Source organism: Leopardus geoffroyi, chromosome E2 (assembly GCF_018350155.1).
Source record: "Leopardus geoffroyi isolate Oge1 chromosome E2, O.geoffroyi_Oge1_pat1.0, whole genome shotgun sequence".
NCBI classification, from domain to species: Eukaryota; Metazoa; Chordata; class Mammalia; order Carnivora; family Felidae; genus Leopardus; species Leopardus geoffroyi.
The window spans coordinates 4456620-4594863 of NC_059335.1; the positions used below are offsets into that span (position 1 = coordinate 4456620).

The 138244-nt window shown below is 42.3% G+C and overlaps 2 protein-coding genes and 1 pseudogene across 3 annotated transcripts; all 3 read left to right on the plus strand.

Annotated features, from left to right (window-relative positions):
• Positions 1-13554: 13554 nt before the first annotated feature.
• Positions 13555-29798, plus strand: LOC123578640 (vomeronasal type-1 receptor 2-like). Its single transcript, XM_045441645.1, has 2 exons — positions 13555-14495; positions 29125-29798. Exons 1-2 carry the CDS (start codon positions 13560-13562, stop codon positions 29212-29214), a joined length of 1026 nt encoding a protein of 341 aa, XP_045297601.1. The 5' UTR covers positions 13555-13559; the 3' UTR covers positions 29215-29798.
• A 12768-nt stretch (positions 29799-42566) lies between these two features.
• LOC123578634 (zinc finger protein 708-like) lies at positions 42567-121666 on the plus strand. Of its 2 annotated transcripts, XM_045441636.1 has the most exons (6): positions 42567-43035; positions 54242-54334; positions 99394-99537; positions 102986-103112; positions 103595-103690; positions 115958-121666. In XM_045441636.1, the coding sequence occupies exons 3-6, from the start codon at positions 99523-99525 to the stop codon at positions 117928-117930; spliced, it is 2211 nt and encodes a 736-aa protein (XP_045297592.1). In that variant the 5' UTR covers positions 42567-43035; positions 54242-54334; positions 99394-99522; the 3' UTR covers positions 117931-121666. The 2 variants fall into 2 exon arrangements, with proteins under 2 accessions (XP_045297592.1, XP_045297591.1); XM_045441635.1 differs by lacking the exon at positions 54242-54334 and having other exon boundaries at positions 42597-43035.
• Positions 68205-69200, plus strand: LOC123578642 (annotated as a pseudogene).
• Positions 121667-138244: the final 16578 nt, after the last annotated feature.

Sequence of the window (138244 nt, forward strand, 5' to 3'; positions counted from 1 at the left end):
CAAACTTTCCACTGTGTGGATAGTACTGTGTTTTATTCATCGACAAGTCAGAAGGGTGGTCTCCATAGCCCTGCCTGGGTTGTTACCACCTCTCTATCAGTAAGGGTGGTTGAAATTCATAGTCCTTTCTCCAGTTGAGGTTTCCTGGAAATGTGTGGCCATATTTACAATGCTCAGTTCTTCCACTGGTGAAGAGAATTTGGTGATTTTGTCGTCTGGGGCCAGTTGGCGAAGGCGCCACCTGGAACTGCCTTGGGGTTTTAGATTCATAGCTACTTGGACATAATTACTGGTTGTACTGATCGGGAAGGTCAGTTCTTTTCTTCCTATGGGGCTCTTGTCAGACTGAATCCTTTCCCATCCAGGGCTTGAGATCCCTAGACCCCTCCGGTTTTGAGTTGGGTCAATGCAAGCTCTTTGAAAGGCCCCAGAAGCCTTGCTTGTCATGTAGAAATTGTATATACAAGAGGGAAAATGCACTGGTGCATGCACATCTCAGGTCTAAAGGAAAAATTGGGAGCTATCTTTGGTGGAAATTTTATGCCTTCTTGTGAGGAAATAGTTTCTACTTACATAAATGGGTTAGAAAAAAGTTTACAGTGGAAAGCCACCACCATGGGGCAAAAATGCCTGAGGTTAGCTAGTGTGATAGTGTAATGGGATCATGAGTAACTTGTATCACCTGCAGGAAATTACTGTCCATCTGGTGCCAATATACTAATGTACCTTGATTGCAAACTCCACTTGCCTTGCTTCTTACACACACGAGTTAAAGATTACTTTCTGATTGTTTTCTCCACCTTCATGTGTGTAGGATCTTGTTTTCTTCACGTTCACCATGTGGGTAATATCTTGTGAGCTCAATAAATATGGAGACAAAACCACAATTCCTGGCTCTTGTCTCTTCCTGGACACTAGCCTCTCTCATATTTAATCCTGCATCCTCTGCCTTGCCGGACAAGAGAGAACTCCAGACTCCCTGTCTGCAATACCTTCTCAAGCGTCTGAAGCACATTTCCTTCTTCTGTGAGGCCTTTGGTTCACCGAGCATTCCTGACTGCATGGCCAAGGGTTTAGTGACAGCTTGGGAAAAGTGACACCTAATGGTGTTCCCTAGGGTGCTGTGGCTGCCCAGCCTCAGTGCCAGCCACGCAGAACCCAAAGCGGGCATGGTGGCTCCACCCAAAGATCGGTGGTCAGAATTCAGGGTTTGGGGTTGTTGCCTATGTTCTAGCTCTTGACCTTCCATGTTGAAAACTGTAGATCTTCTGATTACGGTGGTGGGGCTGGGACCTGGGAACACATCTCAGCTGCTGCTCCCTTGGAAACCCGTATTAAGGCCTTGTTGTCATAAGGGACTGATCACTGAGCACTGATTGATCATGCGATCGATGATGGAGCTCAGCTCTGTGCTGATGCAGAGGTCATCACTGCGTGCCAGACCTGTGGTTCTGGGAGAAAGTTGACCTGTTCGTCTCATGGCTGGGGAGGCTCCCAACCCTTCCAGGCAGAATGACTCCAGGCCGTCATGCCTCACACTGCTGATGCCTCCAGCATGTCAGTTAGCCGACTCCAGCCACATCATTGTGACCCTGCAAGCCGTGTCACTGTTTACCCTTTCTGGATCATTTGCACTCCCACTGTGTTATGCGTTTTATCACCAAATCTAAAAATGGGTCAACTGTCTGATTCTACCTCTATCATGTCCTCCTCCTGGCCCACACAACTTGGCTTGGCCATTTGGTGATTGAATGTAGCCGTCTTCAAGAGCAGATGTTCTCTTCTTGACTGTTTCCAGGATACGGATGGAAGGGGTAAAAGTTACAGGACAACACAGAGTTCTAAGGTTTGCCAGCCTAGAGGGATGGCATGTTTTAGGTGCTCTCAGCCCATGCACTCTGATTGACATGGGATCCACTGGTAGGACCCAGCCTTAAAAACAACACTTGTTGGGGCGCCTGGGTGGCTCAGTTGGTTGAGCATGTGACATCACTCAGGTCACGATCTCACAGTTTGTGAGTTCAAGCCCCATGTCAGGCTCTGTGCTGACAGCTCAGAGCCTGGAGCCTGCTTTGGGTTCTGTTTCTCTCTCTCTCTCTCTCTCTCTCTCTCTGCCCCTCACCTGCTTGCTCTCTCTCTCAAAAATAAACATTAAAAAAAGTAAAAAAAAACAACAACACTTGTTAAGTACATATGCTGTGTACATCCGTGGGATTCTTCTTCTTATGTGGAAACCATTCATTGACATCCCTCACCCCTGAGCATAGGCTGACATGAACCTCAGGGGTGGTCATAAGAGACTTTGCCAGTATTTAAGGAAACAACATACTGGCCCTGGAAGGTATTCAAATCAGTCTCAACTCACCGATCATGGTTATTATGAGTGAAGAAATAGTTCTAGACTTCTTCCTTGCAGGCCAGAGTAGTGTGTACTTGGATTAATAACCCTGGCCAAGTGAAATGTATTAATCAAGGTTTTAAAAATTATTATTATTTTCTGTGCTTTATGATGCTTTGGCATCTTGGAGGCTTTCCTAATTCTAGAGACTGTCCCGCTCTGTGCTAGTTAACGCCTAGAGATAGCTAACCACTGCATCACATTGTGACAATCGTCTGTGTAAACCCACCGGCCATTCCAGAGCCCATAGCCCTAACCAACTCTCACATACCAAACCAATATTTACCCTTGCCCTAAATCACCCCTGGGCCGGGTACTGAATGACTGGGGACCACACCTACTGTCCAGAGTCCACTGAAATTATTCAAACTAGCCAATCTTAAGTGGTTTGATTTCCCTCTCTTCTTTCTTCCCACAGAAAGCGCACTAAATGCTCTGAGCGGTGCTTTCCCTTTGCTCCTTCAGACTCCTACTGACCCTGCCTGGTACTTCCCTGTGGGTCTTCTGTGGTGTGAAATGTTCCTTTTCCCCAGCAGCTGTAAGTAGTAAACTCTTTTTTCAAAGGCATTCATTTCCATTTCTGTCATCTTACCATACTTGATTAGAACAAATCCCTGATAGAACTTCAATATAAAGGTCAATGCAAACACTTAACGAGAAAACCACCTGGCTCCCCAAAGCATGTCCTGATGGCTTATGAAATTTTTCAGGTGGTTGAATCTGGGACTTTGAGTGTATTGCTGAGGTCAGGCTTCCCTGATCTGACTGCATGGGGCCCTGATGATAGTAACTTTAATCAAATGATTAATGAATTTGGTATCAGCCTATTCTCTGTGATTTGCCACTGTCCAATGGCGGGGTATACTCATGGGAAAATTTACCAGAAGTCAACTATACAGAAATAAGGAGCTGTGGGGTACCAGGTTGCCTCAGTTGATAGAGTATATGACTCTTGATCTTGGGGTTGTGGGTTTGAGCCCCATGTTGAGTGTAAAGATTACTTAAAAATAAAAATAAATCTTAAAATAATAATGATGCTTTGAAAGAAGGAGCTGATACTCATGGGATTTTCAAGTTTCTGTGTGTCTTGTGGGCAGAGTTGTTGATAGATTTTATTCCTATTTTCCCAAAGGTGTCTATATAGAAAACAGCCTTAGAAAATAAAATAGATGGTTTCTCCTTTTGGGGCATAGAACAGATTTATTTGTCATGCAGGAAAATGAAGGTAATGTTTCCAGGCAAAAGCTGGATTGGTTTGAAGTTGGGGGCCAAAGGGAACCAATGCACATATCAAGCTTGTGTTACCTGTGGTACTGTGAATAATAAAGCCCTTGTCTCTGATCTAGGAGTCTTGTGTATTCTACCCACATCCATGAAACCTTTGAAGACTAACTTGTTCACCTGCCATTTGGCTAAAATTTTGGACTCTTTCTAGTTTCCGAAAGTGATCGTATGGTGTTTGTATTCACACATTTCTACCCCCCCCCCCCCAACAGATTGTGTTATGCTAAGAGAAGCTTCCCTCAGTCTCCAAATCAGGATGAGTTTGGGTGTGTAGGTCGGGTATGATTTGGGAGAAGCAAATTGATCACTGCAAAAATGGTAATGAATTAAAACATTGGGTCTGGGAGAGCAGAGTGGTCAGCATGGGGGACATTACATAGGTGGAAAGGGGAGAGCTGAGAGTTCTCATTGGCTTGGCAGTGCAGAAGCAACTTTGGAAGGAAGAAAAAATCACTGTAAGAGTGTATGAAATCATTTTCTACGGGGTATGCTGACGTTTCCCTTTGTGGCATCTTACAGTGTATAAAGTTCAAGGGCTCACTGAGGCTTTTTAAAAAAGCCTTTTATTTTTGTGAGATAATTAGAGGGGAGACTGAATTCTGTACCTGGGTTCACAGGTTTTTCAGGGAAAACTAAATGAAGGATGGTGGAGATCCTGCCAATCCATGGGAACTGGCAAAAATTCCTGGAAAAACTTCAGACTTTCATGACCTCGGATCTGGTGTGGTCGGACCTGAGGTTTCTAAAGGCTGAAGGGTTATGCAGGTGATGTTTGGGTTATGTGAGGATTGACATCAGTGGAATAACTAGAAAGTTATTCCAAAGTGTAGGTAAGACATGGCAGGAGGAAGGGGATGGGACGTAGGGAGTCCTGGAGAAGGGTGGGGCAATTGTGCTGGGCCAGGATGGTGGCAGTATCTGTATGAGCGGGTGGAAGGGCAGGGGCTGTGGGATCATTTTCTCTTTTGGTCCCCTACCTCACCCATAAGAGTCCTTTGGGTCTGCTCTGTTGCTCTGTGATGCAGGCATGGAATTAGATCAGCGGTGTCCAGCTGTCCAAGGCCACGGTGTGCTTCAGATGATGGAGGACTCTTTGTTTCCTTTCCAAAGAGACCTAGTACCTCATGGCTGAGTTTAAGCTGGATTCCATGCTTTCATGCATCACTGATTCCATTTTCTACTTCTTGTGTAAACTGAGCCTCCTACTGTCTTACCACCACCTAGAGAGGAAGCTATATTTATCAATATTTGGGTAAATCAGAGACCTAAGTCAGGCAAGGGAACCCCAGACCCATGACCCAGCATAAGGTGCCTCTTGCACTTTGCTCTTCCCACTTTACTAAATCAATTACGTGGTCACAGAGTGTTGGGGGAGGTCATGGAAAAGATGTGACCACTGGTTGACATGAGAGCTGGCTGGCAGTGACCAGAGGCTTCTCACCCCTTCCCTCGTCCTTGGAATGTATGTTCAACCTGCTGTACTAGGAACCATTTTCAACGATGCAGCCTTGAGGAGGCAATGTGTCGTTGAGACCATCTGGGTGGTGTATGTGACTGGATCCTATTAAGGTCTCTGTCCAAGCTTGAAAGATTCTGGTGGGTAGGGGCGGAGGCCTACTCACTTTATGGTGCACAAGACACACCTTGTATGCAAATTCTCACTTGCTTATTATATCTGCCACCTACCAAACTGGAGTGGCCTGCCTTTTTCTTCCATCTTGCCCTCTGTGCACAGGGTCTGGTTTCAGATGCCACCCAGGAAGCTCTTGAGGTTTCAAACCAACACAAAGAGATTCCTTGAGATGAGGGCTCTTGGGAAAGATTAGAACATCATACTTTTAGATAGGATGGGTGGAAAGAGCAGGGGTCCCAGGGAGGATGAAAGCTTCTGTCCAAACCTACCAATCTATCTCCAAGAGGTAGATACCTCCAGGAAAATTCATTGTATTTGAGTGGATCTGGAGGGATTCTTAAGGGAGAACAGAATCCCTGTAGGAGATGAGTGTACCCATGACTGGTGTTCATCAGTCACCTTCTGATGTCAGATTTTCAAGGCTCAGCCTCTGTGGTAGGGCTGGTCTGAAGAGTCATGTAGAGCCTGTGAAAGCCTCTGATCACACGTGAGATGGAACCTGTGGCCTCAGGAAGAAGTGTCCTATCTCAAGAGACATTGTGCTTCCGGGAGTATGAGATTGTGTGCCTTTCCTCAGCAGAAGACCGTTGACTGATCATTTGAGGATCATGTGCATATAGGTTTCTTTGAGTCTATCAAAGAAGTAAGCAGGGTGCCTGGGTGGCTCAGTCAGTTGGTTGAGCGTCCGACTCTTGATTTCAGCTCAGGTCATGATCTCAGGGTTTGTGGGATCAAGCCCTGCGTCACTTGGGATTCTCTTTCTCTCCCTCTCTCTGCCCCTCCCCCTCTCAAAATAAAAAAACTTAAAAAACTTAAAAAAAAAGAACACTTAAAAAAAAAAAGAAGGAATCAGAGAAAACATTTTTTATCCACTTCCAAAGCAAGAATCGAGGGGAATGACACAGTGACAGTACAGGAGTAGAGAGGTCTGGGGGCATGCCCACTCTCAGAAACACTAAAATCCTGGCAAAACTTGTCATAATTTACCTTATAAAAAACTTCTTTTTTCTTTTGCTGTGTTAGGTTTATCTGTCATTGGGCCTTTGTCTTGCTACAGGATGTGAAGAATAAATCGAATTTTATTTTTCTTTGTGATAAGAAACATCAAGTTCTGAGGCAAAAATAAATATTAATAATGCCAACTACAATGTAGTTTTGTTGTTTCTTGGCTCTTATTATGCATGTTGTTATATTTGTGAATATTTGTCTGTTAGTCTATTCATGATCAACATAGAATCTTATAGGGCTAGCTACCCTCTTTTTATTTATTTATTTATTTATTTATTTATTTATTTATTTATTTGCTTAATTTTAGAGAGTGAGAGTGGAGGAGGGGCAGAGGGAGACTCTTAAGCAGGCTCCATGCTCCGTGCAGAGCCCAACTCAGGGCTCGAACCCATAACCCTGAGATCATGACCCAAGCCAAAATCAAGAGTCGGACACTCAACCAACCGAGTCACCCAGGTGCCCCTCTTTTTTTTTTTTTTTTTTTTTTTTGAGTTCTCTTGGCTATCCTTATTTGTATTTTCATCCATAAGAGTTTGCAGTAACATGCCTAGTTCTAAGAACTAACTGATGGTATCTGTACTGAGGTAAAATTACATTTTTAATCAGCTTAAGGACAACTGATGATTTTTATAACATTGAGTTTTTCTACCCAAGAGCATGATGTAATTTTTGTATTTGCTTATGTCTACATGCATCTATTTCAGGAATTTTCTATGGTTTTTGTCACATGTACTAAAAGTATTTTGTTAGATTTACTCCTAATTTGTATTTATTTATTATTATTTTTAAAAACATATTAAGTACTTAAACACTATATGTATATAATATACAATAATATATATAATAATATATAAATGTATATATATATATAAATGTGTATATATATATATTTTAGAGAGAGAGAGTGCACATGAATGGGGTAGGGGTAGAGAGAGAGAGGGAGAGAGAGAATCCCAAGCAGGCTCCACACTGTCAGCACAGAGCCTGATGTGGGGCTCGAATTCATGAACCACAAGATCATGACCTGAGCCAAAGTCAGACACTTAACCAACTGAGCCACCCAAGCACCCCTATTTATTTATTTTTAAGTAAGCTCTACACCCAGGGTGAGATCAAGAGTCTCACACTCTACTGACTGAACCAGCCATGTGCCTCTATTCCTAGTTTATTTTATTGTGTTATTTTATTCTTTAAATAACTGTAATTCCCATCTCAATTGTAACTTGTAAATTATTATATTTTGTACATTTGTAGATACCTGTTTTTTTGTATGTCAATAATATGTTAGTTTACCAAATTATTTTTTTGCTATCAATTCCTTTTGTGTTTCCAAATATACAATTATATCTTTCGCTAACAGACTTTTATATATTCGTTTCAGTTCTTTTAAAAAAAAATTTTTTTTTTCAACGTTTATTTATTTTTGGGACAGAGAGAGACAGAGCATGAACGGGGGAGGGGCAGAGAGAGAGGGAGACACAGAATCGGAAGCAGGCTCCAGGCTCTGAGCCATCAGCCCAGAGCCCGACGCGGGGCTCGAACTCCCGGACCGCGAGATCGTGACCTGGCTGAAGTCGGACGCTTAACCGACTGCGCCACCCAGGCGCCCCTAAAAAATTTTTTTTAATGTTTATTTATTTTTGAGAGAGGGAGACAGAGCACCAGCAGGGGAGGGGAAGAGAGAGAGGGAGACAAAGAAGTCAAAGCAAGCTCTAGGTTCTGAATTGTCAGTGCAGATCCTGAGGTGGGGTTTGAACTCACAAACAGTGAGATAATGACCTGAGCAGAAGTGGGTCGCTTAACCGACTGAGCCACCTAGGCGCCCCTCTTTGTTTCAGTTCTTATGCCACTTTAACATGTCCTTGGCTAACCCTCCAATGCAATATCAACTGACTACAAAGTAATTGTGTATGTTTTAGTCTTATTCCTGACCTTAGTGGGAATCTTCCTAATTCATTCTCATGAGAACAATGAATGTTTAGTTTTGTCAAGTTAGCGAAGATCCATCAATTCCTAATTTTGAGTGTTTTAATTTAGCACTTGTTGAATTCTGCCAAGGGATGCTTTTGTGTCTGTGAACATGGTCTCCTGATTTTATTTTTCTATCTATAAATACAAGGAATTTTATTAGTAGATTGTCTCATATTTAATCGTTCCTGAATTCAGTACATAAAATGCACTTAATCACAGTTGTGGTTTGAATTGTGTCCCCAGGAATATTTCAAGTTCAATCCCCATCAACCTGTGAATGTGACCTTATTTAGAAATAGGGTCTTTGCCGATGAAATCAAGGTAAGATGAGGTCATACTGAATTCAGATAGACAGAGGTCCAATGACTGGTGTCTCGTAAGAAGGCTAAGTAAAGGCACAGAGGGAAGAAGGTCATGTGATAACAGGTACAAAGATTAGAGTTGTGGAGCTGTCGGCCAAGGAACTCCAAGGTTTTCTGGCAGCCAACAGAGGCTAGAAAGAGGCAAGAAAGTATTCCCCCTTAGAGCCTTCAGATAAAGCATGGTCCAAACAAAACAAAACAAAACAAAACAAAACAAAACAAAACAAAACAAAACAAAACAAAAACAAAAAAAAAAGGCATGGTCCACTGGCCACTTAAGCTTTGAACCCCTGGACTCCAGATCAAATTTCTGTTGTTTTATGCCACCAAATTTTGTGGAAATTTGTTATAGAAGTCCTAGGAAACCATATATTATTTTTATATTATATTAGTAGTAGTATGTTTCCTATATTTTACTTGTTTCTATGTAGTCCTATGTAGAATCTTTTTGTAGTACTGTATTGCTACAAACTTTTTGACGTATTAGTATCAGTATTCTATTTGATTTATAAAATTCGTTTAGAAAAGTTAATTCCTCTGCAATGCTCTTAAATAAATAGCAACATCTTGATATTTAAATGTGTTGCAGAACTTTCTGTTAAACAGCCTATCCTTTGTTGTTGTTGTTGTTGTTGTTTGTTTGTTTGTGAGAAACTGCTTTATAAACTCTCATTCCTCTATGGATATTTTATTATTTAGAAGTTCTATCTCTAGGGGGCCTTGGTGGCTCAGTCAGTTACGAATCCTACTTTGGCTCAGGTCATGATCTCGTGATCGGTGGTTTCGAGCCTCTGTGCTGATAGCTCAGAGCCTGGAGCCTGCTGAGTGTTCTGTGTTTCCCCCTCTCTGTCTCTTTCTGTGCCTCTCCCCTACTTGTGCTCTCTCCCTCTCTCTCAAAAACAAATAAATAAACATTAAAAAAAAGTTCTAGCTCTACTTAAAAATGGCAAAGCATATTTTCCCAGAAATTTTTATTTCATTTAGTTAATTTGTATTGAATTGGCCAAATGAAGCAAATGTTTTTGGTTTTGTTTTAATGTTTATTTATATTATTTCTGAGAGGGGGTGAGGGGCAGAGAGAGAGAAGGAGAGAGAGAATCCCAAGCAGGCTCCACACTGTCAGCTCAGAGCCTGACATGAGGCTCATTCTTACAAACCATGAGATCATGACCTGAGCCAAAATCAGGAGTCGGACATGGACGCTTAACCGACTGAGCCACCCAGGCATCCCTTGTTTTTGTTTTTCAAGTCAGTTATTGGTATAATGTTCTTCCTTTTGCACATGCCAAATGGAAAACCCTTCTCAGGTGCTTTGTGAGATTCTATTTCTCTGCCTAAAATTAGATAATGGTGGTACTCAGGGGTCTGCAGATTAATAAAGAATTGTATTTTAGATAGACTATTTCCCTAGGGAAGTATGCACTCCAATGAGACATATATATATGTATGTATATATATATATATATATATATATATATATATATATATATATATTTCTCTGCCAGTTCCTCATGCTTCAGACTTCAACATATCCTGTCCGCTTCAAGTGAGCCTTTGTCTTCCCCCAAGAATCATGACACAGGGGGAGCCTCTCTCAAACTCTCCAATGGTCTCATTAGAAATGCTTACTAGAAACTTGTAATCGTTTCCAGGAACTGAAAACCAGGGCAATGTTTTTCAGAATTATTCTCAGCTCCCCAAGTGGGAACCATCGCTGCCACTACAGGTGAAGTGGTAATTGCAGTGCTGCGGGGAGGAGAGGTCTCAGGATCACTACACATATCTCAGGGTTTGGCTGCCCCACTCCTGCATGTACTGGCTGCCAGGAACTTCACATGGAGCCCACTTTCTTGGTAGCAGGAGGGCGTCAGTTGAGGACTTCCAATTTCCAGCTGAGAGGCAGAATCTGCTAGGAAAGATGATGAATCACAAATCTGCATAGGAGCTCATGTCTCAAAAAGCAGTTCTTTGGGGCTAAAAACTGAGCCAGTGCCAAAGCCACTAGAAGGAAGGTAAGTCCTGAGACATGGGCTGAATTTGTGGGGAGACTGGAGGCTGCAGGTCCTACAACAGCAACCCCAGACAGCTGCTGATGTAAGTTAATGAAATCCTCACTGAAAGTGGTTCTTGGGATTTGACCAAGTGGCATTAAAATCCTCATTTTGGGGGGTGCCTGGGTGGCTCAGTATGTTAAGCATCTGACTCTTGATCTCAGCTCAGGTGTTGATCTCAGGGTCATGAGTTCAAGCTCCACATTGGGCTCCACAGTGGGCATGGAGCCTACTTACAAAAAAAAAATCTTTATTTTAATGTAGTCAAAGACTGTAATTTGGAAATTAATCTAATAATTAATATGATGTGCAAAGTTCACAGAGAATACTTCAAAAAGACCATACTTACATCAGGAAAATCTGTGCATATGATTGTTGGGGAGGAGAGGAAAAAATTTCTTCTACCCTTCTAGGTTCTTTGGCTGATCTAATAATCACATGAACATGACAGATTAACAGGAGAAATTTTTTTTTTTAATGTCTATTTATTTTGAGAGACAGAGTGGGGGAGAGAGAGAGAGAGAGAGAGCAAGAAAATGAGGGAGGGGCAGAGGGAGAGGAGGTCAGAGGATCCAAAGCAGGCTTGTGCTGACAGCAGAGAGCCTGATGTGGGGCTTGAACTCACAAACTGTGAAATCATGACCTGAGCCAAAGTCAGATGCTTAACTGGCTGAGCCACCCAGGCACCCGAAGGAAAACAAATTTAGTTACAGACACGGGCCCCCTAAGAATATGAGACTCCGGGAACAAGTCAGGCAATGGAGGTTTATTTACCACTCTGAGCCAAGGAATGAGATAGGAGCCTGGGGCTTCCAAAGGGAGGAGAGTAATAGACAGGACAATGACAAGAGCAGATGTTCGGTAAGCAGATGTTCACCCTGCCATACAGATAGGTTTTCCAGAAAAAAAGATCTCTCGGACAAAAGTTCCCTTACTGGGCCAGGCTCCCTATCTAAATTCTTTCAGGTCATTAAGGAGAAGGTAAAAGCTCTTCTGTGTCTTTGGGTTTTATAGACTCTGGCTCCAACTAATCCATATGCCAAAGTAGCACATTTTGGGGAGGCTTGTTCAGAATACCTTCATAATAAGTATGACGGAGCTAATTTATTTGCTCAATTCCCAGCAGAAGCAGCATGGCTGAATTGCAATTGTTAAAACAGAATTATTTTCTCTGTAATTTGTGTGTGATGTCCTTAATGGAGATGGCAAAATGTGTGTCTACTGAAACTATCTGTGGTCTTTTGATCAAGATGAGATGATTTTGTCACCTGAAATTAAGAAAGGTCCTTTAATGCCAGAGTTGAAGGTTTCAGACAGCAGGAAAACAATTGGGGCTTCAGCAATTTTAAAGCATAAATATTTCTTGTGTTATTTTTTTCTGGCTTAAAACCATTCCATATTATTATCAGGCTCTCTCTGCTCATCTCTCATCCATTTCAATTTATTGAATGCAAAAGATTTCATGACCCCATATCACATTTCACATATTTTTTTTTTTGCATTTTAATATCTTTCCCAAATCAAATGTTAAAGTTTCAGTTAGTTTTTCTTTTTTTCTTTTTTTTTATTTTTAAAAAAAATTTTTTTTTCAACGTTTATTTATTTTTGGGACAGAGATAGACAGAGCATGAACGGGGGAGGTGCAGAGAGAGAGGGAGACGCAGAATCGGAAACAGGCTCCAGGCTCTGAACCATCAGCCCAGAGCCTGACGCGGGGCTCGAACTCCCAGACCGCGAGATCGTGACCTGGCTGAAGTCGGACGCTTAACCGACTGCGCCACCCAGGTGCCCCTCAATTAGTTTTTCTAATGTAATAAAGTTATAGTCGCCTATACTCTAATGAGTATTAAATTACTTTCTACCCTAACGTGTTTTGTCACTTACAGTAATATCATGTTCTATGATTTAGGGCACACTATAATTTTGTGCAATAATTTCTGTGATTACTGCCATTGCACTTAGTCCCTGACAAAAAATGAAGTTTTTCCTCTTAATGTCTTTATATTTTTCCATGTTCAATAAATCCAATCAATCAGTCAATATTTTTTTAAAAAGGGGATGCCTGGGTGGCTCAGTTGGTTAAGCATCCAACTTTGCCTCAGGTCATGATCTCACTGTTCATGAGTTTGAGCCCTGCATCAGGCTCTGCACTCTCAGCACTGAGCCTGCTTCAGATCCTCTGTCTCCCTGTCTCTCTGCCCCTCCCTCACTCTTGCATTGTCTCTCTCTCAAAAATAAATAAATGAACATTAAAAATAAATAAATAAATCCAATCAAAATGTGGAAAATCATTCAATGCATCTACTCTCATTAAGAGTACTGAATTTTCATTCAAGTGTTAGAATATAAAATAAATACATAACCAAATGGCAAATTATTACAACAAAGTTTATACAAAACAATTTCTTTAATGTTTATATATTTATTTTGAAAAGGGGGGTGCAGAGAGGGAGAGAGAGAATTCCAAGCAGGCTCCGTACTGTCAGTGCAGAGCCCAACATAGAGCTTAGTCTCATGAACCACAAGATTATGACCTGAGCCAAAATCAAATGTTGGATGCTTAACTGACTGAGCCACCCAGGCACCCTTAAAACAAAGTAAATTTAAAATGTGACTGTACTTAACTACAACTACAAAATAATGTGGAGATATTATAGATGGCATAATGTTAAAAAACAAAATGAGGTAGCTGTGAGAGTGTGGTATGATATTAAGTACCAGTGTCACTGTAATGAGGCTTCCTTGGTTTGATCCCTCACTACAACTTCCCCATACCTAAATTCCCCTTGTCTGTAAAAGGAGAATAATTTTAGTTTCTAGCTCACAAATTTGTGAGTATTAAATATTAGGCTATGCGAAGCATTAATAACAGTGGCTCATGCAGGTGGTCTGGTAAGATACAAATCAAACTTGGTAAATCTCTCCACAAGAAAATACATTACAGACGTGGATTTTTTGGAGGAATAACTGGACATGGAGATTTGGGGATTTCTGTTTCCATGAAAAATGTAGCCCACAACTCATGTTTTTACAGAAAAGCTCTGCGTGTGCATTTTGATGTCAAATTCTTGGAAAATGACAGAATGGCCTTCGCGGATTTGAAATTTGCAATGATCTTCCTGTTCCAGATAGTCGTTGGAGTTTGGGGAAATTTCTCGCTCTTATATCATTCTGTGACCCTTGCCTTCAGTGGATGCAAACCAAGGTCAACCGATTTAATTCTCAGGCACCTGACTGTAGCCAACTCCTTGGTCCTTCTCTCCAGAGGAATCCCAAGGACAATGGCAGCTTTTGGGTTAAGACATTTCCTCAATTATTTTGGATGCAAACTTGTTTTATACATTCACAGAGTGGCCAGGGGTGTGACCATTGGCACCATCTGTCTCCTGAGTGTCTTCCAGGCCATCACCATCAGCCCCAGAAACTCCAGGTGGGCGGAGCTTAAAGCCAAAGCCCTGAAGTACATCGGGTCCTTCAATACCCTCTGCTGGGTCCTCCACATGCTGGTAAATTTTATTTTTCCAGTGTTTGCGACTGGCAGATGGAGTAACAAAACCATCACAATGATGTTCTGTCCTATTCCACTTCACGACAAAGTCTCAGACTCCACGTATACAGCATTGATAGCCTTTCATGACGTTTTATGTTTGGGGCTCATGTCCTGGGCCAGCGGCTCAATGGTGTTCATCCTGAACAGGCACAGGCAGCGGGTCCAACACATTCATAGGACCAAGGCCTCCCCAAGATCCTCCCCCGAGACCAGAGCCATCCACACCATCCTTGTTCTGGTAAGCGCCTTTGTATCTTTGTACACCCTCTCCTTGGTGTTTTATGTTTATCTGGCTCTTTGTGATAATCCCAATTGGTGGGTGGTGACCACCTCTATACTAATCACCACAGGATTCCCGACCGTCAGTCCCTTTGTTCTCATGAGCCGTAATCCCACTGTGTACAGGCTCTGCTCTTTCTGCTGTGGAAGAAAGACAGAATTCCCTGATCTCATCAGAAAAATATAAAATGGTTTGTTTGGGGCTGTGTTTAGTCATTGATGAAATCCTCTCACCCAAACCCTCAAGCACAATTATAAACCAGTGTCATCGTAGATAGACTAGTAAATAAGACAGTGATTCTGTCCTAATAATAAGAAGTAAATGTTAGTAGTGGTAGTAAATAAAGTGTTATGTACTTACTTACATAAGTGCAGTTCATCAAAAACTGCTGTGGAGAAATTCAGAGTCTGTGCAATGGTAAAATAGTCGTGAAGGTATGTGAGATACTGAAAATGTTTTTGAGTGTCAGTTTCAATCTGATGTATTAAATTTTCCTAAAACTTAACTGGGCATGGAACTATAAGGACAGTTCCCTAAAAAAGGAATTGCATGTGGGGTGATCCATCCAGAAGGAAGAGAGGCCTGGATGTTAATGCCAATGGCCGGGTGTGAAGCAGGAGAAACGTTACATTTCAGCTCTTGCAGAAATTAAAAGCCTTGTTTTAAATTTTGTCCCTCACCTCCTAAGGTAAATGGTGGTTTGAAACACAGTCGTGGCGGGGCGCCTGGGTGGCTCAGTCGGTTAAGCGGCCGACTTCGGCTCAGGTCATGATCTCGCGGTCCGTGAGTTCGAGCCCCGTGTCGGGCTCTGTGCTGACAGCTCAGATCCTGGAGCCTGTTTCAGATTCTGTATCTCCCTCTCTCTGACCCTCCCCTGTTCATGCTCTGTCTCTCTCTGTCTCAAAAATAAATAAACGTTAAAAAAATTAAAAAAAAAAACAAACCACAGTCGTGGTTATGGTGTAGATTAGCATATGAAAATGTTTTCAGGTAAACAGTGGAAGAATGAGCAATAGGGTAGAGACAGAAAGATGTTAACGGCTGAAGTTTAAAAGAACAGCAGGTGGGAAGCAACAATTAAATAGAGATTTGGTACATGGGGAAAATAAAGGCATTTCTAGGGTCTGTAGAAGGAAGATTGCCCTGTAAAACCTTGATGCCAATTGGCTGTGTTGACAAGAACAAGGTTTCAAGATGGACTCCTGAATTTTCAACCCGAAGAAACACATTTGTGGAGGAATTTTCTATGAAGCTTGAAGAAATAGAGGAGGCAAAAGATATCCTGGTTAAGGATGAATTTTATTTTTGAAATCACAAAGGGCATTAAAATACCTTCAAGGAAAAAATGGCTATGGTCTCAAACATGGGAAATATTGTAATGTAGCTATCTGTAATTATAAGCTGCAAAGTTTTAAAGTAAATGTTCTATTTTAAAATAATTTTAGGGATGCCTGGGTGGCTCAGTCAGTTAAGCGTCCAACCTTGGCTCAGGTCATGATCTCACGGTCCATGAGTTGGAGGTCCGTGAGTTCGAGCCCTGCGTCAGGCTCTGTGCTGACAGCTTGGAACCTGGAGCCTGCTTCAGATTCTGTGTCTCCTTCTCTCTCTGATCCTCCCCTGTTCATGCTCTGTCTCTCTCTGTCTCAAAAATAAATAAACGTTAAAAAATTTTTTTTTAATAATTTTACATTTGTAGGGGCTCGGCTGGCTTAGTTGGTAGAGCGTGTGCCTCTTGATCTTGGGGTCGAGAGCTCAAGCCCCATGTTGGGCACAGAGCTTACTCTAAAAAAAAAAAAAAAAAAAAGTATTTATTTATTTATTTATTTATTTATTTATTTTCATTAGAGAAGTTTTTTAGGTTCATTTATTTTTGAAAGAGAGAGAGGGAGAGAAACAGTGCCTGAGTGGGGGAGGGGCAGAGAGAGGGAGACACAGAATCCAAAGCAGGCTCCAGGCTCTGAGCTGTCAGCACAGAACCCGATGCGGGGCTCGAATTCATGAACAATGAGATCATGACCCAAGACGAAGTCAGACACTTAACTGACTGAGCCACCCAGGGCCCCCCTAATTTATTTATTTATTTACTTTTAGATTTGCAGAAAAGTTGAGAAGATAATACAGAGATGTCTCAAATGCCTTCTATCCAGTCTCCTGTAATGTTACCATTGGATGTTACCGTGGTGCATTTGGTCTTTTTTCTCTTCCAAAGTCCAGTGTGGAATATCACAGTAGACTTTGTCATTGTGTCTCCCCAGTCTTCTCTATGACACTCTCTGAGTCTTTCCTTGGTTTTCAGGACCTTGACAGGTGTGAGAAATACTGGCAAGGCACTATTTTTTAATATATAGTTTATTTGTTTATTTTGAGAGGGAGAGGGAGGGCATGTGCGTGTGAGCAGGGGAGGGGCAGAGAGAGAAGGAGAGAGAGAAAATCCTTTTTCTTTTTTTAAACATTTTTTAACATTTATTTATTTTTGAGAGACAGATTATGAGCAGGAGAGAGGCAGAGAAAGAGGGAGACACAGAATTTGAAGCAGGCTCCAGGCTCTGAGCTGTCAGCACAGAGCCCAATGCAAGGTTCCAACCCACGAAATGTGAGATCGTGACCTGAGCCGAGGTTGGACACTTAACCGACTGAGCCACCCAGGCGCCCCAGGAGAGAGAGAATCCTAAGCAGACTGTGCACTATCAATGTAGAGCCTAACTCAGGGCTTGAACTCATGGAGCCCTCACAAATGGTGAGATCATGACCTGAGCTGAAGTCAAGAATCAGATGCTTAACTGACAGGCACCCCATGAATCTATTGTTTTCTTTTTAGAATTTTTTAATTTTTAAAAATTAATTTTAATGTTTATTTATTTTTTAGAGAGAGAGAGAGACAGAGTGGGAGCAGGGGAGGGGGAGAGAGAGAGGGTGACACAGAATGTGAAGCAGGCTCCAGGCTCCGAGCTGTCAGCACAGAGCCCAATGCGGGGCTTGAAACCATGAACCATGAGATCATGACCTGAGCCGAATTCGGACACCTAACCAACTGAGCCACCCAGGCACCCCTCTGTTTTTTTGTTTTTTGTTTTTTAAATGGGGAGTGTGTGGCTTGCAGATTTCAAAAATGGATATTTCTAATTTTGGAAATATTTTCATATAATTCTCTTTACATTATGAAACTGTAATTCCTGAATCTAGGATTCAGGATCCTGAATCTAGGATTCTACACTTTTAAAAGCAGTAGGGTTAATTTGACCTTATAGATATTGAACTTTGTGCTACAAAATAAAGATATTTTCAGCTCACATGAGCACCAAAATACCTACCATATATTAGATCACAAGGGAGAAAATATATACATATATCCTATGTTAGTATATATATATGTTTTTGTGTATATGTATATATAAATATATATATACATGGTATTCATATAAATGTAATCATGTGTATATACACACGTATATACATACACACATATACGTATGCATATAATTGTTTCCTATCACTCAATAGTATTGCAGTATTATTCATAAAGGAATTTAAAAATAATGCTGATTTCAATAATGGCAAAATGCTTTAATCTTAAAATCTATGCTAATTGTTTCACTGTTTAAAATTATGTAGAACCTATTTTCCATTTCTCTAGTTTAATTCTTGTAATTTATATCCATGAAAAAATCTAATTGCATATAATTTTTAAAAAGTTTGACTTTGGGGCGCCTGGGTGGCGCAGTCGGTTAAGAGGCCGACTTCAGCCAGGTCACGATCTCGCGGTCCGGGAGTTCGAGCCCCGCGTCGGGCTCTGGGCTGATGGCTCAGAGCCTGGAGCCTGTTTCCGATTCTGTGTCTCCCTCTCTCTCTGCCCCTCCCCCGTTCATGCTCTGTCTCTCTCTGTCCCAAAAATAAATAAACGTTGAAAAAAAAAATAAATAAAAAATAAAAAAATAAAAAGTTTGACTTTAACAGGAGCAATTCCTGTGTTTCATATGGTAATTGATATACATATATAGGTTTAGAATTACCTTCTTATTGTGTGCTCTACATTGAATCTAGTCTATTGTCTTGTTTTTCTATCTTTTTTAAAAAATTTATTTATTTTCGAGAGAGAGAGAGAGAGAAAGAGAGAGACAGAGAGTGAGTGAGGGAGGGGCAGAGAGAGAGGGAGATACAGAATCCGAAGCAGGCTCCAGGCTCCAACACGGGGCTTGAACTCACGAGTTGTGAGATCATGACCTGAGCCAACGTTGGACACTTAACAGACTCAGCTGCCTAGGCGCCCCGTCTTGTTTTTCTATCTTAACTCTTCTACATTTCTTTCTTTCTTTCTTTTTTTAAGATTTTATTTTTAAGTAATTTCTACATCCAACCTGGGACTTGAACTCACAACTCTGAGATCAAGAGTCACATGCTCCACCTACTGAGTCACGCAGGTACTTCTCCCAGACCCGTTTTTTAGAATTTGTGATACCTATGAAAAAACAAAGACATGCGCACAGGTCCTAAGTACGCAGCAAATTTAAGAAATTCCAGAATCTGCATATACTTCTGTATGTAACTCCCAGATAAAGATACAGAAAATTGTTAACACTCAGAAGTCCCTGGTTCCCCTTCTCAGTCACCACCCCAAGGGTGAACACTATTCTAGCCTCTAAAAACACAGATCAGTTTCTTCTGTGTTTCATTTTATATAAATGGTACGGTACAGCATGAACTCTTTTCTATTTATCTTTTTTTATTCAATATGGGTGTTTGTGAATTTATCTATACCATTGCATGGACCTTGCATTGCCATTATTGTGTAGTATTCCATTGTGTGAACATTAAACTATTGATTTAATTATTCTGTGGGGCGCCTGGGTGGCTCAGTCGGTTGAGCATCCGACTTTGGCTCAGGTCGTGATCTTGCAGTTTGTGAGTTTGAGCCCCACATCAGCCTCTGGGCTGACAGTTCAGAGCCTGCTTTGGATCCTCTGTCCCTCTCACCTTGCCCCTCCCTGGCTTGCACTCTCCCCCAAATAAGTAAATATTAAAAAAGTAATTATTCTACCGTTTATGGGCAAGTGAGTTGTTTTCAGCTTGTGGCTGTTAGAAATAGTGCTGGTATGTAAATCCTAGAACTTGTGTTTTGGTGAGACATTGATACACGTATGAATCTATATTCAGTATATAGTAGTAGGAATAGTAGTGGAATCTTTGGGTCATAGATTTTCATCTTTTCATTTCTCTTAGACACTGCCAAATATTTGTGGACCAGGGTTCCAATCAAATGGGACACTGTGGACTGAACCAAGCCTTGGGGGCTTGGGTTCTGGGTGAAACAATTTGCTAACTCAAGTTCGCCTTCCCTGAACTAGGAAGCCAATTAGAATGAGAGCTTGATGCAGAGGGAGGAGCTCAGAACCGAGAGAATTTATCTACAGCCCTCGAAAATGGTCAGGAAGAGAGAGAGGTCAGAGGGTTCGCAGGGACCCATGCCTGTGTTTCTCATTGTCCCCAAAGCTGTCAGAACTTTCCTATGGTCCTATTACTGCCATCTGTACTGTTAAAAAACAAAATTCAGCGGCACCTGGGTGACTCAGTTGGTTTAAGCTTCTCTCTCTCTTTTTTTCATGTTTATTTGTTTTTGAGATGGCACACGAGTGGTGGAGGGGCAGAGAGAGGGAGACACAATCCGAAGCAGGCTCCAGGCTCCGAGCTGTCAGCACAGAGCCCAATGTGAGGCTGGAACCCATAAACCATGAGATCATGACCTGAACTGAAGTCAGACGCTTAACTGACTGAGCCACCCAGGCGCCCCGTGTCTGACTCTTGCTTTCGCTTAAGTCATGATCTCACGGTTCATGAGTTCAAGCCCTGCATCGGGCTCTGTGCTGGTAGCATGGGGCCCGCTTGGGATTTGCTCTCTCCCCTGCCCCTCTCTTTCTGTCCCTCCCTTGCTCATGCGAGTACACACGCGCTCTCTCTCTCAAAATTAATTAAAAAAAACACAATTCAACAATTCAAACACAATTTAAAAGATATTATTTTATGGTACGTGAATTGGGCATCATCCCATCCAGCAAATAGAAAGGAGCACTGAGGATCTGTACAAAATAAAAGACTTCTAGGCAGGAGAGAGCAGGACAAGGAAGTTGTACAAACACAGAGTGGATTGGTGTGTCAAGGCCACCTTTCTTTAAGTAACGGTAGGGGTCTGTGAGGCAGATTACTTCACTAGTGCCAAACAAGTGATTCCACACTGACGGGTTTCAGATCCCATTGCTGGGAGAGGCTGAAACTGCAATTAAGTTAGGGATTAAGTCTTGGTTTGGGAATGTGGGGCTGAGCATAAGTGACCCCAGTTTGGTCCTCTTGTCTCTTTTTTCACAACAGGTACCCATGTCACCATCTTGTTCTCTGTGATGCTGCAGAGGGAGGGGACATAAGGTACAGGGGGGTCTGGAAGCACCAAGTCTGCAGGTTACTTTCATGGATGGAGCAAAGCCCGTGGTCCTGATTACTCTCTAGACATGAGGAGCTGTAAGATAAAGAAGGCAGCAGGGATCTTAGGGTGAAGAGCCAAAGGAGAATGAAATCTCCCTAGCATCCTGGGCAGACCCCGTGGTAGCCTCACACAGTCCCTTGAATCCCTCCCAAATACTTGTCCAAGGGAAAGTGTAATATTGCTGCAGCACCTGACTCTGTGCATTAAAATACGTCGCAGTCCCTTAGAAAAAAATAACTCAAATTCGAGTGATCGGGTTTGGGAAGGAAGCTCCCATAACAGTATAGACAGAATCCTATGGATGCACTCAACATCCTGTTACTGTTCCTGCTTTAGAATTAGAGTAGATGTTGATGGGTTGCACTATATATTTCCCTGTCTTACAAGTTTTAGAGGGAAGTATTCTCATTAGAGAGACGTGCAAGGAGAGAAGTGTTGGTAAGACCAATCTTCTGCCACATGCCAGTGATGGACACAGCGGAATTTAGTATGGGTGCCTCCATCCTTTGAGAGGCAAATTTTTCACTGTTTAGATGATCTTCTCTTTGTTGGTAGTTCTGGAGGTTCAGTCAATACCCTGTCTAGGATGTTATCACATCCCTGCCAGTAGAGTAGCCGGTAAAACATGGCAAAATTGGGGCGCCTGGGTGGCGCGGTCGGTTAAGTGTCCGACTTCAGCCAGGTCACGATCTCGCGGTCCGTGAGTTCGAGCCCCGCGTTGGGCTCTGGGCTGATGGCTCAGAGCCTGGAGCCTGTTTCTGATCCTGTGTCTCCCTCTCTCTCTGCCCCTCCCCCGTTCATGCTCTGTCTCTCTCTGTCCCAAAAATAAATAAACGTTGAAGAAGTAAAAAAAAAAAAAAAAAAAAAAAAGTCTTGGTTACCAATTAAAGGTTATTGGGACTAAGTAAAAATCTACAGTGTTTGAACGTTCCTGCAGTAAAGGAAAAAATCTATTTTCTCTTTGGTACCCTGCTCCGGTCTGAATATTTGTGTCCCACCTGATTTTATATGGTAAAACCTAACTCCCACCTTGATGACATGAAGAGGTGAAGCCTTTAGGAGGTGAGTAGGTCATGAGGGCAGAGACCTCATGAGTGGGGTTAGTACCCTTATAAAAAATGGCCTAGGGAAGCTCCCTTGCCCCTCCATCATTTGAGTACCTAGCCAGAAAATTCTGTCTATAAACCAGAAAATGGGTTCTCACCAGACACCGAATCTGCCGGTGTCTTGATCTCGGACTTCCCGGCCTCTACCCCTATGACAAAAAAAAAAAAAAAAAAAAAAAAAAAAAAAAAGCCTGTTGTTGATAAACCACCCAGTCTCTGGCATTCCGTTTTAGCAGCTGAAATAGACGAAGACAAAAATTGGTAATGAGAATTGAGGTACACCTGTGAAACATCCCTAAACCTGTGGCATGGGAACAGCATGATGGATGGGGGCTGGAAGACTGTGGGAGAGCAGGGTAGAAAAAGCCTGCATCAGCACAAAAGGACCAGGAAGGGCGATTCTGGTGACAGCTCAGAAGAGAAGGGGAGACTGTAGAGGGGACCTTAGTCTTCTTGAGAACACCTCAGTGGAAATACAGACAGCAGAGGCAGTTCTGGCAGGGTCCCAGACAGACATGAGGAACGCTTTATTTTTTATTTATTTATTTTTTTTATGTGTTTGTTTTCTCTTGTTAATCTGTGTTTTCTTTTTTTTTAATTTTTTTAACGTTTTTTTTTTAATTTATTTTTGAGACAGAGAGAGACAGAGCATGAACGGGGGAGGGGCAGAGAGAGAGGGAGACACAGAATCGGAAGCAGGCTCCAGGCTCTGAGCCATCAGCCCAGAGCCCGACGCGGGGCTTGAACTCACGGACCGCGAGATCGTGACCTGAGCTGAAGTCGGACGCTCAACCGACTGAGCCACCCAGGCGCCCCGAGGAACGCTTTATTGGAAGCTGGAGGAGAGGTGTTGCTGTTACAATATGGAAAGCACTTGGCTGAATTGTGTTCCTGATCTGGTGTTTTGTACAGGGTAGACCTTGTGAGCGATGGAATTGGATCTTTGGCCGAGGAAAGGTGTAAGCAAAGTGTCAAAACAATAGTCTGTTTCCTCCTGGCTGCTTCTAGTAGAACGAGAGAAGAGAGAAATGATGTAAATATGGAATTGTCAATCCAGTCTTGGGGAAAGCAGTTTGCCCCATGTCCTCCCTTCTTTTATGGGTCCAAGAAGAGTTATTTTTAATCTATTCAGTTTTTACCTTTTGTTAGAATGAAATGACAAATTTCAAGATCCTTGTATGTGGAACTGGAAACCACAAATCCCCATTCTAAAGCCTGTCAAATTTGCAATTAGGTGGCATTAAGTATACTCACATTTTAAAAAAAAATTTTTTTTATTTTATTTTTTTTTTCCAACGTTTATTTATTTTTGGGACAGAGAGAGACAGAGCGTGAACGGGGGAGGGGCAGAGAGAGAGGGAGACACAGAATCGGAAACAGGCTCCAGGCTCTGAGCCATCAGCCCAGAGCCCGACGCGGGGCTCGAACTCACGGACAGCGAGATCGTGACCTGGCTGAAGTCGGACACTTAACCGACTGCGCCACCCAGGCGCCCCCCAAAAAAATTTTTAATGTTTATTTTTATTTTTGAGAGAGAGAGAGAGAAACAGAGACAGAGTGCAAGCAGGGGAGGGGCAGAGAGAAAGGGAGACACAGAATCCGAAGCAGGCTCTAGGCTCTGAGCTGTCAGCACAGAGCCCAACGTGGGGCTTGAACTCACAAACAGTGAGATCATGACCTGGGCTAAAGTTGGCCGCTTAACTGACTGAGCCACCCAGGTGCGGAGACAAGAGACCCAGAATAGCCAACGCAGTATGGAAGGAGAAGAACAAAGTTGGAGGCCTGACACTGTGTGGCTTCAAGACTTATAAAGCTGGAGTAATCAACACAAGGCTATGTTAGTGGAAGAACAGCCCGGTAGAGGAACGCACTTACTGTGATGAGTACCCAGGGATGTATGGAAGTGTTGAATATTGTACACCTGAAACTAACGTAACACTGTATGTTAACTAACTGGAACTAAAATAAAAACTTAAAAAAGAATAGACCGACAGATCAATGGAACAGAATAGAGAACCTAGAAAGAGACCCCTCGTAAATGCAGTCAACTCATCTTTCACAATGAAGCAAAGAAAATACCAGTGGAGGAAAGATGGTCTTTTGAGCAAACGGTGTTGAAAGAACTGGGTATCTGCGTGAAGGAAAATGAATCTAGAAACTGACCTTACACCCTTCACAAAAACAAATTCAACAGGGCACCTGGGTGGTTCAGTTGGCTAAGCATCTGACTCTTGGTTTCAGCTCAGGTCATGATCTTATAGTTTGTGAGTTCGAGCCCCGTGTCCTGCTGGCTCCAAGCACTGACAGCTTGGAGGCTGCTTAGGATACTCTCTCCCTCCCCCTCTGCCCCTCCCCTACTTGCTCTCTCTCTTTCTTTCTCAAAATAAATAAACAACAACAACAATCGCAAAACCAAAATTAACTCAAAATGGACACAGATCTAAATGTAGAGTGAAAAATAACAAAACTGCATACATAACTGGAGAAAACCTTGATAACCTTGGATATATAATGAATGCTTTTTAAGTAAAACACTAGAGACAATGCATGAATGAAATTATTTATTTATTAATATTTATGTATTTTGGGGAGAGCACAAGTGGGGGAGGGAGAGAAAGAGGGGAACAGAGGATCCAAAGCAGGCTCTGCACTGACAGTCTGACAGCAGCCAGCTCGAGGTGGGGCTCGAACTCACAAACTGTGAGATCATGACCTGAGCGGAAGACAGACACTCAACTGACTGAGCTACCGAGGCACCCCAATTTATAAGCTAAACTTCATTAAAACGAAACACTTCTGGGGCACCTGGGCAGCTCATTCAGTTGAGTGTCTGACTCTTGGTTTTGGCTCAGGTCATGATCTCGAGGTTCATGAAGTCAAGCCCCACTTCAGGTTCTGTGTTGACAGCATAGAGACTGTTTGGGATTCTCAGTCTCTCTCTGTCTCTCTGCCCCTGCCTCTGCTCTCTTTCTCTCAAAATAAATAAAAAAATTTTTAAAAATAAGTATCTTGGGATATACTATGAGATACTCATAAATCACCTCATTTAATCTGGAAACTCCCATTTCTTCTCAGTTAAACCTTGCTTGTAGTTTGCTTTGGCTAATAAAGGATTCCTTCTCTGTTGGCCAGACATACTGGCTTTTGCAAGTGAAGGGTTTTTTTGTTTTGTTTTTTTAATGTATATTTGTTTTTGAGAAAGAGACAGAGCATGAGTGGCAGAGGGGCAGAGAGAGAGAGGGAGACACAGAATCTGAAGAAGGCTCCAGGCTCTGAGCTGTCAACATAGAGCCTGACATGGGGCTCCAACCCACAAACTGTGAGATCATGACCTGAGCTGGAGTCAGACGCTTAACCCACTGAGCCACCCAGGTGCCCCATCCCACAAGTGAAGGTTTTAATCAGGTCTTGGTCTTGTAAGTTTCCGTTGTATTCCGCACTCATGTCAGAGACCTCCTCTTCTTTTTTTTTTTTTTCAACATTTATTTATTTTTGGGACAGAGAGAGACAGAGCATGAACGGGGGAGGGGCAGAGAGAGAGGGAGACACAGAATCAGAAACAGGCTCCAGGCTCGGAGCCATCAGCCCAGAGCCCGACGCGGGGCTCGAACTCACGGACCGCGAGATCGTGACCTGGCTGAAGTCAGACGCTTAACCGACTGCGCCACCCAGGCGCCCCAAGAGACCTCCTCTTCTTTATCACTTCTCCTTTGCTGTGGAAAACAAAAACAAGAATTGATAGTTAATATAAGCTTAAGACTGTAAAATATAGCTCAGCACAAAGGATAAATGAAACAAAAACTTTCAAAGAAACACAAGACTCAGAAACAATAGCTGTTTTAGTTCTATCAATGTGTGTCTCCAGAGTGTGTTTATTAGACCAAAAAAAAAAAAAAATCATCATCCAGAAATAGATGTATAAGTTTCAAGCAATTAAAAATATTTCTTTATTTTTGGGAATGCAAGCTGGTGCAGCCACTCTGGAAAACAGTATGGAGGTTCCTCAAAAAACTAAAAATAGAACTACCCTAGACCCAGCAATTGCACTACTAAGCATTTATCCACAGGATACAGCTGTGCTGTTTCGAAGGGACACATGCACCCCCATGTCTACAGCAGCACTATCAACAATAGCCAGAGTATGGAAAGAGCCCAAATGTCCATCGATGGATGAATGGATAAAGAAGGTGTGGCCTATATATACAACGGAGTATTACTGGGCAATCAAAAAGAATGAAATCTTGCCATTTGCAATTATGTGGATGGAACTGGAGGGTATTATGCTAAGTGAAATTAGTCAGAGAAAGACAAAAATCATATGGCTTCACTCATATGAGGACTTTAAGAGACAAAAAAGGTGAATATAAGGGAAAGAAAACAAAAATAATATAAAAACAGGGAGGGGGAAAAAACAGAAGAGACATAAATATGGAGAACAAACTGAGGGTTATGAGAGGGGTTGTGGGAGGGGGGATGGGCTAAATGGGTCAGGGGCACTAAGGAATCTACTCCTGAAATCATTGTTGCACTATATGCTAACTAATTTGGATGTAAATTTTAAAAAATAAAAAATAAAATTAAAAAAAATTCTTTATTTCAATGACAATGAAAATTTTCGACACCATCCCTTTTTAATATATTTTAAATTTTTTAATTAATTTATTTTTTAAAAGGTTTATTTATTTATTTGGAGAGGGAGAGAGTGCACAAGCAGGGGAAGGGCAGAGAGAAAGTGGGAGAGAGAGAGAATCCCAAGCAGGCTCTGAGCTCCACACTGGGCCTGATGTGGGGCTCAATCTCATGATAGTGAGATCATGACCTCAGCCAAAATCAAAAGTTGGATGCTTAACCAACTAAGCCACATAGGCCCATATATATTTTTTAATTTTTGAAGAATATTTTATTTTTTATGTCATCTCTACCCCCAATGTGGGGCTGGAAGTCACGATCTCCAGATCAAGAATTGCATGCTCTGCCAAGTGAGACAGCCAGCCATTTTTAATCTTTAAAAATTTAACTATTAGTGTCTTTTATCTCTTTTTAATTGATCAATTCTGTATTGGTACCTTCTTAAATTTTTTCCAATACTTTACTCAGTTTCAAAACCTGTTACGAACATTATTTTAGGGTTGTCCTCTATAGTCGTATGCTCCACTTAGACAAATTCAAGGTCAGATAATCTGGGGTAATGCTCAGGTTCTACAATTACTGACAGTTTGCCAAGATATTCTTTTGAGTCATGAAGAATAATACCACTATTGCTCTCATAGATCATTTTTGTGATTTTATGGCTTAATTTATGAAAAGCTGTTAGAACGATATCTAGTACGTAGTACATGTTCAAGAAGGATGGTTGTTTCCATTCTTGATATTAGAACTTGTAATTTCCAGGACACCTGACTGGCTCAGTTGGTAGAGTGTGCGACTCTTCAGCTCAGGGTTGTGAGTTCAAGCTCCATGTTGGGCGTGGAGCCTACTTTAAAAGAAAAAAAAAGGGGGACACCTGGGTGGCTTGGTTGAGTGGTCTGACTTCAGCTCACGTCATGATCTTGCATTTGTGGGTTCCAGCGCTTGTTGGGCTCAGTGCTGACAGGTCAGAACCTGGAGCCTGCTTTGAATTCTGTGTTTTCCTCTCTTTCTGCCTGTACCCCTGCTCACGCTGTCTCTCAAAAAATAAAATAAAACGTTAAAAAAAAAAAGAACTTGTAATTTTCACAGTACCCTTTCAGTTCAAAGTCATCCATGATTCTTTGATCTCTTTGTTATTCAAAAGTGTGGCTCTTGGACCAGAAGTAGAAATGTGGAGGGGCACCTGGTTGCCTCAGTGGAGCATGTGACTCTTGATTTGAGTGTGCTGAGTTCAAGCCCCATGTTGGGTGTAGAGATTACTTCAATAAAATTTAAAAAAATGTGGAAACTCAAGAACCACCTCAAAATTTGTGAATCAGAATAGAAGTATTAACAAGGTCTCCAGTTCATTGTTATACATATAACATTGGAGAAGTACACTTCTAACTCCTCATGACTTTCTCACTTGAGAATCATACACACTTTTCATGCACTCAAAATGTATATGTCTGTGTTGGTGCCTTAATTTTATAGTTTATGTTTCATAAAAATATAGTATCTACAGTATTTCTGTGGATCTTATATCATCTTTCCTCAGAGTTAGAAACTATAATAGAGAGTAATACTAAGTTAAATTCTCTTTTTTGTTTTTAAGTTTGTTTATTTATTTTTTTTAATTTTTTTTTAACGTTTATTTTATTTTTGGGACAGAGAGAGACAAAGCATGAACGGGGGAGGGGCAGAGAGAGAGGGAGACACAGAATCGGAAACAGGCTCCAGGCTCTGAGCCATCAGCCCAGAGCCCGACATGGGGCTCGAACTCACGGACCGCGAGATCGTGACCTGGCTGAAGTCGGACGCTTAACCGACTGCGCCACCCAGGCGCCCCATAAGTTTGTTTATTTTTGAGAGGGAGAGAGAGAGAGTGCACACAAGGAAGGGGCAGAGAGAGAGAGAGAGAGAGAGAGAGAGAGAATCCCAAGCAGGCTCCACACCAGCAGTGCAGAGCCTGATGCAGGGCTCAAACCCACGAACTGTGAGATCATGACCTGAGCCAAAGTTGGCCGCTTAACTGACTGAGCCATCCAGGCGCCCCTATTGTTGTCCGCCTCTTAAAGTCCAGTGTTTTGTTTTGTTTTGTTTTGTTTTGTTTTGTTTTGTTTTGTTTTTTACTCACTAGTTTTTTACCTTTTTTTTTTTTTTTTTAACTCATTAGTACTCAAAAGTGGAACTCAGGGTATGAAAATTTTAAATGTTCTTCTAACGTACTAAAGATGCTGTCAGAAAACAGTATTTTGGGGAATCACTTTTGAGAACCTTCTACAACATCCTCTCTTCTCTCCTGAGCAAAATACTGGATTGGAAATCGGAGAATCCCCAGCAAGAGTCATGAGAGTCACGTTTTGTTTTTGTTTGTTTGTTTGCTTCTTTGTTTTCTTAGAAACAGGACTTGCTGTCTCTAAGCCAGACCTGGTCATCTTTTTGGAGCAAAAGCAGGAGCCCTGGAATGGGAAGAGAAAGGAGACAGTAGCCACACACCCAGGTAGCTGGGCATGAATGAAGTGAATGATGGAGGTGAGGTCCAAGGTCAGGGAGAAAGCCCCACCTTAAAATGTGGTTTGAGCAGCTTTGCCTCAGTAACATGATTTTTGAGAACAGTAAGTTCATGTCTCTTGCTGTCACAGAGGGACATCTGCCCAACACTTATTGTGCTTGCATATATAGTTTTTTAAGGATTCTCCTTCAGCTTTAGAGTCTTTCATCACATGCACAGTGAGGACCAGCGTCTCCCTGTGGGCCATGAGAGATTACATGATCTGGCTGCTCTTTGTTGCTCCTGGGTGTCTGGGCGAAGTCTGCATATTTCTGAGGAACACTCTGCTAAGCCTCGTCTTATGTCCTTTTTCTCTTTCATGTTGGAAGCGTGTGAAGCGATATCGAGATAATACATTTATGTTGTATTCAGAATTTTGATGGTTAGATTTTCTTATTCTTGTTTTGCAATTCCCTAACAACGTGTTTCCTTGTTTTGTGGAAGGATCCCTAGCCTTAGAGAATTGCGCTTTAGGTTTTTACATATATATTAAGATTTTGGATCACCAATTTGGTATCCTTAAAGACAATGTTGGGGGGGGGGCGCCTGGGTGGCTCAGTCGGTTAAGCGTCCGACTTCAGCCCGGGTCACGATCTCGCGGTCCGTGAGTTCGAGCCCCGCGTCGGGCTCTGGGCTGATGGCTCGGAGCCTGGAGCCTGCTTCCGATTCTGTGTCTCCCTCTCTCTCTCTGCCCCTCCCCTGTTCATGCTCTGTCTCTCTCTGTCTCAAAGATAAATAAACGTTAAAAAAAAATTAAAAAAAAAAAAGACAACGTGGGGATTAATTCAAATGTGTATCAGTCCTCTGTCTATTGCAAACAAAGCTATGTGTGTGTCTGCCTGTGTAAGTATTATCCCTACTGTGTTCATGACTTATCTTGCCTATTTCCCTTCTTGGTTAATGGTCAAAGGTTGCTTTATTTATCCCGTTTAGGTGAGTAATCATGAAAATTGTCTTTTTTTTTCCTTTAAATGTTTATTTTTTTTTTAATTTTAAAAATGTTTGTTTGTTTATTTATTTATTTATTTATTTATTTATTTATTTATTTATGAGAGAGAGAGAGAGAGTGCAAGCAGGGGTGGGCAATGAGAGAGAGGGAGACTTCAAATCCAAAGCGGGCTCTAGGCTCTGAGCTATTAGCACAGAGCTTGCCTGACACAGGGCTTGAACTCACCAACCATGAGATCGTGACCTGAGTCGAACTTGGATGCTTAACCAACTGAGCCACCCAAGTGCCCCAAATGTTTATTTATTTTTGAGAGAGAGAGAGAGAGAGAACATGTATGTGAACAGGGGAGGGATTGAGGGAGGGGGAGAGAGAATCCCAAGCAAGCTCTGTGCTGTCAGCGCAGAGCCTGTCGGGCTCCATTCCCCTGAACCATGAGATCATGACCTGAGCTAAGAATTGGATGCTTAACAGACTGAGCCACCCAGGTGCCCGGAAACCCAATACCTGTTAAACAACCACTTCCTGGGGTGCCTGGGTGGCTCAGTTGGCTAAGCATTCAACTTTAGCTCAGGTCATGGTCTCATGGTTCCTGAGTTCAAGCCCCACATTGGGCTTTCTGCGGTCAGCACAGAGGCCCCCTTCAGATCCTCTGTTCCCAGTCTCTCTCTGCCCCTCCCCTGCTCACCCTCTCTTTCTTAAACATTAAAAAACCAACCAACCGGGGCGCCTGGGTGGCTCAGTCGGTTTAGCGGCCGACTTCGGCCCAGGTCATGATCTCGCGGTCCGGGAGTTCGAGCCCCGCGTCAGGCTCTGGGCTGATGGCTCAGAGCCTGGAGCCTGTTTCCGATTCTGTGTCTCCCTCTCTCTCTGACCCTCCCCTGTTCATGCTCTGTCTCTCTCTGTCCCAAAAATAAAATAAAAAAACGTTGAAAAAAAAAATTAAAAAAAAAAAATAAAAAAAATAAAAATAAATGTCCAACTGCAGCCCAGGTCATGATCTCACATTTCATGGGTTCCAGTCCCACATCATCTGTGCTGACAGCTCGGAGCCTGGAGCCTGCTTCGGATTCTGTGTCTCCCTGTCTGTCTCCCCCCTCCCCATTCCCACTCTGTCTCTCTCTCGCTCTCTCAAAAGTAAATAAACATTAAAAAAAAAAGGAAAAAAAATAAAAGCACTAAATTTTTACCCACCTCCCCATGTTTTATGTATATGACTTCATACTTTACATCTTGGAGAAGTTTCCTAAAGATTCTGAGCTTAGTAAATAAACTTCCTTCCCTTACACCTTAGTTGCTCTTCAAACTGTTCCTACCATGCTGCTTCGGCAGGACTGTTTGTTGTTTTGCCCGCCGGCTGTCCCAGAGCCCAGCCTGCCAATGTTTAAAGTTCCCAGTGTTAAGCCCCACTGACTGTAACAAGTTGTGATGTTATGCCCGTCTGGTTTTCAAAGCCAGACGTCAGGGGACTCATCTTCTGTTCCTCTCCTTCCTTCCTCTATGTGTGTGGTCTTCCTCCCTTTTGTTGTTGATCTGGCTGGCTAGTTTGGTTACCCACCGCCCAGGACTCCACCCTTCCTACCCTTTTTTTTTTTTTTTTTTTAATGTTTATTTATTTTTGAGAGAGAGAGAGTGAGTGTGAGCTGGGGGGGAAGAGGGTCAGAGAGAGGGAGGGAGACAGAATCCCAAGCAGTGCTCCAACCCACAAGCCATGAAATCATGTCCTGAGCTGACGTCAGATGCTTAACCGACTGAGCCACCCAGGCACCTGCATTCCTACCTTTTTTGATGTGGCCTCTTCTCTACAATTAATTAATTGTAGAGTCTGCTGTAACAGTTTTAGGATTGTTTTCTGGATTTGACACTGATGTGACTGTCATCTAGGTGTGTCTGTGGGATGAGGTGAGCCTAGGATTTTCCTCTGTCTTCCCATGTTCTCCATATATGGCCATTACTATACTGATATGGTTTCCTTCCAGTTCTAATTTGTGGAGTGTGTGTGTGGTTTTTTTTGTATCATTAAATGATGTCGAATATTGTCAAATTCCTTTTCTGTACTCATTGATATGATCACGTGGGTTTTCTTTTTTTTTTACCTTAATTGTTAAGTCTTAGATTTCTTAAAAAAAAATTTTTTTTTAAATGTTTATTTATTTTTGAGAGAAAGAGAGAGAGGGAGAGATAGAGAGGGAGGTAAGGACAGAGAGAGAGGGAGACACAGAATCTGAAGCAGGCTCCACGTGGGGTTCGAACTCATGAACCATGAGATCATGACCTGAGCTGAAGTTGGATGCTTAACTGACTAAGCCACCCAGGGGCCCCTTAAGTCTTAGATTTCTTAATGTCCCTACATCAACACACCCCTTGACTTCCAAAAAGAATTTCCACATGTTTGTGGTGTACAATTTCAAAATGTGCTTTTGAATTCAGTCTGTTATATATTTTTTGAGAACTTTTGCATCCATATTCATCGTGAGTAGTAGTCTGTAATTTTCTTTGTAGTGTCTTTGTTTGGCTTTGGTATCGACCGATACTAGCCTTATAAAATTACACTCCACTTCCGGAAGTCTTTGATGAGAGGTGACATCATTTACTTATTATTTATTGTTATTATTACTTACTGTTTGCTTGACTTATCTAGTGAATTCATCTGGCTCAGGACTTTTCTTTGTTGGAAGTTTTTTTTTTTTAATTACTTTTTCAATCTTCCTAGTAGATGTAGATCTGTTGTGATTTTTTGTTTGTTTTAATTTCGTCAAGACAGAGTCCAGGATAGGTTGTATCTTTCTAGAAATGTTTACATACTTTTTTAATATCCATTTGTTGACATATAATTGTTCATCTTCCCTCAAAATTATTTTATTTCTATGGCATCATTTATAGCGTGTCTGTTTTTACTTTTGATTTTAGGTGAGTCTTCTCTCATTTATTCTTAATCTAGATAAGGGTGTGTCAATTTTGATCTTTAAAAAAAAACTCTTTGGGGCGCCTGGGTGGCGCAGTCGGTTAAGCGTCCGACTTCAGCCAGGTCACGATCTCGCGGTCCGTGAGTTCGAGCCCCGCATCGGGCTCTGGGCTGATGGCTCGGAGCCTGGAGCCTGTTTCCGATTCTGTGTCTCCCTCTCTCTCTGCCCCTCCCCCATTCATGCTCGGTCTCTCTCTGTCCCAAAAATAAATAAATGTTGAAAAATAAAATAAAATAAAAACTCTTTTATTGCTATTTTGCTATTTTTGCCATACCCCATTTTATTTTTTTTTTCTGCTGTATTTTAAAATTATGTTCTTCCTGCTAATTTTGGACTTAGATTGTTCTTATTTTTCTACTTCCTTGAGATAAAAGTTTATGTTGTTCACTTGAGATATCTTTTGATGTAAGCATATGTCATTTAATTTTTTAAACTTTTTATTAAATTTTTTTTTTAATGTTTATTTTTGAGAGAGACAGAGTATGAGCGGGGCAGAGGCAGAGAAAAAGGGAGTCACAGAATCCAAAGCAGGCTCCAGGCTCTGAGCTGTCAGCACAGAGTCCGACGCGGGGTTCGAACTCACAGACTGTGAGATCATGACCTGAGCTGAAGTCAGACGCTCCACCAACTGAGCCACCCAGACACCCCATCATATGTTACTTTAAACTTCACCCTTATTATTACTTTCTCTGAATCCCATAAGTTTTGGTTTATTGTGTTTCATTTCAAGCATCTCAACATATTTTTTGATTTCTTATTTATTTTTATTTATATTCCATTTTATTTATTTTTATTTCTTATTTATTTATTTTTAGAGGGAGAGCGTGCATCTGGCACATGTACATGAAGCAGGGGAGGGGCAGAGAGAGGAGGGGAGAGAGAATCTCAAGCCGGCTCCACACCCAGCGTGATCCCTCCACCCTGGGATCATGACCTGAGCTGAAATCAAAAGTTAGATGTTCAACTAACTGAGCCACCTAGGTGCCCCTCCTTTTTTACTTCTTTTTCAACCCATTGATTGGGCAAGAATGTGTTGTTCAGGTTCCACATATTTGGGGAGTTTCTAGATTTCCATCTGCTCTTGATTTTTGGATTCATTCAACTGTGGCCATAAAAGAGAAGTATATGATTTCAATCTTCTTAAATGTGTTAATACTTGCTTTGTAGGCGGCTCTTTCTTTAAAAAAAAAAAAATTTTTTTTTTTAACTTTTATTTTTTGAGTGGCAGAGACAGAGTATGAGTGGGAGAGGGGCAGAGAGAGAGGCAGTCACAGATTCTGAAGCAGGCTCCAGGCTCCAAGCTGTCAGCACAGAACCCGATGTAGGGCTCAAACTCACAAACCTCGAGATCGTGACCTGAGCCAAAGTCGGATGCTGAACGAACCAACTGAGCCACCCAGACGCCCCTGTAGGCAGCTCTTTTCTGCCTTCGGGTCCTGTTCCCATAAAATCACCTTTTTGCACCAAAAACAAACAAACAAACAAACAAACAAACAAACACTAACTTGTTTTGTGAACAACAGGTTAGCTATACTGGAGAATGTTGTTCCATGTCTGATTGAGGACTTGATGTATTCTAGTGTAGTTTAGTGGCGTCCTCGGTTTATGTCTGTTATAGCTAATTGTTGTATATTACGGTTCAAGTCCTCTCCTTATTGAACTTCTTTTTTTTTTCTGTCCAATAGAAATTGGGACAGTGACTTCTCCGACACGATGTGAGGGCTCAGAGCACAAAACGAACACGTCTTACGTGTGCATCCACTGGTGATCCAGAAATTAATTTTCATGGTGGGGGGGATTTCCCTGCACATCAAGGAATAACCTCAGACACTTTCCCTTGGTTCCTTAGTCACCTATGAACACCTTTTTGGTGGGAAGGAGCAAGTGTCCCATTTCTTCGGAGCTGAGTGACTCAGTCTCTCACGCCAACTGACAACCTAGAAATTGCCCCAAAGCCTGGGTAAAGAGAGCTGGCAGTTACAGTGAAAGCCAGTTTAAATCCCAAGCCAGTTAAAGAGGGTAGTAACCCCAAGCGGTTGTCTAGGTTCCCAGGTTCTAGCGTGGGAAACTGAGGAGTGAGACCCGTGCGTGCTCCCAGGGCCCACCACTCCCCCTTTGGGTTCCCAAGGGGACTGCACACTATGGCGTGTCAGAGCAGGCAGAAGTAATTCAGAGCAGAGTGGGCAGCAGTAAGAACAGGTTCCCAGACCAGTTCTTCCAGTTACCCTTCTTCCCTGGAGAATAGACACATTAAAGCACGGAGACAGAAATTACGTCGGCATTAAATCGACTCTCTTTCCCAAAGGAGGAATTTACCAGCACCACCCCCCCCCCCCAAAAGCCACACTGTGCCGCGAAGACTCAATTTCGGGGTATCTCCGTTCCTCAGACTGTCCCTTCGTGGTCGCCACGATGATGCAGGTAGGCTGGGTCCAAGGACCCGCGAAGGGGTCCCGCAGCACCAGCCAGAAGGATGTCTGGCTAAGCACAGGTTAGAAATCAAACCCGAGCCAGTAGGAGGGGAGACCAGAGTTTATTGAACGTACGGAGAGAGGAGGTACCGACGGTATTTATAAGCCTCAGAAAGGAAAGGAGAGAGAGAGGGAGAGAGAGAGAGAGAGAGAGAGAGAGAGAGACTTGCCTTTGCTTGGGGCCTGGGAATTTTTTTGAGGATTGTGGTCTGGTTTACGTGTCCTCTTTGGCATCCGGGAACTGGTTAGAACAAAACACAAGGGCACAGATGTCTAGCTTTGGCGGTCTCGAATACGCACGTGATGACTTCCTCTGGTCATTCTACCTGGTCCTTCCTTAGGTGTTATCCACTGTGCTGCGGGACTCCAAAGAAATCATTAGCTCCTTGCCCCCTACAAGAAGGACGTACACTATTTGCGTTATGAGGCATGCGTAAACTTGGGCGTGCAGGTCCTGGCAAAAAATAGAATCAGGAAAAGGAGCAAAAAGCAGATTTTTATGGGGCCCTTCAGGTTTCCTATCTGAGCACTACTTTTTCTATGTCATTCACCAGAAGTCTGTCCTGTGGCCACTCTAAGCAAAAATATGTGCCTATACCACGAGTGGACACATGAGAACATCGCTGGTACTCTTTCGTAGCATCTGACACAATGGCCATCACCCGTTGTCCTGTAACAAACTTGTTACAAAGAGACCCTGTGATTTAGAATATGCTTTACCCAGATGCACGAGAATTTCATCATGTATACACATAATGGCTTATTTTTTTGCAGTGGGCAGGGAGAGCCATAGAACACTGCAATTATGTTATGATCTTGTAAAAATTATCGGTGTGGAGGAATAATATTCTTTTACCATTCATAATTATGCTAGCTGGCCAATAGATTTATTGTCTCTTTGACCATAAATCTGTGAGAAATAGACACGATAAAGAAAACTTGGGGCACCTGGGTGGCTCAGTGGTTTAAGCGTCTGACTTTGGCTCAGGTCATGATGTCGCAGTTTGTGAGTTCCAGCCCTGCATCTGGCTCTGTGCTGACAGCTCAGAGCCTGGGGCCTGTTCAGATTCTGTGTCTCTCTATCTGCCCCTCCCCCACTCACACTCTGTTTCTCTCTCTCTCTAAAAAATAAATAAACATTAAAAAAAAAAAAAAAAAAAAGAGGGGCGCCTGGGTGGCTCAGTCGGTTGAGCGTCCGACTTTGGCTCAGGTCATGATCTCGCGGTACGTGAGTTTGAGCCCCGCATCCGGCTCTGTGCTGACAGCTCAGAGCCTGGAGCCTACTTCAGTTCTGTGTCTCCTTCTCTCTCTGCCCCTCCCCCACTTGTGCCCTGTCTCCCTCTGTCTCTCAAAAATAAATAAATGTGAAAAAAAGAAAAAAGAAAACTAATGTCTGGGCCTTCAGTTAGTAAGGGAATTCTCAAGAGAATTTGGGCTGGAGAAGTAGATTAGTGAAAAGTAACAAGATTTGTTTATACAGACTTCTCAGCTCTAAATTCTTTACCCCTGGTGATAAGAATGTCTCTATCTCTTGGAACTGGGTGGGCACCTTTCCCATAGGAGACTGATTTCTTGCTTTCTGGAGACTGATGTTGGGTCGGGGGGGGGGGGGGGGTCAGAATGTTGTTTTTGCATTTGCTGTTTCATAAATCACTTTTAATTCAAAACAGTATGCCAAAGGAGTACATTTTAGGGCACCCTTGTCCCTTACACAAAGTTAGGAAGACAGACACCCCCTAGGCAGGAAGATCAGAAGCCTAGAGAGCTCTCCCTCCAGGCCCCACTCAGATGCCTTCTCTTCTGAAGCTTTGTCTAGGCCTGGCCCCACCCTCATCTTTCCCCTTACTGAACAGATTAGAGGAGGTAGAGAGTTTTGGTTTGCAGTTCCTCCTGCATTATAAGCAGCAAGAGTTAGGGGTCCCCAGCAAGAGAAAGGGGAGTCTTTTTTTTTTTTTTTTTAAGTCCCCAGCTATTTTCTGTGATCTGTGCCTCACAGGCTCTATTTGCTCTAGCATACTTCGTGCAAAACTTCCTAGGCGGTGTCAGAATTACAGAGCAATGCAAAAACTCGGTAGTTGAGGATTTTAAGGGAACAAAGGGAAGACAGAAAGTACCAGTCTCTAGCCTTACCATATCAGAGACGATAAATCAGTGGCACATATTTCCAGTGCTGTTCGAAAAGTAAGCAAGGACCTGTATTCCTTTCCTGAGATAAGGGGCCCAAGGCCCCGTTCACTTTGCACTGGGTCTGCAAGCATACTCACTCAGCTCATCACCCCTTCCCCTGGTCTGAGGGTGACCTGGGCTTCATTATAATGTTAAAGTCTCCGCCCTAGGAGACCAGGCTTCAGGAACCTAACATAGGATGCACGTATAGGCATGTTTTCTAAGCATACTTGTGCAACCTCTGCCTGCCTTTACATGGCATGACGCAACTCCTCACTCTTACTATTTATCCTAACCCTGAGTAAAAGGAACCCACTCACCCCTGCCCAGGGAGTCACTGCGTTGGGAGTTATTCCCAGTGATCTTTTAATTTGCTGCCAATAAAGTTTCCTCTGTGTGACGACTCCCCCTGGTGTAGGCTGTACTCTACTTGTGACCACCAAGGAGCAAACTCCCCTTCATTCGGTTATAACAGCTCGGTTGTAGGTGCTCTACCGATACATGAGAGCAAAGGACTGTGTGTTTTGGTGCCTAAATTTGTCTTTATTAGATTCTGTGCTTTGAGAGCCTACCCATTCAGCACACTGTTTCCTCTTTCTGAACATCCTATAGTTTCTCCAGTCTTGGTTTTTTTTTTTTTTAATTTTTTAATGTTTATTTTTGAGAGAGAGAGAGAGAGAGAGAGAGAGAGAAAGGGCCAGAGAGAGAGGAAGACACAGAATCTGAAGCAGGCTCCAGTCTCTGAGCTATCAGCACAGAGCCTGACGCAGGGCTTGAACCCATGAACTGCAAGATCGTGACCTGAGCCGAAGTCGGACGCTCAACCCACTGAGCCACCCAGGCGCCCCCAGAATTTTAACATTTAGGGGCACCTGGATGGCTCAGTCGGTTGAGCGTCCGACTTCGGCTCAGGTCATGATCTCACGGTTTGGGAGTTCGAGCCCTGTGTTGGGCTCTATGCTCTCAGCTCAGAGCCTGGAGCCTGCTCAGATCCTGTGTCTCTCTCTCTCTGCCCCTCCCCCGCTCATGCTCTGTCTTTCTCTCTCTCTCTCAAAAATAAATAAACATTAAAAGAAACTTAAAAAATAATAAAATATTTATTTATTTTTGAGGGGGAAGGGGCAGAGAGACGGGGATAGTGGATCCAAAGCAGGCTCTGTGCTGACAGCAGGATGCCTAAGGCAGGGCTGGAACTCATGAACTGCCAGAGCATGATCTGAATCAGAGTCGGATGCTTAACCAACTGAGCCACCCAGGCGCCCCATTACTCAAGTTTTAAAACATGAATACAAATATACATTGTGAAATGATTATCACAGCCAAGCTAATGAACATACCCCTCACCTCATATAGCTAAGATTTGTGTGTATGTGTGGTGAGAACACTTAAGATGTTCTCTCCTAGTGAATTTCAAGTGTACAATACACTATTAATTATAGCCACAATGATGTGTATTAGACTTGTAACTGACCTATTTAGCGTGGCTCCTAGCTCAGGAAATGGACAGGTAAGCCTGCCATGCAGGTGCACTGCCATGGCCAAGTGCTCTGTTCCAGGAAATCCCTACAGGGCTGGACAAATGTAAAGGGTAGCTCCCGGCTGGGTTTGCCAACAGTGTTGCCGAAATACCTCCCATCACCTCCTCACAAGAGAAGTTAATAACTCAAGAGACAAGGGATTGGGCAAAGAGAAAGGGAGAAATTTATTTGGGGGGAGAAGAGGCAGACGCAAGCCTTAACAACTGGCCTCTCTGCTAACAGGATGGACACCTAGTGTTTTATAGGGAGAGGGTCAGGGGGGCACTTGCGCGAGAACGGGCAGGGAGCACATGGTCACGCGTGGGGGCTGGTATGTGCTGAGCGCCTGATCACGAGCAGCACAGGGGAGGAAGTCTTGTAGGCATTCTGTTGCCATCAGGGCTTTTCTGCCCCAGCCATTGGAATGTCCCGGTCATTTCAAAACATCTTCATCAGTGCCTTAAAGACTGTGCTATAAGAACAATGGGCTTCAGTTAGAGCACGAGTGAAAAATGGTCTTGTCTATTTTATGGTTGTATTAAACATTTTTTTTAATGTTTTTTAAAATTTATTTTTGAGAGAGAGAGAGAGAGAGAACAAGCAGGGGAGGGGCAGAGAAAGAGGGGGACACAGAATTCAAAGCAGGCTCCAGGCTGTGAGCACAGAGCCCCACACGGGGCTCAAACTCACAAGTTGTGACATCACGGCCTGCGCCAAAGTCGGACGCTTAACGACCTGAGCCACCCAGGCGCCCCTATTTCTGGTGTTGCCTGTTGGGGTCTGCAACTGAGTAAGAGGGCTGGCTAGCTGAACTCTGATAATTATTTATCCTGCCTGAGTACCATTTGATTAGCATCTCAATATTTCTTCTGCCCTCAGCGCCTGATAACAAACATGCTAATCTTCACATTTATGATTTTAACTTTTTATGGGTTCCACATATACATACAGAATTGTTTTTTCTTGTGTGTGGCTTATTTAATTTAGCAAAGTGTCCTCTGGATACATCCTGTTGCTGCAAACAGAAATATTTCTTTCACTTTTGAGGCTGAACACACACACACACACACACACACACACACACACACACAACTTCAGAAGTATATTCAGGAATATATATATATATATATATATATATATATATATGCACACAAAATACTGTTTTTATTCATTGGAGGAGAGAATAGGTGATGTCAAAATAAATCATTTTGTGGGGTGCCTGGGTGGCTCAGTCTGTTGAGCATCTGACTCTTGGTTTTGGCTCAGGTCATGATCTCACAGTTTGTTGAGTTCAAGCCCCACATCAGGTTCTGTGCTGACAGTGCAGAGCCTGCTTGGAATTCTCTCTCTCTCTTTACCCCTCTGCCGCTCACTCTTTCTCTCTCTCTCAAGATAAATAAATAAACTTAAAAAAATAAAGGAATTAAAAAAATCACTTTGCATGTGGATTTTTTTGAGCTGAAGGCAATTAGGACCCAGCAGGCTCAGGTAATGTGATTTTGCCTCTAAGTTAACTGCTAGGAAGAAATTAGATAGGGGACCTCAACCAGGAAGAGAGCTAATACCAGAGATAATTTTTTTATCAGCAAGATTGGCCTGCCTGGTGTGGAAAACCTTTGCCAACATTTGCTCTTTCCTTTTTACTGTGAATTTATTAACCCCTTTTTGAAATTCTAAATCCCTACCCGCCCCCCCCCACCCTTCTTAGGTCAGAATGGCCAATAGGTATCATTTGCTTGTCCTTGAGCCTCCTATCTTTGAGGTTTCTGTAATGAAGAAATTAAATTTGTTTTTCTCCTGTGATTAATCTTTCTTTCTTTTTTTCTTTTTCTTTTTTTTTGAGTAGGCTCCACACTCAGCATGGAGCCCAACATGGGGCTTGAACTCATGACCCTGAGGTCAAGACCTGAGCTGAGATCAAGAGTTAGAGGCTTAACTGACTGAGCCACTCAGGCGCCCTTAATCTGTCTTATGTCAGTTTAATTATTAGACCAGCCAAAGAATCTAGAAGGAAAAGTTTTCCTCTTCTACACATTCATCCCAATCAGCAGGACAACTGTAGCGAGACCATTTCATATTTTACAGTGGGAAACCACTTACTATTTTCTAGAATGGCTAGCATAAAGAAAAAAAAAAATGACAACACCAAATTCCAGTGAAAACGTTGAGGAATTAGAGTTCTCATATCCTGCTAACGGGAGTGGAAGAGCTACATTCAACTCTGGAAAGCTGCTTGGCAGTTACTTATGAAAATAAACATTTCCCTACTGAAGGGGAGCATTTGGTCACCCGAACACATGCGCCTCTTCCGTTAAGAATTATTTTAGGCTGGTTATTTTAAGGAAACAGCAGACAAAGGAAAAAGTCTGAAATCCGAAGTTCTGGTTTCTTTTTGTAAGAGGCATTTGCATTTATAAAGGAAAGCTCTATTTGTAAGGATGCCTCCCTCTGTAGCCCAGAGAGGGAGAATGTGCAAATCTCCAGAAACTGATCAATGGAGAAAGCATGGATTGAAATCCGGACAACAACCGTAGGCTTGATCCTCGTGCTCTGCCTGGTCACCTCCCCCCAAATGCTTCCCAGTAGGATCACGCGTGGGGTTCCCCAAAGCATTACTGCTGCTGCCCACCCCCTCAGATTCCGTCACTCGGTCACTTGGTGTGGGTGGAAACAAGTGTTGTGTTAATGAAGCACTCTCCACGATTCTAAGTGAGGCCAGAGTTAAGCACGAGAGCTTCCCATCATTTTATGGGAGTTGAGTGCAGGCTTTGGCTCAAGAAGAGGTAACAGGGTCTCCTCTCCATGAGTCGGGGAGGGCCGGTCACGTCCCTACCGCACGCGTTCCTGCGCTGCAGAGCTTGGGGGCCTCTGTAGGAAATGAGGCCCCTTGGAAGTCGCCGGGTGGTCTCTGGGGCCTCTCTCCAGCCCAGCCCAGCCCAAATAGATTGCTGAAGGGTCCCAAGAAAGAATTCAGGGACACATACAGCACAGCAAATGAGTGACACAAACAGGACAGCTTACTGAAACAAAGTACACTCTCAAGACGTGAGAGTAAGAGATCCCCGGGGTGGGGGTGGGGGGCGGGGAGGGGGGAGAGAGCTGGGGGCCCTGGGCTTTGGGTTTCCAAGGGTGATTGACAGTTGTTAACTAGGGGGTGGGCTATTTATTACTTGGGGTGGGAATTTCTTGCAAGCAGGGTTTCCGCGCCTTTTCTTCCTTATTTGGTCAGGCGTTTCCTGTCATGGCACCCGCCATCTTGGGCCTGTCTGGTTCGAGCTGGCTTCTCGTGGAGAGCGGCCCGCGTGGGCATCCGCCTCCCCTGCCAGGGGGCCACGCTCCCCTCCCCTCCCCTCCCCTGCAGGGAGCCCGTCGGAACAGACTCAGGGCCTACTGTGGCACCCAGAGGAGGAGAAAGGCAGGGGGTGCTCTCCCAGTAGGAGCTCAGGGAGTTTCTGAAACAGCTCAGGACACAAAGGACCAGGAAGTGGGGCCTCTTCTGCATTTCGGCGTCCTGCCTGCAGGCGAGCGGTTTGCTGCCGCCGCCGAGACGCCCTTCCGGTGCCTCTGAAGGCATTTTCTCCCGGCGCAGCTGCGACTTCTCCGCCAGTGCCTTCGGAGAAAGAGATCTAGAGGACGAGGAGAGGAAAAAAAAAACCCCAAAAAACAAACAAGAAGGAATGGCTGGGTCCCAGGTAAGCCGTGCGGCCCACGTCAGAAGCCGTGTCATCTCTTTGTCCCGAAATTCCGTGCAAGGAGAAGTCGCCAAGGTCGGGGGCGCCTGGGTGGCCCAGTCGGTGGAGCTTTCTGGATTCTGGATTCCGGCTCAGGCCCCGGCCCCGGGGGGGTCGTGGGTTGGAGCCCCCTCCCCCCGCGTCCGGCCGCGGCTGAGCGTGGAGCCTGCTTGAGACTCTCTCGCTCTCCCCCTCCGCCCCTTCCTCGCGCGCGCGCACGCGTGGACGCGCTCGCTCGCTCTCAATTAAAAAAATTTTTTTTTTTTTTTTTTTTTGCAAATGTTGATTACGCTAGTTCTCCCGTTCCTGCCTTGTGAGCGTTTTCACTTATTTTTAGGAAGCTTTTTTAAAAGGATACTGACATTGTGCGCTTTAGAAAACCCTCCTCGGTTCCAGCGCCCTCTTTCCCTTCCCTCCAGCCCGGCTTCCAGCAGGACGTGAGCAATTGTCACTCGGAACTCCTGTCTTGCGTGTATCGAAAATGTCCCTTCTGACCGATCCACAGGGAATCCCAAAGTTTTCTGTTGCGGAGGGGGCCGAGTCCTGGGAGATCGGGCAAGGGGAACATTTTTCACCGTTAGGTCCCATCTGGATGCTTTAACGGCTCTGGGTAGACCAGGATTAAGAAAATGCGGTTAAATAAGCAGAATGGATAAGTGTCCCGGAATAACTCGGAAAGTTCTGGAAAAGAGACAGTCTTCCCTGTTTAGAATGTGAAAGAAAGATGCTCTATTTAAAATACACGATTATGTTACAGGCCGTGGGAGCTCCGTGTGGCTGTAATTTGTATAAATCCCACAGTTTTCTAGCAATTAGATTCATATTCTGATTTACTTTTTGGGGGAACGAGAACACAGCGGTGATCATGTGTCCTTCCGTGTGCCTTAGGCACTGGTACCGGTTTGCTTCATTACGGCTGATGTTAATTAACTTCTTTTCCTTGGCTCATTGCTCTCTGACCGGGTCCTCCTCTACAGCATCGATATTTTCCATTATATCGTTCGTAAGGAGGTTCGGTGGAGTTACTGAAAGGTGCAGAAGCCTTTACGTTTAAACTGCAAACTCTTTTCTTCTTCTTGTAGTTTCTGTTGGAAAATGAAGACTCTCACTTTTGTGTAGTCTGGAGACACTTCTGGCACCGTGTTTCTAAATAATTCAGGCCATTGTCCTGCAAGTTTCCGTTTTATTACATTTTACTCTGCACTCATGTCTCAGACACGCTCTCCTTGTATTTTCAGAAAAAGAAAATCACATAAATTGACATATGTTTTAGCGCCATAAACTTCTAAAACCTAACATAGCATAAATGATTATTGAAAAAATTTTTAATGAAATTCTAGACTCAAAAGCATTAGCTTTTTTTTTTTTTCCAAATTTTTATTCAAATTCTAGGAAGTTTTTATATATATACATGTGTGTGTGTGTATATATATATATATGTATATATGTGATATAGCTGTTTTCTTTATAGCGTTCTGTGTGTTTTCATAGTGTGATTAAAAGCCATCATCCACACATGGGTTTATAAGTTTTACGCCATTGGAAATGTTTCTTAAGTTACCAGGACAGTTTTGTACTGTCACTTTTGATGTGTATATAATTACTTTTTACATGTGTGGATCCTGTCTCGTTTCCATCACTCTTCTCAGGTTTGACACCTTCATGAACATTGCTTTGGAGTCCTCGCTGTATATTGACCTGTGTGTCATTTTAGATCAACTCTGGGGCAGGTAACCTGGATTAAAGCCTAATCCCTTCCATGTACTGGATGGTTGACAAAATATTCTCATAAAAAAGGAAGAATAATACGTTCTGTTAGATTATTAATACTTATTTGTGCATTAATTTATGAAAAAATCGTTAGAATGTCATCTAGTAACTGATATTGTTGGGCCATTTTTTTTTTTTTTTTAATTTTTTTTTTTTTCAACGTTTATTTATTTTTGGGACAGAGAGAGACAGAGCATGAACGGGGGAGGGGCAGAGAGAGAGGGAGACACAGAATCGGAAACAGGCTCCAGGCTCTGAGCCATCAGCCCAGAGCCCGACGCGGGGCTCGAACTCACGGACCGCGAGATCGTGACCTGGCTGAAGTCGGACGCTTAACCGACTGCGCCACCCAGGCGCCCCATGGGCCATTTTTGCTATTCTAGTAGAACCTGCAATTGCGTTTAAATGCCTTCGGTTCCCAGTCCTCCAATACTTCTTGGAGTTCTACCTCTTTGTTATTAAAAAGTGTATCCCTTAGCCCACAGGCTACTGTCTGGAAAGAAATGGAGATCCCACCCCAGAACTCAACAGAATCTGCATTTAGGAAGATGTCCGTGCATTATTGTGAAATTCACATTCACATTAGAATTTGCTAAGTACATCTGTAACCCACTAAAACTTTCCATCTAAGAGACACAACGTATACGCTATGATAGAAATACGGTACTCAAAAATGTGTATGTCTGTGTTGATGCCTTCGTTTCACAATTTATCTTGGGTAAACACAGTATATGTAGTGGTTTTGTGGATCAGACTCCATCCTCGTAACTCAGAGTTCGAGAATACATCAGAGCATATTACTGGCTTAATTATCTTATGGATAAAGCAGGGAACACACGTAAGCCAGAACTAGTTGTCCTTAGTATGATCAAAGTAACATGAGTTCACACCAGGTAAGAGTCACAGAGTGACTTTTAACAAAGTTAAAGGCGAACTTTACCTTTATACCAGGTAAAGTTGTGATACAAAGGGAATTTTATTTGCAGCACATAAGGAGATCCTTGGGAATAACTTCTGAAGCCTTGATTTCCCAAGCAAGGCTGAGTGGGTTCCTTTTATTTAGAGTTAGGATGGATGTTCAGAAAGGGGAGCCTTGTCATATTAGGTAGAGGCGGACATAAGGCCATGCACATTCCATACGGAAACAGGTCTGTGCTTTGTATGTTACATCAATGGGGCTTGTGCTCCTTGGGTGGAGATTTAGTATTATAATGAGGTGAAGATAATTGTCAGTCACCCTAAAGTCCGTCTGCAGGTGTGATTTGGAGGTTAAGCTCACGCTGGTGTCGGTGGCCGGGGCACTGGAGCTCTTTGTCAAGGCACTCATTGCTTGAGGTTCGGAAGTTTCCATTTCCATGATGCGAGGCTATGCCCATCAGGTCTCTTGCCCAAATTGAAAGATAAGCAGGAAAGAAGAGCTGAATGAAAATGTGGGATAAGGTTTCGTTGGGGACATGCAGGTGGGCAGTAGGGTCTAGCTGGTGACAAATCCCTCCTCTAGTTTCATTCTGCCCCTCGTTCTCGAGGGGCACCAGCAGAAGGTCCATCCTGGAGCTACTTCCTGCTGGGCATGGGCATGTCATAAGGATTGACTGAGGAGCAGAATTTCCCCTCAGCTAGATTTAAAAAAAAAAATTTTTTTTTAACGTTTATTCAGTTTTGAGAGATGGAGAGAGACAGCATGAGTGCAGGAGGGGCAGACAGAGGGGGAGAACAGATTCCAAAGCAGGCTCCAGGCTCTGAGCGGTCAGCACAGAGCTGACGCAGGGCGTGAACCCACAGACCGCGAGATCATGACCCGAGCCCAAGTTGGACGCGTAACCGACTGAGCCACCCAGGCGCCCTCCCTCAGCTAGTTTTAGATCTGCTTGTGGGTCCCCAAGCTCATGTAACCTCGTGTTACTACCGTTTGTAACTTTATGGTCTCTGAGCTTGGACACAAATTGTACCAAAGTCGATGCGAGTATGCAAGGTCCAAACAGCAAGAAGAGCAGTATTTTTTGTTAGTTTCCTTTTGCTATGTGATCTTACTGCTGTTTACTAGGGAAGTTACCCCCAGGGATGGTCCACTGTGTTGACAGCTTTTGGCATCTCTAGGATAATAGTGACAAGAACTCACATTAAGAGAGTGTTCATTGTGCCATCAGACCAGAGGAAGAGGGGGCTAGACCATTATTGCGCTATGTATTAACAATAAGCTGTGGTATTTATTACCCCTCATGGAGAGAGTGATTTAATCTGTTAAATGGGCCTGGCAGCAACCAGTAAGGCTGAAGAAATCAGAGCAGAACTAGTATCATACAGATAGTGATTATGTTTTTCTTTTCTTTCTCTCTCTCTCTCTTTTTTTTTAATGTTTATTTATTTTTGAGAAACACAGAGTGCAAGTGGGGAGGGTCAGAGAGAGAGGGAGACACAGAATCTGAAACAAGCTCCAGGCTCTGAGCTGTCAGCACAGAGCCCGATGCGGGGCTCGAACTCACGGGCCGCGAGATCATGACCTGAGCTGAAGTGGGTCGCCCAACTGACTGAGGCACCCAGGTGCGTCTCTCTCTCTCTCTCTCTTTCTTTTAATGTTTATTTATTTTTGTGAAACAGAGTGTGAGCGGGGGAGGGGCAGAGAGAGGGGGAGACAGAATCCAAAGCAGGCTCCAGGCTCTGAGCTGTCAGCACAGAGCCTCACGCGGGGCTCGAACCCACAAACCGCAAGATCATGACCTGAGCCGAAGTTGGACGCTTAACCGACTGAGCCACCCAGGCACCCCTTTTGTTGTTGTTTTTAAACAAAATTTTAAGTGTATTTCTTTATTTTGAGAGAGACAGAGCACAAGTTGGGGAGGAACAGAGAGAGAGGGAGAGAATCCCAAGCAGGCTTCGCACTGTAAGCACAGATCCCGATGCAGGGCTTGAACCCATGAACTGCGAGACCATAACATGAGCTGAAACCAAGAGTCAGATGCTCAACAGACTGAGCCACCCAGGCACCCTGAGATTACTATGTTTTAAATTTGAGGACCTTTATCCATTGAGGTTCTCCTTATTTTGGGAGTGTCTCCAGAACAGAAGTTTCAGGTCAGTGAGTTGCTCACAGGAATATTGTCATCTGGTGCTCTGGCTCCCTGGGCCTCTGTGTAGATACTTTTTTTACTCTAATCTGGTGGATTCGAGAAGGTAGGATGCCTTCTAATTTGAAGGAAGAGTATGTGGTTAGTAGTACTGGGTGGGGCGCTGGCCAAGAGTATAGTCAGGGTAAAAATGGGGTGACCCACTTTTCCAAGTTTTTTTTTAAAGTTTATTTATTTATTTATTTATTTATTTATTTATTTATTTTTAACGTTTATTCATTTTTGAGACAGAGAGAGACACAGCATGAACGGGGGAGGGGCAGAGAGAGAGGGAGACACAGAATCGGAAACAGGCTCCAGGCTCCGAGCCATCAGCCCAGAGCCTGACGCGGGGCTCGAACTCACGGACCGCGAGATCGTGACCTGAGCTGAAGTCGGCCGCTTAACCGACTGAGCCACCCAGGCGCCCCTTAAAGTTTATTTTTGAGACAGGGAGAGGGAGAGGGTGAACAGGGAAGGGACAGAGAGAGGAGGAGGGAGAGAATCCCAGTCAGGCTCCTCACTGTCAGTGCAGAGCCTGATGCAGAGCTCGGAGCTTGAACTCACGAAGTAGGAGATCATGATCCAAGCCAAAATCAAGAGCCTGACACTTAACTGACTGAGCCACCCAGGCATCCCTGTTTTTCCATATTTTGAGGTACATCAGTCTCCAGTTTCATTTGAGTGAAGCTTAGTTTCAGTGGGTAGTGGGAGGAAACCTCTCCATCACCTGCTGGGGATTAATTATTTGCTAAATGGCCTGACTTCTGGCTCTGGAGGGGGGAGGCAGGTGGAGCATTTTGGAAAGTTATCCCATATGTCATTTCAAATGGGCTGAGCTTTCAGTTTCTTTATTTTATTATTTTTAAGTTTAAAATTTTCTTTAAATGCTTATTTTTGAGAGAGAGAGAGAGAGAGCGCGCGCGCACGAGCTGGGGGTGGGGTGGGGGCGACAGGATCTGAAAAGGGCTGTGCACTGACCCCAGAGAAAACGGGCAGAGCTTTCAGTTTGCCTGTTGGGGCTGCTCTGATTCTGGTGAGAGCTATTGGAACTAACTTTAATCTGTTTTCCTGTGTTTCCTGATACGACTTTGCCAGAGTCTTTTTAGGGTTCTGTTAGCCCATTCTGTCTTCCCAGAAGACTGAGAGGTCTCCAGGCAGAGTGTAACCTCCACTTGATATTTAAGGGCTTGGCTACCTCAGAAATGATTTTTGATATAAATCAAAAAGGTCGTTCTGGATTGACCTTGGCAACCCAAATCAGGGAATTTTCCCCCTTATTAACGCCCTTTCTGGGGCTCCTGGGTGGCTCAGTTGGTTAAGCGTCGGACTCTTGATTTCGGCTCAGGTCATGATATCGTGGTTCGTGAGTTCAAACCCCACGTCTGGCTCTGTGCTGACAGCTCAGAGCCTGGAGCCCGCTTTGGATTCTGTCTCCCTCTCTCTCTGCCCCTCCCCTGCTCGTGGTCTGTCTCTGTCTCTCTCTCTCTCTCTCTCAAAAATAAACAAACATTAAAAAAACTTAAATTATTAAGGTCCTTTCTGCCTCACAGAGAAAGGCCTCAATCCATCCACTGAATGTATCCACAAACACCCAAAGGTATCTGAACCCTCTGGGAGCAATTTGCCTTACACTAACGTCCCTTCACCAACCCTCCCCAGACATTGCCCTTGGATTTGAGTTTCTCTAACTAAAGGGTGTACCAAAGGTCTAGTTTATCATTGTTTGCCTACAGTAGGCACATTGATTTGTTATTTTCTCGGTGCCTTCCTTCATCGTTGGGGTGCTCATAATCTTTAGTAACCATAGGTATAAGGCTTCCTTACCATGGTGGGTTGAGGCAGGTGCACTCTTCAGGGAGTCTACAGCAGTCTAAGGTACCCGGATTCTCCAGTGGTTATTCATCATCCATCCTCTGGCTGGTGGGAACCATCGATAACCCAGCTTTACAGCCTCTTTTATCTCATTGTGGAAGCAGGACGGAGTGAGCTAACGTAGTGGTAGAGAGGGAGTTACTGGAAAATGCAGAATCTCCCCAGACTTTGGTGTGCTTTTGGTGCTGCATCTGCAAAATTATTTTCCTCTGTTCCCTCTGAATTTCCTTTTTGAGGACTCGACGATGAACCACTGCCACTCGTTTAGGTGTGTGTATGGCTTCTGGCGGTCTGAGAATTTCCTTGCCATATTTAATTTCTTTTTTTTTTTTTTTTTTTAAATAACAAGTTTTTTTTTGTTTTTTTTTTTTAATTTTTTTTTTCAACGTTTATTTATTTTTGGGACAGAGAGAGACAGAGCATGAACGGGGGAGGGACAGAGAGAGAGGGAGACACAGAATCGGAAACAGGCTCCAGGCCCTGAGCCATCAGCCCAGAGCCCGACGCGGGGCTCGAACTCACGGACCGCGAGATTGTGACCTGGCGGAAGTCGGATGCTTAACCGACTGCGCCACCCAGGCGCCCCGCCATATTTAATTTCTGCATGCTTGGTAGTTAGCAGTCTTCCCTCAACAAAAATGTAATCCTATTTGTCATTACCTTTCTTACCAAAAACACATATTACTTTCCTTCCATATAGACTTGCTTTCCTTACCATTTTTAGCAGTCTCAGTTACACATATCAGAATTACAAGTTTTTTGTTTTTTTTTTTTTAACGTTTATTTATTTTTGAGATAGAGAGAACATGAATGGGGGAGGGTCAGAGAGAGAGGGAGACACAGAATCTGAAGCAGGCTCCAGGACCTGAGCTGTTAGCACAGAGCCCGACGCAGGGCTCGAACTCAGACTGAGATCATGACCTGAGCCAAAGTCGGACGCCTAACTGACTGAGCCACCCAGGCGCCCCCAGAATTTTAACATTTAGGGGCACCTGGATGGCTCAGTCGGTTGAGCGTCCGACTTCGGCTCAGGTCATGATCTCACGGTTTGTGAGTTCGAGCCCCACATTGAACTCTGTGCTACCCTCTCTCTGCTCCTCCTCCACTCACACTCAGTTTCTCTCAAAAATAAAGTAAAAACATTAAAAAAAAAAAAAAAGAATTTTAACATTTAGAAACCTGAATTTCTAGTAAAAAATAAGTACTACCCAATTGTGAACTGTCTGTTGCACCAGAATTCTTTAGATTGGCAAATTTATGAACATATGTCATAATTTCTAGAATAGTTTTTTGATAGAACTATATATATATGTGTGTGTGTGTGTGTAAATGTTTATTAATTTCTAAGAGAGAGAGAGAAAGAGAGAGAGAGGCAGAGCATGAACAAGGGAGGGGGGCAGAGAGAGAGGGAGACACAGAATCTGAAGCAGGCTCCAAGCTCCAAGCTGTCAGCACAGAGCCTGATGCAGGGCTCGAACCCATGATCCGTGAGATCATGACCTGAGCCGAAGTCGGATGTTTAACTGATTGAGCTACCCAGGCGCCCCAAGAACCTTTTTTTTTTTTTTTTTTTAATTTTTTTTTAACATTTATTTATTTTTGAGACAGAGAGAGACAGAGCATGAACAGGGGAGGGTCAGAGAGAGGGAGACACAGAATCTGAAACAGGCTCCAGGCTCTGAGCTGTCAGCACAGAGCCCGACGCGGGGCTCGAACTCATGGACCAAGAGATCATGACCTGAGCTGAAGTCGGCCGCTTAACTGACTGATCCACCCAGGCACCCCCAAGAACCTTTTAATAAAGCATAAAACGTGTACTTCCAGACCCAAATTTATCTCTAATAAATATTTCTCTCTAATAAAACAAGAACAGATAAACCTAATGTTTAATAATCAGTGTTTCAGTATTCTGTCTTCTTTGGAAAAGACTTAGATATCCAGTGAGTTCAAACCAATTTATCATTTACTTGAGCAAAACTTCAGAGTGTTAGATTATCAAAGATTTTGTAAGCTATTTAAACATTCACCTATCAGTCTGTTTACTTATTGAACTTACTTACTCTTTAACAATTACCCACGAAAACTATGGGACAGACCGAATTTTAAATTCTTTTTGGTGACAAATTGTAACAGATACAACGTGAACATGACTAGTAAATTCAGGTAGAACAAAGGTTAATTATCTCTTATTTTCGATGTTGATAACTCCAAAAGATCTGCCTATTTTAATGAAACCAACAAGCTTAAACTTTAGTTTACAAAAAATGATCCCAGATAGGTGAATGTGAAAAACATTTGGCATATATGTATCATATATATGACATTCTATTATATACACACACACACACACACACACACAGACACACACACATATATATATTAATAAGCGTTTGTCTTTTGAACCAGTTAAATAGAGCTCTTACTTGTTCCAAGTGCCCGCTTCCAGTGACCCAGGGAGTGCTGTCTCCTTTGTCTGGGGATAGGAGGAAAGGAGGAAGTGCTCAGGGTGGAGATTTAAGCTGGGAACAAGAAGCCGACCAAACAACCAGGTGGGATGGAGATTTCAGTCTCAGACCTTAGCCCCGTCTCTGCTGGGTCACTCTGCTGGGTCACTCCCATCCCAAGCCTGTGAATGGCTGGGTCCTGTGATCTTCTGGGGATGTCTAGACTCAACTTGAACGAGTATTCAGTTTTCCCCGGGTATTCTGAGCGTTAATGCCGTCTTGCCCAGACTTTGTGGGACAGCTCTCCCCATTTACCTCTTAAAGCTGTGCCACAGACCTGGTATGGCTTATCCCAACAGAAATCCTTCTGAGTAATAGTACTCAGAATGGCCACTGGATTTCAGGGGCCGTCAGAACACCAGGCTGGCAGTCATAGGCGTGAAGAGTGAGCGCCCCCTCTGTCCCCCAAGGAATCTGCCTCCTGCCACAGTAACTTGAACAGGTTTAGCCAGAGTGACCTTGTGCTGACCGCTGCTTCGTCTGTTGGGAACCAGGGAAACAGAGCCTAGAACCTGAGAAAGACACATGTGGATTGCCAGATTCGTAAGTGAACTAAAGTGAACTTGCTCCTTGGTGAGTCACAGACAGATCACAGACAGAAACGACACCAAGCAGAGTTGCCAACACAAGGGAAAGTTTATTTGTAGCAAATAAGGAGGTCACAGGGAATAACTTCTAAAGCCAAGACTCCGGAGCAAGAGTGAATGAGTTCCTTTTATTTAGGCTTAGGGTGAATATTTATTTTTCCCTTTTTTTAAAATTCAAATTTTACTTTATTATTACTATTTTTTAAATTTTTATTTATTTCTGAAAGAGAGACAGAGCATGAGTGGGGGAGGGGCAGAGAGAGAGGGAGACACAGAATCTGAAGCAGACTCCAGGCTCTGATCTGTCAGCACAGAGCCTGACGCGGGACTCAAACTGATGAACCGTGAGATCATGACCTGAGCTGAAGTCGGACGCTCAACTGACTGAGCCACCCAGGCGCCCCTGTTTTATTATTATTTAAAAAAAAATTATTTATTCTTGGGGGAGCGGGCAGAGAGAGAGGGGGAGAGAGAGAATCTCAAGCAGGCTTAGCATTGTCAGTGCAGAGCCTGATGCAGGGCTTGAACTCACCAACTGTGAGATTTATGACCCGAGCTGAAATCAAGGGTCGGATGGTTAAGTGACTGAGTCATCCAGGCGCGCCTAAAATTTAAATTTTAGTTAACATACAGTGCAATATTGCTCCCAGGAGTAGGATTCAGTGATTCATCACTTCCATACAACACCCAGTACTCATCCCACCAAAGTGCCCTCCTCAGTACCCATCGCCCATCTAGCCCACCCCCCACCCACCTCCCTCTGTCAACCCTCAGTTTGTTCTCTATTATTAAGAGTCTCTTGTGGCTTATTGTCCTCTCTTCTCTCCCCTCCCCTTCTCATATGTTCATCTGTTTTCTTTCTTAAATTCCACGAGTGATCATGATATTTGGCTTTGTCTGATTTATTTTTCTTAGCGTAATACATTGTAGCTCTATTCATGTCGTTACAAATGGCAAGATGTCGTTCTTTTTGATAGCTAAGTAATATTCCTCTGTGTGTGTGTGTGTGTGTGTGTGTGTACACGCATGCACACGCACGCACACACGTCACATCTTTATCCATTCATCACTTGATGGACATTTGGGCTTTTTCCATACTTTGGCTACGGCTGATAGTGCTGCTATAAACATCGGGGTTTGTGTGCCCTTTTGTATCTGTATTTTTGTATCCTTTTGATAAGTACCTAGTGCAATTGCTGGATGGTAGTGTAGTTCTATTTTTAGATTTTCTAGAATTCTACAGTGTCCTCTCTTCTCTACTGAGCACAGTCGTGGATGGAAAGTTAGAATCTCCAGCAATACTCATATTCCTTTTTCTAATAAACAGATCTTGTGTCAAAGCCAGACCTGGTCATCTTTTTGGAGCAAGAGAAGGAGCTCAGGGATGTGAAGAGAGAGGACAAGGTAGCCACACACTCAGGTAGGTGGGCATGAATGAAGCAGATGCCAGAGGAAGGGTTCAAATGTCAAGGAGCAAGGTAGACCTTACATTGTGGTTTAGGCAGCTCTCCTTGAATAGAAATAAGTTTGAGAAGGGTAGGTGTATTTCTCTTGCTGTCACAGAGGGACGCTTCCTGTCCAACACTCATCAGGCTGTTACATCCTCTGAGGATTCTCCTTTAGCTCTAGTGATGGTCCATCACATCCACAGCATGGACAAAAGCCTCCTCGTGGATGGTGAGGGCCTCCATGATCTAAGTGCTTTTCCATCGCTTTTGGAGGCCTGCGGAAATCTGTGCGTATTTCTGAGGGTCTCTATGTTAAGTCATTCCTAAGTTCTGTTTTGCCTCCCGTCAGAAGTGTATGAGGATGCGGGGGCATATGGGGATTTGGTGCAGCAATCCCAGAAACAGTGGAGACAGATTTCACCTGTTTTCTGCTTTTTGATTTCCAGTCTTAGGGAGGCTTTAAACATAACTGTACAAAACTGAGACTGAGGAATTTCTCCAGATAACAAAGCACCTCCCTAAAATGAGAAAATCTAATGCTTTATTTCCCTTCACAGTTTCCTTATTCTTTCTGGACTGACAGTAGAAATTGCAACTCAGTGTGTTCCAATTTCTCAGTTGTTAAATAATTCAATGTTTCTATTTGTATCCTAGAGTTCCTACATAGGGTAATGCCATACAGGAGCTGGAACACTTAGAACTTAGAGCACATAAGGTGTGCCTGGGTGTCAGTCCGTGAAGTGTCTGACCCTTGATCTTGGCTCAAGTTGTGATCTTTTTTTTTTTTTTTTTTTTTTAATTTATTTTTCGGACAGAGAGACAGAGCATGAATGGGGGAGGGGCCGAGAGAGAGGGAGACACAGAATCGGAAACAGGCTCCAGGCTCCGAGCCATCAGCCCAGAGCCCGACGCGGGGCTCGAACCCACGGACCGCGAGATCTGACCTGGCTGAAGTCGGACGCTTAACCGACTGCGCCACCCAGGCGCCCCTCAAGTTGTGATCTTAAGGTTTCTGGGATCGAGCCCTGTGTTGGGCTCTGTGCTGACAGTGTGGAGCCTGCTTGGGGTTCTGTCTCTCCCTTTCTGCCTCTCTCTCTCTCAAAAATAAATAAATAAACTTAAAAAAAAGAAATGAGTTGCATAATTAGTAAAAGTCTCGTATTAAAAAAAATGTTTTGTTCACACATGTAATTTATTTCAAGAAAAATTAATCCTCAGGTTTTCCTTCTTTCCTGAGAGTGTGTCTGAATTTAATCCCCCAAATTTATTTATTTATAGTTTTTTTAAGTTAATTTTGAGAGGGTGTGCACGCACAAGTGGGGGAGGGGCAGAGAGAGAGGGAGAGAGACAAGCCCAAGCGCGGTCTACACTGTTAGCACAGAGCTTGACGCGGGGCTCAAACTCCCAAACCGTGAGATCGTGACCTGAGCCAAAATCAAGAGCCAGACGCTTCACTGACTGACCCACCCAGGAGCCCCTCATGTCAGTATATTTTAAGACAGTGTGGGTTCGACTCAGCTATTCATCAGCTGTATGTCCTTATATAAATAAATAAAATAAAATTATAAAATAAATAAATAAATAAAATAAAAAATAAATAAAATAAAAAAATAAATAAATAAAATTATAAATAAATAAAATAAAATAAATAAGTAAAATTATGTGTTTGTATAAGTATCACCCATTTATACTTTGCCTGTGACTCATGTTGTTTCTTTCTTTCCATGGTTGGTGGTCAGTGAATGTTTTATGTCTAAGTGGGTTGTCATAGTAATGGAATTAGTTTCCTCCAATACGGTTTCAGGACTAGAACCCAGTGATTCTTCACTTACATAGGACACCCAGTGCTCATCCCAACATGTCCTCCTTAACGCCCAACACCGGTTTAACCTGTCCCCCCACCCACCTCCCCTCCAGCAACCCTCAGTTCTCTAAATTTAAGAGTCTCCCTCTCCGTTTTTATCTTATTTTTCCTTCCCTTATGTTCATCCGTTTTGTTTTATAAATTCCACATGAGTGAAATCATATGATATTTATCTTTCCCTGACTGACTTAATTTGCTTAGCGCAATACACTCTACTTCTGTCCACTAAGTGTCGACTCTTGAGCTCAGTTAAGGTCTTGATCTCAGGGTCCTGAGTTCAAGCCCCGCCTTGGGTGTTGTGCTGGGCCTGAATTTCCTTAAAAAAAAAAAAAAAAAAGAAATTCTGTAGCGGAAATGAAAACAACTTGCGCGACCTTATTACAACACTACAGGTTTCCATCATTGCGCAGATATTTGTATTTAGCAGAGACCTTTATATTTTCATGTGATTTTAGTTCCTGTATAGAATGCTTTTATTTCAGCTAGAAGGACTCCCTTTAATGTGTCTTGTAGGGCAGAGGTGTTTACTTGGGAAAGCCTCCATTGGTTCCAGGCTCTGAGCTGTCAACACAGAGCCGGATGCCGGTCTTGAACTCATGAACCATGAGATCATGACCTTAGCTGAAGTCGGACGCCCAACCGACTGAGCCGCCCAGGCACCCCATTGCTTCATTTTTGAAAAACAGTTTTGCCAGATACAGTATTCTTGGTTGGTATTTTTTGATCTTTCTGCCCTTGAATACGTTATCCCATGCACTTCTTTTTATAAGGTCTGCTGAGAAAGCTGCTACTAATCTGATAGGAGCTCTCTTGTACGAGATGAGCTGTTTTTGTCAAGCTGTTTCAAAATTCTCTTCACCTGTGGTTTTTGCTAGGTTAATAATAATGTGTCACTGTGCTCCTGTCCTGACATTATCCTACTTAGAATTCACTGAGCTCCTTGAATTCGTCTCTTTCTTCCCAGGAAGGTGGGAAGTACAAGGCGTTCTTCAGTAGAGCTCTCTGCTCCCTTTCCCTGCCCTCTCCTTCTGGGGTCCCTTCAATGTGCATATCAGTCCACTTGTGGGTGTCCCCTGAGTCCCTTAGACCCTTCTTCCACGTTTTTCTTTGCTCCTCTTCATAGATAATTTATTAAAAAAATACTTTTTTTCTTCAAAGATCATTTAAAACAAGATGTTTCGAAGATGTCTGCTTCTGCTTGGTCAAGTCTGTGTTGATTCTTTAGTGTGTTTTTTTAAGTGTTTATTTATTTTTGAGAGAGAAAGTGAGAGCACAAGCAGGGGAGGGGAAGAGAGAGAGAGGGGAACAGAGGATCTGAAGCGGGCTCCATGCCGTCAGAGGAGAGCTCAATGTGGAGCTCGAACTTGTGAACTGTGAGATCATGACCTGAGCCAACCCCGGATGCTTAACCGTCTGAGCCCCCCAGGCGCCCGGTGTTTATTTATTTTTGAGAGAGAGAGAGAGAGAGAGAGAGACAGACAGAGTGTGAGTGGGGGAGGGGCAGAGACAAAGGAAGACACAGGATCTGAAGCAGGCTCCGGGCTCTGAGCTGTCAGCACAGAGCCCGATGTGGAGCTCGAACTCATGAACTGTGGGATCGTGACCTGAGCTGAAGTCGGATGCTTAACCGACTGAGCCACCCAGATGCCCCTGAACTTAATATGTTTTAATGAGTATAACACTGAATGGTTTTTGATGTGTTAACACTGATGTGTAATAAATGATGGGTTATCCCTACATTGACCTTAGCCCGCCCCACCTTCATCAAGGCTGCAGGTAACCAGACAGTAACACAAAGTACACTTGAGCCTTGAACGACGTGGGTTTAAACTGTGGGTACCCTTACAGTCAGATTTTTTTTTTTACAATACAGTACTGTAAATGTATTTTCTCTTCCTTCTGGTTTTCTTTTCATTTTCTTTTCCTGAGCTTCCTTTATAGTAAGAATACCGTATATAACATACATGCTATCTTTGATTGTGTATGTTTTCAGTAAGGTTTCTGGTCAAAAGTAGGCCATTAGAAGTTAAGTGCTGGGGAGTCAAAGTTATACATGGTCAGGTGCATAGGGGCTGGGGACCTCAACCCCCTCATGGTTCAAGGGTCACCTGTACTTGTTAATGCAGTGGGGTGGCTTCACCAGTAATCCCTTTTCCCAAGGGCCTTAAACCTCAAATTACTTGAGATTATTTTCCCCAAGTTTAGTATTGTACCTTTTCTTCCTTTTTGTAAGTACTGGGACATTGTGATGGTTACGATATAGGCGGTATAGATTTTTTTTTTTTAATGTTTTTATTTAGTTTTTGAGAGAGAGAGAGAGAGAGAGCGGGGGAGGAGCAGAGAGAGAGGGAGACACAGAACCCAAAGCAGCCTCCGGCTCTTAGCTGTAAGCACAGAGCTCAATGCGGGGCTTGAACTCATGAACTGTGAGATCATGACCTGAGCCGAAGTCAGATGCTTAACTGACTGAACCACTCAGATGCCCCTGGAATGAGTGTTTTTAAAAAAAGTAAAATGCAAATCGTACATAAACAGCTCAATGGAATTTTGCAACCTGAGTAAATCTCTTAAAAACCACTGAGATCAAGAAAGAGAATATTGTTTGTCCTGTAAAATTTTTCTTCAGCTCCTCAGTATAATTTCCCCCAAAGCTAGGCTCTCTTTTTACATGTAAGGTGATAGATTGCTGTCCTCATTTTTGTACTTTATATAAATGTAATCAGGCCACAGGCACTCTTTTCTGTTTGGTTTTTTTCTTTCCATATGTTGTTTGTGAATTCATCTGTCCTGCACGTTATTGTGTATCATTCATTAGAATGGATGGGTCCAATTCCATTGTGTGAATATCAAACAATTAACTGCATCATTTTACTCTTTTTTTAATTAAAAAAAAATTTTTTTTTTTTTTAAATTTTTTTTTTCAACGTTTATTTATTTTTGGGACAGAGAGAGACAGAGCATGAACGGGGGAGGGGCAGAGAGAGAGGGAGACACAGAATCGGAAACAGGCTCCAGGCTCTGAGCCATCAGCCCAGAGCCCGACGCGGGGCTCGAACTCACGGACCGCGAGATCGTGACCTGGCTGAAGTCGGACGCTTAACCGACTGCGCCACCCAGGCGCCCCTAAAAAAATTTTTTTGATGTTTATTTATTTTTGAGAGACAGCAAGTGAGTGAGAGGCAGAGAGAGAGGGGAGACACAGAATCTGAAGCAGGCTCTAGGCTCTGAGCTGTCAGCACAGAGCCCGACACGGGGCTCAAACCCATGAACTGTGAGATCATGACCTGAGCTGAAGTCAGATGCTTAACTGACTGAACCACCCAGGCGCCCTGCATCATTTTACTCTAAATGGGCATGTGGATGGATTTTCGTGTAGGACTGTCATGAATAGTACCGGTCTATAATACCTAGAACTTGTCTTTTAGCGGAACGTGCATCATAGGTTGGGAGGGAGTTAGTGGCAATTGCACAGTCTCCCCTTTTGACACAATTTGCCTTAGAAAAACATCAGAGATCAACATGGTTTCCTTCTAGCTGGAGTTTAAGCTCTGCTCTGGACCTTAGGTAGAAGTTTACTTCATACCTCATGAACCAGTCTTCATCTTCAGAATAGGTTAGTTCATTTGAACAGTTGTCTCATTTCATGGGGTGGTCCTGCAACAGAGTCTTAAAGTTAAGCCTATATTGTGCAAGCAATCAGGTAATTACTTATTAAGAGGCATTTCTGTGGGAACCAAAGAAAAACACAGCTTAATGCTTGGAGCAAATTATTATTATTGTTATTTAAAAAAAATTTTTTTTAACGTTTATTTCTGAGACAGAGAGAGAGACAGAGCATGAGCAGGGGAGGGGCAGAGAGAGAGGGAGACACAGAATCTGAAATAGGCTCTAGGCTCTGAGCTGTCTGCACAGAGCCCGACGCGGGGCTCGAACTCATGGACCGCAAGATCATGACCTGAGCTGAAGTCAGATGCTTAACCAACTGAGCCACCCAGGTGCCCCAATGCTTGGAGCAAATTATAAACCCAGTGTCTGAGTCCTGAGTGCTGTCAGTGAGAGGATTTTTACATGTCAGGCTTGAAGCATCCTCCAATGGGGTAGGCTTGAAGCATCCTCCAATGGGGTAGGAGCGGACGGTGGAAATCTGATTGATTTTTCTGGCTTGTTCTTCAGATGTCTCTGGTGGTTCTTCTGAGTGGCCCACACAACAGTAGGCAAGAAGATTATGTGAACCTGGGCTGTTGTGGGAATTTCCCTGAGGTCTACCTCAGTTGTCTAGCTTCAGTTTGCAGGGCTTCAGGAAAAAGGGCAATTTTAGTTCTCAGTGATTGCAAGCCAAGAGAATGAGAGAAAGTTAGAAACCTTAGTTTGGACAGTCATAGCCAGGTTTTTGAGGAAGCAAGTAGAATTCAGGATCCAGCCCAATTTATAGCCAAACAAAAACATTAAGAGACAGTTAATCAGAACTAGAATCTGACACCCCCAAATATGTGTTACTAAAACAATTTTTTTCCTCCAAAATCACCCTTATTTCCATCAAAGATCTTCAAATGCAGACTAATAATGCATTTATTAAATATTCCAAGTTTAACAAATTTGGCCTAATTTACATAAACACAGCAAGAATAGTGCTTGGCCATATAGTTTTGTTTTTTGTTGTTTTGTTTGTTTTGTTTTGTTTTATGTCTGCTTTGCTGGAACTTCCCCCCTCCCCCCCCCCCAAGATTTTATTTTTAAGTAATCTCTACACCCACTGTGGGGCTTGAATTTACAACCCTGAGATCAAGAGTCAAATGCTCCACCAACTGAGCCAGCCAAGTGCCCCTGCTGAAACTTTCTATAAGAAATTTCAGAGTGAAATTTCATAGTATCTCGAGACCAGAAGACAGGCCAAATATTTGCCATTACATTTGCTTGCAATACCTGTGATTTAGGCGAATTCCTCTTTTCTTGATGTCTCCCAAGTATCCTGAGGTTCCTGCACCTGTCAGGATGCGACATTCTTTTTTTTTTTTTTCTTTTTTTTTTAACGTTTATTTATTTTTGAGAGAGGGAGAGCATGATTGGGGGAGGGGCAGAGCAAGGGAGACAGAGAATCCCAAGGAGGCTCTGCGCTGTCAGCACAGAGCCTAATGAGGAGCTTGAACTCACGAACTGTGAGATCATGACCTGAGCTGAAATTAAGAGTTGGATCTTGGGGCGCCTGGGTGGCGCAGTCGGTTAAGCGTCCGACTTCAGCCAGGTCACGATCTCGCGGTCCGTGAGTTCGAGCCCCGCATCGGGCTCTGGGCTGATGGCTCAGAGCCTGGAGCCTGTTTCCGATTCTGTGTCTCCCTCTCTCTCTGCCCCTCCCCCGTTCATGCTCTGTCTCTCTCTGTCTCAAAAATAAATAAACGTTAAAAAAAAAAAAATTAAAAAAAGAGTTGGATCTTAACCTATGGAGCCACCCAGGCGCCCCAAATGTTATTACATTTTAACAAGTTGCTAAATTCCCTAAGGCTATCTTTGTAATCCATGACCTTTCTTTCCCTCTTCTTTTCTGCTTTGTTATTTTCCATAATTTTATCTTCTGCTTCTCTGCCTCATCCATCCTCGTTTTTATGGCCTTCATTTGGGTTTGCATATTGGTTATAGCGTCTTTATTTCAGCCTGACTAGATTTTAGTTCTTTTATCTCTGTAGAAAGAGATTCTTCAGTATCTCCAGCTAGTATCCTTATAAGTTGTTTTAAATTCTAGTTCGTACATCTTCTATTTGTATTGATTAAATGAAGTGAATTACATCCATCTCCTCATTTTGTTCAGGAAAGAAAAGAAGGAAAAACAAAAAACAAAACCCCAAGAAGTAGATCCTGGGTGTGTTTTGGTCTGCTTATTAAAATAGAGTCTCAGCGTGCCTGGGTGGCTCAGTCGGTTAAGCATCCAAATCTTGATTTTGGCTCAGGTCACGATCTCACAGTTCGCGAGTTTGAGCCCCGCATCAGGCTCAATGCTGACAGTGTAGAGCCTGGTTGGGATTCTCTCGTCCCTCTCTCTCTGTCTCTCTGCCCCTCCCCTGCTTGCTCTCTCTGTCTCTCTCTCACAATAAATAAATGAACTTAAAAAATTATGTAAAAAATAACAATACGTTTCTCTGGTATCTTTTAAGTGCTTATTCATAACATGTTCCATGAGAGCATTTTATGATTGATTTAATTAATTTTGTTCACACTATTACAGCCGTGTAATACATGCTAGTGGTTCAAGATAGTTGGTTTTCATGGGTGCACAGTCACAGTGTAAAATTATAGTCCTGTAGAAAGATATATTTTTTTTTAATTTTCTTTTTCTTTTTTATTTTTTTAACGTTTTATTTATTTTTGAGACAGGGAGAGACAGAGCATGAACAGGGGAGGGTCAGAGAGAGGGAGACACAGAATCCGAAACAGGCTCCAGGCTCTGAGCTGTCAGCACAGAGCCCGACGCGGGGCTCGAACTCACGGACTGTGAGATCATGACCTGAGCCGAAGTCCGCCGCTTAACCAACTGAGCCACCCAGGTGCCCCAAGAAAGATCTTTTTTAATAAAACATCCCTTTTTATGTATAACTTCTTGGGTTAAATTTTCTGTTGTTCTGGTTATCCAGTTCCATAATAATGTGCTTCCTTTTTCATAGTATTTTCCACAATATTATTTAGTTGCGTTTTGCTTTTTACCTATATCTTATGTTTTAGATGACAATTTCAACTCATTACATTTTAAGATATTGTAGGGTTTAACTCAACTATGAATCAGCCATATTTCCTTTGCCAATAAAATTATGTTATGTATTTGCATAATTACCCATAATACTTTGTGACTCCTCTTGTCTGTTTTCTTGGTTAGTGGTCAGTCTATGTTTTATCATGGCTAGATGAGTTATTCTAATCATAGGATGAATTTTATCATCTCTTTTTTGATGAATTTATATTCTCTTTGTGAAAGAAACACTTTTATGAGTTGAGGGTTATTTTAGAAAATATTATATCTCTGTATCAAGTTTAGGTATTACATTTTATCCTTAATTGTGGTCCTAGACAGAGAGCATAAAATCTGCCATGTTAAGCATTAAAAAAATTTGTTTTATTTATTTTTTTTTAAGTTTGTTTATTTTTGAGAGAAAAAGACAGAGAGTGTGTGTGCGCGTGGCAGAGAGAAAGAAAAAGAATCCAAAGCAGGCTCTGTGCTGTCGGCCCCTGTGTACGCAGGGCTCAAACTCACAAACCATGATATCATGACCTGAGCCGAAAACAAGAGTCTGACGCTCAACCGACTGAGCCCCTCAGGTGCCCCACCACGTTAACCATTTTTAACAGTAGAGTCGAGTGTATTCACATTGTTGTAAAACTGATTTCTGGAATGACTTCATTTTCAAACCCCAAACTCAATACCTATTAACATAACCAGGCCTGAGCCCCTGGCTGTCACTGTTTTTTCCCCCACAGCCTGCCCTCCCTGACGAGGTTGACTACATTAGATTACTCTCGTAAATGGAATCCTGTAATACCTGGGATTTTTTTTTTTTTTTGAGTCAATTTATTTTAATTAACCTAATCCCCTCAGGTTTTACCTATGTTGTATGCTGTGATAACATCTTATTCTTTGTCAAGGCTGAATCATATTCCAGTTCATATATATGCTACATTCCCTTTATTTAGCCATACAAAGACATTTCTCTTGCTTCCCCTGTTACTTGGCTTTTATAAATAGTGCTGTAATAAATTCGGTTTTGGAGATACCTATAGATCTTTTGATTTATTCTCCTTGTATCTTTAGAAGTGGGGTGGCTGTGTTATGTGTTAATGTTGTTTGTTTTCCATAGTGGTTGCACCATTTGTAGCTCTTCCGGCAGTGTAGAATGGTTCTGGTTCTTGTCCCAGCCAACATTTGTTGATTTTGTTGTTTGATGGTGGCATCTTAATAAGCGTGAAGTGGTTTTTACTGTGGTTTGATTTATGTTTCTCTAATACTTAGTGATTTAGAGTGTCTTTCAAATGCTTGTCTATTTGTGATCTTGGTTTATGTCTACTGAATCCATTGTCCGTGTTTTAATTATACCGTATTTTTCATGTTGCAAGCCTTCTGTCTACATTCTGCAAGTTAACTCCTTATCTGCTAGACTCCTTGAAAAATTTCCTTCCATTGCACAGGTCATCTTTTTGTTCCATAGATTATGTCCTTAGACTTTTTCTGAATTCTGTACATTTTAGTGTGTTATGTTTTATTTCATTTGTCTCCAGATATTTTCTGATTGTCTTTTTGATTTTTTTTTTTGACCCATTGGTTATTCAGGAGTTTGTTAAACAACTTCTTTTTTTATTTTTTATTTTTTTATTTTATTTTATTTTATTTTATTTTATTTTATTTTATTTTATTTTATTTTATGTTTCAACGTTTATTTATTTTTGGGACAGAGAGAGACAGAGCATGAACGGGGGAGGGGCAGAGAGAGAGGGAGACACAGAATCGGAAACAGGCTCCAGGCTCTGAGCCATCAGCCCAGAGCCTGACGCGGGGCTCGAACTCACTGGACCGCGAGATCGTGACCTGGCTGAAGTCGGACGCTTAACCGACTGCGCCACCCAGGCGCCCCTCTTCTTCTTTTTTTAAAGTGTATTTATTTTGAGAGACAGCATAAGCCCAAGCAGGGGAGGGGCAGAGAGAGAAACGGAGAGAGAGAATCCCAAGCAGAGCCCATCGTGGGGCTCAAACTCCTGACCTGTGAGATCATGACCTGAGCCAAAATCAAGAGTCTGACGCTTAACCAACTTGGCTCAGTTGGTTGGGGCCCAGGTGCCCCAAGAGCGTCACAAACCATTTAAAATTGATATTGTCAATTGCCTTCAAAATCTCCTACTTAGGACCACCCCTGCACGTACTGTGTGTCAGCAACATCCCCCACTCTACCTTTTATGTTGTGTACTCTGTAACCTAGATTTATGATTTTTATGCTTTGGTTGAGAACAATTTTAGTAGCAGAAATAACATTGATTAGTGCTACCTCATTACAGTATTCAGGTTTGTGTATTTGTGGCAATATTTACATTTACCGGAGAACTCCGTATTTCCATGTGGTTGTAGTGTTTAGAATCCTTTTACTTCAAGTAGAAGAACTCTTTAACATTTCTTGTAGGGCAGATCTAGTGGTAAACTTCCAGGGTTTGTACCCGAGAAAGCCTTCTTTTCTCCATAGTAGAAGAACAGTTTTGCCAGGTAGGGCATTCTTGGTTGACATTTCTTATCTTTCTGCACTTGAATATATTTTCCCACGCACCTCTTCCTATTAGGTCTGCTGAGAGCCCTGCTACTGATCTGATAGGAGCTCTCTTGTACATGATGAATTACATTTGTCATGCTGTTTAAAAATTCTCTATTCACCTGTGCTTTTTGATAGGTTAATTAATTATGATGTGCCACTGTGTTCCTGTCTTGACATTTATCCTACTTTGAATTTGCTGAGTTACTTGAATTTGTCTCTTTCTCCCCATAAATGTGGGAAGTGGAAGGCATTAACTCTTCATGTAAGTTTTATTCTCCATTTCTCTCTTTTCATGGAGAACCCCTTAATATATAATAAATTGCTCCCTATCTTAGTGTCCCGCAAGTCCCTTAGGCTCTGTCCTTTTCCGTATTTTCTTCTGTCAATGGAGAATTTAAAACAAGGGGCCTTTAAGATGTCTGATTCTTTCTTTTCCTTGGTGAATATTGCTTGTGAACCTGTAGCATATTTTTCTTTTTCTTTTTTTAATGTTTATTTATTTTTGAGGAGAGAGAGAGAGAGAGAGAGCATGAGCAGGGCAGAGAGAGAGAGAGAGAGAGAGAGAGAGAGAGACAGACAAACAGAGAGAGGGAGGGAGACCCAGAATCCGAAGCAGGCTCCAGGCTTCCAAGCTGTCAGCACAGAGCCCAACACGGGGCTTGAACTCACGAACTGTGAGATCATGGCCTGAGATGAAGTTGGACACTCAACCGACTGAGCCACCCAGGCGCCCCTGTAGTGTATTTTTAAATTTTTTTTTTTTTTCAACGTTTATTTTATTTTTTTTTGGGACATAGAGAGACAGAGCATGAACGGGGGAGGGGCAGAGAGAGAGGGAGACACAGAATCGGAAACAGGCTCTAGGCTCTGAGCCATCAGCCCAGAGCCCGACGCGGGGCTCGAACTCACGGACCGCGAGATCGTGACCTGGCTGAAGTCGGACGCTTAACCGACTGCGCCACCCAGGCGCCCCTGTAGTGTATTTTTAAATTCAGTCACTGAACTCTTCAGCTCCCAATTTCTTTTTAGTTGTTTTTTATACTTTGTCTGTTGGGATTTTCATTTTGGTCGTGAGTAGTTTTCCAGATATGATTTGTTTACCTATTTGTTTTCTCATTTTTCTCCATGAGCATCTTTATGATTGTTATTCTGAATTCTTTGTCAGATAATTAATATTCTCTATTTAGGGCCAGTTTTGAGTTTTATTTTTGGTCTTTTTTTTTTTAATTTTTTTTTTTTTTAATGTCTGTTTATTTTTGAGAGAGAGGCAGAGCACGAATGTGGTGGGGAGGAGGGAGTGGTGCAGAGAGAGAGGGAGGCACAGAATCTGAAGCAGGCTCCAGGCTCCACACTGTCAGCATGGATCCTGACGCGGGGCTCTAACCCACAAGCCATGAGATCATGACCTGAGCCAAAGTCAGACGCTTAACCGACTGAGTCACCCAGGCGCCCCTATTTTTGGTCTTTTGGTTGGAACACATTTTTCTCTCTCTTTGTATACCTTGTGATCTTTCGCTGAGATTTGGGAATTCAAAAAACCTCCGGTCCCAGGCTTCATGTACTTGGCTTTGTACCGCAGAACAAAAATAGCAGTCAACTACGCTAATAATCCTGGGGCCTGTCAGACCTAATCTGGGGATGTGTAATGTCTGTGTTTTTGTAATATCCCAGTTAAAAAAGGCTTTGTTGTTTCTTGTTTAGAGCCCATGATACATTACTGTCCCTGGTGTTTGTCTGCAGCTGTAGTCTCTCCAGTGTTTCAATAAGTACTCAGCTTTTATTCTGAGCAACCACCACGACCATCTGTCTCCCCTCAGTGGAATCCTACAGTATCTGACTTTTTGTGAGTCATTTATTGCACTTAAAATAATGTTTTCAAGGTTTATCTAAGTTGTATCATGTGACAAAATCTATTTCCTTTCCAAAGGTGAAAAGTATTCATGGTGTGCATATGCTACATTAAACAAATATTTATCTTTGAGAAGGGAGAGAGAGGGGCAGAGAGAGGAGAGGGTCTGAAGCAGGCTCTGCACCGTCAGCAGAGAGCTGCTGTGGGGTTTGAACTCACAAGCCATGAGATCATGACCTGAGCCAAAGTCAGACGTTTAACTGACTGAGCCACTCAGGCCTCCTCCACCATTTATTTTTTTTATTTTTAAAAATTTTTAATGTTTATTTACTTATTTTTTTTTAATTTTTTTTTTTAACGTTTTATTTATTTTTGAGACAGAGAGAGACAGAGCATGAACAGGGGAGGGTCAGCGAGAGGGAGACACAGAATCTGAAACAGGCTCCAGGCTCTGAGCTGTCAGCACAGAGCCCGACACGGGGCTTGAACTCACTGACCGTGAGATCATGACCTGAGCCGAAGTCGGCCGCTTAACCGACTGAGCCACCCAGGTGCCCCTGTTTATTTATTTTTGAGAGAGAGAGAGAGAGAGATGGAACATGAGCAGGGAGGGGCAGAGAGAGGGAGACATTGAATCTGAAGCATGCTCCAGGCTCTGAGCTGTCAGCACACACCCCGATGTAGGGCTTGAACTCAGAACCCTGAGACCATGACCTGAGCTGAAGTTGGAAGCTGAACCGACTGAGCCACCCAGGGGTCCCGCTCCTCCACTATTTTTAAAAAATGTTATTTATTTCTTTGGAGAGAGACAGAGTGAGAGGGCGAGGGGCAGAGAGAGAATCCCAAGCAGGCTCCACATTGTCCGTGCAGAGCCCGATGTGGGGCTTGAACTCCAAACCTGAGATCATGACCTGAGTCGAAATCAGGAGTCAGACACTTGATGTGACTTGTGTTAGATCAGACACAAGATGGCGACTGTGGAACCGGAAACCACCCCTACTCCTAATCCCCACCCCCCTTCAGAAGAAGAGAAAACAGAATCTAATCAGGAGGTCGCTAACCCAGAACACTGTATTAAACTTCCTTTACAGAACAGATGGGCACTCTGGTTTTTTAAAAATGATAAAAGCAAAACTTGGCAAGCAAACCTTCGGCTGATCTCTAAGTTTGATACCGTTGAAGACTTTCGGGCTCTGTACAACCACATCCAGTTGTCTAGTAATTTAATGCCCGGCTGTGACTACTCACTTTTTAAGGATGGTATTGAGCCTGTGTGGGAAGATGAGAAAAACAAACGAGGAGGACGATGGTTAATTAAATCGAACAGCAGAGACGAAGTGATCTGGATGGCTTTTGGCTAGAGACAATGCCGTGCCTTATTGGAGAATCTTTCGATGACTCCAGCGGTGATGGATGTGGAGCTGTTGTTAACGTTAGAGCTAAAGGTGACAAGAGAGCAATATGGACTACTGAATGTGAAAAGAGAGGCTGTTACACATATAGGGAGGGCATACAAGGAAAGGTGAGGACTTCCTCCAAAGATAGTGATCGGTTATCAGTCCCATGCAGACACAGCTACTAAGAGCCTGGCTCCACCACTAAAAACAGGTTTGCTGTTTGAGAAGACACCTTCTGAGTATTCTCATAGGAGACTGCGTCAAGCAGTCGAGATTTGGGAGCTGAACCAAAGCCTCTTCCAAAGCAGAGTGGACTGCATTTAAATTTGATTTCCATCTAAATGTTGCTAAGATATAAGAGAAGTCTCATTCGCCTTTGTCTTGTACTTCTGTGTTCGCTTTTTTTTGTTTGTTTGTTTGGCTAGAGTGTCCACTATCCCAATCAAAGAATTACGGTACACATCATCCCCAGAATCCATGAATGTGTTCCTGGCCCACTCTGTAATAGCTTAGTAGAATTACCATTATAAACACATTTTACGCATCCACAATATTTAAAAAAGAACTTGCATTTCTGTAGCTTAAAGGAAAAAAAATTCTGTTTATGTTCCATTGTATGCAGGAGCTTATTTTGCTGGTTTGGAAGAGTATGATGCATACAGTTTTCTAGCAGTTTTCTTTGTTTCTTTTTACAGCATTATCTTTGCTGTACTTGATAACGTTAGTGATTCTGATTTCAGTTTTTCATTTGTGTTGCTTTTGTTTTTTTCCTCATGTAACATTGGTGAAGGATCCAGGAATATGACACAAACATTAATTTTGTGCAAAAAAAAAAAAAAAGACACTTAACTGAGCTACCCAGGCGCTCCTTCCTTCATGACTATTAATAGACTATAGATGGTTTTCTTTATACAAGGTTGTTGCTCAGAAATCCACCGATCATTCTGTAAAAAGTCTCCTGTATTCTCTGAGTTGCTCTCTCTTGTTCCTTTAAAATCTTCTTTTTGTTTGTGATACTTGGCAGTGTGATCGTATTGTGTATCTGTGTGGACGCCTTTTAGTTTATTTTATTTGGAATTCATTGTGCTTCTTGATTTTGTAGGTCTGTTTCTTTCTGCGGAGGAGAGACATTTAAGTCATTAATTGCTCATACAAGCTCTCTGCCCCCTTTTCTTTCTCGGTACCGTATTGGGTCCCCTTGATGCATATATTGGTTGACTTGATGGTGTTCAACGGGTCCCTCAGGCGTTCGTCCCATGCCCACATTTTATTATTTTTTTTATCTAACATGATAATTTTAATAACTTGTCTTCAAGTTTTTTAGTTCTTTATTCTGCTTGATCAAGTCATAATTAATGCCTCTAGTGAATTTTCAAATTCAGTTATTGTACTTAGCTCTCTTTTTGTTCATTCCTTGATTATACTTCTGTTTCACTGACATTTTCATACTCTTCCAGAATAGTTTCCATATTTTATTGAATTGATTTATTTACTCTTAGCTATTTAATCATCACTTAGATGGTTATTTTGAATTGTATACCAAGTAATATAGATGCCCATTGCCTACAGCCACTTTCTGCAGATGTATCTTGTTTTTTTTTTTTTTTTAATTTTTTTTTTTTAACGTTTATTTATTTTTGAGACAGAGAGAGAGCATGAACAGGGGAGGGACAGAGAGAGGGAGACACAGAATCTGAAACTGGCTCCAGGCTCTGAGCTGTCAGCACAGAGCCCGACGCAGGGCTCGAACTCATGGACCATGAGATCATGACCTGAGCCGAAGTTGGACGCTTAACCGACTGAGCCACCCAGGCACCCCTGTATCTTGGTTTTTGGACTGTGCCATGTTTTTCTGTCTCTTTGTATGGTTTTTGATCTCTTGTTGAGATTTGGGAATTTAAACGAGCTATGTCTTCTAGTCTTCATGGACGTGGTTGTTTTCAGGAGAACGCCAGTGACAGCCAGCTGGACTAGAATAATTGTATCTTCTCACACCCGTTTGGCCGTTGTACGTGTAACTTTCCAGTAACCAAAAATTTCTCTCTTAAAATTTTTTTTTTTTTTTTTTTTTTCAATGTTTATTTATTTTTGGGACAGAGAGAGACAGAGCATGAACAGGGGAGGGGCAGAGAGAGGGGGAAACACAGAATCGGAAATAGGCTCCAGGCTCTGAGCCATCAGCCCAGAGCCTGACGCGGGGCTCGAACTCACGGACCGCGAGATCGTGACCTGGCTGAAGTCGGACGCTTAACCGACTGCGCCACCCAGGCGCCCCTTTTTTTTAAAAATTTTTTTTTTTTTTCAATGTTTATTTATTTTTGGGACAGAGAGAGACAGAGCATGAACAGGGGAGGGGCAGAGAGAGGGGGAAACACAGAATCGGAAATAGGAAAAATTTCTCTCTTAAGCACGCATGATATCTCGCTCTCCCTGATGTCCATCTTCAGGACTACAGTTTCTCCGGTGCTAACACAGTATTCGCCTTTTTGACTCATGACAACCAATGGTGCATTCATGCTATCTGCCATTCTGTCTTGTACTCTGTGCCATGCAAAACGAAGTAAGTTGATGCACTTGCACGAAAAGTCACAGATTGGGACACATCGTCCAATATTCTCTTTGTCTCCAAGGCAAAAAGGAGGGATTGAAAGTTTTCTCACAGTCATCACATGGTGTGCTAGAGAAGGAAGACAACCCTTATGGGCACATGTGACAAACTTTCCTTCCCTTTTCAATGTGACTATTCTTGATTTCACCTTTGATGGCTTTTTGTGACCTCTGGATTGGCTTATGGAGTCCCAAAAGTGCTCTTTGGTTATATATTGTGTATATATTCATGTCTCCAATGAGGAATGAAGTCCTCATGGTTCCTACTCCATTATCTTGCTGACATTCTCCAATTGATTTTATCTTTGCATATTACAGTTTATTTATTTGTTAAAAATTTTTTTTAATGTTTATTTTTGAGAGAGAGAGAGAGAGAGCGAGCGAGCAAGTGGGGGCGGGAGGGGGGGGGGAGGCAGAGAGAGAGGGAGACACAGAGTCCAAAGCAGACTCCAGACTCTGAGCTGTCAGCACCGAGCCCAACATGGGCTCATGAGCATGAGATCATGACCTGAGCCAAAGTCAGACGCTTAATGGACTGAGCTACCCAGGTGCCCCTGCATATTAGAGTTTTTAAGTATACTCATCTGCAAGTAGTAAGGGCAATGAGTTTTCTTTTGTGTTATTTGATGTCTTTTAAGTATATCTTCTCGTGACATGCAGGCCTTCCGGCCAAAACCACGCATCGAAACTTCATTGCAGAGTCTCAGTGGGAAGACATTCATGTAGTAGTGGCCTTGAGATTTTTCGCTTGATAGACTAGGACGATGATGAAGACAGTGAAGGACGGCAGGGATTTTGTGAAGGACATATCCAAACTGAGACAAGTGGCCACAATAAGAATCTTCTTGCCAAAAATGATGAAGGATATAAAACATTTTGGAAAAATTCCCTTTGTAAGTTGGCTGCTTTTCCAAAACAGTGTGTTACTGCACGAGAAGACTCAGACCAAATATCTAAACGTTCAAGTTCATGGAAAGAAAAGTTGGAAAATGTGGGAAAGTACCCAGTGCATGCTGAAAATAATTCTTTGAACCATTTTGAAAATAGGGTTGGGCTGGCTTATCTAGTCAAATATTTCTGAACATCAGTAATTTAAAAATGCTAAGTGGAATCAATTTGAGAGACCCGTTAGTGAGGGTTCTTTAGTCTTTTACCAACAAATAATCCCTCCTCGTTCAGAAGTCCATAAACTTTAGGGGTGCCTGGGTGGCCCAGTCAGTTAAGTGTCTAACGCAGCTCGGGTCACGATCTCGTGGTTCGTGAATTCAGGCCTGTTGTTGGGCTCTCTGCTCTCAGTGTGGAGCCCACTTCAGATTCTCTGTCTCCCTCTCTCTCTCTGTACCCTTCTCTACTTGCTCGCACTTTCAAAAATAAATAAACTTAAAAAAAAAGAAAAGAAACCTATAAACATCGTAAATGTGGGATGATCTTGAACCATTCATCATTGCTCATTGAGCGTCAGAGAATGAATCATCATGAAGAATTTTACCTGTGTAGTAAAACTAGAACTTTAGTGAGTGATGTGGGAAACCAAATCAACCGAAAAATTAAATTTCTTTACTGCTTACGGCCCATTGAAACAGGCAGAGTGACCTTCCTCTGGGAGCTCAGCTGCCTGGATGTTGACACTTTGCTAAGGGCAAAGGGGGAATCTTAGCTTAACATTATCCCGACCCCCCAGGATCCTGTTAAGTCTACTTTAACATAGAAAAATTCCTTTGGAAACTTCCTTTGTCTCTAACCTTACAAGATATATGCTGGCAATCATCCTCCAAGCATATGGCCTCTGATATACATCTGAAGGGTCTCCTGACTGATTTTTTACTAAACAGTGGTAAATGACCTTTTCTTACACAAAAGCTAACCCCCTCGATGTCCTGGAAACCTTGCTTCCAAAATTCCGTAGAGACTTATGCCATCCCTAACCTCCCCCCAATCTGAATGTATATAATCAGTCATCTGTCACAACCCCAGTGCAGCTCTTTCTGCCCATGGGTCCTGTCCCATACTTCAATAAAATCACCTTTTTGCACTGAAGATATCTCGAATTCTTTTTTGGCCATTGGCTCTGGACCCCAACACTTCAAACCACATCATTTGGTGTCCTAACGTGGGGTTGAGCCTTCTCATTTGGACTCTGAGCCTTGGTGCAAACCTGAGGAGTATTATTTTCTCTTCCTTTACTTTCATTTCAAGGGCCTTTCAAGGAGTATGGTCTATTGGAACACTTCCCTGTGGATTGCTCAGGCTGCAATCCTCTATCTAGCCCGTGGCTACCCTATGGAGGAGAAAGCCTGCCTTTTGGCTGGAAGTTAGTATCCTGGCCGCGATGGTAATAAGGGTCAGAAACTTGATGCCCTCTTTTGTATTCCTTTCCTTATACAAAGTTGTCTGTCTTGGGCACGGGACAGCCACTTGTAACTAGCATTGCTGCCAGTCTTAAGACTCCTATGTGAGTCCTCATGGGTCTAATGTGATCCCCTCCACATCCCTGGTCTAGCTACTTCTGGCTGCAGGACCTGCCCTGGGAGCCAGCCGAAACCAGTACCCGATTGAGTTAAATCCTAAGTGGGGGCCATTTCCTAGAGAGGTTGCTTGTAAAGACTACTTGTGATGGAATGTTGCTTAGACCATGATGGATTTCTGTCTTTACCGTTTTCCATCGGTGTCCTTTGCTAACTACTTAGACTACCGAATTGGGTGATTTCCCCTTTTAAAACTGTTTTAGCGTTTTCTCTGGGTTAGAAAACAGCACATGGGGATGCAAACTGGCGCAGCCACTCTGGAAAACAGTATGGAGGTTCCTCAAGAAATTAAAAACACAACTACCCTACGACCCAGCAATTGCAGTACTAAGTATTTACCCAAGGGATACAGGTATGCTGTTTTGAACGGGGTTGTGCGCCCCAATGTTTATAGCAGCGCTATCGACAAATAGCCAAAGTATGGAAAGAGTCCAAATATCCATTGATAGATGAATGGATAAAGAAGATTTGGTATATGTATACAATGGAGTATTACTCGGCAATCAAAAAGAATGAAATCTTGCCATTTGCAAAACGTGGATGGAACTAGGAGGTATTATGCTAAGCGAAATTGGTCAGAGAAAGACATTCATATGACTTCGCTCGTGAGGACTTTAAGATACAAAACAGATGAACATAAGGGAAGGGAAGCAAAAATAATATAAAAACAAGGAAGGGGGATAAAACATAAGAGACTTAAATATAGAGAACAAACGGAGGGTTGCTGGAGGGGTTGTGGGAGGGGGATGGGCTAAACAGATAAAGGGCATTAAGGAATCTACTGAAATCTTCGTTGCACTATATACTAACTAACTTGGATGTAAATTAAAAAAATAAATTAAAAAATTTAATTAAAAAATAAATTAAAAAAATAAATAAAAAGATTAAAAATAAAAACAACAGCACAGCCTTCACAGGAAGGCAGTAGTGCAGCCGTCACTAGAAGGGTTGGCCACCATAAGGCACGGTACTTCAGTCCGTTCAACAGACACCCATCTGTAGCCTAGGGTGCAACGAGGAATGGGGGGAGACTAGCATCCTTCCTATGGGCCTGTTATGGCAGGCAGTGATCAATAGTGATTTTCGTTCGAAGGATGCCGCCGGTTGCTTTCGACACAAGGAGCTGGGTGGGATTTTTGGTAATGGACCTTCTCTCTTCTTTAGTTCCCAAGGACTTATCCTTGGAATGCCTTTTAACCCACTGGAAACCATTTGGATTGCAAAGTTTAGGAAAGAACTGATCTATAACACCGTATGGCTTCAGTAGGATCTATCAGATCTCTTCTATAGGAAACTGGGTGAATGGATGGAGGTACCGTAGGTTCAGGCCTTCAAGGCTATAAAGGAGGATCCGGACCTAAGGGCCTGTTGGAGAATGTGTTTGGTTATTAGCCATGCCAGTAAACTCCCTCCTGACATATTGGATGATAATTACCTAAATAGGCCTCCTTCTCATAGAACTCAGGTGGCTGGAGGAAACAGGCCATCCCTAGCGAGGGGGACGCTGACCCTCTTTCACTGTTCCTCCTCCTAACAGACTCATGTTACCCTTGTTGTATGGAGGGGGGGGGGGCTTCTCCCTCATCCATTTCTGGGGGTAATGGCTAAAACTGGGGCCAAGTGTGGTTAGTCTACCCAGGATGGGGACTTTAAGGAATATCCCCAAGTGGGTGCCCAAACTCCCATTGTTTGGGGGAAATTCCCTGCCTTTTCCAGCCTGACATGGACAGCATATTTCCACATTGGTGGGAAAAAAGCAAAACCAAACAAACCATCGTGCCTTCTCATCTGTCCCAGCTGATGAAGTTTAGAATCTTCTTTGTCTGCCTTCTGGTAGCACTTCTGTCTCTTCTGCCTCCCCTTCCCCTTTTCTTGGTAATGGACCTTCTCTCTTCTTCAGTTCCCAGGGACTTTCCCTTGGAATGCCTTTTCACCCACTGGAAACAATTTGGATTACAAAATTTAGGAAAGGACTGATCTGTAACACTGCATGGCCTCAGTGGGCTTTATCAGTTAGATCTCTTGTGCAGGAAATATGGCAAATGGACACTTACCCTAGGTCCAGGCCTTCAGGGCTGTAAGTCAGGATCTGGAACTAAGAGGCTCTGGCAGAACGTGTCTGGTCAGTAACCAGGCCAGTTAACTCCCTCCTGACATATCGGAGGATAATTGCCTAAACAGGCCTCCAAATAAACCCAGGTTGCTGGACAAAACACAGGCCATCCCTAACGAATGGGACACTGACTCTCACTGTTCCTCTTAATAGATGTGGAGGCTTCTCTCCCGTTCATTTTCCAGGCTAATGGCTATAATTGGAGTCAGTATCTCTGGATGCGGACTTTCAGAAAGATTCCCAAACAGCTCCCAAAACTCCCTTTGTTTTGGGGAAATTCCCTGTCTTCTCCAGCCTGACATGGATGGCATATTTCCATTTTGGTAGAAAAAAAACATGGCATCTGCTCATCTGTCCAATCAGCTGAGGTTTAGAACTGGGAGCCCTCTTTCTCTGCCTTCTGGCAGCACCTCGCCTCTTCTGCCTCTCCCTCCTGTTTCTGTACCACTTGGAGTGCAGTCTGTATAAGTGGTTCCTATACCATCCTTGGTGCCTCTGGCACCCATTGCCTTCTCCTCTCACCCTCGCTGTCAGGGAGCAAAGAGCATCCCCTTTGGGCCACCCATTTCAGATTTCCCCACCAGTGTCCCAGGTAAAAATTGACAATGGGGAACAAATTGACTTTTTAAAAAAATGTTTATTTTTGAGAGAGAGACTGATCACGAGCAGGGGAGGGGCAGAGAGGGAGGGAGACACAGAATCTGAAGCAGGCCCCAGGCTCTGAGCTGTCAGCATAGAGCCCGATGTGGGGCTTGAATCCACAAACTGCCAGATCATGACCTGAGCCAAAGTCAGACACTTAACTGACTGAGCCACCAGGCGCCCCTAAATTGATGGATTTTTGTGTGGTCCCAGGTGGAACATAATTTGGTATTCAAACTTAAGTTTGTTGGTTTAATTAAAATAGGCATGTCCAAATTTAGAGTTATCATCAATAAATATGACACTTTCATTCCACCAATGTTTACTAAAGGTCAAATAAGCTCGTGTTCTCTGTTGCAATTTGTAATAAAAAGATGACTTAAAATAATGGTTGTGGTGCCTGGGTGGCTCAGTCAGTTAAGTGTCCGACTTCAGCTCAGGTCATGATCTTGGGGTTTGTGAGTTCGAGCCCTGCGTCGGGCTCTGTGCTGACAGCTTGGAGCCTGGAACCTGCTTCGGATTCCGTGTCTCCCTCTCTCTCTGCTCCTCCCCTGCTCACTTTCTGTCTCTCAATAATAAACGTTAAAAAAATTTAAAAAAAAATAACGGTTAACTTTGTCTCAAAGATTTCATGGGTAATTGTTAAGATAGCTTTCAAAGTTTTTGGTAACCTGAGACTTTAAAACTTTCCTTGGATTGAATTCATTGGATTTCTATCTATGTGTTTTCCAAATAGGATAAGGCATTGATTACTAAACATAAGGTGTATCTACTGTTGACTTCCTGTTGCTGAGAGACTAAGGATATTTGGGTCTGTTGGTAAACGTGCTTTCTGTTTGATTGATTCATGAATTTTCCATCTAAAGAATTCTGGTATAACAGTTCACAATTGGTTACTACTTAGTTCCCAGTGGAGACTAAGGTTCCTAAGAATGCTACATTCTGCTAAATGTAATTAAGACTGACGGAAGTAAAGGAAGCAACTCTGTATGTAGAAAAGTAGGAGATGTGTAAGAAAAATATAAGGAATGAAAATACATTTTTGTTGAAGGTAATTTTGTCCTGGTTGTTTGGAGAGCAATGGCTTGGGACAAAATCTGAATACAAAGGAAAGTTGTAGAAGGTTTGTGAAGAGAAATCTTTGGAAAGGAATTTTATGTGTGGTCAGGACGGACTAAAGTTAAATGAATAGATTTTTAAAAACCACATTCTGGGGTGCCTGGGTGGCTCAGTCGGTTGAGCATCCGACTTCAGCTCAGGCCATGATCTTGCAGTTTGTGGGTTCGAGCTCCGCGTCGGGCTCTGTGCTGACAGCTCAGAGCCTGGAGTCTGCTTCTGCTTCTGTGTCTCCCCCTCTCTCGCTCCTCCCCTACTTGTGCTCTGTCTCTCTCTCTCAAAAATAAATAAACATTTTTTTAAAAATTAAAAAAATAAAAAGCACATTCTGTTTACTCTCTTGTTTAAAAGACAAAGTTTCCTGGATTGTTGGTTTTCTCTTGATAGGAAAATGTAAACAAAATGGTTTTCTTTTTTCTTTGTCAGCCTAGAAAAACCAGTTTCTGTGTTTTGACTTTATCAGGCCTTTGGTGATCCTAATCCTATTTAGGCATGTGCTTTAAAACTTTCTAAGGTTTTAACAAACTTCCCCAAGATTTAGATCTTAAAGGGAATCTTTTTGACTAATTAGTCTTGTTTCGTTGGTATGTTGTAGTTTAAGGTCATCAAGATGTACAAGTTATGGAGGTGTTTGTGTTCTGTGTCACAGAAATCACTGACTTTCCCTGTCAGTTGCACTATAGTGAACTCTCAGTTCTTTAACAATGTCAATTTCTGGGTCCTTGTCATTTTAATTGTTCCAGTGCTCTTACAGAGCATATAAGGGGATTCATAAAAAGGACTTTTAGGACAAATACATATCTTTAAGATCTTAAAACTCAAACGGGTAAGAATTTCCAGAACTAAAAAGGTTGCATTCAAATTGAAGAATTAGTGGGGCGCCTGGGTGGCTCAGTTGGTTAAGCGTCTGACTTCGGCTCAGGTCATGATCTCACGGTTTGGGTGTTTGAGCCCCACATCTGGCTCTGTGCTGACAGCTCAGAGCCTGGAGCCTGTTTCAGATTCTGTGTCTCCCTCTCTCTCTGACCCTCCCCTGTTCATGCTCTGTCTCTCTCTGTCTCAAAAATAAATAAAAAAAGTTAAAAAAATAATGAAAAAAAAAATTGAAGAATTAGTAACATGGGACAAAATGAACTAAAAAAACGATTAGTTTTTATGACTCTTCTTTGAAACATTGCTGGTTCTCTAATGTTTGCTCTTCCAGATTAAGGAAACTTTCTCTTAAGGTATCTATGACTGACAAAAATATGATAAAATATTCCTTTGTGAAAAAATTGAAGCATTTAACTTTTCTCTCTTCCTGAACCCTCTGAAATTCAAAAAGTCTCAGTGAGTATGCTTTCTTCCTTGGCAGTCATAATTATTTGCAAAAGTTCCATAAAGAATCTATTCTCCTTGCAACCGGACACCATTGGAAACATTGGTTATTTTACCAAAGCTTTGACTGGAATGTCCTATTTGAGAGACATGCATAGACTCAGATATGACCAGATGGCTTTAAGGAATTGATGTTGACTTTATGAAACACGGAGCCAATGGTGCCTCTTGGGGATGTTGGCCTGATACCTTCTTACAAAGTTCCCAGCAGCCTCACCAGGTGAGTAGAGAATGTCACTTCCTGGCGAGTGCAGGAATCTGAGGATATCTTGGGGATCTTGAGCAGAGGAATTCACCCAAATCTATAGATATTGCAGGCATGTTTGGTGGCAAGTACTTGGCTTGGCTTCTGGCCTAGACAGGCTACTAAAAGTTCAATCTAGATTCCTCATGAGAAGTTCAAGTAAAGCAAATTGAAAAAACAACTTTTTTTTTTTAATGTTTATTTTTGAGACAGAGAACACAAGCAGGGGAGGGGCAGAGAGAGACACACACAGAATCCTGCAGCAGGCTCCAGGCCCTGGGCTGTCAGCACAGATCCCGATGTGGGGCTTGAACCCGTTAACTGTGAGATCATGAGCTGAGCCAAAGTTGGACGCTCAACCGACTGAGCTACCTACGTGCCCCCCAAAAAGACTTTTTTAAATGTTTATTTTTGAGAGAGAGAGAGAGAAAGAGAGAACAGAGCACGAGTGGGGAAGGGGCAGAGAGTGGGGGAGACACAGAATCCAAAGCAGGCTCCAGGCTCTGAGCTGTCAGCACAGAGCCTGATGCAGGGCTTGAACGCACAAACAGCGAGATCAGGACCTGAGCCGAAGTTGGACCTTAACTGACTGAACCACCCAGGCGCCCCTAAGTAAAACGATTTTAAAAGATCTGTATGGTCAATGACTATTCTTACTGAGTTTATGTAAATAATAGGCCAAGTTTGTTAAAAATTGGATTTGTTTTTCAATCAAATTAGCCCTCATTTGGCTCTCTCTGGAAATAAGGGTGATTATGGAGAGAAAAAACTATGTTTCAATAACTGATCTTTACGGATATTCGGTTCTGGTTGTTTGTTGTTTGCCCAGGCCGGACAATTTGAGGTGAACTGCAGAGAAATTGACACAATAGCTCATGTATAGACAGTCTTCATGCCTATTATTCTCTGGGGATAACAAGACTCTGTGGATATGTGGATATGTGAACAGCTGGAAAATGGGATAGATTCCTCAATAATTATGTCACTCAGCTATCACCTTGATCAGTTCTGTGTGGCTGGAATGGAGAAATTTCTCCTTAAAAGCCAGAGCGTACCCCACTCCGTGGGGTTAACTATGGACTTGTGGGCATAATGGATGACTAAACTTTCGTTATGATTGGACTGGATGGTGTACTTGGGGATGCCCTGATCTCCTGAGACAAGTCTTCTCGCACTTGTCAGTGATTCCTCATAATTAGGATACTGGTAAGGCTAGACCTCAAAGAGAGCTTCTTGATGGTTTTATTCCTTAGTCCTATTTGTCCCAGGAACCACCTCTTTTGATGTACAATTCCAAATAGAGGCTATCCAAGCACACAACAGCCCTCCTGGTAGAAGAAGCCTTGAAACTTAACAGTGGGACAGTCCCTGACAATGATGACTCCACATCAGGGCCAGAGTGCTTTGAGACCAAAGGCCACCAGTGGATGATGGGAGGTCGACTTACTAAATACCAGGCTATGCTCTTAGATAGACCTCAAATAATACCTAACACTTGTCAAACTTTATTTTTTTTAATGTTTAATTTTGGGAGAGCGAGCAGCGTGCGGGTGCGAGTGGGGGCGGGGCAGAGAGAGAGGGGAACAGAGGATCTGAAGGAGGCTCACTGCTTTCAGTGCTGATGATGTGGGACTCGAACTCATGAGCCGTGAGATCATGACACGAGCTGAAGTTGGACGCTTAACCGACTGAGCCACCCAGGTGCCCCTGCAGAAGTTTCATGGGAGAAAAGGGCATAGGAAAAGCTGGATAGACTGTAGTCAGTCTGACTCAAACTGTTGAAGCCAATGTCCTCCCAGCAAATAGATCTGCCCCAAAAGCAGCGGTAACAGCACTCGTCTGTGGTTTAAAATTGGCATAGGACCTCAAAATAAGCTAAGTGTGCCTTCCTAATCTTACATGGGGCAATTTGGAAGAAAAGGGGATTATAATCAAGTCATAACAACTCCCCAATCAAATATGGGCCCTAAGTGATTACTCTTCTTGAGGTTGTACACCTGCTGATGGAGGTGACTGTTATTCGCCTCAAAAGACAGCAAAAAGATATGACCTTAGGATCTAAAGGAAACAATTTGGCAGGCTCTGCAGCCAAGTGGGCAGCACCAAATAAACAAATGCTAAGTCTTAAACCAGTCTAACTCCAATAAAGTCCATAACACCAGTCTATTCAACACAGAAACATTCACATAGCCCAGGAACGAGTATATTAAAAAAATGCACAGGACTGGCTTGTTAATAATGAGGGAAAAATCTTTATCCCCCCCCCCCCCCCCCACCAAATAGCCAATGGAAGGTAAAACAGGGTTTACACCAGGCCACTCATTTGAGTAGAAAGGCCATCGAGGTGACAAAAACCTTGCTAGGAGAAATTGTCCCTAGATTTGGATGACTTTGGTCTCCACAAAATGACAACAGACCATCCTTTTTAGTGTAGAGATAACTTAGCAAACAGCTCAGGCCTTAAAAAATTAATTGCTATTTACTTTTGGCCTGGTATCCACAGTGCTCTGGAAAGGTGGCCCTCCAAAGCCAAATGGCCCGTGATACCCTAACTGTAGTTGAAGGAGGCCCAGAATTAGATGATGAGCCCTGAATGGGACCCAGTGTCTGTGTGGCTCTAACTTGTGGCCATGGCTTCACCCAGGCCGGATCAGCCCCTGTACTTTGGGTTTTGCCTGGATGCATGGGCCATTAGCAACCCAGCCGACCTTCTAAGTGTAAAACAACAGTGGACATGTTCTGTTTCATTGGTATGACCATCTTTGATCCCTCTTTGGGACTGGAGGATGTTGTTTGCTACATGGAAATAAGTACGTGGTCAAAGCCTTAAATGACACTCAAAGTAGCATTTCCCTATTAAATACTGAAGGGACACAAATGCATAAGGCAGTTTTACAAAATAAAATGGCATTAGATGTTTTAACTGCTGCAGAAACGGGGACATGTGCTATCACAAAGACACATTCCAGATTACTACAAACATATTTCTGGGTTTCTAACAGATGTGAATGCTCAAGTTGGCCCTTTAAATGATCCCTCTCTTTCCTTTAACGATTGGTCAAACTCTTGGATTCGAAGAAGATTTATGTCAACTATCAAAGGACTCTTTTTTGAGCTGCTTTTTCTTTTTGGTGTTCTAATCAGGTTTTGTTGATTTTTCCCATGTCTCTCCTCCACCTGGTGCCCAGGCTCTTTGACTGCCATAGCTTCAATCTGACAGATGATCCTTTCCACTCGGGAAGGTCCATACACGCGGTCTCCCTTGGACTCAGCTGCCTCTGGCTTTTGTAACTCCTATATATATAAGTCCCCAACTGACCAGTGTTGACTCATAGGTAGGGACATCTCTACGTCCCTTATTTGGCAGGAAGAAGCTACAGAAGATGAGACCTTCCACCCTCATCACACTTAAAGATTTAAGGGTAAAGATTGTTAAGGGGGAATAATGGGGGAAACAAAGGCAATTGAGAAATTTCTTTACTGCCCACAGCCCCTTGACAAGTCCTTGAAACAAGCAGAGTGACATTATTCTATGAGTTCAGCTGCCTTGATGTTGACACTTTGCTAAGGGAAAAAGAGAATTGGAGCTTAACATTATCTGCCCCCTCCCCCACCCCCCGCCCCCGCAGGATTCTGTAAGTCTATTTAAAAAAAAAAAAAAAATTTTTTTTTAACGTTTATTCATTTTTGAGAGACAGAGACAGAGTGCGAGCAGGGGAGGGCAGAGAGAGAGGGAGACACAGAATCTGAAGCAGGCTCCAGGCTCTGAGCTGTCCGCACAGAGCCCGACATGGGGCTCGAACTCGAACAGTGAGATCGTGACCTGAGCCGAAGTCATATACTTAACCGACTGAGCCACTCAAGCACCCCCCTGTAAGTCCACTTTAACATATAAGAATTCTTTTGGAAACTTCCTTTATCTCCACTCCTCACCCCAAGATCTATGTTGGCAATCATCTTCCAAGCTTATGATCCCCTGATAATACATCTGAAGGGTCTTATGACTGAGTTTTTACTAAACAGTGGTAAATGACCTTTTTTCCTAACGGCAGCTAGCTCCCTCAAGGTCCTAGAAACCTTGCTTCCAAAATTCTTTAGAGACTTATGCTATCCCTAACCCCCTTCCAACCGGAACGTATATAATCAGTTATCCATCAACCCCGTTGCAGCTCTTTCTACCCATGGGTCCTGTCCCCGTGCTTTAATGAAAACAACTTTTTGCACCAAAGACAACTCAAGATTTCTTTCTTGGCCACTGGCTCCAACCCCAACACTTCAAACCACACCAGTGAGGACTCAAACCTAAAAAAGTACCAGGGCCTTTATAAATGGAGAGAGATCAGATCAATGCTGTTTATCTGAGAAAAATAACCAGGGCTCAATTTTTTTTTTTTAAGTTTTATCTGTTTTGAGAGAGAGAACGCAAGTGAGAGAGGGGCAGAGAGAGAGAATCCTAAGCAGGCTTCACATTGCTAGTGCAGAGCCTGATGAGGGGCTTGAACCCACGAACCATGAGATCATGAGCTGAGCCGAAGTCGGATGCTTAACCCACTGAGCCAGCCTAGGCGCCCCTAAAGATTTTAAGTAATCTCTATCTACGTCCAATGTAGGGGTCAAACTCACAACCCCGAGATCAAGAGTTGTGTGCTCTACTGACTGAGTCAGCCAGGTGCCCCTTTTTCTTCATAATTTAAATGAATTCCTGGATGTTACTGAGGGCCAGATGCTGTCGAGTGACCGATTACTGAACTTTCTCATGCCTAGATTAGTGACAGTGGATAGTAAGTGGGGTATTGGATGATGGAAATACCGTGGACATGTCTTGAAAATGTCACATGGCAGGGGCGCCCGGGTGGCTTGGTCGGTTAAGTGTCCGAGTTCGGCTCAGGTCATGATCTCATGGTCCGTGGGTTCGAGCCCCGCGTCGGGCTCTGTGCTGACAGCTCAGAGCCTGGAGCCTGTTTCAGATTCTGTGTCTCCCTCTCTCTCTGCCCCTCCCCTGTTCATGCTCTCTCTCTGTCTCAAAAATAAACGTTAAAAAAATTTTTTTTTTAAATAAAAAAAAAAAGAAAATGTCACATGGCAGAGATGAGGAAGCCTCCTGCACACTGTAACAGGCAGAATCGGCAAGGTGAGTGCAGTGGTTCCATAGAGCACCAGTATGCCAGGTGCATAACCCCAGCATAGGTTTAATTCGCTGTAGATGGATGACCTTCCAGTGATGCAGACGTTGCTGGCAGGTATGTCCCTCACTCCCACTCAGCCCCGTGATTAGTACCGTCTCATGGTCTGGGCTCTGTGCCAGGGACCGATTAGTTGAGGAGCAGGCAGTGAGCATTTCTGCTTCAAACAGTACACCCAATCTTGGGCCAGAAATCTCCATGTTCCTTCACAGCTCTTGCTGCCCTTACACATGTTGGGTATGGAGTGGAAACAATTTCTGAGTTGTTTGAACCAATATTATGATGGTGGTGGGTAGCAGGTGGTGCTCACATTTAACATTGATGGAATGAAAATATAATAATTTCATCTTGTAGCTGTTAGTTTCTGTTCAGCTATACCAAGAAAAGAGTAACACTTGTATTAAATAAGAAAGAGAGGGAGCAATTGAGCGAGATGCAGAGGGAAGGAGAGAGAGAGAAGTGGGACTCATCCCAAGGGGGGCTCACCCAGTGTGGGGCTGAGCTCACCCAATACAGGACTCGAACTCACGAACGGTGGGATGATGACCTGAACCAGTGTCAGATGTTTCACTGACTGACGCACCCGGGCACCCCTGTGTTTATCCTTGATTTCTCATGGCCTCAATAGGATTACCCACCATCAGGCATCAAACTGTATCTCATGCATTAAGAAGGAATAAGGAAAGAGTCTGATAGTACATACAAATTTTGATTTGAGGTCATTTCTAATAAATTCAGGGAAGTCCTGCCTTCGTAGACACTTCTCCTCCATCTTATTAACCAGAGCTCTCCTGTAGCCACTGAAAGCAAAATCGCCTTTAGCACGAATGGACACATAAACTTGTCATTGAAAATGACCATTTTTACCTCCAGTGTGTCCCAGGATATGACACAATGGCCATCACCTTTGGCACTGAAACAAGGTGTTAAAAAAAGGTGATCAAATTTAGAATGTACTTAACCCAGATGGAAAAGAATTTCATCATGTATGCAGGTAGATTGCTAATTCTTTATAGATGGGCTTGAACATATTCAACCCCGCACTTTAAGTTACTTAGGACTTTAGGGAAAACGTTGTTGGGGAGAAATAATTTTCCTTTACCATTCAAGGTTCTTTTAGCTGGTCTAAGAATCAAATCGACGGAGACCAGTCATAGGAGACAAAAATCTCAAAGTTTAATTACATGCGCATAAAAGCCCAATAATGAAATTGAAACCCATAGAAATAACCAATGCAAATAGTTTTTATATTTCGAAGAGAAAGAGACAATAAGTCTGTGAGGATTTGACAGCATAAAGGAAACCGCCGTTTGGGCCTTCAGTTAGTAAGGAATTAAATGGAAATTGTGTAGTGGTAATAAATTAATGAAAAGTAAGGTTTGTTCATGCAGACCTCAGCTCTTTTCTGTCTTTGGTGACAGAATGTCTCTTTACCTCTTGGTGCTGGAAAGGTATCTATTACATGGAGACTGATGTTTCTGTTTTACAATTAAATGTGAGTCAGTGTTCTTTTTGCATAGGCTGTTTCTTTTCTTTTTAATTTTTTTTGATGTTTATTTATTTTTGAGAGAGAGAAAGAAATAGAGCACGAGCAGGGAAGGGCAGAGAGAGACACACACACAGAGTCCAAAGTAGGCTCCAGGCTCTGAGCTGTCAGCGCAGAGCCTGACGTGGGGCTCAAACCCATGAACTGTGAGATCATGACCTGAGCCCAAGTCAGACACTCAACCGACTGAGCCACCCAGGTGCCCCAGGTGTAGGCTGTTTCGTAAGTGTCTTTAATTTCAAAATAATCAACAGGAGCACATTTTAGGGCACCTCTTAAAATGTCATTGTCCCCTATACAAAGTCAGGAAGACAGAACTGGAAATATACCATAAGCAGGGAGATCAGAAGCCTAGAACCTTTATCCCCCCACAGCCCCACCCAGATCTACCTTCTGAAAATTTTCCAGGTCTGGCCCCACTCTGGGCTCTCCCTTCACACAAACAGATTAAAGGAGATCAAAAATTTGCTTGGCTGCCTATTCCCAATTGCAAAGTAAGTACTCACTTTTTGCCGAAACCCAAATGCAGATATATAGGAACAGAGAACAACATATTTTGGCGCCTAAATTTCTGTCCTTTTTATTAAATTCTCTGCTTCTTGTGTTTCTTCTTTCAGCATCTTCTTTTCCATTCATGAATATCCCGTTGTTGTTGAAGGTTTAGAAAGTAAATATCCATATATATTCTTAAATTGTAACCCGAATGTGGTTTCACCTCTTGGTGGGGGTTGAGCCAAAAGACACCACCAAGCCAAAGAATAGGAAAAAGACAGGTTTTCCTTGCAACAAATAAGAACCCCAAGGACATTTCCTAAAATGGTGACTCCCCCAGACAAAAGACTTGGGGGAAGTTTTAAGCTAGTGGCATATGCATATTTATGAAGGGGCCTGGCAAAGGACATTTTAGTATACGCTCACTCAAAAGTCATCCCACGTTGGCAAGAGTCCAGATCCTGGTTGGTTGAAGTCACAGGGCCACCATGGGTGGTCATCATCCATTCTGTGGCTCTTTCAGTCTGGTATTTGGATGCTCACAGGGGTTTAATTCCCCCAAAACCATTCAAGAATGTGTGTGAAGTCCATCTTTACTTTGGAAACAGCAGTGGAAGTTTTGCCGTGGGTTTATTATCTCTGTTATGACTAGACTATCTCCTGGCCTGGTAGTGCATATTTGTTTTTACATTTGGCTGCCTTAAAATCATTAACTACTGATGTCTACTTTTCTGCAATTTTGACATAATCCCAGGACGTTCACCAAACATGTGCTTTGGGTAAGTAGTGCTGGTATAGATCCTAACATGGCTGGGGGTCTAAAGGGACTTGTCTTATGTTAGGAAATCTATGCCTTGTCTTCCTTTTTCTGTAGACCCCTAACCTTATCTGCCTACAGAACGATTACCACAATCCACCTAATGAGCCTATCCCTCAGCCCACAGAGTGAAGAATTTTCTGCGTGTGCTGAGGACACTTTAGATGCTCTCTCCTAGCAAGTTACAAGTGTCCAATACATTATAGTCACTCTGCTGTTACAGGAGAAGTCCAATACTTACTCATCAGCATGAGTGAACCTTGTAACACTTAACTTCAAAAATGAATACTACTGGGGCGCCTGGGTGGCTCAGTCGGTTAAGCGTCCAACTTCGGCTCAGGTCATGATCTCGACGGGTGTGAGTTCAATCCCGCTTCGGGCTCTGTGCTGACAGCTCAGAGCATGGAGCCTGCTTCAGATTCCGTGTTTCCCTCTCTCTCTGCCCCTACCCGCTTGTGCTGCCTCTCTCTCTCACACACAAATAAAATATTAAAACATTAAATATTAAACATTAAATATTAAAACATTAAAAAAAACATTAAAAAACATTAAAAAAAAGAAAAAAAAAACCTACCTGTTATTTTAACAGCAAAAGAAGGGTTTATTTGGGAATAACAAAGAATTGTAATTAGGGATATATGTATGGGCTGTGGCAAAACCATAGGCAGGTCCAGGGAAGAAACAAGAGACAGGCTTTTTTGAAGAGACAGGAGTAAGTTGGGAAGTCTGTTATAAACTCGAAGTCCTTTAGACTAAATCGGTATTTTGAAGGACGGTGGATTTTCATTGGTTGAGCTGTTGGCTGGGAGAAATGAGAAAAACATCTCTTCCTGTGGCTGAAATAGTAGAATATAAGCTACCTCCAAGGTCAGGTTTGTGGAAGGTCAAGACCTTCTCTTTGGATCTGCCATTGACTATGAGTGATAGGGTTTGAGAGCTCCCCCTGCTGAAACTTCCTGACTCCATTTTAGTGAGGGTTCCCACTACTTTCCCATTTTCTTTCCTTTTTTTTTTTTTCATAACATCCATTTTTGAGAATGAGAGAGACAGAGCGTGAGTGGGGGAGGGGCAGAGAGAGTGGGAGACACAGAATCCGAAGCAGGCTCCAGGCTCTGAGCTGTCAGCACAGAGCTTGATGCAGGGCTGAAATCCATGGACCACGAGATCATGACCTGAGCTGAAGTTGGATGCTTAACCGACTGAGCCACCCAGGCGTCCCTAACTTTCACATTTTCATTGGACCACTATCTCAACATTTCTAATACTCTAATCCTTGCTTTGATGATTTGAACTTTTTTAAGATTCTATATGATTTCATGCAGTATTCTTTTTTTCTTTCTGTGTGTTGTATTTAATTCCACACAATATCCTCCAGTTTGTATGGACCAAGCCCAGGCTGCCCCATGACAGGCCGCTTTGGCAGAAGGCTCATTTTGAGTTAAAAAGCAATCTGCATCCAACAGATTCAGGAAACGTCTTTATCTCCCGCTTCATTGCCTAAAAATAATTTAGATAGAGAAACTGCCCCAGGATGATTACTGTCACCACACACAAATATACTGTGACATCAACTAGGTGTGATTAACAGCGAGGAACCTAGTATGGCCCGTTGGAGCAAAGTCCTCTATGCCCTATTTGTTTTTGAGTGGCTCAGAGAATATTTGTTTACCAAATATTTCCTCTCTTTCATCTTTCGTTGAAGTGCCTGCCTTCTCTTTAAAGTCCCAGGCTCCTACTTTTCTTCTTCTCCTCAAATATGTATTAATTTATTTTGTCAGTCTTTGCAATTTTTACATGTGTGTGGAATCTCTGTACATACAGTTCAGATTTTACGTTCTCCGGGTCTATCTCATGGCAATTTGATTCTTTAAAAAAAAATTTTTTTTTAATATTTTTTTTTTTTTTGAGAGGGGGAGAGAGACAGAGCATGAGCAGGGGAGGGGCAGAGAGAAAGGGAGACACAGATTCCGAAGCAGGCTCCAGTCTCCAGCTGACAGCAGAGAGCCTGATGCGGGGCTTGAACACACAAACCCCAAGATCATGACCTGAGTCAAAGTCAGATGCTCAACTGACTGAGCTATGCAAGTGCCCCACCAATTTCATTCTTAGTCAACAGTCTGAACTTCTTAAGTTCCAGTTCAGGCTTTTGTATCTTCCTCTAATCCATATTTTGCTCCAATCTTATATAATCAGTGTTAAGGAAAAAACAAAAGAAAACAAACAGAAAGGCAGGGCCCAGCATCTGTATTCCGGGGGAAATATGGGACACCTATTATCAAGCCCAAAAGTATGATGAAGATTAACTCACATACATGTTCCTGAGGTTCCCAGCACAGCACCATGTAACCTGTGTGTGTGCATAGAGTGAGAGCTTAATGAACACTTAATAACGTATCTATGTTATTGTCCAAATACAGTCTTTCTCAGACTATAACTGTTCTGAGCACTACAGTGGCTGCACACATATAACCCACTGACCTATGCTCGCTAGCTTATACCTTGACTAATTGTAGCTTCTTTGAGATTTCAGCAGACCACTGATGCTGGGGAGACAAGGAACCCCATGTTCCTAGAAGATCAAGCTTGACCATGGTAGGCAGTGGCCTTTTCTGATGCCAGCAAGTCTTGAGATCATATCGAGACTCATTCAGTGCTGTGGCATTCTTCCCCTGCACGTCAGTGCTCATTAGTTCCGTGTGCCTCCCCCTTAGGAACTCCCTGCTTGCTGTGTGACTTTGTAGATAGTCTTTGGACATACGTTCACCATCTTCACCCCTTGCCAGTCTCCTGAAAGAAGCAGATTTTCCTTTCCGACTGTGAAAATTGGTAATGGGATACCTCACTAAAATAGAGAGTCAGGGGATTTGGCAGGAGGAGCTCTCTCTCCATACCACTGGTAGTCGTCTGCAGACCCAACAGGAAGGGGTGGACTGGATCTTGCTCATGGGTGCTACTCCTCTATTCCAGCCGAAGGAATAGACGCCTTCCTCATGCTTAAAAAATACTTTCTGGAGCACCTGGGTGGCTCAGTGGGTTAAGCGTCTGTCTTCAGCTCAGGTCATGACCTCATGGTTCTCGAGTTCGAACCTTGCATCCAGCTCTTTGCTGTCAGTGTGGAGACCACTTTGGATGCTCGGTCTACCTCTGTATCTGCCCCTGGCTCAAACTCCACTCCCCCACCTCTCTCACTCTCCCTCAAAAAAAGAAATAAAAAATACTTTCCTTCTGCTTGGGCATCTGGACGGACTTAACCAGAGGTAATTTAGAACTCCGGTGGCCATTACTGGATTCTTTGAACTTTCCAAAGTTACTTTAATCAAAGCTGAGTTGCACAGCTACGATTCTGAAATCAACAAGATGGAATAGGATTTCTGTTTTTGTATTTGGAAGATTCCAAACCCTATCAAGAATGTAATATTGCCTCATTCTAACATATATATAATTTTTCAATGAAATAAGGTAAGCAAACAATTAAAAGGATAAAAAAGAGTTGCTGATTTTTAGTCTTCTCCCCCACCTTCGATGTCAACAGATAATAACTAGGAAGCCACTTGTGCTCAGGCCCCACCTCCAGGACGATCTTCCTCTGTCCTCTCCCTTCCACATCTCCACTCTCACTCCATCCCTTTGCTGCACCTTCCTTTTCCTCTGAAGTTCACTCTGCTGCCTCCTCTCATGAACCTGTTAAAACCTGCCTCTTTAAAGATGAGTCCTCTGAGGACCTAGGTCGACCCAAAGTTTCTTATGTTCTCTGGAGTCAGGCTGAACTTGGAGCCACAGTGAAAGAATTCCCTAAAGTGACTGAGGATGCCCATAATTGGTGAAGAATTTAACATGGTGATCCAACCTTCCCAACCTGGTTTCTCAACAAGCTGGTTATTGGTGAGGGCCAGGCCATACACTGGATGGGAACATCCAGTGGGAGCATCATAAATAGGGCCTAAAGAAAGACTGCTAACTTTAGGCAAGATGTTAGAAGCATCCCTGGCAGACCCCACCTATCAATTATAATAGCTTTTCCCAATCCTGTGGATCGGAACAAAATTCAGTCTTGTACACAAAAGCCCTATGAATCCCTTCATGATGATTACAATGAAGTCTAACTTCCTCCCTCCCCTCCCCTCCCCTACCCTTCCCCTCCCTTCTTTTTCCCTCTCTTCCCCCCCCATCTTCCCTTCACTTATCCCTCCTCCTCCCCCTTCCCCTCCCTTCCCTTCCCCTACCTCTCCTCTTTCCTTCCCTCTCCTCCCCAGCATTTAAATTCTATTTAGTTAACATACAGTGGAATATTGGTTTCAGGAATAGAATTCAGTGGTTTATCACTTAACATACAATATACAGTGCTTGTCGTAACAAGTGCCCTCCTTCATGCCCATCACCCATCTAACAGATTTCACACCCACCTCCCTTCATTAACCCTGTTTGTTCTCTATAATTAAGAGGGAATTGTGATTTTTTTTCTTTTTTTGATCTTAATAGTAGAATTTAGTGATTCATCACTTATAACACCCAGTGCTCATCCCATCAAGTGCCCTTCTTTATACCCATCACCCATTTAGCCCATCCCCCCACCCAACACCCCTCCAGCAACCCTCACTTAATTTTCTGTATTTAAGAGTCACTTGTCCTTTGCCTTCCTCTGTTTTTGTCTTCTTTTTCCTTCCCTTCCCCTATGTTTATCTGTTCTGTTTCTTAAATTCCACATGAGTGAAATAATAGGATATTTATCTTTTTCTGAGTGACTTATTTTGCTTAGCATAACTCTAGTTCCATCCATATTGTTGCAAATGACAAGATTTCATTCTTTTTGATTGCCGAATATATGTATGTACCAATATGCATTCCCACCAGGAGTGCAAGAGGGTTCCCCTTCTCCACATCCTTGCCAATACCTGCTGTTTCCTGAGTTGTTAATTTTAGCCATTCTGACAGGTGTGAGGTTTTGATTTGTATTTCCCTGATGATGAGTGATGTTGAACATCTTTTCATATGTTGGTTGGCCATCTGGATGTCTTCTTTGGAAAAGTGTCTATTCATGTCTTTTGCCCATTTTTTTCACTGGATTATTTGTTGTGTGGTGAGCTTGATAAGTTCTTTATAGATTTTGGATACTAACCCTTTATCTAAAATGTCATTTGCAAATAAATCTTCTCCCGTTCCATCGGTTTCCTTTTAGTTTTGATGATTGTTTCCAAGTCCAACGTTTCTTTAAAGAAAAGTCTGGTCTTTAGATGTGGAATTCACCCATATAGTAGTATTGAACTATGTTATGTAAATGGACTCATCCAGGATCTTTCTTTTTTAGTTACAAGGACCAAGATGGAACTGGACATTATTATGAACTTTGCAGACCAATTTGTGCTCACCCTTAGAGAAAAGATGGCTAAAATTTTCAGTATTCAATCCAGCAAATGAGTACCCCTAAACAAAACTAGAAGCCTTGCTTCCACAATTCATGTAAGGAACCAGGACATTGGAAAAATGAATGTTACAAATTGAAGAGCCTAAGGTACCTTCAGCTCTTTTTTAGCCAACTTTTCCTTTCTTTCTTTTTTTAAGTTTATTTATGTTGAACAAAAGAGCGAGAGCGGGAGAGGGACAGAGAGAGAATCCCAGGCAGGTTCTGCACTGTCAACGCAGAGCCAGACGTGGGGCTTGAACCCACGAACCGTGAGATCATAACCTGAGCTGAAACCAAGATTCAGACACTTAACCAACTGCGCCAGCCAGGCGCCCCACAAATGCATGATTTGTGAATTTAAAACCTTACAGAGTATTTTGGATAACACGTGTGGTTCTAAACAGTTCCTTAGAGATAACAATTCCGTTTTAAAGTGTTTTTGGGGGTGCCTGGGTGGCTCCATCGGTTAGGTGTCTGACTCTTGATTTCGGCTCAGGTCATGATCTGACGGTTCTTTGGTTTGAGCCACGCATCAGGACCTGCGCGGACAGTGTGGAGCTTGCTTAGGATTCTCCCCTTCTCTCTCTGCCCCTCCCTACTTCTGTTCTCTCTCTCTCTCTCTCTCTCTCACACACACACACACAATAAAGAAATAAACTTTAAAAATATGTCCTTGAAGGTTTGTTATTCTTTCAAAACTTAACTATTGCTTCGTGTTTATGTTCCCAAATACGCTAGGTTGTTTCATTCAGCGCCCTTGCATAATATTACACTATTCTGCCCCATAGCAGAGAGAGGGAGTGAGCCTGCACGAGCGTGGGGAGGGGCAAAGGGAGGGAGAGAATTTTACGTGGGCTCCATCCTTGGAGCCTGGTGGGATCATGAACTGAGCTGAAATCAAGGGTGGGGACCCTCCATCTACAGAGCCTCCCAAGTGCACCTAAAACATTGGTTTTATGCAGAATTTCAGGGTCTAAAATTTGTCTGATTTTTGTTTTAGGATTCCTGAACAATGCTTTCTTTTGTATGACAGGTTCCATAACATGAATTAATTTTTTTTTTTAATCTATGTTTTATGTTTGTGCATAAGTTTTCAACTCAGTGCATTTTACCACAGTGTAGGGTTTAAATCAAATTGAAATCAGCTATATATCGATTCCCAATAAAGTTATGTATTTTTCTATATAAATATCACCCATACATTCTTTGCTTATGACTCACCTTGTTTCTTTCTCTTGGTTAGCGGGTCAGTGGTTTTGTTCATTATGTATTTATGGATGAACATATATGACTTTTGTGAGAGAAATACCTTCTTGAATTGAAGGTAATGTTTTAAAACTCAACTTTGTTGTATCAACTTTAGGTTTTGGGTTTTGTTTTTTTTTTATGTTTAGTTTTTTAGAGACACAAGAGTATGTGTGCATGCCAGAGAGATACAGAGAGGGATTGAGAAAGAGAGAGAGAGAGAGGGAGAGAGAGAATCCCAAGCAGGCTCTGTACTGTCAGCACAGAGCCCAATCTGGGGCTGCATCTCAGGCACCATGGGATCATGACCTGAGCTGAAACCAGGAGTCAGATGCTTAACCCACTGAGCCACCCACACTCCCTTCCGCTTTAGGTTTTATATTTTACTTTTTTTTTTTTAATGTTTATTTATTTTTGAGAGAGAAGAGTACAAGCAGGAGAGGGGCAGAGAGGGAGGGAGGGAGAGAGAGAGAGAGCGAGAGAAGAGAATCCAAAGCGGGCCCCAGGCTCTGAGCTGTCAGCACAGAGCCCAGTGTGGGGCTTGAACCCATGAACCATGAGATCATGACCTGAGCCGAAGTTGGACGCTCAGTCGGAGCTTAACCGACTGAGCCACCCAGGCGCTCGTATATTTTACTCTTAATTGTGGTTGAAAACCTAAGTCCTAATATTTATCTTTTTAACCATTTTGAACTGTGGTGTTAAGAATATTTACATTATTACAAAATGAATCCCTTTGAATTTCTCGTCTTACAAAAATGAAACTGAATACCTGTTACACAACTACTTCCACATTTGTATCTTTTTTTGTTTTAATCTATTTATTTTGAGAGAGAGAGAGCAAGCATGAGCCAGGGAAGGGCAGAGAGAGAGAGAGAGAGAGAGAGAGAATCCCAAACAGGCTCACAGACCACTATCCTCACAGATCCCGATGCAGCTCTCAAACCCATGAACCCTGAGATCATGACATGAGCTGAAACCAGGAGTTGGATGCTTAACCTACTGAGCCACCCAGACGCCCCCTTCCACATTTGTATCTATTCTAAACCCCAGGCAATTACATTTTGTTCCTTTCTTACTTTTTTGTTGCCACATTCCTTGTTCTCTCCCTTCCTTCATTCCTTCCTTTTTTCATGAGGTTCATGTAGATTCAGTGTCTGTGTGTCTCATTCATTTATTTCACTCAGCATAATGTCCTCACATTTGAAGTGTGTTGTTTAATTTGAAAGGATCTATTTCCTTTTTCAAGGTTGAGGATTATTCTGGTAATTTGGAGACCGTGTTTGAGATGTCCGTGCACTGCCTTCTCGGCGTTGGCCTCCCTGACGAAAATCCCTTTCTGGTTTTGCCACCACTCATTGCTCTGCTGTTAGCTGGTGTGCAGGGATGGGGTGCAAGAGGCCCCAAACAGATCAGGTTTGGTCGCTTGCTCCTGACAAAATCAGAGAGATGAGGCAGAGAGAGGAGAGGTGGTGAGACAAAGGAAGTTATTTCAGGGAGGCAGACACTGGGAAGATGGCTGACTAATGTCTCAGATTGTCTCCAATGTGCTAGAAATACTTCCAGGTTTATATAAGGGAAACAGGGGGGCAAAAGTGAACGGGTGCCTGCAGGTTGACAGTGAAGGTTAAATCTGTCATTGTCTGGGAGTCAGTCCAGGGTGGGGTCTTTTGGCTCAGGGCAGTGCTTGTGGCTTGAGGGGTAATTCCAGTTCCCCTGAGGGATACTTTGTCCTCAGGGTCTTCCTCCTGAGCCAGCAGACAAGCTGGAAGGAACCCAGTGAGGAAGTTTGAGGTCAAAATTGAGGCAGCAAAAGTCCTCTGTCTTGCCCTTGGATTTGGTCAGCCATGAGTGGCAGAACTGGGTCTGTCTGGGGCCACTGGAACCAGGTGTTCCTGTACCCTTGGGTCCTGCTTACAGAGTCATTACCACAATAGACCTAATAAACATCCCATACCTCCCACAATGAAGATTTTCTGTGTGGGGGCACCTGGGTGGCTCAGTTGGTTGAGGGTCTGACTTTGGCTCAGGTAATGATCTCACGGTTTGTGAGTTCGAGCCCCGCGTCAGGCTCTGTGCTGACAGCCTGGAGCCTGCTTCAGATTCTGTGTCTTGCTCTCTCTCTGTTCCTCCTCTGCTCACGCTCTGTCTCTGTCTCAAAAATAAAAGTAAAACATTTAAAAAAAAAAAAAAAGATTTTCTGTGTGTGTGTGTGTGTGGTAATGCTATGAAAATGTTGGGGTTCGGGAGTGAACAGACAAGAAAGAATTCTGGTCTTCAGTGCAAAGAGCATGGTTTTAATAAAGCTCGGGGACAGGACCTGTGGGCAGAAACAGCTGCACTGAGGTTAGTAGGAGTGGCTGAGGATATACTTTCAAGTTGGGAGGGGGTTAGGGACAGCCTAAGTCTCTGAGGAATTTGGAAGCAAGGTTTCAAGGAACTCGAGGGTCTAGATGTTACTAGGAAAAGGTCATTTATTACTGTCTAGTGAAGCCTCAGTCATGAGACCCTTCAGATGTATATCAGTAGGCCATAAGCTAGGAGGGTAATTGCTACCATATGACTTGGGGAGTAGAGATAAAGGAAGGTTCCAAAAGGGTTTTTATGTGTTGAAGGAGAATTTACAGGATCCTGGAGTGGGGCTAATGTCACACCAAGGTTGCCTTTTGCCCTTGGCAAAGTGTCCACATTGAGGCAGGTGAGTTCCTGGAGGAAAAGCCACTCTGCCCGTCTCAACGACTTGTCAGTGGGCTGTGAGTCGTAAGAAAATAGTATTTTTTCTTTTGCCTTTGTTCTCCACATCAGTGAGAACACTTCGATAGCCTCTCCTAGCAAATTTCAAGCATACAACACACTAGTATGAGCTCTGGTCATCGAGATGTAAACGTGCAGTGCGTACTCATCCTGCATTAAGTAAATCTTGGACCAGTTGAATCAATGTCCGAGTATTTCCCCGTCCTCAGCCCCTGGCAACAAACATGCTAATCTTTTATAATTTTTGTCTCTTTTAGATTCCACATATATGTGATTTCCTACAGTATATATATTTTTCTGTGTGTGGCTTATTTAACCTGAGAAAAGGTGCTTTAAGTTTATTTTGTTGCTACATAAGGAAGGATTTCCTTTATTTCTGAGGCTGATATACATCCCAAGAATAAATTAGATGAGAACCTCTCTACCAGGAAAAGAGCTAATACCAGAGATTAACTTTTTTTTTTTTGAGATTAACTTTTTATATCATAAATAATTGCTTGCCTGGCATGGCAAACGTTTAACAAATATTTGTTCTTTTCTTTTTCCTGTGAATGTATTTCCACCTTGTTGAAATTCTAAACCCCTACCCCCTTCTGCTTAATTCAAAATGGCATATAAGCATCAGCTGCCTGTGTTTGAGCCTGGTATCTTTGAGGTTCCCATAATTAAGAAATTAGTTTTTTTCCTTTGTGAACCTGTCTTACATCATTGCAATTATTAGACCCACCAAAGAAGAGAGAACAGATGGAGAAAAATGTTTTCCTCTCCTGCACATTCATTCTGTTTTCAAAAACTGACCTTTGTGCTTCAGAGTCAAAAATAATAGCGTGAAGACAGAGTTTGGGATAAGACAGAGTTGGGGAACAGTAGCTTTCTTGCTTTGGGAGGCTCAGGAGGCTGAGGCTGGCCAGGGCCTTCAGAGCTGCAAGCCCACCCAGAGGCAGGGGCTGGGGGTTTGTAGGGAAATACAGGATCCATCCGGTTTCGACAGGAATTGTTTGTGTTGCCTGCCTTGTTCATCAGGTTTTCTGGGTGGTACCGGCTTCCTGAAGAAAAAGGCTAAATGAAAAGGGAGGAGGGGAGGTTTGTGGAAGAGAGGAAAAATTGGTATTTCGTTTAATGTCAAGACTTACTGATGCTTTAATGCAGTCATTTTGATTTTTGTTCAGCATTATGCTTTTAAGCGTATTCGACAGCTGTACTAAGATCACTTCATATTTTGCAGTGAGAAAGCCCTGAATATTTTCTGGAAAGGCTAAAATAAAGGAAAAAGGATAACCCCAAATTAACACGAAAATTGGGAGGATTTAGAATTCCCATGTGTTACTGATGGGAGTGGAAAATACACGTTCGCTTTGGAAAACTGGCAGTGACTTAGGAAAATAAACACTTCCCTACTGAAGGGGGGGAGGGAAGCATTTTGTCAGCACAAAATATGTCTTTGCCCTAAGGATTATTCTCGGCTGCTTATTTTAAAGATCCAGCAGACAAATGAAAAGCTCTGAAACCTGGTGTAAATTTCCTTTTGTAAGAGGCATTTGCATGTATAAGGGGAGGCTGCATTTGAATGAGTGTCTCCCTTCGTGTAGAGAAAAGAGGGAGAATGTGTAAATCTCCAGAAACTCTGATCAGCGGAGGAGGCGTGGATTTAAATCTGGGTGACAACAATACCCATGGTTACTGATTTTTGCTTGGTCACTTCCCCAAATGCTTCCCAATAGGGTCACATGTGGAGTTTGAAAAAAGGTATCAGCTGCCCTCCCCCTCCTATTCTGTCAATTGGTGTGGGTGGGAAGGATAGCAATTTTTTATTTGTTTTATTTTTATATATGCACGGTATTTTTTTTAAGAGAGGGGAGAGCGCGCATGCGCAGGCGGGGGGGGGAGGGGCAGAGGGCGAGAGAGAATGTTAAGCAGGCTCCACGCTCGGAGCTGAGACCGACGCGTGGCTCAATCCCACCACCCTGGCATCATGATCTGAGCTGAAATTAAGAGCGGGACGCTAAACAGCTGAGTCTCCAGGCGCCCCAAGTGTTTTTTTTTTTTTTTTCTTAATTTAGAGCAAGAGAGAGAGAGAGAGAGACAGCGTGAGTGGGGGAGGGACAGAGCTAGAGAGAATCTTAAGCAGGCTCCCTGCTCCGCGTGCAATCCACAACCGGCCGGATCCCACGACCCTGGGATCATGACCTGAGCCGAAATCAGGAGTTGGAGGCTGAACCCACGGAGCCACCCTGGCGCGCCTCCCAACTGTTATTTTAATTAACTGCATCAGGTGATTCAGAATGAGGCCAGGGTTACGCGGGGCGGCTTCCCATTAATTTATGAACGTTGAGTGCAGGCTTTGGCTAAAGGAGAGGTAATGGGGTCTCCTCTGTAGGAGTTGGGGAGGGTGAGGTCCGTGCTGCACACGTTCCCATGCTGCAGTCTAATTTGGGGGTGTCTGTGGGAGAAGAGGCCCCCTGCAAGCAGAGAAGGGGAAACTCAGAGCTAGGTCTCCAAGTGGGAGCTCAGAGTTCCTGAATAGCTCAGGACACAAAGGACTAGGAAGTTGGGCCGTTTTTGCATTACAATGTCCTGCCTGCAGGCGTGCAGTTAACTGGTGAAGAGGCTGTGTTGGTGGCTTTAAAGGCATTTTCTTCCTGATGCAACCGTGATTTCATCACTGAAATCAACCGAGCAAGAAATCTAGCGGACGAGGTGGAAGAAGAAGAAAATGGCCAGTTCTCAGGTAAGCTTGGCGTCCCACGTCAGAAGCCGCGTCCTCTTTCTCTCCTGAAATTCTGTGCTTTTAGAAATTGCAAATGTTGGTTCCTCTAGTCCTGATATTTCTGCTTTGTTTTCACCTGATTTTTTAAACCTTTTCAAAAATCATACTCAAGTTTAGGTCTTTAGAACACTGTTCCTGTATATCCCAGAGCCTTCTCTGTCCCCTTTGCGACCTGGGTTCCAGGAGGGCCTCGACAGTTGTCACTTGGAGTTAAAGTCCTACAAGTATTGAAAATATTCCTTGTGACAGATCCCCAGGGGAAATTGGGGAGTTCAAAATTCCTATTGCTGATGGGGTCTGGCCCTGGTATTTCAGTCAAGGAAAAAAAAACACTTCCTATTTAGGTCCACTTTGGATGCTTTATCAGCTCTGTGTAGATCCCGGACTAAGAAAATGAACATAAATATAAGATGGATATGAGGCCCAGAATAACTCCGAGAGTTCTGCAAATAAAAAAGGGCAGGCTTGGTCTTTAGAATGTGAAAAAGCTACTCTATTTAAAATATACCAGGTATTATAGGACATGGAAACGATATGTGATTGAAATTGGGATAAATCCACTGGTTTTTTTCATAATTAGATTTATCTTCTGATTTACTGTTAGGGAGCCACAAGAACACGCCAGTGATCATGTGACCTTCGGACACATCAATTCGTTTCCTTACAGCTGATGTTCCGTTGTTTAACTTGGCGTGGTGTTCTCCACCAGATTTCATTCACATATTCCCTCGTTTCATTCCTAAGGGACCTTAGATGGATTTGCTGAGCGATGTGCAGAAACCATCACATTTAAACTGGAAACTTTTTTCTCCTGAGTTTCTCTTTGCTTGTAGTTTCTGTTAAGGAGAACAAAGGCGAAAAAAACGTAGATACAATAAAATTTCCTGGCAACTTGCAGGTAGAGGCAAAAAACAACAACAACCTTAGCTTGACAATATGCAAGACCTTCAGGATCCCTGAAGTCCTCTTTAACATGTGAAAATTCCTGTACAAGCTTCTTTCATCCCCGGAACTTAAAAGGAGACGATTATTTCTCTTCACTGTCTCAGTGCAGATCCTGTCCCCATGCTTTAATGGAAGCAGCTTTTTGTAATGACTGTGTCTCAAGAATTCTTCTTGACTTCTGGTTCCCGGGCCCACCCACATCGCCTCAGTTTACACACTTGTGTAGTAGAGATAGTGACTTCTGGGAATGGAGGTTCTAATTCGCTCAGACCTCCGTCCTGTAGGCTTCTATTTTACTCCACGCTCTTGTCCCAGGCATCTTCTTCTATTTACTTTGTCTTTTCAGCAAAAGAAGAACCACAGAATTAACATGTTTGAGTGTCTTAAAATCATGAAATAGATCAAAAAGGAGGATTGAAACAAAAGTCTTCGGTGAAATACTATGTTGTGGGATCCTTGAGCACAACTGTCAAGAAACAATTCTTGAGACGTTTCATGGTGCCTGTTACTAATTATATTTCAGTAGCTTGGGAACAGGAACCTTGGGCAGAAAGAGCTGCAGGTTGGCTGTATGCAGCTGGGGGTTTATCTGCAAAGTGCTCAAGTGGGAGGGGACCTGTGGGGAGTATTAGATCATCAGTGTTTCTTGGAATTTCTACTTGGAAAGCTACTTTTGCAAGATTTTTCTGGTGCTTATTCATTTCGATACTAGCCATTGATGAGATGTATAAGCAGCCACGAGACCCTGTAAGAATGCAGCAACCAGCACGTATTTGATCCTTAAGGAATCTATGCAGGCTAGAGAGCAGCTTTCTGGGCTAACGGTGAACAGTTTACTGCTTCTATCCATCACCATACTGGACTCAGATATAACAATTATTTCATTCTGTGTGTTCGTGTTGCCGTTGTGAATAAAAGAAGCATTGTCAGGCACAAAGAGATGAGTTTTATTGTCATTGAAAATGTTTAAGTCACCATGACCGTTTTCTACTCTGTCATTTTTAATGTGTATTTAATTACTTTCTAAATAAATGTATGGATGTGTGCAGGAAATGTAAAAAGGTACATCAATTTTGTGTAGATTGCTTGTTTCCATCACTCCTCAGGTTTGACACCTTTATGAACAATTTTTTAGGGTCCTCTCTGTATACTGACCTGTGTGTCATTTTAGATCAACTGTAGGGCAGATAACTTGTAGGGCAGATAACCTGGGTTACAACCTGATCCCCCTTCTGTGTATTGAATGTTTGACAAAATACTCCATGAAAATAAAAGAATAACGAGTTTGTTCTCTTAGAGTATTATTATTTATATTTCATTAGTTTACGAGAAACTTAGATGCTCACTGATAAGTATGAAATGCTCAGAAAAAATTGTTGGCTCTCTTGCTATTCTAGCAGAACCTGTAATTGCCATAAAACCCATTCAGTTACCAGCCCTCCAAGAATTCTTGCCTTGGAGTTCTACCTTTGTTATTCAAAAATGTATCCCTTGGCCCAAAGGCTAATGCCTTGTTAGAAATGCAGACTCAGATACCACCGCAAAAGTCCTGAACGGAACCTGCATTTTAACAAGATCTTTAATACACTGTAGTGAAACTCTCATTCACCTTAGAATTTGGTAAGCATATTTGTAACCCACTCAAACTTTCCATCTAAGAAATAGACACAACTTCTATATGATACAAATGCAGTCTTTAAAAATGCGTATTCCTGTATTGATGCCTTTATTTCACAAATCCTCTTGGGTAAACACACAGTGTTTACAATGTTTTTGTGAATCATATACCAGCCTGTTATCTCAAAATTAGAGAATACATGAGAACATATTACTGTCTTAAAAATCACTGCATAAAGCGAGAAATTCTCCTAGGCCAGAACCAGCTCTCCTAATATAACTACTAACATGAGTTCATTCTTTGCTGACTCACAGAGAGAAACTACACCAGCTGGGATTGTCACATAAAGGAAACTTGATTTTCAGCAAATTAGGAGAAAGGGAATAATTTCAGAGCAGAGGCTCACTGAGGAATGGGGAATGGTTTCCTTTTATTTAAGATTAGGGTGGATATTGAGAAAGGAGAGCCTTGCCATCATATGTAGAGGTGAGTAATGGCAACTGTCACTCCTTGGGTTACTCGTTAGTCCATCTGCAGTAGGTGTGAGTCAGGGGCTAAGTTCATATTGGGCCAGCCCAAGCTCTTCCTCGGGGCAGTCATTACCTTTTGTTGGATACTTTCTGTTTTCCCATAGGAGACTGAGCCCATGGGGTGTTTTGCCTGAAGTAAAAGATGGTAGAAAGAAGAGGTAAAGGAAATTGAGGGATTAAGGTCAGTGGGAACAAGCAGGTAAGCAGTGAAAGTCAGGTCTTGGGGTCCAGCTGGTGACATTAACTCCCTCTTTCATCTTAGGTACCATTATGACCTCTGCCTATGGTCACTTGGTAACTGTGGTATTCATTGCAGGAACTGCTGACGTTCAGGGATGTGGCCATAGAATTCTCTCAGGACGAGTGGGGATTCCTGAACGTCGTTCAGTGGGAACTGTACAGGGATGTGATGTTAGAGAACTACGGACACCTCCTTTTCTTGGGTGAGGATAACTCCTTCCAGACTTCCCAAACCACACTCAGGGTTTTGCTCCTTCCTTTGAAAAAGCTTCCTCTTTGCATGACTGGGATTCAGATCCCTGCAGTGAGGGAAAGAAGTAGGGGTTTGTAGATGTAGAGAAATACCTTCCTGATGTTTCCTTTTCAGCTTTAGCCTCCCCTTCCATGTAAGATCTTCATTTCTGTAAATTAGCGGCAATTGTAAACACTGAATGGCATCAAATGGTACCTCCCACATGTTTAACTCCAAGTTCTCCTTCTTATTGTATCTAGTATTTGGAAGTGGAGGTCAAGATCTGAACATTGGAAATCCTTCCTGCATGCTGTAAAGGGACTTTTGGGCAATGGCTTTTGGAAAATCATTTCCTAAAATTCTACACAGCGGCCTCTCTAGTCCGCTGAGCACAATAGTGGGTCGAAAGTTAGAATCCCCGTCAATACTCTGTTCCTTTTCTCTAATAAACAGGTCTTGCTGTGTCAAAGCCAGACCTGGTCATGTTTTTGGAGGAAAAGAAGGAGCTGTGTGATGTGAACGAAAAGGAAACCATAGCCACACCCCCAGGTAGGTGGGGATGAGTGAAGCAGATGACAGAGGTGAGGACCAGTCGTGAAGGAGGAAGATAGGCCTTAAAATGTGGTTTGAGCAGCTCTCCTTGAATGGAAATTAGCTAGTTTTATGTCTCTCACAGCGAGCCATCTGCTATCTAACACCTCATGCTCTCACATTCTTTGAGAATTCTCCTTCAGCTCCAGTGATGGTCCATCATGTCCACAGTGAGGGCCAGGAGGAAACTCCCCTTGGAGTGTGAGGGCCTCCATATTCTGAGAGCTTCTCCTTTGCTTTGAGGGCCCTGGGGAAGTTTCCATATTTCTGACGAACGCTATTCTAAGCTATTTCTAGGTTCTGTTTTGCCTCATGTGAGAAGTGTGTCAGGATAGTGGTGGCCATATTGGGGTTTGGTGCATAAACTCCGAGAACACTGGAGACAGATATCACATGTTTTCTTGTTTAACCTTTCCAATGTTATGGAGGCTTTAATCTTAATCATACAAAACTGAGACTCACTACTTTCATCAGATAACAAAGCACCTCCCTAAAGTAAGAAAATCTAATCCTTTATTTCACGTCAAAAGTTCATTTGTCTTTCTGTTAACTAAAATTAGGAATTTTCACTCTGCATTCCATTTCTCAATGGTGAAATAATTTAATGTATCTATGTGTATCCCAGAATTCCTACAGAAATTAATGCCCTAGGGGAGCTCCAACATTTAGAGCTTAGAACTCACAGCCTATCATAGAGTCTCAATTATCACCATATTTCTTAATAATTGCATCATTTTATAATTTTACTTTATATGATAAGAAGTTCTTGTGATTTTGTCATTTGTGTTCTCGTTTTCTGATTAGTTATATATGAGATTAATCACTAAATTTAAAAAGCCTTTTTTTTTTCTTAATGTTTATTTATTTTTGAGAGAGAGGGAGACACAGAATCTGAAGCAGGCTTCAGGCTCTGAGCCGTCAGCACAGAGCCAGATGTGGGGCTCAATCCCACAAACCATGAGATCATGACCTGAGCTGAAGTCGGACACTCAACTGACTGAGCCACCCAGGCGCTCTGTTAATCTCTGAATTTTTAGATCAAAAGTTCCGATAGGCCATTGACATATGCTTATAAGAAGTAAGGTGGATAATTAGTAAAATTGCCATATTTTAAAAAGCTTTTTTTATAATGTAATTTTACTTCAGTAAAAAATAACCAATAATAGGTTTCTCTTCTGCTTTCCTCAGAATGTTTCTGAATTTAATCCCCAATATTTATTTTTCATAAAGTGATTGTCAACATATTTTACAGCTCTGGTGGTGTTTCATTATTTACAAATAAAAGAGGTTTATTTTGTCTGCTTGGTTCTAAAGAATGGATTATAGCCTCACATTCTGTGTAAGAGGAGGAATATTCTAATAACATAATACAATTATTTAATGTCTTTTCAGTGCTTATTCATAATATTCTTCATTAGAACTTTCCATGGTTGCTTTTAATGAATACTGTTTTTCATTTTACCATTGAGGAAGTCCTACCAGTAATTGAAAATGCTATTTTCTTAGGGGTACACAGTCATAGTTTAAAATTATAGTTATAGAGAAGGTTGCCTTTTAAAAATTCATCTATTTAAAAAAATTTTTTTTAAGTTTATTTTATTTTGAGAGAGAGAGAAAGAGCATGCAAGCAGGGGAGAGGCGTGGGGTGGGGGAACAGAGGATCTGAAGGAGACTCTACGATGACAACAGTGAGCCCAACATGGGCCTTGAACTCACGAACCACGAGATCATGACCTGAGATCATGTCAGACACTCAACCGATTAAGCCACCCAGGCGCCCCTCAACTATTTTTTATGTAGAATTTTTTTGGGGTAAATTTTGTCTTATTATGGTTTTGCAGTTGTGAATAATGTGTTTCCTTTGTTGGGCTCTTCCACAACACTATTTAGTTGTGATTTCATTTTTGCCTGTGTATTTTGTGGTAGGATGACAATTTTCAACTTAGATTTTAAGATACTGTGAGTTAAACTCAAGTATGAATCCACTTTATGCACTTTACCAGTAAAATTATGTATGTATTTGTATAAATATAGTGCACACATACTTCGTGACACACGTTGTTGATTTTTTCCCTTGGTTAGTGTTCACTGAATGTTGTATCCTGTATACATGAATTGTCCTAATAGTATAATATTCTTCCCCTAAGGTCTACTGAGAATCCTACCAATAATCTTACAGGAGCTCCCTTGTATGAGATTCCTTTGCCGTACTGTTTTGAAATTCTCTGATCACCTGTGAATTTTGATAGACTAATTATAATGTGTTAGTGGCTTCATGTCTTGACATTTATCCTACTTGGAACTCACTGAGCTTCTTGAATTTGTCTGTTCTTGCCACATATGTTGGAAGTAGAAGCCTGTAGTTGTTCCTGTAAACTCTGCCCCCTCTCACTCTCCTCTCCTTATGAGATTCCCTTAATGTATTTCTGGGTTCACTTGGTGGTGTCCCATGAATCCCTAGACTCTGTCCTTTTCCACCTTGTTCTTAGCTCCTCTCAGTAGATCATTGACGACAAGGGGTCTCTCAGTTAATCTGATCTTTCTTCTGCTGGATCACATCTGTTGGTGACCCCGTGGTGTATATTTAAATTCCGTGATTATACCCTTCAGCTCCCAGTTTCTAGGTTGATTGATTGTTATACTTTTCATCTCTTTGGGTTTACATTTTGGCCATGCATAGTCTTCCTGACATCATTTAGTTCCCTGTTTTCTCTCCTCCCATGAGCATCTTCATGATGGTTATTTGAATTCTTGGTCAGGTAATAGTTCTCTTTTTAATTTAGGGCCAGTTTTGGAGATTTATTTTGTTCCTCTGATTGGAGTAGTTTTTCTACTTTGTATGCCTTGTGATCTTTTGTTCACATTTGGGAATTTAAGAAATAGCCTCTGAGCCCATTCTCCTGAACTTGATTTGTACAGGAGAACCCAAATCACAATAATCCTGGTGCTTGTCACATGTATTCTGGGCATTTGTGGTGTCTGAGTTTTTGTTAATTTCTCAGTTTACAGAGGTGGAGTTACTTCTTTAGAGCCTGTGATACCTTCCCCTCTCTGTCTTCAGCTCTGTAGTCTCTCCAATGTCTGGACAAATGCTCGCCTTGGGACTCAGCAGCCACCACAGTGTATCATTGGGTTCTCTCGTTCTCTCTATGTCACACGTGACAAAAAAACAAGTCCCCCGGGCAGCTGCAAAGCAGCCAGATTATTGCTCCCACACAGTTCACTTATGTCTTTCTTTCCTGAGCAGAGTTGAGACTTTTCTCACGGTCTTGTTCACGGAGTGCCAGGGAGAGTGAGCAGCTGTTGTGCACAACTGTCAAAAACTTTCCTTGTCCCTTAGTGTGGTTCTTCTTCATTCATACTTGAATGCTTGTGCTGCGTTCTCCTAACTGGCTTCTGGAGCACTGAACAAAAGGTAGTATGGTCAATTTTGTCTCCATGGAGGATCAAAGTCCTGATGCTTCCTATTTCTCCATTCTCCTAATGTCCTATGATGGGGGTTAATTTTGCACATCAGTATTTTAGTGACCATGCATATGAGTTTAGTAAGCGAGATAACCTGTTTTGTATCTTTTCGTTGTGTCTCTCTATAACCTCTTAAGCTTGTTGGCAAAGACAGGCAAAGAAGATTCGTTCTATAGAGTGCTGGGAATATATGGAAGCTGTTGCCCGAGTATTTATACTTAATGACAGGGATGATGATGGGGGTTGGTAAAGGGAACAAAGGATGTTCTGATGGATATAACCAAGCTGGGACAGTTATCCATAATGACATCCTTACTGCCAGAAGAGATCAAGGGTGTAAAACACTTGGGAGAACTGCACTTTAAGTCTGTTACATTTGCAGAGCAATGTCTTTGAACACAAGAACCAAAATCCATTTTTTAAACATACACATTCTCTTAAAGGACATTTGGAAAATCTGAAAGGCACCCAATCCGTACTGAAAGTAACCATTTCAAACATAAAATTGGATTAATCATTCACCGAGACATTTTGAAATGTTAGACTTTTTTTTTTTTTTTTGAAATGTTAGACATTTCAAAATGAAGATAAAAATTCTTAATATGATTGATTTGAGAAATTCTCTTAGGTGGGTTTCATATTCTTCCACTAACACATAATCCCTTGTTCCAAAGTCTCTAATCTTGATAAACGTGGTAGCATCTTTAACCAGATTTCGCTGCTCAATAGTTATCACATAATACTTAGTTTGCAGCAAGTTTTCATGTGTTGTGAACGTAGGGAGATCTTTAGTGAGGACTGCATCTTCCGTAATTAGTGAGGTATTTATAATGGAGACATAACTTACCCATACAGTGAATCTGGGAAAATGCTAATCAAGGGTCAAATCCTAATAAACATCAGAGAACTCAGTCTGCAAAGAGCCCACATAAAAATAATAAATATGGGGAAGTCTTTTACGAAAGTTCAAATCTTACTGTGTACCACTGTATCCTTACTAAAGAGAAGACTTACAAATATAGTCGCTTTGGCAAAGCCTTTAACTTCAAAACCCACTCAATGGCAGAGATTTTACTCGTTTATTCATTCATTTAAAGAGAGAGCATGTGCACAAGTTGGGTAGGGGGAGAGAGAATCTTAAGCAGCGTCTTAAGATGGAGCCCGTTGTGGGGCTTGATCTCCGGACCTTGAGATCATGACCTGAGCTGAAATCAAGATTCAAACACTTTACCATCGGATCCAACCAAGCTCCCCAACAGCACAGATTTTATAATGGGAAGAAATACTACACATCTGCAAAATGTGGCAAAGCAGTAAAGTACTACTCAAAACTTCCAACCCGAAGTAGAACGTAGTGGGGAGAAGGCTGCCAAATGTAAAATATGATGTGACAAAGCCTTTAAACAGAACTACAGACTTCCTGAACATGAGAGAACACATAATGGAGGAAAACCCTAAACTGCAAAGAATGTGGCAAAGCTGTTAACTCCTGATCAAAAGTTTTCAACAAGAGGTAATAACATTCTGGGGAGATACCTTGGGCTCCATGTCCCAAACCAAGATCATTACCTGAGCTTGAGATCAAGAGTTGGACTCTAAACACACTGAGCCAGCCAGGTGTCCCTACTTTTACTCTGAAATCATCTCACGCTATGCCTGTGTTACTTCTGTGCATGCAAAATGATTTGATTGTTGAGGGGCTCTTTTATGTTGAGGAATACATTCCTCATGCCTACATTTCGTTTCTTTTTCCTTTTTTTTTTTTTTTTTTGTTGTTGACAAAGAGGTCACAAGCGAGGGAGGGGCAGAGAGAGTGTGGGAGAGAGAAGTGGGGTTTATGCTCACCCATTGGGGGACTTGAACTCATGACCTGAGCCAAAGTCAGATGCTTAACTGACGGATCCACCCAGGCACCTTCGTACCTACTTTTCCATGAAACATCAAGGAGGCTGTCGTGTATACTGACTGTACAAAAGGGGGGGTCCACGTGGGGATCCTGTTTGTGGTTGACGTGTAAGAGTGACAAAGTCAGCATGAAGTAAGTGTTCAGGGCATCATTCTTTGTGCTAAAGTAAGACAGAGAAACTCAGAATTTTAAATAGTTTTGCCAGTTGCCGTTTAAGTAGGAAACATTGGAATTGCATCAAAATATGGATGTCTTCAAAATGGCCATTCGTGGAAGTCAAGAATATTAATTATGTGGTTGACATAAAGAAATGTTCACAAATACCTGAGGAAAGATTGGCTAACTCTTCCCGTAAAAGGGTGTGAAATTATCGTACATCCACATGTACTTGATTATTAGCCTCCGTTTGTAAAGCATGGGAAGCAGAACTCACAGATCATTCTATCAGAAGAAGAATGATTGTCTTTTGTTTCTTTAATTTTTTTAAAGTTTATTTTATTTTGAGAGAGAGAGTGCCAAGCAGGCTCTCCACTGACAGCACAGAGCCTGATGCAGGGCTCGAAGTCACAAACTATGAGATCATGACCTTCACCGACGTCAGACACTTAACCAACTGAGCCACACAGGCGCCCCAAGAAAGACTCTTGAATGCTTATAATGGGTATTTGACCAAGACTCCTACTGTGATCTTGTAGTGGTTTGTTGAGAGTGCTTTTGAAATTAAAAGAATTCTAAGCCATACCGACTGAATTCTCAATCGCTATTTATAAAATTTTCCTATTTTTCTTTGCTCTTGTTTCTGTGAGCATAGAGAACACAGATTTTTCTGGTTGTGATATGCGCAGAATGCAATAGGTTATATTAAGCTAAAGATAGGTTTTGGAGTCCCAGAACTAACTAGAAAGAAGTTCACGTGTGCCTATGTTTGTGGGTGTTTGTACCTAGATCTTCAGTAGGAAAGGAAATATTGCATCAAAAGAGATAATTTCCAAATTTCAAAATTGATGATTTTAGGGGCGCCTGGGTGGCTTGGTTGAGTGTCTGACTTCAGCTCAGGTCATGATCTCACTTTTCATGAGTTCAAGCCCCACATCAGGCTCTGTGCTGATGGCTCAGAGCCTGGAGCCTGCTTCAGATTCTGTTTCTGTCTCTCTGCCCCTCCCCTGCTTGCACGCTGTCTCTGTCTTTCTCTAAAATATATTAAAAAATTGATGGTTTTCTAGCAAACAAAAATGTTAAGAGATACCTAATGGGAATAATTTTCTCTACATCGTATTGAAGTTATTTCTCTTAAGTCTCATGTATCTTGGTTTGAGAATCTCTCCAGGCAAATCCTGTCTTGTCTACCTAGCTATTAATTGTATAACATCTCTGTTTTCCTTGTTTGGCTGTATATTAGTTGTTGCTCATATAACTTGCTAAGGGATTTTTAGAACAGTTTGCACAAAATGACGTGTTCAAAATTAATTTGAATATGGAAATAATTGTTCAGGGAGTATATCCAATTCCATATAGTTTAATTGCTACATTTCACTTCTTCCTTCTGAATTGGAGAAGAAGACTAAGAAAGATTTCTTTAGGGGACAGGGTGGTTCATTCAGTTAAGCCTCTGATTCTTGACAACTCAGGTTGTGATCTCGGGGTCCTGAGATCCAGCCCCGCGTCGGGCTCTATGCTGAACATGGAGTCTGTTTGGTATTCTCTGTCTCTACCCACCCTCTCTCCCTCTCTGTCAAAATACACAAACATTAAAAAAGATTTCTTTAGTTACTGGTGTTTTTGCTTCTTGGAAGTGGCATCATCCAAGTTATTCACACTTTACTGTAACAATTTGATTAGGTGAAGAATTAATATTCTAATGTAGATACTGGGATTTGGATTTACCAAGATTTTTATGTTTTTACTTGTATTCTATTTTTTTATATTTTTCCTTATATTCCATTTAAAATAAAAAAAAACCCGTTTATTATTTTTGAGTTTGAGAGAGAGACAGCAAGCAGGGAGGGGACAGAGAGGGGGACACACAGAATCAGATGAAGGCTCCAGGCTCTGAGCTGTCGGCACAGAGCCTGACGCAGGGCTTGAACTCATGGACCGCGAGATCGTGACCTGAGCTGTAGTCAGCCGCCCAACTGACTGAGCCACCCAGGCGCCCCTCCTTATATTCTATTTTTTATTATTTATTATGTTTTCCTGTATTCATACTAAGAAACTAATTTGATATTTAATTCTTTTCTGTGAACGCTGTGCTCAGTCACGTATTACTTTAGCTAGAAATTAGAGCATGCTCTTTTTAAAAACATGGTTTATCTTATTTTCTTATTAAAAATTTTTTTAATGTTTATTTTTGAGAGAGAAAGCGCCAGCCTGTAAGCGGGAGAGGGGCAAAGAGAGAGGGAGTCACAGAATCCCAAGCAGGCTCCAGGCTCTGAGCCGTCACCACAGAGCCCAATGTGGGGGCTTGAACTCACGAACCGTGAGGTTGTGACCTGAGCTGTAACTGAACCACCCAGGCACCCCATTTTTATTCCTTTCTTGAAATTTGGAATTTTTGTGTTTTATGTTTTATCCTCAATTACCTCTTGTAGTGGATCAGTTCTGTGGTTTAATTGTGTTTCCATTCCCACAGTCACTTTGAAACCTGCGAATCTCCTTGAAGGTTGTGTCTGTACAACGGTCTGCGTGTTTCTCTTAGGTGAATTCACAGGCAGGCAGTCTGGGCTAAAACTCAGGTTCTGCTATTACTGAAGTTTTGTCAAGAGAGTCTTTTGAAAGATGAACAGTTCTCATAGGTTACTGTGGATTCATGGATACGTTTATGAAAAAGTGTTATAATGGTATACAGTGTGTAGGAAATGTTCGAGAACGATTGTTTCTGTTCTCGACGTTAGAAGTTGTAATTTCTAGGGTCACCTGGGTGGCTCAGTCGGTTAAGCGTCCCACTTCGGCTCAGGTCATGATCTTGCGGTCTGTGAGTTCGAGCCCCGCGTCGGGCTCTGTGCTGACAGCTCGGAGCCTGGAGCCTGTTTCAGATTCTGTGTCTCCCTCTCTCTGACCCTCCCCCGTTCATACTCTGTCTCTTTCTGTCTCAAAAAAAAAAAAACAAAAACAAAAAACCTTGTAATTTGTACAGTAGTCTTTAAGTTCACAGTCATCCACGATTTCTTCTTTTTTAATGTTTATTTTTGGAACCTAAAACTGTGGCTCTTGGGGCATCTGGGTGGCTCAGTCCGATAAGCATCCAACTTTGGCTTAGGTCATGATCTCGTGGTTCATGAGTTCAAGCCCCGCATTGGGCTCTGTGCTGACAGCTCAGAGCCTGGAGCCTGCTTTGGACTCTGTCTCTCTCTTTCTGCCCCTCCCCCACTCATGCTCTGTCTCTCTCTCTCTCAAAAAATGAATGAATGTTAAAAATTAAAAAAAAAAAAGAAAAGAAACAAAAATATGGCTCTTGAGCCAAAGGTTGGCATCACTTTCAAGCTTATAAGAAATGTGGAGACTTGGAACCCACCTACAAATCCAAAGCAGAATATGAATTTTAACAAGATTGCCACTTTGTTCTCATACACGTTAACACTGGAGAAGTACGCATGTGACTCACCTACGTGTTTCCGTTACTCTATGCTTCTCTTTATGTTTGTAGTTCATTATTTTTATAGCTACGGATTTGTAGTTGCTTTCAATCAGGAAGTGTGCTGCCAGCAACATGATCTCGATGTATTTTCAGGATTAATCTGTGTATGTGTCATTCTGTAAAATCCATAAAAATATTAGGACAGACTTTGATCTTCCTGCCAAAAATGGCGTTGGGATTTTGATGGAAATTGTGTTCCTTTCAGTCTTATGTTTTTGCTTATTCTGATCTCTCTATTTATTTTTAATTTTTCTTTGTCATTTCCTTCCTCTACTAAATCTCAGCTCTGTTCTTTTCCTACTTCCTTGTAGTGTAGTGTTAAGTTGTTTTATCTGAAATTTTTCTTTTTTTTATTTTAATGTTTGTTCATTTTTGAGAGAGAGCACGCAAGCTGGGGAGGGATAGATTGAGAGAGAGGGAGACACAGACAGAATCTGAAGCAGGCTTCATGCTCCCAGCTGTCAGCATGGAGCGGGACTCGAACTCATGAACTGTGAGATCATGCCCTGAGCTGACGTTGGATGCTTAACTGACTGAACCCCAGGTGCTGCTGAAATTTTTCTTAACATAAGCATTTATAGCATAAAAAAGTTTGAAAATGGGTTTCCTAGCAGGGAAAATTAGCAGAAAGAAACAATACAAGGAATGACCAAAAAAATAAAATAACAGAAAAAAGAAATAAGGATTCTTGAGGATTTTCTTAGATCATGTCATCTGTGAACAGATAGTTTTACTCTTTATATTGGATTCCTTTTTTGTATGTTTTCTTGCCTAACTGTTCTGACTAGAATATTCCAGTACTTTGTCGAACGGAAGTGGTGAAGTCGCTTCCTTACCTTGTTTATGATCACACAGGAGAAACTTTCAGTCTTTTATGTTTGAATATGTTAGATTTCAACTTTTGTACGTTTGCGTTCTTTATTAGGTTGAGGTAGTTTCCTTCTGTTCCTACTATTGAGTGTTGTAAATCATGAAACGCTTTCCAATATGCTCACACCCCCTTGTTCTGCGACAATTAAGAGCATCATGTCCTGTTTGATCTTCTCTTGGTTAATGTGCAGTCTTAAATTTCTTGATTTCTGTAAGTTGAAACACCCTTGAGTTACAGGAAGAATTCCCACTTGATTATGTTGTAAAATATTGAAGTGTGCTTTTGATTCATTTTGCTTTAATTTATTGTGGACTTTGTATTGAATATTCCTCACAGGTTGTACTTTGTAATCTTGCGTACTTGTAGTGTCTTCCTTTGGCTTTGATAACCAGGTGATTGTCGTGTCACAGAGAGTGTTTTGATAATTTATCTTCACTTCTTGGAAATGTTGGAGGAGATTGGAAGCACTTTCTCATTGTTTCATCTGTTTCTCATTAAATGAATCATCTGGCAGAGGACCTTTCATTGTTGAAAGTTTGTAGAAATTTCTTTAGTAGGACTTGTGGGTGGCTCAGTTGGTTAAGTATCAGACTTCAGCTCAGGTCATGATCTTGAGTCCTGGGTTCGAGCCTTGCATCAGGATCTGCGTTGACAACCTGGGGCCTGGTTGAAATTCTCCCTCCCTCTCTGCCCCCTCCCCCCCACTTTCCTTTCCCTCTCAAAACAAATAAATAAGCTTAAAAGAAAAATAACATTTCTTTATCAATCTAATCTACTTAGCTGTTGGCAGGTTGAGATTTTTTTTTTTTTTTTTTTAATATATATATAGGGGCGCCTGGGTGGTTCAGTCAGTGAAGCGTCCGACTTCAGGTCATGATCTCACGGTCCGTGGGTTTGAGCCCCATGTTGGGCTCTGTGCTGACAGCTCAGAACCTGGAGCCTGATTTGTATTCTGTGTCTCCCTCTCTTTCTCTGCCCCTCCCCAGCTCGCATTCTGTCCCTGTCTCAAAAATTATATATATTTCTTATTTTATTGTATTGTATTGTATTTTTATATATTTCTCCATGATGGAGTCAGGTATGTTACACCTTTTGAAATTTATACTTATTTTTTTACAAGTAAGTTTTTTTTTTTAAGTTTATTTATTTTGAGAGAGAAAGAGAGTGCAACTTGGGGAGGAGCAGAGAGAGGAAGACAAGAGAATCTCAAGCAGGCTCCGCACTGTCAACATGGTGTCCAACCTGGGGCTGGAACTCCTCAAACTGTGAGATCATGACCTGAGCTGAAACCGAGTCAGACATTAAACTGGCTGAGCCGCCCAGGCTCCCCAGAAGTCAATTTAATTTAATTTCGTTTTTTTTTTAGAGTGAGAAAGTACAGGGGTGGGAGAGCAGGGGAGGGGCAGAGATAGAGGGAGAGCATCTTAAGCAGACTCCACACTCCTCAGACAGCCCCAGGTGGGCCTCTGTCTCCCAACCCTGAGACGTTGACCTCAGCCATTTCAGATGTTTAACCAGCTGAGTCATTCGGGCACCCCATATACACAGGTTCTTTCTTTTTTTTTCTTTTTTGGATACCTATTTGTGGGCATGGTCACCTCTTATAATTATTTTTGTTTCTGTCATATCAGTTTTTTTTATTAAAAAAAATTTTTTTTTTAACGTTTATTTATTTTTGAGACAGAGAGAGACAGAGCATGAACGGGGGAGGGTCAGAGAGAGAGAGAGTCACAGAATCTGAAACAGGCTCCAGGCTCTGAGCTGTCAGCACATAGTCCGACGCGGGGCTCGAACTCACGGACCGCGAGATCATGACCTGAGCCGAAGTCGGACACTTAACCGACTGAGCCACCCAGGCGCCCCTCTGTCATATCAGTTTTAATGTGTCTGCTTTCACTTCTGATTGTACTTGGTCTTCTCTGTCCTTCTTCCCTGATTTAGTTACAGGTCTGTCATGTTTGTTGATCTTTTCTGAACACCAGCTCCTTTTCTTGTTGACACTGTCCACTTTTTGCTATATCCTGTTTTGTTCATTTGTGGTTGATGTTTAGATTTCCTTCCTTCTGCTAATTTTGTTCTCAAACGGTACTTCTGACTTTTTGCCATATAGAAAAGCGACGTGTACTACAGGTGACGGTACTCCAGAATGATCTCTTAGGCTACGTGGTCAGCACGTTATATGCAAATTTCTGTGTGCCGGCAGAATGAGGTCCTGATGATTGCTTCTCAACCGTCTTGCTGAAGTTCTCCGATCGATTTTAATTTTGCATGTTAGAACTGGTCAGTGTATTTATCTGACAGTAGTTGGATAAAAATGATTTTATTTTTCTGTTATTTGATCTCTTTCAGCCGTATCTTCAAATGACACCCAGAGCTTGCTGCCAAAGCCGTGCATAGAATCTTGTTTTCAGAATGTGTCACTGGGTAGATATAAACAGAGTGCCCTTGAGAATTTACACTTAATGATAGACTGGGACAATGATGGAGAGAGTGCAGAGCATCCAAGATACGAAGGACGTATCCAAACAGAGATAACTGCCCATTATGAGAATCTCACCGCCCCAGACGGTGAAGGATATAAAACATTCTGGACGACATCCCTTTTTAAGTCAACTACTTCTGCAAAGCCTTGTGTTTCTGTAAGCAATGGTTCAAATCCAATGATCAAAGATACGTATATGCAGAATCCAAATTTGGAAAATCTAGAAAATTACCTAGTCCAGGCTGAAAATAATTATTTGAATCATTTTGAAAATAGGTTTGCATTGACCTTTCAGTCCAATATTTCTGAAAATCAGGGATTTAAAAATGAAGAAAAAAGTGCTATGTGGTATCAGTTTGAGAGTTCCTTCACCGAGGAGTCAACCCTGCAAAACTACCAGAGCATTTTCAATGAAAACATAATTGCTCAATACAGTGAATCTGAGAAGATATTTATCCAGGGGTCAAATGTTAATAAACATCTGATTACTCATTTTCCAGAGAACCATTTTGAGTGTAATAAATGGGAAGTCTTTTATCAAGGCTCCAACCTTATTATACATAAGAGTATGCATATGGGAGAGAATCCTTATAAATATAATGAATGTGACAAAGCTCTTAACCAGACCTCCAATGTTATTGATCATCAGAGAATGCATGTGGGAAAAAACTCATACAGACGTAATAAACCTGGGAACATGTATAGTCAGTCATCAAGACTGTATATACATAAGACAATCGGTGCTGGAGAGAAAAGTTACATTTGTAACGAATGTGGCAAGGTCTTTATCCACCACTCAAGCCTTACTCAACATCACAGAATTCATACTGGAGAGAATCTTTACAAATGTAATGAATGTGGAAAACTCTTTACCAGGCACTCACATCTTACTGAACATCACAGAATCCATACTGGAGAAAAACCGTACAAATGTCAAGAATGTGGGATGGCCTTTACCCAGCATGCAACCCTTGTTGGTCATTACAGAGTTCATACAGGTGAGAAACCTTACCAATGTAAAGAATGTGGCAAGACCTTTAAATGGCACTCAATCCTTAGTAAACATTACAGAACTCACACTGGAGAGAAACCTTACATATGTAAAGAATGTGGCAAGGCCTTTAGGCAGCACACAACCCTTACTCACCATTACAGAACTCATACTGGAGAGAAACCTTACCAATGTAAAGAATGTGGCCAAGCCTTTATCCAGCACTCAAACCTTACTCAACATCACAGAATTCATACGGGAGAGAAACCTTACCAATGTAATGAATGTGGCCAGGCTTTTAACCATCACTCATACCTTACCCAACATCACAGAATCCATACTGGAGAGAAACCTTACCAATGTAAAGAATGTGGCCAGTCCTTTAACCAGCACTCCAACCTGACTCGACATCACAGGATTCATACTGGAGAGAAACCTTTCAAATGTAAAGAATGTGGCCAGGCCTTTAACCAGCACTCACATCTTAATCAACATCACAGAATCCATACTAGAGAGAAACCTTTCCAATGTAAAGAATGTGGCCAGGCCTTTAACAGACACTCAAACCTTACTCAGCATCACAGAATTCATACAGGAGAGAAACCTTTCCAATGTAAAGAATGTGGCCAGGCCTTTAACAGGCACTCATACCTTACTCGACATCACAGAGTCCATACTGGAGAGAAACCTTACAAATGTAAAGTATGTGGCCAGGCCTTTAACAGGCACTCAAACCTTACTCGACATCACAGAATTCATACTGGAGAGAAACCTTACAAATGTGAAGAATGTGGCCACACTTTTATCCAGTATTCACATCTTATTCAACATCACAGAATACACACTTAAGAGAAACCTTACCAAAGTAAAGAATGTGGCAAAACATTTAATCTCTGGTTAACCTTAACTCATTATCACAGAATTCACACTGGAGCAAACCTTACAAATCTAAAGAATGAGAAAACTATTAAGGACTTCTCAGCCCTTACTTCACATCAGAGAATTCTATTGGAGAGGAACCATACAAATGTCAAGAATGTAGCCCAACCTTTAAGCAATGCTAAACCCTGACTCCTGAACAGAGAAGTTATACTGGAGAGGAGTTTGCAAATATAAACCATTTGGGAAGCCCTTTAATCAGAGGTCAAGCCTCATTCAACATCACAGAATTAATACTGGAGGAAAAATTTACCAGTGTAAAGAATCTGGTAAGACTTTTAGGCTCAACCCTACTGAGCATCACAGACTTTATACTGAGGAGAAACATTACAAAAATAAAGAATGTGGCAATCCTGTAGCCGAAACTCACAATTTGTTCAACATCATAGCTATCTTAACAGTTTAGAAACCGTAACATGTAGAGAAAGTTGCAGTGCCTTTAACCGGAATCCAAATGCACACCAGATTCAATCCCTGAAAATGTAATGAATGAGCAAAGACCTTCATTTTTAATGTACATTTTAGCAAACACCAGAGTGCATAGAGGAAAGTGACTTGAAAGATATAAATATTTAGGAAAATATTTAATTGAATATCAAATGTCAATAGAGGTGACAAATCAAGTGGCAAGCATTATGTCAGTCAACCTATTTAGACATTACATCAAAATACTCATTATAAGTAAAAATACCAAGCTAAACACTTAGATAATATATATGCTAATATGCTTCAAAAGCTTAAGTGGATGGATTTTTGCATAGGTATAATTAATTTCAATGTTTTTTTTTTTCTTACATTGACCCTGAGATATTTGACTAGCAAGTATTATTGTATTTCTACTCTCAAATCGCAGAATTCATTCCTAGTGGGTGTGTGAAAGTATGTGGCTGATTGTTGATGCATCAAAGATATGAGATGTCCTTCATTAGGTGGGACTCCTGCATACCTAAATTTTCATGGAAGATGGAGGACAGTCTGATGTACAATATGAAGAAAATCTAAATGGAGATGCTATTTATGCTTATAATGAGATAGGTGTTCAGAACATCAATCTTCTCCATTTATTCAAAGTAAAACCTTTTCCCGAATATGATAAGTATTTTTTATTTTACCAACTGGTCTTTAAGAAAAAAGACGTGGCAGTCTTGTAAAATACTGGCGTATCTTCATAACAGCTAAAATTCGATGTAGAGAATGTCAGTTGATGTGGTTGAAATGGATCAATCCTCGCAGATGTCAGAAAGGATAGCAAATGCTTCCCCCAAACGGCATATGAGTTTTAGACAGACATTTTTTAAGAAGGACCTCAGGCCTGAAAATTATGGAAAGTACTATTTCCACATCATTATATCAGGAAACCAGTGCTTTTTGAATGCCTGTATTCTGTATTTTGAAGAAGGGTTATAGAGTGGATTTGGAATGCATTACTTAGTCTATTTGTGAACTTAATATATTTTAGTTACTAAAACAATGGTTTTTAACGTGTTCGCATGGATGTGTAATGAATGAAGTATTATCCCACCACCAATGTTAACCTATCTCATTTTTATTTAAGGTTGTAGGAAACTGATGATATCTATCACGTATTTGTAATGGAGTGGAATAATACACCTAGAAATCCATTTTCTCAGTGGCTTTAAAGTTTAAATAATGTGTGATTATTTTTTCCCTAGTTTCTCAATTGTATCATTTTCTCCTTTTCGGGACTAGTGGGATAGTACACGGATATATTATAGATTATATAGAGGTATTATAGACCGTTTAGCTCAAGGACTCCGTGTTGGTGCCACTTGGCAGCCATTTTGTATAGCCAGTAGTTTCGCAGGGACTTGAACTAAAACACCGGCCTTTTCTCACTAGTATGGTCCCTAGATAACACCTGTAGAGTCACAAGTTAGTGTAACTTTTTTTTTTTATTGTTTATTTATTTATTTTGAGAGAGAGAGAGGGTGAGGGGCAGAGAGAGCCGGAGACAGAAAACCCCAAGCAGGCTCTGTGCCAGCAGGGCAGAACCCAACCTGGGCCAAAGTCACAAGCCTTAAGATCATGATCTGAGTCCTTTAGCGGATTGAGTCACTCAGGCGACCCCTAGTGTAACTTCTTATATAACTCCCCCCCCCCCCCACCCCCTCAACTTTTCCCCTTGTGTGTCCCTTAGAGAAGATTCCCACAGGATTTACCTAAACCTATTGTAGTCAGTGACCCAATCTGGACCTTGCGCTGGGACTCTAAAGCGCCCCATTATGGCCCCAAATAAAGGTATGTGCCCCCAGTCATAAGGGGGGAATGTTGTTTTGATACTTAACATGAAGTAAGCATGTATGTATGACAATACTGGTTGAGTAGTAGATACCCATAAGTAGGGAAACATTCCAATGGGAGTGATATAGCCCCAGGTAAGAGCTAGATAACAGGATGAAGAATTGGCATAAATTCTGCCTGTGGAGAGAAGACACTTGAGTTACACAACTGACTCTCTGCATTTCAAAAAACAAAGCTTCTATTTTATTTCCTAGTTATCTCTAGATCTCCAGTTCTGTTTTTCCTCATTTTTGTTTCCAGCTACATAGGCATCAAAAACATTTTCTGCCTGTGTTGGCGGCTAGAATGTCCTCACTGAAATCCTAAATGCGATCATAGAGATGTTTGGCCAGTGGGACACGGTACTTTTTTTTTAATTAAATTATTTTTTTAACGTTTATTCATCATTGAGAGAGACAGAGCGTGAGCTGGGGAGGAGTAGAGAGGGGGAAACAATCCAAAGCAGGCTCCAGGCTCCGAGCTGTCAGCACAGAGCCCGATGCGGGGCTCAAACTCAAACTGCAAGATCATGACCCAAGCCGAAGTCGGTTGCTCAACCAACTGAGCCACCCAGGTGCCCCCAGTGGGACACAGTATTAATTCAGACAGGTAGCACTGGGATATGGAATGAGAATATAAGTAAGACGTGACCATGACACCATCTTTAGAGATAAGACCTATGAAATGAAAATGTGAGGTACCCTTTCAATGTGGCAAGGGAACTGGAGGTGGCTCCCTTTTGTCACCAAAGTCATAGGCAACTCTTGGTGGTGTCATCTAATGAGTAAATGTCACAGAGATGAGGATTTTGGAAATGGGGTGAGTTTCTGAAGATTAAGGAATTCCTCTTTTATCTTCATGATTCAGTCGAATTGTGTGTTACTGAAGAACAGATTTTGGATGGCGATTACTGTGATTGCCCAGACATAGATCAGTGACAGTGGATGGAGGAGGGGGGAATGAATGGTGCACAGGTGTGGGCCTAGCTGTAAAATGTCACATATAAGAGTAAATTTTGGAGATGAAGCCTTCTGGACACTAATAGGATCAGCAAGTCATGTGCTGTGGTTGGTCTCATCAAAGCACTAATATCCCAGGTATATAAGCCCATTGATGGTTAGATCCACTCTACGTGGGTGACGTTTTAGGGAAGCTGATGCATTGCTGTGAGGGACCGTCCTGTCTTCAGTCAGCCCATGATGAGTATAGTTCTGTGTTCTGATTCTTTCCAAGGCACAGAATTGTTGAAGTTGGAGAATTAGTGGCAGTGAGCATTTTTGATTCAAACAGTCCAGCACAAGTGTTCACTGACTAACGAACGAATAAGAAAGATACCGTCTATGTACACAACGGAATATTACCCAGCCATAAAAAGCAATGAAATCTTGACATTTGCACTGACTTGGATGGAGGTAGAGTATTGTATAAACGAAAAAAATCAGAGAACTACCGTCTGATTTCAGTCGTGTGTGATAAAGAAACAAGCAAATGGGGAAAAAAGAAGCAAATCAAAAAATAGACAACTATATCGAAGAAACTGATGATTACCAGAATAGAGGTGGGTGGGTGGGGGCACGGGTTAAATAAGTGGTGGGAGTTACGGAGCGCACTTGTGTTGAGCACTGGGTGTTGTATGGAATTATACAATCACTTGTACACCTCAAACTAATATAGTGTATGTTAACTAACTGGAATTTAAATAAAACCTTTAAAAAATAGTTGTGTTTTTTGCAGATTTAAGCAAACATTTTCTCTTAACTGACCTGCAGGAGTTTCACAAAACCTACCTTGTAAACAAATTGAAACATTTATCTTTTCTCCCTACGGGATTCCTCCAGAATTCAGAAACTCTCAGTGACTATTAGCAATAGTTCATTTGTTCTCATATAAATGCCTCATTTAATAACATTACTTGAAACTACAAGGCTTAGTTTGAAAATACAGCTGAATCCTTGCCTCGTGAAACTTCGACTAATTAAACTGACCTATTGTCAGGACTAAAGTACCAGATCGAGGGTGTGAAAAATCTACCAGGTCAAGTTTTAATATGTGAACTACCATAGAAGTTGCAGATGGGGGAACTGAAGTGGTTTAGGACAACCTGCTCCGCCTGCCCCACCCCTCCTCTCAGCCACAATATGCCACTTTGTCCCGTTGATAATTTGAGGTGAAGGTACTTTGAACTTGTGGGCTCAAGAGAACTTTTCCCCTCCCTTAACCACACAGAAGGGTCTAAGTTGTATGGCTTTTCCCACAGTAAGAGGTACTAACCAAGATAAAGTTTATCTGAGTGACACATCTGTGAGGTAGGACAAGCCTCTAGTTACCAAATATATAGTCTTATCACCCTGTGAAGTGCATTCCTTTCCTAGGAAGCTCCAGGCGACTACCCCCTTTTCCTTAGTTCTGGATGACATAAGTGCCTCATCTTGCCTGACAGTCTTTGGAATTTCTACCTCTATGTGGATTCCCTGTATATACACCTATTAAATTTGATGGTCTGTTAACCTGTCTCATGTCAATTTGATTCTTAGTCCAGCTAGAAGGATCTTTGAGGCAACAAGAATCCTTGTTCTCCGACAGGATTTGACTTAAATGCCTCATTTCTTGGCATTCCATTTCAAGTAGAAAAACATGGTGGAGCAGTAGGAAGTACTTCTAGAGGAGTTGGTTTTTTGAGCTCAGTTTTTGCCACGATTTCAGAGGGTTCCTTATTTGTTTACTGCATTGATACTATCTTGTTGGTGGTTTTTTTTTTTTTTTTTTTTTTTTTTTTTTTTTTTTTTTTTAACTTAAAAGAAGCAGTCAAAATATGTGTCCCACTGGATTTGTTTAGTTGAATAGATGGCTCTCTGGAGGTGGATGCATAAGTACACACATTAAGTATTTCAAGGGTCCTCATTCAGGCCACTTGAGCATTCAAATCATCCTTAGTACAACTCTAGATATTGCAAACATGTTCTCCATGTGTGTTAAACACGAGTTCCCACCAGATTGTTGGAAGGTCTCCAACAATTGTCTCCATCCTTTTCCCCATTTTAGTGATTTATTTTGATTCCTAGTGGGCTTAGGTGCTCAACACTACCTAAGGGGTTTTAGCTGTGAATGGATGTGCTAACTAGAGTGATGTTGCTCCTGCAAAAATTTGCTCCTGGAATTGATTCATTATATTTTGTGTCTTGGTTTTCTCTGCACTTAGCCTGCCTAAATTCAAAGTGCTCAGCATGTTAAGTGGCTGATTCTTCTATGGTTCCCCTGAGAAAGTAACTAAATTATTTGTGACATGAATGGGAATCCCTGTGGGATGGCTGCTGGGTGCTGTTGACTCTGTCCCTGTCTAATGAGAAGAGCTAATGTCCTTTGTCTTGGGATTCATTCAGAATCTCATGTACAGAATGCATCAAGCATTTACATTGGCAAGACTGAAGAATTTTAAATTTCTTTTTTTTTAATGTTTATTTTAGAGAGAGAGAGAGTCAGAGCAGAAGGGGGAAGGGGCAGAGAGAGGAGACACAGAATCCAAAACAGTTTCCAGGCTCTGAGCCATCAGCACAGGGCCCAATGTGGGGCTCGAACTCATGGACTGTGAGATCATGACCTGAGCCAATTTTGGACGCTTAACCAACTGAGCCACCCAGGTACGCCAAGACTTTTAAATTTCTTTAAAAAGATTTTTTTTTTAACATTTATTTATTATTGAGAGACAGAGACAGAGCAGGATCATGGGAGGGGCAGAGAGAGGGGGAGACAGAATCTGAAGCAGGCTCCAGGCTCTGAGCTGTCAGCACAGAGCCTGACACAGGGCTTGAACTCATAAACTGTGAGATCATGACCTGAGCCGAAGTCAGTCGCCCAACCAACTGAGCCACCAGGCGCCCAAAGACTTTTAAATTTCTAAGAGGAAGAGTCATCTCTGCCACAGACCTGCAATCTGTTCTTTCCTGACTCTACAGTGTATTGCGGCCATGCAGTATTACAAAGGAAAATGATCATCCTTTATTAGAGTCCTAACTGAACACCAGCCTATTGTGTAACATGCGGCTAATGGACTGCACGTGGGGAGTTACATCAGAAACAGTCCCCATTGCCAGTTAAGAAACAACACAAGCACAGACCCAGAACCACAAAGCCTCTTAGATTCTGAAACCAGAAGAGTACAAGTCCTCACCAAAATGAGTTTATGATGAAACTCTAATGAAAAATGTCTGGTGTCATCACATACTAACTTTATCAAAAGAGGTTTTTCCAGTCCGATGCCTTATTTCTCTCACTGGACAATGAAAGCACCATAGTCAAGTTATTTCGCATCTTCCTTCATGGTCTCCTTAAAACTAAATTTTTGATGCATAGTCCGTTTAAATCTTTTTTTTTGTTTGTTTTGTGACGGTTTAATTATAAATTTTATCTTGTACTTGTAAAATAGAACAATTACTTCTGGCTTAAAGTTTTGCTTAGGTACATATTTGTAGGTTGAGGCCAAACAGACACAATTTTGGGAAGGTGACCTTTCTGGTGTGTCTATTTCAGAACAAATGCAAAAGGGTTACAAATTAATATTTGAGTCCTAAAAAACCCCTTCCTTTATAAATGCATTACATTTGTTCCTCCATATAATGGGATATAGCAAACTAAAAATTTGTATATATATATATATATATATATATATATATATAGTATGTCAGCATTTCCTAGTAACTTCTCTTGAATCTATTTTTGTTTTTAGAATTATTTTTAGTTGAAAAAAAATTTTAATGTTTATTTTTGAGAGAGAGAGAGAGAGCACTAGCAGGGGAGGGGCAGAGAGAGAGGGAGACACAGAATCTGAAGCGGACTCCAGGCTCTGAGCTGTCAGCACAGAGTACGATGCAGGGCTTGAATCCACAAACCGCAAGATCATGACCTGAGCTGAAGTTGGACGCTTAACTGACTGAGCCACACAGGCACCCCATTATTTTTAGTTTTTAAGTTTTCTAATATTTATTTTTAGAGGGGGGAGAAGGGGCTGAGAGAATCTGATGTAGGGCTCAATCTCACAGCACCCTGAGATCATGACCTGAGCCAAAATCGAGTCAGACACTTAACCAACCGAACCACCCAGGTGCCCTATTTTTAAGATTGAATGTTGTACAGCTTGGGCAGTTATATTCCTCAGGCCAATACCATCTAGACTATATAAATGTATAAAATAAAATTTAAAATTCATTATTCTTCTATATTCAAGACTAAAGCACATAAATGCTAGTGTAGGGCTCAGAGGTGAAATATATTTCTTTTCAGTATTTGAGAAAATACGAAATCCTTTCAACAAAATCCAAGAAACATAAAAATCCTAGCTGGTGACATTAAGGATAAAGGACCTCATTCACTCCTTCACGCAGTGATTTGTTGGTCCCAACTGATTTCCAAATTGGATCACTGTAGTGAGTTATCTATGCTGGAAACTCTGAAAGTCAGCTCTGGGATCCATATTTGTTTTGTGTTCTGCTCTATCAGCAAGAACGATAAATTTGATGGTATGATATTGGACGTGTCAGGAGCTTTAGTGACCGAGCAAAATGACGTCTCACTTTACTGTGACCTGTTTTCACTATGTGTACTTTATGTATCTAATAATTATTTCACTACAAATTAAATTCTTGTTTCTTCATCTGTATTGTTATATATCTAATATTTTATTGCTGCGCAAATCAAATTGTGTAATAAGAAAATCTCTCTGGATTTAAGCAGGTTTGAAATGTTATGTTACAAAAAAACATTTACAGTTAGCATTCAGCCTTCCACTGCACTTCATTGCCTTACTATTAGGATAAGTTAAATTCGAACACTTCTATTGTCCCCCAGCTCATCACAAATAATAGAAATGGTATGATTTTATGGCCTAAAGTGAAAGTGGAAAAAAAAGGAATAGAAAAATGATAGCAGATCTCTTTAAAAAAAAAAAAAAAAAGCGCCATAGATCAACCAGATCTGCTCAGTGGTGAGTGTCTCAAAACTGTCCCCAGAACAAGTTTCTAGGAAGTTCCTGGATGGTGTGAGAAATAAGCCGTCAACCCAGTCAAAGGAGGGATGAGGAGACTCAGATCACAGTGAAGAAAGGCTTTACTCAACGTACTTGCAAGAGTGGTTTCTGCGGGATAGGCGCACAGGGCGCAATCACAGCAGACAGTTTATCTCCTAGCATGCAAGTCCCTCCCCTGATTCTTCATTGGCTGAGCACTATAGGTAAGTCCCTCCCCTGGTTCCTCATTGGCTGAGCATTACAGAGGTTACAGCCTTACCCAAAGTTGCTTGTGCCCAGGTAGGGCAAAAAGTAGTCTGACTCAAAAAAGGGTGCATTCTCTGAGGTGACACAGGGACTTTCAGTCCCTCCTCCCTCTGTTCTTTGGCTCATGCTTATTGCAAAACCCACAAAAATAAGACCACTAAATGGAGAGGGGAAGAAGAACAAGGAAGTGAAGTGTCTAAGCATTTGGGACTCCAATGTGGGGGGAGGGGGGAGTCTGTACATATTTCCAATAGGTTGTAAACCTATTATTAATTAGACTGCACAGCTTTTATTTGGTATTTCTGAAAATGATTCATCTTCCTTCTCACAATGGGACCTTGAGATGCCCCCACTGGCAGGGGCCAATGGATCATGGGCAGAACGTCCACATGGGACTGGGTTCCCTTTATGCTCACCAAAATAATAACCAAAGCAAATGAGTTTGCCACCATGTGCAGCAAGCCATAAAATCATACACTGGACTTTTGCAGTGAACCAATTTAGGCTGTTTATTTGCGTGGACCCACCCAGGAGAAGGAGGAGCTAATGCTCAAAAGCCTTGAACTCCCCAGTGGCTTGCAAGTGAAGGCTTTTAAGGGGAAAATTGAGTTCAACAGTCCTCTGATGAGACAGAGCATGGGCTAGATTCAGGCCCCCTTAACATTGACCATGAAATCCAACATTGTTTGACTCCCTCCATTAGGGAAAAAAAACAAAAACAAACAAACAAAACTCTGCATCTCGAGTAGTTTATGTTGCAGGACTTCAGAGGGAGGATGCTTACTATGAACACTGGCAAAGACTGGTCCAAACCAGGGTGCGCCAAGATGGACTCTCCCTGACCTCTACACTTTTCTTTGTGCTGTGTCCTTTCTTCTCAAGCACAAGATGCAATGAAACCTTGCCTGAAACTTCAATTTGGTTTATGATCAATTTCTCTTGCTTAGAGAGCCCAAGGGCATAGTTTGGTTCATTGGCACTGAAAAGGTGGATGCCATCGACTGGAGACTCCTGAGGCCATGTTAGGAGATGTTGCTTGATAACTTCTGCTACCACTTTACCTGATATCATAGAGGTGTATTCCATCTCAAAAAACCTTAAATCAGAAAAGTGTCTTTTCTCTTTATGTTAAAAGTTTTATTGGATGCATCTGGTAGTTATATCTGCAAGGTAGTGCTGATTAATCCCTTGTAAACTAGTGGGGTTACATTCCTATCTCTTGAGTCGAGACTACATGTTCCTTGGCTGGTACATCTGTGCCTGGGGGCAGTATGACCTTGTGCATTCTTTCATCTGAACTGACAAGATCAATGCTGGTGGCTTCATTCAACCAATTGTGTGTTGATACTCTCAGGGAGTGTGAATTTATTTCCGCTTTCAGGTCCTTCTACCTGGACAGAGAATCCAACTGAAATGAGACAGATTAACAGGAGAAGATCAAGTTAAATTTCATAAGTATAAGGAACCCTCACAGACACAGAAATCCCAAAGACAATCAGGCAAAATGGGGTATATATGTCGTCCTGAACTAAGGAGGAGGGTCTGGGACTTCGCGGTGGAGAAATGCCCTTCACAGGGCGATAATAAAAGCAGATGTTTGGTAATTAGATGTTTGCCCTTTCACAGTCACTCAGATAAAATTTGTCTCTGGTGATAATACTTATTCTTTGAAAGATCCCCAATTTAGATTCTTCTACATAGTAAAGGGAGAGGAAAAAAAGGTTTTCTTGGGCCCACAGGGTGTCAGTTGCCTTTATCCCCCCCAAAATTTTCATGCCAAAACGTCCCATGTTGGGGCAGCTTGCCCCTGGCCCCTACAGAACATTGCTTTAAGGTAGTCTCTGTATATAGATGTGTGTGCCATGTTAGATAAACTCTAGACCAGATAATCTTGGTTAAAACCTAGTTTCTTCCATTTATTGGTTGTTTGGTAAAATACTGTCGTAAAGGAGAAAAAGTATTATGTTTGGTCTCAAATTATTTTGGTGGGTTTTTTTTTTTTTTTTGCATTAACTTATAAAAATTGTTACGCTACTAATGTAGTACTAGTAAATGTTCAAAAAGGACTGTAGCTTCCATTTTTCATATTCTAGTAGAACCCATAATTGCCATAAAAATCATTCCATTCAAGGGGCTCCTGGGTGGCTTATTCAGTTGAGCTTCCAACTTTGACTCAGGTCATGATCTCATGGTTCGTAAGTTCGAGCCCCACGTCTGACTCTGTGCTAACAGTGTTGAACCTGTTTGGGATTCTGTTTCCTTCTCGTTCTCCTTCCTTGTCTCTTCCTCTTAAGTAGGCACAATGCCCAACATGGGGCTTGAACCCACAACCCTGAGATTAAGAGTTGCATGCTCTTGGGGGTGCCTGGGCGGCTCAGTCAGTTAAGCGTCTGACTTCGGCCCAGGTCATGATCTCATGGCTTGTGAGTTTGAGCCCCGCGTCAGGCTCTGTGCTGAGAGCTTGGAGCCTGGAGCCTGCTTCAGATTCTGTCTCTCTCTCTCTCTCTCTCTCTCTCTCTCTCTGACTCTCCCCTGCTCACATTCTGTCTCTCTCTCTCAAAAGTAAATAAACATTAAAAAAATTTTTAAAAAAGGGATGCCTGCTTCAGATTCTGTGTCTCCCTGTCTCTCTGACCTTCCCCTGCTTGTGTTCTCTTTCTCTCAAAAATAAATAAATGTTAAAAAAAATCATTCCATTCAAACTCATCAAATAACAATGTTTTGGGGAAATTATTTTCTAGAATTCTATAATAGCCTCTCTTCTCTAATGAGGACAATACTGGATTGAAAATTAAAGAATCTGTAACCACATTCCTTTTTTTTTTTCCAAAAAATTTTAATGTTTATTCATTTTTTTGAGAGACAGAGAGACAGAGTGCAAGCAGGGGAGGGGCAGAGAGAGAGGGAGACACAGAATCCGAAGCAGGCTCCAGGCTCTGAGCTGCCAGCACAGAACCCAATGCGGGGTTTGAACTCACGGGCTGTGAGATCATTATCTGACCCAAAGTCAGATGCCCAACCTACTGAGCCACCCAGGTGCTCCTGTTACTTCTATTTAAATAATTTAAAAAAGTTTATTTATTTTGAGAGAGAAAGAGAGAGCAGGTAAGCATGAGCAGGGAACAGACAGAGAGAGAGAATCCCAAGCAGGTTCCACACTGTCAGCATAGAGCCTGACATGGGACTCTATCCCAGGAACCATGAGATCATGACCTGAGCCGAAATCAAGAGTCAGATACTTAAATGACTGATCCACCGATGTGCCCCTGTTGTTGCTTGTAAAGGATGAATTACAGCCTTGGCATTCTGTGTAAAAGTGGGAGTGTCTCTAATAACATATTCTATAGTGTCATTTAATGCTTATAAAATTCTTATTAGAGCATTTTATGATTCAGTGAAGAGAATTTTCTGAGCAATTTATGGCATATAACATGCTACTGTTTCAAATGCTTGCTTTTCTTGAGTGCCCACTCAGTTTAAAAATTATGGTTAGGGGCGCCTGGGTGGCTCAGTCGTTAAGCCTTCAACTGCAGCTCAGGTCATGATCTTGCAGTTTGTGAATTTGAGCCCCACGTTAGGCTCTGTGCTGACAGCTTAGAGCCTGGAGCCTGCTAAGGATTCTGTGTCTCCCTCTCTCTCTGCCCCTCTCCTATTCACGCTCTGTGTCTGTCTGTCTCTCTCTCTCTCAAAAACAAACATTAGGAAAAATCTTAAACTTATGGTATCTAGAAGGATCCTTTTATAAAATTATGGTATCTACAAGGATCCTTTGTACACTTTATTCAGATTTTTTTCAGTTAACATTTTACTTAATCTTGTTTTGCAATCCAATAACAAAGCTTTCTATTTTTTAAAGTTTATTTTGAGAGAGAGAGGGAGAGAGAGAGAGAGAGAGCATACGCATGCCCATGAGCAGACGAGGGGCACAGAGAGAGGGAGAGCATGAATCCCAAACACTGTCAGCATGGAGCCCCACACAGGGCTCAATCCCAGGAACTGCGAGATCATGACCTGAGCTGAAACCAAGGGTCAGATGCTGAACAGAGTCAACCATCCAGGCACCCCAGAGCTTCCTTTTTAATGATAGTTGCCACATCATTAATTAATTGTGCTTTTGTTTTTTATCTATGTTTTGTAATCTTGAATAACAATTTTCATTGCAGTTGAGGACAGTGTAGGGTTTAATTCAAATAGCAATCAGCCATATGTCACTTGCCAATAAAATTATGTGTAAATTTATTTGTGTAAATATTACCCGTACGTTGTTGTTTCATGACTTAACTTGTTTGTTTGTTTGTTTGTTTTTTGGTTAGTTGTTGGTGGTTGTTTTATCCTGTTTTATCCCGGGTGAGTTGTCATAATAGAATTAATGTCATCTATTTGGGAATGAATTCATATTCTCTTTGGGAGAGAAACACCGTTTTGAATTGAATGTCATTTTGTTAAACTTATATCTCTGTATCAATTTTAGGTGTCATAAATTATTATTAATTGTGGTCCAAAATATATGCCATGAAATTTACCATTTTAACAGTTTTTAACTGAAGTATTAAGTGTATTTACATTATTGCAAAACCCACCTCTTGAATTTTCTCATCTTGCAAAACTGAAACTCCATATCTGTTAAAGCAGCCACTTCCACATTTGTCTCTACTCTAAGCCGCTTGCTTGCCCGCCCTTCCTTCCTTCCTTCCTTCCCTCCTTCCTTCCTTCTCTCTCTCCCTACCTCCCTCCTTTTCCTTCCTTCCACCCTTCCATCCTTCCTTCCTTCTCTTTCTCTCTCCCTTCCTCCCTTTCCTTCCTCCTTCCTTCCTTCCTTCCTTCCCTCTCTCCTTCCTTCCTTCTCTCTCTCCCTACCTCCCTCCTTTTCCTTCCTTCCTCCCTTCCATCCTTCCTTCCTTCCCTCCTTCCTTCTCTTTCTCTCTCCCTTCCTCCCTTTCCTTCTTCCTTCCTTCCTTCCTTCCTTCCTTCCCTCTCTCCTTCCTTCCTTCTCTCTCTCCCTACCTCCCTCCTTTTCCTTCCTTCCTCCCTTCCATCCTTCCTTCCTTCCCTCCTTCCTTCTCTTTCTCTCTCCCTCCCTCCCTTTCCTTCCTTCCCTCCTTCCTTCCTTCTTTCTCTCTCCCTCCTTCCCTTTCCTTCCTTCCCTCCTTCCTTTCTTCTTTCTCTCTCCCTCCTTCCCTTTCCTTCCTTCCCTCCTTCCTTCCTTCTTTCTCTCTCCCTCCCTTTCCTTCCTTCCTTCCTTCCTTCCTTCCTTCCTTCCTTCTTCCCTTTCCTTCCTTCCCTCCTTCTTTCCTTCTTTCTCTCTCCCTCCTTCCCTTTCCTTCCTTCCTTCCTTCCTTCCTTCCTTCCTTCCTTCCTTCCTCCCTTCTTCATGAGGTTCAAGACATTAATTTAGCCACTTAAATGAAATCATAGTGTATCTCTCTTTGTGACTCATAGATTTCACTTAATATAATATCATCACTTTTTAACCATGTTGTATAAAACGACAAGATGTGTTTCTTTTTTCAAAGCTGAATATGATGCTAGTGCATTTAAATGCTATATTTTCTTTATCCGTTCATGAACATTTCTGTTGCTTGCATTTATTATTAGCTCTTCTGAATAATGCTGCTGCTCATCTGCTTGTGCAAATATCTCTTGCGGATCCTATTCCGAATTCTTTTGATTATATACTCTCAAGTGGGATGGCTGGATCACGCGATAACTTGATTTCAAAAGTTGTGAGGAAACTCCAGTCCGTTTTCCATAGTGGTCGCACCATTTGCATTTCCTCTAGCGGTGCATAGGGTTCCAATTTCTCCTCTTCCTTTCCAACACACGTAGCTTTTTTGTTCTTGTTTAATAGTGGGGGTGACAGTATGAAGTGACAACTCATTGTTTGATTTGTATTTCTCTAACGAATAGGGATTTTGAGCATCTTTCCTGTGCTTGTCCATTTGTGTACCTTCCTTGGATTATGTCCATTCAATCCTTTGTCCAGTTTAAAAAAAAATTTTTTTTTTCAACGTTTATTTATTTCTGGGACAGAGAGAGACAGAGCATGAACGGGGGAGGGGCAGAGAGAGAGGGAGACACAGAATCGGAAACAGGCTCCAGGCTCCGAGCCATCAGCCCAGAGCCTGACGCGGGGCTCGAACTCCCGGACCGCGAGATCGTGACCTGGCTGAAGTCGGACGCTTAACCGACTGTGCCACCCAGGCGCCCCACCTTTGTCCAGTTTTTAATCATCCTAGTTGCTTTGTGTTTGTTGTTGCAAGAGTTGTCTATATATTCTAGATGTTAATTCATTATGCTCTGGAGGCTCTACGAAAAATTTCCTTCCATTTCTCAGGTTGCCTTTTCACGCCACTGTTTCCTTACAATTACTTTCTCTGGTTTCCATATGTGTGAATATATTGCATTTGATTTCCTTAGTCTCAAGGTATTTACTGGTTATTATTTTTTTAAATTTCATTTTGACCCATTGATTGTTTCAGAGTGCGTTGTCCAATTTCCAAGTATTTGTGGAATTTCCAATTTTCCACCTGCTATTCACTCTTAGTTTCTTTATGTGGTGGTCAAAGAAGATACTGGTATGATTTCATCATCTTAAACTTGTTAACTTGTTTTGGGGGCACTTGGGTGGCTCAGTTGGTTAAGCATCTGACTCTCAATCTCAGCTCGGGTCTTGATATCAGGGTTGTGAGTTCAAGCCTCTACTTAAAAAAAAAAAAAAATTCAAGAAGGCCTAAGCAAATTTGTTAACTTGTTTTGAAGGCAAACAGATTGTCTCTAATAGAGGATGTTCCGTGTGTGATTGAGAAGATTGTGTATTCTTCTCTTGCCTGGTGGAGTGATCTGTGTTACGTCCATTATATGTAATTGGTCTATAACATTGTTCAGTTCTCTCCTTCTTGGACTTGAATGTGGTCCTTCTATCCAGTTAAATCGAGGTATTACCCTCTGCTACTGTGCTGATGCTGTGTATTTCTTGCTTCACTTCTGTCTTTTGGGCTTCATATATATGAGATCTCTGGTGTTAGGTACACACATAATTGTTCTAGTACCTGGGTAATTTCATTCTTTTATCTACATATAATGTCGTTTTTCTGTTCTGACATTCTATGAACTTAATGTATATTTGTCTGATATAAGTATGGCCACCCGTGCCCTCTTTTGGTTTCCATTTGTCTGAAATGTCCTTTAAATTTTTTTTTTTTTTTACATTTAATCATTTTTAAGAGACAGAGACAAAGCACGAGTGGGAGAGGGGAAGAGAGAGAGGGAGACACAGAATCCGAAGCAGGCTCCAGGCTCTGAGCTGTCAGCACAGAGCCCGACTCAGGGCCCAAACTCATGAACCATGATTTCGTGAGCTGAGCCAAAGTCGGAAGCTTAACCGACTGAGCCACCGGGGCGCTCCCGTTTGTTTTTAATGGAAGGTGGTAAAGCATCCCTGCGGGTTCTGTCTGGAGCTTTCTGCTAGTCCTTAGAAAATCCTGAATTCTAGTTTTCTCCAGTATCTAGCTACAACTCCCCAAATTAACGTCTTGAACTTTTTCCTTTTTGCCTTGGAATCATGAGAACTAAAACTTCTTTTTTTGAAGCTCTGCAAGCTGAAGCTGAGGAAAAATTACCACAACAGGTTACCTATGGGGAAGCTGCCCGCTGTATGAACCGCTCAGAAAGTTCATCACAACACCTGATACCATCATGAGAGACATTCTAAAATTTTTCAATGTTTATTCATTATTTTTGAGAGAGAGAGAGAGAGAGAGAGAGAGCGAGCAGGGGAGAGGCAGAGAGAGAGGGAGACACAGAATCTGAAGCAGGCTCCAGGCTCTGAGCTGTCAGCACAGAGCCTGACACTGTGAGATCATGACCTCAGCCGAAGTCAGATGCTTAACCAACTGAGCCCCCCAGGCACCCCAGAAATATGCTTTTACCTCCTTTTACTTGCATCTTCTGTGTGTCCTTAGATTTCATGTGACTCTTTTACAGCCAGGAGGATGTTGGATCTTGTGTTTTACTCACTCGGCCGATTTATGCCTTTTAATGCGGGGGTGGGGGAGTTTAATCTACGTACAAAGTAATTCCTGAAAGGGAAGGACTATATGGCTGCTGTTTTCTCATAGATTTCTGTACTTTTTGTAGCTATTTTATTCCACCTTTCTTTTCTTCCTGTGTTCCATTATGTTTCTTTGATGTTTGTAATGACATAACTTGATGCCATTCTCATTTTCTTTTTATGTCTTCTACAGTTTTGTTTTTTTTTTTTTTTTGGTTACCATGGGGATTACTTAAAACTTCTCAAAGCTGTAAGAAACCATTTTAACCAGATATTGGCAGTAGCATACGGAACTCTACTACTTGGCGTGCCTGGGTGGCTCAGTCGGTTAAGCATCTGACTTCAGCTCAGGTCATGATCTCGCGGCTCATGAGTCGCGTTCTGTGCCGACAGCTCAGAGCCTGGAGCCTGCTTTGAATTCTGTGTCTCCCTCTCTTTCTGTCCGTCCCCTGCTAGCACTCTGTCTCTCTCTTAATAAGGAATAAACATTAAACAAGAAAAAAACTCTACTACTTATCCTGTCCATCCCTGCACCCACTTTATGTCACCAATAACCCCAATTCTCTCTTTTATGTGGTGTAGTCTATAATTTCGATACATCATTTTATACTTTCATCTTATTTTTAAAATTTTTGCCATATAAAAAGAAGCAAGTTGTGCTCCCTCAATAAAACATTCTAGGTTTCTATCTTTGCGTAAACAGTTACATTTGCCAGAGAGCTTTATCGTATCACGTGGTTTTAGTTGCTGTTTGGAGTCAATGCATTTTAACCAGAAAGACTTCCTTTAATGTTTCTTGTAGGGCAGGTCTAGTGGTTTTCACCTGGGGAATTCTTCATTTCTCTATTTTTGAAGGACAAAAGGCCAGATGCACCACCTTTGGTTGATAGTTTCTGATCTTGCAGTACTTAATATATTATCTCGTGTACTTCTCCATGTAAGTCCTGCTGAGAGACCATTCATATTCTTAGAGGAGCTCTGTTGCACAAGATAAGTTGCTTTTCTCATGCTGTTTCAAAATTCTCTTTTCACTTGTGATTTTTTTAATTAAAAATTTAACAAAAAGTTTTTAAACGATTTTATTTATTTTTGAGAGACATAGCGCGAGCACGGGAGGGGGAGAGAGAGACAGAGACACAGAATCTGAAGAGGCTCCAGGCTCTGAGCTGTCAGCACAGAGCCCGACGTGGGGCTCAAACCCACCAACCGTGAGATCATGACTTGAGCTGGAGTCGGAGGCTTAACCGACTGAGCCACCCAGGCGCCCCATGTGATTTTTTTTTAATGTTTGTTTATTTTTGAGAGAGCTCAAGTGGGGAAGGGGCAAAGAGAGGGGGACAGAGGATCTGAAGTGGAGTCTGCTCTGGAAGCAGACCGTGCACTGCGGGGTTTGAACTCACTAACCACAAGACCATAACCTGAGCTGAAGTTAGACACTCAGCCGACTGAGCCATCCAGGTGCCCCTCACTTGCAATTTTTGATGTTAATTATAACGTGCCACTGTGCCCATGTCTTGACATCTATCCTACTTAAAATTCACTGAGCTTCTTGGATATGTGTCTTTCTTTCCACAGTTGTGAGAAGGATAAGCCAGTAGCTCTTTATGTAAGTTCTCTGCCCCCTTTCACTCTGCTAGCCTTAGGGGGTCCCCTTAACATATATATTGGTCCACTTTTGGTGTCCCATAAGTCCCTTAGACTCTGTCCTTTTTCACATGTACTTTGCTCCCCTCAACGTATGATTTGGGGTGTCTGGGTGGCTCAGTCAGTTGGGCCTCCGACTTCCGCTCAGGTCATGATCTTACAGCTCGCGGGTTCGAGCCCCGCTTCGGGCTCTGTGCTGACAGCTGGGAACCTGGAGCCTGCTTCAGATTCTGTCTCCCTCTCTCTCTCTGCTCCTCCTCTGCTCACATACTGTCTTTCTCTCTCTCTCAAAAAATAAATAAACATTAAAAAATAAAAATAAAAAAAAAACCAAGGGGTCTTTAAGTTGTTTAATTCTTTCTTCTGCTTGATCGAGTCTGCTGACCCTTTAGTGTACTTTTAAATTCAGTTATTGTACTTTCAAGCTCCCAATTTCTGTTTGGTTGTTTTTTTATACTTACTTTCTGTCTCTTTGGATTCTCATTTTGGTCATGCATAATTTACCAGATATCATTTTAGTTACCTGTCTGCTTTCTCCTCTTCCTTCGTGAGCGCCTTTATGATAGTTATTTTGAATCCTTTCTCAGGTAATTAATAGTTCTTTGTGAATTGAGAGCCAGTTTTGAAGTTTTATTTTGTTCCTTTGATTGGACCGCGTTCTTCTGTTTCCATGTATGCCTTGCGATCTTTTGCTGAGGTTTGGGAATTTAAAAACCAGCCTCTGGTCCCAGGATATATGCACGTGCTTTCTATGGAGAACAGAAATAACAGCCACTTGTGTAGTAAATCTGGGGCCTGTCAAACATATGTTGGGATGTGTAATGTCTGGGTATAATTAAAGAAGTGTTTGTTGTTTCTTGTTCGGTGCACACCATGCATCCTTCTCCTGACGCTGCTCAGCTCTGCAGTCTCGCTGGTGTTTGAACGAGTACTTACCTGTTCTGAGGGTGGACAATACAATGCATCAAGAGCGTGTTCCCATTCCCTCAGCCCTCCACATCATGCATGAGACGGGCAGCCGCCATGAAGCCAGATTATTGCCCACACACATCACTCATATCTTCCTCTCCTGAGCAGAGTTGAGAGTTTTCTCATGGTCTTGTCAGAGAGTGCCAGGGAGAGAGAGCAGCTTTGGTGGGCAAGGGTAACAGATTTTCTTTCTTTTTTCAAACTGGTGGTTCTTCATTTGTGCCAGCCTGGAGGTGCTGTGTTCTCCCAACAGGCTTCTGGAGCACTCAAAAAGGCAATTTGGTGAGTTTGTATCTCCACAGAAGAGGAAAGTCCCGGTGTTGCCCTTTTCTCCATCTTCCTGATGTCCTGTGATGGATATGAATTTTTTACATTAGCATTTTAAAGTATATACAGGTAGGTGTAGTAAGTGGGATAATTTCTTAGGTACTTTCTCAGTTATGTCTTCTTATGAAACCTGGGATTTTTTTTAAATGATTTTTTTTAATTAAAAAATAAATGTTTATTTATTTTTGACAGAGAAGAGAGAGAGAGAGAGCGAGCATGAGCAGAGAAGGGGCAGAGAGAGACACACACACACAGAATCCAAAGCAGGCTCCAGGCTCTGAGCCGTCAGTACAGAGCCCGACACAGGACTCAAACTCATGAACTGTGAGACTTTGACCTGAGCCAAAGTCAGACGCTCAACTGACTGAGCCACCCAGGTGCCCCAATAATTAAAAAAAAATTTTTTTTTTCAATGTTTATTTATTTTTGGGACAGAGAGAGACAGAGCATGAACGGGGTAGGGGCAGAGAGAGAGGGAGACACAGAATCGGAAACAGGCTCCAGGCTCTGAGCCATCAGCCCAGAGCCCGACGCGGGGCTCGAACTCCCGGACCGTGAGATCGTGACCTGGCTGAAGTCGGACGCTTAACTGACTGCGCCACCCAGGCGCCCCGGTTTAATTTTTTTTAATGTGTATTCACTTTTGAGACAGAGAGAGAGAAAGAGAG

Coding starts and splice junctions, on each gene's coding strand:
- LOC123578640 (XM_045441645.1), top strand. CDS start 13,560: ATGCGAAGCATTAATAACAGTGGCTCATGCAGGTGGTCTGGTAAGATA. Junction 14,496..29,124: donor TCCACACCATCCTTGTTCTG/GTAAGCGCCTTT, acceptor TTGTTTTCTTAG/AAACAGGACTTGCTGTCTCT.
- LOC123578634 (XM_045441636.1), top strand. Junction 103,113..103,594: donor CGGACACCTCCTTTTCTTGG/GTGAGGATAACT, acceptor TCTAATAAACAG/GTCTTGCTGTGTCAAAGCCA. Junction 103,691..115,957: donor AACCATAGCCACACCCCCAG/GTAGGTGGGGAT, acceptor GATCTCTTTCAG/CCGTATCTTCAAATGACACC.